The following is a 117,351-nucleotide window of genomic DNA, read 5'->3' on the forward strand; positions in this document are numbered from 1 at the left end:
TATTTTTGTATTTGTGCAGGACTTGTAGCATGATTGCTCCTAAGACCCTTGTAATATCCCTAAGTGATTAAGACTGATAGGGGGATCTCTTGCTATAATATTTAGGTTTTGTTCCCAGCTCCTGATACAGCTGCAGAGTACAAAAGGTGAAAGGAGTGCCTTTTGCTTTCATAAAAAGTCCCTTCCAACCACACCTGGGTTTATGTTAATGAGGTAACTTTTAGAAAGTCCCTAAGGACAGAAGTTACCAAGGGGACCAACCATGCCTTAGAGAGTTGAAACTTTTGGCCTTACCCCTTGACCTCCTGGGATGGCAGAAAGGCTGGAGATCACCAATGGCCAATGATGTAATCATTCATACCTACATAATGAAACCTCCATAAAAAAAAATTCTAGCTGAAGAAAAGAGCTTCTAGGTTGTTGACTTGTTAAGGTGCTGGGGTTGCGGGGGTGGTTGCAATGCCTGGGGAGGACAGGGAAGCTCCATGCCTTTCTCCTATTCCTTGTCCTATGTACCTCTTCACTTTGGCTGTATCTGAGATGATGTTTTCATAATAAACTTGTACTCTAGTAAATAAATGTTTTGCTGTGAGTCACTCTACCAAATTATTGAACCTGAGGAAAGAGTGTGGGAACTCTAGATTCTTACTCAGTTTGTTGGAAGCACCGGTGAAAATCTGGACTTTTCATTGACATGTGAAGTTGAGGGAAGTGACACTGTTTTGTGGGACTGTGTTCTTAACCTGTGGGGTCTGCACTAAGCCCATACTATTCAGGTCTGAATTGCTTAGTGTGGAAAATCCATACAACTGGTGTCATCTGTTGATGTGCATAGTAGAATAAAGAAAAACAATATTTTTTCCCTTTTAGTTGGTGCCCACAGAATCAGAATTAGTTGGTAGTATGGGAAAACATCCAGAGAAGAATCTATATTTTTGCTTTATTCCACCATATTTACCCTTTCTGATACTTTTCTTTAAACCACATATAGGGATCCCTGGGTGGCGCAGTGGTTTGGCGCCTGCCTTTGGCCCAGGGCGCGATCCTGGAGACCCGGGATCGAATCCCACGTCGGGCTTCCGGTGCATGGAGCCTGCTTCTCCCTCTGCCTGTGTCTCTGCCTCTCTCTCTCTCTCTGTGACTATCATAAATAAATAAAAATTAAAAAAAAAATTAAAATAAAAATAAACCACATATAGTTAACAAAGATTAGAACTGTGCCTTCTTTATGATTATTTAAATTTCGTTACAATGGAAATAAATTTATAACAGCTCTGAGCAAGAGGGGTGGGAGGAGGATGGTAGGTGTTGTTTCTTAAATAAATTCAATGACTTTTTTTTTAAAGATTTTATTTATTTATTTATTTATTTATTTATTTATCTATCTATCTATCTATCTATCTATTTGAGAGAGAGAGAGAGAGAGAGAGAGATCACAAGCAGGGGAGAAGGAGAGGGAGAAGTAGACTCCTTGCTCAGCAGGGAGCCCTGTGGGGCTGGATCCCAGAACCCTGGGATTGTGATCTGATTTTAATGCAGACACTTAAGTGACTGAGACACCCAGGCACCCAAGTTCAATTCAAACACTTTTTGTGACTATTTTGAAAGGCATCATCTTAGCAATCACCTCTCCATCTTTCCTCATTGTACCCTCCCCCTTTCAAAAGACTTCATTATTCATAAAATATTCTTTCCCTTCTTGTTTGTAAAGGAAGAAAAAAACCTGAATATTCTGGCGATTTATATCTTCTCATTCTTACCTCTCTTTGGTAATGTCAATGACATTTTGCATTACTAATATATTGCAGTGCAATAAACCATCCTAAAATTCAGTGGATTAAAAAAAACAGCAATTGGGCTCCTGGGTGGCTCAGTGGTTGAGTGTCTGCCTTTGGCTCAGGGTGTGATCCCAGGGTCCTGGGATCAAGCCCTGCATCAGGCTCCCTGTTTCTCCCTCTGCCTGTGTCTCTGCCTCCCTCTCTCTGTGTCTGTCATGAATAAACAAAATCTTTAAAAATAAATAAATAAAAAATAAAACAACAGCAATTGATTTAGTTTAAGCAGCTTGGGCAAGGCTCAATAGCTGGTCCCTGCTCCATGCAGAAGTAGAGCAACTCACAGGCTGGGCCTCCATAAGCGCGCACTTACTCACATCTGTGGTTGGTGCTGGCTGTCAGCTGGGACCATCAGCCAAAACGCCTACCTGTGGCCTTTCTATAGCTGCTCAGCTTTCTCACAGCATAGCGGCTGCATTCTATGAAACAGGAAGTCAAAGACATCAGTTTGTTTGTTTTTTAAGGTAAGCTTTATGCCCAACATGGGACTTGAACTCATGACCTGAGATCAAGAGTTGCATGCTCTACTGACTGAGCCAGCCAAGCACTCCACAGACATCAGATTTGTAAGGTCTGGGCTCACAAGTTGTCACAGATATGCTGTGAATCCTGCCATATTCTACTGGGCTCAGATTCAAGGGGTGGAAACTTGACCCCATCTCTCCATGGAAGGCATGTTGAAGAATCTTAAAGTCACATTTAAAACTCCATACATTGGGATCCCTGGGTGGCGCAGCGGTTTAGCGCCTGCCTTTGGCCCAGGGCGCAATCCTGGAGACCCGGGATCGAATCCCACGTCAGGCTCCCGGTTCATGGAGCCTGCTTCTCCCTCTGCCTGTGTCTCTGCCTCTCTCTCTCTGTGACTATCATAAATAAATAAAAATTAAAAAAAAATAAAACTCCATACATTCTCTGAAACATATCACCTTGTCTTTTCACTGTATTGCTTCTGTGTTAAAATGAAGGTGACATTGAATGTTTCCTTCTGTGGATACCTGGGTCTGCATGAATCATGGCAGCTGACTTCACTTATCTAACACTTTCCTTGCCCACTGAAGGCAGCTGCACACCTGAATTATAGAGATCACAAAATCAGATTCAAGTGGAACAGGGCTTCTTTACTTTTCTAGTCCATTCTCCTCCCCAGCTTAAGGGGAGGCTCTGGGCAAGTTAAAGGAGTTAGCAGGTGCAGCAGCAGAAGGGATGAAGGGGTAAGTCGGAAGCAAGAGGAAACTCCTAGGCAGTCATGTGCGGTTGTAACATCTAGTCGTGCTGTGTTTCTGGGACATGCCGCAGTGGGAAGTGGGCCACGTTGCCAGTGAGGAGGTGAGGGTGACCTAAGGAGGGACCACAGAAGGCAGCCAGATGAGGTCATGCTGAATGGTATCACCCCAAGCAAGGGTGGTTCCTTTTTCTCCCAGCCGCACCCCAGCATCACCAGCAGGCCCAAGCCATTTGTTCATTTACTTCTTTAACGTATAGGCCCATGACAGAGTCTAGAACATGTATCTCAAAATAGAACACATTGGCATACTGAATATTTTAAGCTGAAAAAAATTGAGAAAAAGCATGTGCAGGAATGACTTTCTGACCTTCCCCTGACACAGGAAATAAAACCCTCATGTGAGAGGTGCCCTCCCTACACCCAGAGAAAAGGAGCAATCTTATCACCAAAGATGAAGGGAGGCAGAGAGGAATCTCCATGAATAAGCCTCACTAAATTTTCGTGTTTACTACACTTACCTCATAACCTTTGTCCCATCATCATCCCACAAGTCTTCATTAAACACACACACACACACACACAATTTCTTTTTCTTTTTTTTTTTTAAGATTTTATTTATTTATTCATGAGAGACATAGAGAGGGAGGCAGAGACACAGGCAGAGGGAGAAGCGTCCCAGGCATCCCACACACACTATTTCTTAAAACCTGATAGACCAGGGACGCCTGGATGGCTCAGTGGTTGAGCGTCTGCCTTCGGTTCAGGGTGTGATCCTGGAGTCCCAGGGTGCAGTCCCACATCAGGCTCCCTGCATGGAGCCTGCTTCTCCCTCTGCCTATGTCTCTGCCTCTCTCTCTCTCTGTGTGTGTTTCTCATAAATAAATAAATAAAATCTAAAAACAAAACAAAACAAAACAAAAAAACCTGATAGACCACTTCTCCTAACCAGCACCTGCCAGCCTGGAGGCTCACACGGTCTTCCTTACCCCTGGGGATATCGTCTCCAAGGGCTGTCCCAGATGTCCATGGAAAATAAACCAGTGCTACCTCAAAGCCTGGCTGTTGGTCAACAGCCTTCTCTTCTCCTTTCCTCCTCTACCCCAGCTTTGACCTTAACCCTTACTGAGTTTGAATTGAGCTTACCACCTGCCCAGAGCTGTTTCAACCTTTTCAGGACCTACACTCTTAAGTCCTTAGTTTGCTTCCAGCTCTGCTCTCACAGGTACCCTTGACCTTTCTGAGTCACACCCACAGGACCACCCAGAGGCTAAGATGTGGAAGATAAAGGACACAAGATCTCTTTACGTGTTCCTGCTTAAACACTCCCATCTTGGGCACCTGGGGGCTCTGTCAGTTGACTGAGTTGACTCAGATTAATCTTGATTTTGACTCAACTCATGATCTCAGGGGCCTAGGATGGAGTCCTGCATGCAGCTCCATGCTCAATGGGGAGTCTGTGGAGATTCTCTCACCCTTTCCTCCTGTCTCTCCCTGCTGACCCCCACCTTGCTCACTCATACTCTCAAAGTTAAAAAAAAAAAAAAAAAACAAGAAAACACTTTCATCTTCATAATCCTAACAACACCTGCATTTCTGCATTGTCTCAATCTAATTGTAGCCCTCCAGGCAGGGCTTCCCTGATATGGTTGGTACACAGTGCATGAGGCTCTGGTTACCAGGACTCTAGGAAACTTCTCTCTATTCCCTGGCCATTTTTCTCACTTCCATGTGTAAGTCTCAGATTCTCAGTGAGGGGGTCAAGCAGAGGAACCCCAGCCCTTTGGTCAATCTTTACCCTGACTCATATGCCTCACTATTTTGCTCCCAGTGACTACATGTCTAGTTTCTCATTATAATCTTTGCTCTCCCACTTTTAAAATTGCTCCAAACTGAGGGAAATGGAGCTAACTTGTTTGGGGCCCTTTAATGGTGGAAGAGCAGTAGGCGTCTCATGGGTTTTCTCAACCTTTTAGTAGTATTTCAGCATTAAGACCTGTGTTTTAAGCCTATCAATATCGGGTTTATTAATCCATAAACATCTAATTACTTTCATCTTGCTGGGATAAGTCCTATGACTATCCTTTTTTTTATATATAATTCATTTTCTTTCTTTCTTTCTTTCTTTCTTTCTTTCTTTCTTTCTTTCTTTCTTTCTTTCTTTCTTTCTTTTTAGTATTCTCTACACCCATCAAGGGGCTCGAACTCATGACCCTGAGATCTAGAGTCTCATGCTCTTCTAACTGAATCAGCCAGGCACTTTGTCCTCTTTTGTCTTCTCTTCACCCCTATCAATGTTTTTTTTTTTCCTTTATTCACCTTATTTCTTAATAACCATTTTTTAAAACTTCATTTTCCTAAAACCAGTCCTTGATTCTTCCCTCTGCCTCTCCCATCCTCTCATTAGTTAACCTAATTTTTTTTAATGTTTTATTTATTTATGATAGTCACAGAGAGAGAGAGAGAGTCAGAGACATAGGCAGAGGGAGAAGCAGGCTCCACGCACCGAGAGCCCGATGTGGGATTCGATCCCGGGTCTCCAGGATCGCGCCCTGGGCCAAAGGCAGGCGCCAAACCGCTGCACCACCCAGGGATCCCAGTTAACCTAATATTTTTATAAACATCTATAAGACCCATGAGGAGAAGCTTAGACAGCAAATTCCATAAGGCTTCCAGACCGTTGCTCAGTTATGCAGCACTAATGTTATACGGGATGCCCCTGCAAAAGGGGGTCCCTCAACCACAGCGTTAACCATGTGCCCATTGGATAATGGGCACATTCAGTAGGTGACTATCCTGATTATCATGAAGCCAGTCCCACATGGTTTACTTATGAAACATATGAAACATATCAGCTACTTCATCTGTGGTGTTGCACTTGCATTTGTAGAGAGAGCTGGGAAGTCTCCTTTCTCAGGGTAATCAGATCTTACAGTGGCTTTTATCCAGTCCCTGAGTCTGGATATTCCATTGGGAACAGGTGTCTGAATCATGTATAGCCATCTGTGATTGTTCAGTGGTAGCCGTGGGTCCCCTGTGAACTTCTTCCATCTACAACATCCAAGACCAAAGGCACTCCCCCTAAATTGCTCTGAAAATCTATTTTCATAAAGGTTCTTCAAGAAGCTGATGACACTCACTCATAAAATGGCACTCTGCTACACTGTACTCCCTGCTTTCAGTAGTTTCCTTGTTTTACCCCCTTTCCAATGTGGACTATCTTGCTGGTGGCCAGAGGTCTTAGAGGTACTATCCGTTGTGCCTGCACAGTTCAGATCAAATGGAAATCTGAGCCTTAAGCTAAGATCAGATCAAATGGAAATCTGAGCCTTATCTAGCATCAAAGTTCGACCCAGTTCTCTCTTTTAATTCCATTTTAGATATTATGGATACAGTAGCCAAGAGATTGTGTATTTTACCTTTTGCTTATTGGTTTGCATTTTCTTATGCTTCCAGTAAACCAACTCCAAGGGAGTTGTATCCACCTCTAAATTCCATTGGTGATTTTGACCTTTAGTAAATGATTGTAGCACAGATGCTGCTCCATCCATCGAGGACCATGTGGCCACCCAGCAATCAAAGGTTCCTCATCCCCAAACTTTTCATCCTTTCTCTTTCCAAACTATAACCTGGCTGACCCCACACAGTGTCAGGGGTACAGAGAGGCACCAGAAGATTTCTTAATACACTGGCAGACCTCACTGTCACTTACAGGTATAGGATCTTTTTCCTCTACCCTCTGGAGATTCGAAGGTTCTTAGAAGCTCTTATGTCAGGGAACACTAGATATTATAACCAAAAAAAATGCTTCTATCACCCCCATCACTTAGGATTACAAGGATTTTAGGAGCTCTGTGTCAGGAACTGGAGGCAGGTATTTTTTATTATGTCACAAACGCCTTTGAGATAATCTTTTAAAGGTACCCCTCTGGGTGGACTCAGCTCCATAAGCACAAGTGTTATTGATTAGAGATCATCTTTCTAACAAGGAAAAGGGAATGAGCCAAAGAGGCACTGGATTTCCAGCCCCGCTAGGCCCTCAGCTGGGGCTTTTCCTCAGGGCAGCCCAAAACAGGGAACACATGGTCTCTGGACTGCAGGGCTAGGCAATTTCCTTACACTAGATGGTGGTTTACTTAATACGCTTAAGTCAGAAACGGTCTAACTTCTTCTACCACTCCCATGCTAGTGCCACTTTTCTACTTTGTTCACTGAGCATCTGTCTTCTGTCTGTCTCCTTATAGACTGAAGGAATGAAAACACTCATCACTAGATCCTATAAGGTCACGGTTTTCCCAGCATTCCTTTCAGCAGCAGGCTTCACGAATACTGTCAGAATTACCCTTGGATCCTCTAAATTCAGAACACAAAGCCAGAACCTAAAACAGGATTAACAATATCAAACATGGAAACTTTTGATCTATAAATTCCCAAATTCCAGACCATAAATAGGACTGATCCAGAATATCATGAACTAAAATTCCATGGAATCATTTCAATAGACATTAATAGCTGTTATGTGTGGAAAGGATTCTTTGATTAAATATGTCTAAGAAGCTATGAGTTGAATAAAGTTAAACTTTCTTTACTGCAGTATTTCTCAGAGGCCTTGTTCTGCCCCTATAGATAGTGTCTCCAAGAAGGGATAGGACGTGCTGTTTCCCAAACTCATAGGACCATAAGAATTTTTTGGCAGGGAGCACATCCATGGAGCATTTTGAAAAACAATAAGGCACAAGGACTTAGACACAGAGAGCCTCTGCCTGTAGATGGAGCCAAAGGCTCCAATTCCCACCTAGGTTGGAAGATTTCTGGTATAATAAGAAAGATCATTTACATTGCTAATTCCCCTCTATATCTTTAATCAATAACTGATCTTTTTTTTAACTGATCATTTTTTTAAACATTGATTTAATTTTAAGATTTTATTTTTAAGTAATCTCTACACCCAAAGTGGGGCTCGAACTCACAACCCTGAGATCAAGAGCTGCATGCTCCACAAACTAAGCCAGCTAGGTGCCCCTATTCTAAATTCTAAGATCTCAAATGCTCTCCTGAAAGAATTACTGATGGCCCAGTGTCTAAAAAGATAGTTTTCAATGCTTTCAAATAGGGCTAGCAAACTAGGGCCTATGGATCAAAATGGCCTGCTGCCTGTTTTAGTAAATAATGTTAAAAAAAGATAGTCATGCCCTTTCATTTACCTATTGCCAGTTTCTGCTTTTATGCATCTGCAATAGAGACTGTAAGCACCCCCTCAAATTGAAAACATTTTATATCTGGCTCTTTTTTTAAAAAGATTTTATTTATTTATTTATTCATGAGAGACAGAGAGAGAGAAAGAGAGAGAGAAAGAGAGAGAGGCAGAGACACAGGCAGAGGGAGAAGCAGGCTCCATGCAGGGAGCCTGATGTGGGACTCGATCCGGGGTCTCCAGGATCACACCCTGGGCTGAAGGTGGCGCTAAACTGCTGAGCCACCCGGGCTGCCTTATATCTGGCTCTTTATAGAAAAAGTTCGCCTGTCCCTACTTAAAAGAGAAACTAACAGGTAGTATTAATTCACTACTCAATTTATATGTCTCTGTTTCAAATCATATTTCAATGAATTTTGCTAATTTAAGCTTAAAATAATGCAATTAATTATATTTTTCCCTTTAACCATCTTCATGTAATTTCCTTTGGTTCTTTTTCTCAGAGTCCTCTAACATTCCATAATAAACCTCTTGCCTAAATAGGAAAGTTGCAAATTTTCAAATTTACACTTGTGATTAAAAATGACAGATTGAGGGGCACCTGGGTGGCACAGTTGGTTACACGTCTGACTCTTGGTTTTGGCTCAGGTTGTGATCTCAGGGTCATGAGATCAAGATCCGAGTCAGGCTCTATGCTCAGTGTAGAGTCTGCTTGAGGCTCTCTCTCCTTCTCCGTTGCCCTTCACCACTGTTCTCTCTCTCTCTCTCCCTCTCTCTCTGTCTCTCTGTAAAATAAATAAGTAAATCTTCTGGGCACCTGGGTGCCTCAGTGGTTGAGCATCTGCCTTTGGCTCAGGTCATGATCCCGGGGTCCTGGTATCAAGTCCTGCAACAGGCTCCTTGCAGTAAGCCTGCTTATCCCTTTGGCTATGTCTCTGTCTCTCTTTGTGTGTCTCTCATGAATAAATAAAATCTTTTTAAAAAAAGTAAATCTTTTAAAAATTAAATAAAATTTTAAAATTAAAAGAAAAATGGCAGATGGGACACATCCATTTATCTCTTGTCCCACCCAAATCTTATTATAATGAAGTAAAAATATTTAAAAGACCTAAGTTCCCAAAGGCAAATAGAAGACACAACAATGAGCAAATAATTTTTAAGAAAATGGAGAATATGTAAAGTGGACAGAGAAGTGATAACTAGTTTAATAAGCTGAGGAAGCTGACTCTAAGTGCCAATGAAAATGATCCAATTTAACAAGAAGAGTCCTGGCACTGCCCAGAAACAGAGGTTCTGGAAGTACTTAGAAGAGATAAAGCATTAGGGCTTACAACAGAAGAATTGACTGAAAATCAGTATAGGAACCATTAAATTAGTTTCTACCCTGCAGCTAACAGCTAAGCAATTCTCCTTTGTTCAACCCCTCAAGGAGATGGAAGGTTTATTCTGTGGGGTAAGTGAACCAGGGAGGCCCAGGGCTCAGGCACACTAGGTGTGGTGTAAGCACAGGGAGAGGGCTGACAACATGGGCTTGGGTGAAGGTGAACCATGCCTGACGCATGCATGTCCCAATCCTCCCTCTCTCTGGCTGACTGCTAGTTATTCACCAAGATTCATTCTCTCTTCTTCCATGATAACTGAGTTGTAACTGGGCAAGTGGGATGTCAGGGAGGGAGCACTCTGCCCAGCCCCACTGCAGCTAAGTGTGACCCAGATGTTGATGCTCTCACCAGAGGAACATAAAGACACATTCCTGCCCCTGAACTGCTCCTGGCGCTTCCCTTTTCCTCAGCTGTACCCTGGTTAGTCTGACACTCTATTTCAACCACAAAGAAAAGGACAATGCCTTAGGGTAGTGATTCCAACACCTTGACAGGCATCAAAATCACTTCAGAGTTTACTAGAACAGAAGCCCCACTCCCAAAGTTGCTGACTCAGTAAGTCTGAGGTAGGCCTGAAAATCTGCATTTCTAACAATACTCTAGGTGATGCGGATGCTGTTGGTTCAGGGACCATCATCTGAGTACCATTGCCCTATGACATGTTCCCAGACAGAAGAAAACTGAATTCCTAACATGACTGGGTGGAGATGAGCAGTCCACTTACCCAACCTCGACAGTTATGTGAAAGAGAACCTTGTTTTTCAAGCCACTGCACTCCTAGATCTCTTCAGCAGATAACTCTCTATTCTAATTAATAGTCTTGCCTAGCTCCTGGAAGTGTGGCAGGAGAGCGGACACCCAGGCAAGACACTAAAGGTTTCTCTTGAGAAACTGGCTGCAGAGAAGCAATTTATTTTATTTACTTTTATTTTTTAAAGATTTTATTTATTTACTTGAGAGAGAGAGGGAGAGAGAGATATCACCAGCGGTGTGAGAGGCAGAGAGAGACAGAGAAGCTGACTCTGGGCTGAGCAAGGAGCCTGATATAGGGGCTCATCCCAGGACCCCGAGATCATGACCTGAGCTGAAGGCAGATGCTTAACCAACTATGCTACCCAGGTGCCCCAAGAAGCAATTTCTATATACTGTTGGAGTTACCCAACAAAAACATCAACAACACCCAGGCTTACTATCTCATTTTGCTATATCAAATCCTCCATGTCAATAAGTCACGCCCATGCAGAGACCTAGTCAGTTTTGTGTGCCCCCTACAACAGGAAGAAAGCATCTAACATGAAAGATAAAAAAACAAAAATGAAAAGAAAAAGAACTAAAATGAAAGACAGGCAATACAAGGAACAGAAGTTTGTTTGCTTGTTTGTTTTAATTATCATTAATCAAGGTTTAGAGAATATACTGTACCCTTTAAAAGGAACTGAATGCTCCTTCCTTTCCAACCAGGGCCTGGCAGATTGGCTTCCACAAACAAGGGTGGCTGGAAGAAGAAGGGTCATCCATGAGGTAGTGACCACAGAGTACACCATCAATATTCACAAGCACATCCATGGAGTGGGCTTCAAGAAGCATTCCCCTCAGGGCACCGGGTGGCTCGGTGGTTGAGCATCTGCATTCAGCTCAGGTCATGATCCCAGGGTCCTGGGATGGAGTGCCATATCAGGCTCCTCACAGGGAGCCTGCCTCTCCCTCTGCCTCTGTCTCTGTGTCTCTCATGAATAAATAAATAAATATTAAAAAAAAAAAGAAGCATTCCCTTCAGCCATTCAAAGAGATCCAGAAATTTGCCATGAAGGAGATGGGAGCTCCAGGTGTACACACTGACGTCGGGCTCAATAAGCTGTCTGGGCCAAAGGGATGAGGAATGCTCCATACCATATCCATGTACTCTTGTCCAGAAAATTTAATGAGCACGAAGATTCACCATACAAGCTCTATACATTGATTACCTATGCACCTGTCACCACTTTCAAAAATCTACAGACAGTTAACAGTTGAAAACTGTTGATTGTCAAATAAAGGGTTAAAACTGCAAAAACATAAAAAAAGAAATGGATGTTATTTTAAAAGTTATAATCCAAAAAAATTGGTTCTTAGAAATTAAAATTTTCTATTATAATAGAATCAGAAGAATAACAGACAAGAAAGGAGGTGGACAATAGTATTTTTTTTTATGATTTTATTTATTTATTCATGAGACACAGAGCGAGAGAGAGACAGAGACAGAGGCAGAGGCAGAAGCAGGCTCCATGCAGGGAGTCCAATGTGGGACTCAATCCCGGGTCTCCAGGATCACACCCTGGGTTGAAGGCAGGCACCAAACCCTGAGCCACCCAGGCTGCCCGACAATATTTTTTTTTTTAAAGGAAAAGAAAAGGGGTGCTTGGATGGCTCAGTGGTTGAGTATCTGCCTTCAGCTCAGGTTGTGATCCAGGGTCCTGGGATCAAGTCCCACAAAGGGAAAAATCCCTGCTCAGCGGGGAGTCTGCTTCTCCCTCTCTCTCTGCCTCTCCCCTGCTCATGTTCTCTCTCAAATAAATAAAATTAAGAAGAAGAAGAAGAAGAAGAAGAAGAAGAAGAAGAAGAAGAAGAAGAAGGAGGAGGAGGAGGAGGAGGAGGAGGAGGAGGAGGAGGAGGAGGAGGAGGAGGAGGAGGAGGAGGAGGAGGAGGAGGATAAGGAAGGAAGGAAGGAAGGAAGGAAGGAAGGAAGGAAGGAAGGAAGGAAGGAAGGAAGGAAAAGGAAAGAATTTGAGAAAATAAGTCAAGGAGGTACAATGACTCTTTACTCAGAGTTCCAAAAATAGAAGATGAAGGGATGGAAATTACCAAAGAAACAGTAAAAGAAAATTTCCACATGTTGAAGGACATGGATTTCCAAACTGAAAGAGGCTATCATGCACCCCACACAACGGATGAAAAAAAAAAAAATTAAAGGCATGTTGTTACGAAATTTAGTACTTCAGTAATTTAAAAAAATCCAAAAGCTTCCAGAGTAGAAATATATTATAAACAAATGAGTAGAGAAAATAAAGAAAAAAAATAGAAGTGTTAACTTCTCAAAAAAAAATTGAAATCTACAAGTTAATGAAGATATACCTTCAAAAAATTCCAAAAACATTTTATCAACTTAGAATTCTATACTCAGGGGACGCCTGAGTGGCTCACTGGTTGAGCATCTGTCTTTGGCTCAGGGCATGATCCCAGAGTCTCGGGATCGAGTCCCATATCGGGCTCCCTGCATGGAGTCTGCTTCTCCCTCTGTCCACGTCTCTGCCTCTCTCTCTTTCTCACTCTGTCTCTCATGAATAAATAAATAAAATCTTAAAAAGAAAAAAAAAGAATTCTATATGCAAGGACACCTGGATGGCTCAGTCAATTAAACATCTGCCTTCGAGATCCCTGGGTGGCGCAGCGGTTTGGCGCCTGCCTTTGGCCCAGGGCGCGATCCTGGAGACCGGGATCGAATCCCATGTTGGGCTCCCGGTGCATGGAGCCTGCTTCTCCCTCCGCCTGTGCCTCTGCCTCTCTCTCTCTCACTGTGTGCCTATCATAAATAAATAAAAATAAAAAAAACAAAAACAAAAACATCTGTCTTCAGGGGATCCCTGGCTAGCTCAGTGGTTCAGCGCCTGCCTACGGCCCAGGGCCTGATCCTGGAGATCCTGGATCATCAAGTCCTGCCTCGGGCTCCCTGCATGGAGCCTGTTTCTTCTTTGCCTCTCTCTCTCTCTCTATTTTTGCCCCTCTTTCTCTCTCTCTGTCTCCCTCTCATAAATAAATAATTAAAATCCTAAAAAAAAAAAAAAAAATTCTGCCTTTAGCTCAGGCAGAAGCCTGACCGTGATCCCACAGTCCTCGGATAGAGCCCCATAATGGGCTCCTGGCTCAGTGGGGAGTCTCCTTCTGCCCTTCTCCTGCTCATGCTCTCTCTTGTTTTCTCTCAAATAAATAAATAGAATATTTTTTTAAAAAAGAATTCTATACTCAGTGTAACTATTAATCATATATGAGAGTAAAGACATTTTTAAGCCTGAATGATCTCAGAATTTACCTCCTGCTTCTGCTTTTTCTTTCTACTGAAAAATGAGGGCAAGTGAGAAACTAAACAAAGAAAAAAGACCCTAGATCCAGGAAATGGGAATCCAATATGTGTGATACACAAAGGGATTTTCCAAAATGATGGCAAGGGAAGTCCCTGCATGACAGCTATTGGGGCAGGCCCAAAAAGCAAACAGTCCACATCAATGGAGAATGGAGGACTTTTAAAAAAATATTTTATTTATTTATTCATGAGAGACACAGAGAGAGAAAGAGAGGCAGAGACACAGGCAAAGGGAGAAGCAGGCTCCATGCATGAAGCCTGATGTGGGACTTGATCCCAGGACTCTGTGATCAAGCCCTGAGCCAAAGGCAGACGCTCAACCACTAAGCCACTCATACGTCCCAAGAATGGAGGACTTATGTAGAACGACTCCTAGAGAAAATGGATCCGATGCATATTCTGTGGAAGACTGTATTACTCTTCCACAAATATTGTGGTTTTTCCCATGATGCACCTCCTTCCAGGGCCCCTAAAAAGACTATAGATCCCTGTCCCATTGATGCTCATCTTGGCCGAAGATCTATTTGGCTCAATACATTGTGAGAGAAAGTGAAGAGTAACTTCAGAGTAGAAACTTGAAGAGCCAATCAGCTATAGGTCCTTTGCTGCCTGCTACAGACCAGCCATGTTCTGCAAAGAGGCTGCTCTTCATTGAATGGAGATAGTATGCAGCCAACTTGTGACAGATTTATATCATGAGGAAAACAAACAACATATTTTTTTTCTTGAAAGTCATCAGAATTTGGTGGTAATTTGTTACCAGAGCATGACCTAGAATGTGCTGACTGACACCTTAGTTGATATTTTTCAATCATGTGGTGTAGGTTGGAAGAATTAGTGTAGGAAGAATTAGTGATAGGTATCTACAAAATTAAGCAATTACATTCATTAATTTAACAAATACTTATTAAACTCCTATCGTATGCCAGGAATTTTTTCTAGGCACAGGGAATATAATAAATGAAAATATTAGACAGGTAATGTCAAAAAGTGACATTATAAGAAGGCAATAGCACAGCACAGAAAACCATCAACAAGATGTAACGGCAATAGACTGACTGGAAGGAAATGTTTATAAATCATGTATCTGATATAGGGTTAATATCTCAAATATATAAAGAAATTCATACACCTCAGTAGCAAAAAACAAACAATCCAACTTAAAAATGGGCAGAGGATCTGAATATAACTCCATGTGCAAATTCGGATCTATTATCTGCCACGTGGTCAATACAATCCTGTAGATATTCTCTGCCCAACTTCATTTTCATTATGTTCAGAAACACTTTGCCAATTTCATGTGGTCCTGATGGGTTTGTGAACTCCTGGTCACAGTGGCAGCCATGAGACTCAGTCCTACAAGTCCCCCATTCTCCCACCTTCAGTGAGGATTGAGGGGTGTTGCAAACTATAAAAAAGAAAGTACAGTCAGCTCTAAGATAGCCATGCAAACAGCAGGAAAGAGACACGTGTTTTCTTGGAGTCAAGAGGCTGGGAAGTAGAATGTCAGGGACCCTCTTGTGGGAGGGAAAAGACAGAGTCCTGCCTCCCATTATTCTGAAGTCAGTACCACCCCAGACTTTCTCATTTCATAAACCAACAAACCCCTGTTAGCGAGCTTTTTGTGTTTTTTTAAGACTTAATAACTAATTGATTTCAGGGAGAGGGGAGGAATATGAGGGGGCCCACATCCACAAGTGGGGGCGGGGAGGAGCAGAGGGAGAGAATCTCAAGCAGAGTCTGCCTAGGGACTCGCACTCGCACCCCTCCAGGAGACCCAGAGACCCTAGCCAAAACCAAGAATCAGATGCCCAAAGGACTAAGCCACCCAGGTACCTCTAGACAGTTTTCCTTGCAAACAAAAATAGCCTTAATACAAGGCCCAGGTCCAGCTCGAAATGTGAAGAAACAAGGATATTTATAAATGTAAAACTATTCTAATCTGAAATTTCTTTTTGATGACTGGGAGATCTGTCACTGATCTCAAAACAATTCTCTCAGCTGAAATTCCCTATTTATTCTAAATAGGAATTGTATTTCGTCTGAATTTTTAGTTAGCAGTTTAAATTATTTCCCGTTTCTGAAATACAATAAGTTAATATTTGTACATTTTGCTTTTGTTCTCTTGCTGTATTCTCCCTGACAAATATTTATTCTCTTGATACTGAGTTACAGCTGAAAATTACTTTGCCTTCCATCCTCCTAGATTGATGTTTGAAAGAGAAATAACATTGCTGGTAACCTAAGAAACTTGGAAGTGAGTTAAAACAGTCATCCTCAAACCTGGCTGTGTGTCAGAATCATTTGGGGGGAGCTTTATTCCCCTAAAGTACGAATTCTGGCTCTATTTCAAATCTTACTGGAAGGAGATTGTTGAATTGATTTAACACTCTGCAATGCTGTGTTGAACAAAGTCGTAATTTTTTCTTAAAGAGACAAAGATATAAAACATAGTCTCTTTCCTTTCTGTTACTTGCAGGCACAAATGAGTTCATGAAAGTCTCTCTTTTCTTAGCTATAGAGAACAAACTGGTGGATTCCAGAGGGGGGGAATGGGTGAAGTGGGGGATGGGTGAAGTAGGTGATGGGGATTAAGGAGAGCACTTGTCTGTCATGAGCACTGGGTGATGTATGGAACTGTTGAGTCACTATGTTCATATCTAGAAGTTATCACTAAAGAACTTTAATATTACTTCTTGGGGAAAAATATGCTCAAGAAAAATTAGAATGTATTTTTTTAGTCTAAATCCATAATAGATTGCCTTGAGTCTCTTCAAGATTCCTGGTCTGGATATCAGGGTCAATTACCCCAGCCAAGATGGCCTTTCTTGCCAGCCTGTCCCTGAACACAAGGAATCCAAAGTGCTAAGACAATAGCTATAACTTAAAGTACAATGGGACTCATGCTATGTCCCCTGGGAAAAAAAATGCAACTCCTTGGATTCCAGGACTCATGTATTCTTCTTATTAGAGACAAAGTCCCATATATAAGTCTCTGATCCAAGTGCACATACGACATACTGAAGATGGCACCCAACTTTGCAGACAGACCATTGCCTCCAAGTTCATACATCAGCTGTCCCTCCAATAGGCTGCTGGGTTGTACTCTTGGAGCAGTTATCTTTGGATGATGCATATGTGACATGGCCAGTTGATCTCATGGTCACAGGTCCACTCCTACACTTCCTTTGCTGTGAAATGGGTCTCCTGGTCAGATACCACATTATCTGGAATCTTCATCTGTGGATCAAGGACTCTATGAGACGCCAGATAGTGATGCTGGCTGCTTGACTCCACTGGGAGAAAAGGTAAACCAATACCCAAAATAAATGTTATTCTGGCGAGAACAAATTGCTTGCCCTCCATATCCGTTTGCTAGAGCTGCCATAAAACAGTGCCACAAACTAGATACTTAAACACCAGAAATTATCTTACAGCTCTGGAGACTGGAAGTCTGAAATCAAAGTGGCAGCAGAGTTGGTTCCTTCTGAGGCCAGTGAGAAGGGCCTGTTCGAGGCCTCTCTCCATGGCTTGCAGATAGCCATCCTGATGTTCACATCAAGTCTTCCCTTTGTCTTCACATTGTCTTCCTCCTTTGTGTGTCTTTCTGCCCAAATTTCCCTTTTTTATAATGACCTTATAGGGCCATATTTTAACTTGATTATCTCTGTAAAGACTGTCTCTAAATCGATCACATTCTGAAGTACTGGGGGTTAGAACTTCAACACATGAATTTGGAGGGGACACAATTCAACTCATAACATTCTTTCAGGACAAGAGGCTCCCCATGTAGTGATTTTCCCACCATTGGAATGTTGGGTACGGGAGATACACACACACACACACACACACACACACACACACACACATATGCACATATACACATATAAATATATTTATTTCTATAAATATTTAAAAGCTTTGTTCTGCAATGCAATTAAATACTTGGGAAGAGTTTGATCCTCTTAAAATTTACTTTTTAGGTTTTTTGAGGTGAGCACAGAGTGGTGTTTAGGATTTCTTTTTCCTCACTATTTAGGCAATGCTCTTATGAATATTTCACCCTATGCTCCATGAATTACAAGGTTTTCCACTCCGGCTGATGGAAACACAAACTTGGTCCAGATGTTGTGGTCTCTGCAAATTGCTCCTTTTGAGTGGATCTTTCCCCAGCCTGAGCCTTTCCTAACTTGCTGAAGACTTGCTGGACACTGCCTGTGGATTCCTGGTGTTCTCTCTCTGAATGCCCTCTACTCTTCAGTATTTGCATGTGAGAACTCCAGTCACCCTGGGCCTCTCTTGACTTCCAGCTTTGTCTCAACTCAGGAAGACAATTGGGCTCCACTTGGCTCCCACTCTGGGCACCATAGCCTGGAAACAGCACACTGGTGGGATCTGCTGCAATTATAGGGCTCACCACATTTGTTTCCCTTCTTCCAGGGACTACTATCCTTCCTTTCCTGATAGCCAATGTTTTAGAAACTGTTGTTTCAAAATTTCATGTAGCATTTTAGTTCTTACAGTTCTTTTTGTTCCTTAAATTGGCCCTTGTTACTTCATCTTCATATATATATATATTTTTAAATGACAGAAATATATTCTATTTTGGCAAAGTGATATAGGGGGCAGTATTAGAGCATTCCACTTGGCTTTGCCTAACATGATGGCTTTGCCCCTCTGTAAGCAGACTCAGTGTAAGGCTTACTTCAACTGCTAAATATGTCAATCCCAGTCATATATCCAGATATGGAAGACTAGCCACAGAGTGAGGTTGCAGACCCAATGGAAGTTGCCAAGGACCCTATTTATTGCCTAGCTCCTCATTTGTCCCCTCTCTGTTATGGGAGCCACGAGGACATTTTAGGTCTCTTGTGTTCAATAGTCCTACAAATATCTGAGTATTCATTCTCCTTTCTCTGAGTAAATAACATCATCTGAGTCCATCACCTTTGGGGAAAAACGGGGGTGATCATTACAGTAATATACTTGCCATGGTATTGCAGGGTTCTTCTGTCTGAGGACTAGACCACCTCTATAGTCAATGGGGTCCTGGATGGTCCTGGATCTAAATATTGTTTCTTGCCTAGAAACATGGCAAGATCACGTCATTTGCTGAGCTGACCACACTGGCCTCTTGTTCAACCATTTTTGCATGTATGTATGCATGTATGTATGTATGTATTTATTTTTGACAAAGAATGTATATATTTAAGGGGTACAACATGCTGTTTTTATGTTTCTATGCACTGCGAAGTGACTAACACGACCAAAATGATGAACACATCCATCACCTTCATACCATCTGCACACACCCATGCTCGTATATGTGGTAACAATACTTGAGATCTACTCTTAGCAAATTTCAAGAATATGATACATTATTATTAACGATAATCATGTGTTATACATTAGGTTGAAATTTGCTTTCCTTTTATTATATGTACTGAGCAGTATCCTGGCTGATTGCTTCTGTTTGCCCCTTTGGAACTCTGTTCTTTTTTTTTTTTTTTTAATTTATTTATTTATTCATTCAGAGAGAGCGAGAGAGAGGCAGAGACACAGGCAGAGGGAGAAGCAGGCTCCATGCAGGAAGCCCGATGTGGGACTCGATCCCGGGTCTCCAGGATCACACCCTGGGTTGCAGGCGGCGCTAAACCGCTACACCACCGGGGCTGCCCTGGAACTCTGTTCGAATCCTGTCCAGAACTTTCTGCAGCGAACCCCCCTTGGCTGCAAATCTGATCTAGTATTATTACAATTAAAACGGAGGCAACCTTGTTGGGACCCCTCTCACTTCTCAGAGCTTTCTCTATCTCTGTTTAATAAACTTCTATCACTTTGCTCACAAAACAAACAAACAAACAACCTCTGGCTTCTGGCAGTTATGCATCACCACCTGCTTTCTATTACTTTGAGACCCCTTCATTTCCATTGTTATCAACTATCCAAGTTTTGGGATAGCCTCTCCAAGAGCTTGCCCTGCTCTGGGTAGGAGAGGCTGAATCTCTTAATGATTGCAGTGCTCACCTCATCAGCACCTTAACATGACGGCCTTGTGATCACTTGTCCTCTAGGACCTTTCATGGAATATAATCCTTTGGGGAGTCTTCTGATCTCACAAAACATCCATTCCAGCATGTCACTTTTTAAAGCCTTTTATTCTCTTTCTCTACCATATACTATAGTAATTCAAAGGAGAGCGTTAAAGAAGTGAATCCTACTAAATGCAAAACAGATTCCATCAAGATTCCATCATGAACCACTGGAGATGTCTCACAAGTGGATTCTCCTCAACTGGCTAATGGACGCCTCCACACTCCACATACCTTATCCACAACCCCTTCCCTGCTGTGACTGGGTCCCCATGCATACTTCCATTGGTGGTGGTAGGAGAAAACTTTGGAAGACGGTTAGTGAGCATACACAGAAAGCTGGCCTGAATATGCGGGCCAGGGAAGGACCACAAACTAAAGCTTTAGCTCCAACTTTGGGAAAACAAAAGAAAGGCTGTCAGCACTGTCAGCATGATGTCTTCCAGGATTGAGAGAAGGCATACAGCTTATGAATTCTACCACAAGTGCTCGCTTCGGCAGCACATATACTAAAATTGGAACGATACAGAGAAGATTAGCATGGCCCCTGCGTAAGGATGACACGCAAATTCGTGAAGCGTTCCATATTTTTAAATTTAAAAAAAAAAACAAACATAAAAATAAAAAGGAATTCTACCACAAGTGGAAGCCAGAAGCACGGAGCAGGTGTATCTATAGAAGATCTGAGAAAGCCTTAAAATCCCTAGCAGGGCTGATGAATGGTACTTCTCTTCCAAAGACAGAAAAGACTAGAGGAAGTGACTACCATGTCAAATACAAAGGCAACAATGTAAAACTTCAAGGAACATGAAAAACTAAGGAAATATGACAGCACTAAAGGACCACAACTCTCCTGCAGTTACTGTTCCCCAAGACATGGAGATGTGCAACTTTAGACAAATAATTTAAAATAGTTGTTTTATGGAACCTCAATGAGCTTCAAGAAAATACAGAAAGAAAATTCAACAAAATCAGGAAAAATATACATGAATAAAATGAGAACTCTTACAAAAACAGAATCATAAAAAAGAACCAAATGGAGCTGAAAAATACAATGAATTAAATGTATTTTAAGAAACTTTGAAATTATGTAGTCTTGAGAACAAGGAAAAGAATGAAAAGAGTGAAGAAATCCAATGTGACCTATAGGATAAAGTAGAAAGAAACAGTTTGTGAATTTTTGGAATCCCAGAAAGAAAAGAGAGGGAAAAGGGGTCAGAAAGCCATTTTAAAGATACAATGGCTGAGAACTTCCAAAATCTGAGGAGAGATTTGTATATTCAAGTTCATGAAGCTCATGGGTCACCAAAAAACTCAAAGAGATCATCTTCAAGGCACATTATAATAAAACTGTTAAAAATAAAAGATGGGGATCCCTGGGTGGCGCAGCGGTTTGGCGCCTGCCTTTGGCCCAGGGCTCGATCCTGGAGACCCGGGATCGAATCCCACGTCGGGCTCCCGGTGCATGGAGCCTGCTTCTCCCTCTGCCTGTGTCTCTGCCTCTCTCTCTCTCTCTCTCTCTCTCTCTGTGTGACTATCATAAATAAATTTAAAAAAAAATAAAAATAAAAATAAAAGATGAAGATAGAATCTTAAAAAGCAGCAAGAGAAAAGAAGCTTGTAATTTACAAGAGAACCTCCATAAGGCTATAATCAGATTTCTCAGCAGAAAATATATAGGCAGGAGAAGAGTGGGTTAATATATCCAAAGCACTGAAACAAACAAACAAACAAACAAACAAACAAACAAACCCAAACTGTCAAAAGTGAATAGTTGATCTGGCAAAGTGGTCTTTCAGAAATGGAGGAGAGAGAAAGACCTTCCCAGATAAAGAAAAGCTGAGAGTTCACCACCCCTAGACCTGCCTTACAAAAATTGCTAAATGGAGTTCTTTTTTTTTTTTTAATTTTTATTTATTTATGATAGTCACAGAGAGAGAGAGAGAGGCAGAGACATAGGCAGAGGGAGAAGCAGGCTCCATGCACCGGGAGCCCGACGTGGGATTCGATCCCGGGTCTCCAGGATCGCGCCCTGGGCCAAAGGCAGGCACTAAACCGCTGCGCCACCCAGGGATCCCATAAATGGAGTTCTTCAAGCTAAAATGAAAAGATATGGGCAGCCCGGGTGGCTCAGCAGTTTAGTGCTGCCTTCAGCCCAGGGTATGATCCTCGAGACCGGGGATCGAGTCCCACGTTGGGCTTCCTGCATGAACCTGCTTCTGCCTGTGTCTCTGCCTCTCTCTCTCTGTGTGTGTCTCTCATGAATAAATAAATAAAATCTTTAAAAATAAATGAATGAATGAATGAATGAATGAATAAATAAATAAATAAATAAATAAAATGAAAAGATACTAATTAGTAACATGAAGACATATGAAATATACAACATATCAGTAAAGGTAAATATATAGTCAAATTCAGAATACCTAAAACCTAATAATATGGTGGTGTGTTAATCACTTAACTCTAGGATAAAGGTTAAAGGACATGAGTATTAAAGATACCTATAGCTACAATAATTTGTTAATGAATACACAATATTAGAAGCTAAATTCTAACATCAAATATAAGAGGAAGGGAAGTAAAAGGGCAGAGTACTTGTATGTGATTGAAGTTAAGCTGTCACTAGCCTAAAATAGACTATAATATCTACATGATATTTTATATAAGCCTCACAGTGACCACAAAGCAAAAACCTATAGTAGATTCATGAAAGATAGAGAAGAGAATCAAAGCATACCACCATGGAAAATCATCAATTCACAAAGGTAACGAGAGAGAAAAAGAAACCACGAAACTACCAACAGCCAGAAAACAATAAGATGGCATTAGTAAGTCTTTACTTATCAATAATTACTATAAATGTAAATAGATCAAACTCTCCAATCAAAAGCTAGAGTGTGTTTAGATGAATCTAAAAAGGACCAAACTACATGCCACTACAAAAGGCTCACTTCATTTTTATAGACACACATAAGTTCAAAGTGAAGAGACAAAGAAAGATATTCCATGCTGATGGAAACTAAAAGTGATCAGAGTACCTCTACTTTTATCAGGCAAAATGGACTTTAAGTCAAAACCTGTAACAGAGACAAAGAAGGCCATTATATAATGATAAAGAGGTGAATTTATCAGGAAGATATAATAATTTTAAGTATATATGCACCCCACATCACAGCACCTAAATATATTAAGCAAATAGTAACAGATCTGAAGGGAGAAATACACAGCAATAGAATAATGGTAGAGGACCTCAATACTCCACTTCTAACAGTGGATAGATCATCCAGACAGAAAATCAGTAAGGAAACAGGCTTGAGTCATACTTTAAACCAAATGAAGGAGTGCCTGACTGACTCAGTTGGTAGAACATGCAATTCTTGATCTTGGGGTTTTGAGTTCAAGCCCCACATTGGGTGTAGGGCTGACTTAAAGAAAAAAATTAAGTATTAAACCAAATGGATCTAACAGTCCATTGTACAGAACATTCCATCCAACAGTAGAATATACATTCTTGTCAAGTACATAAAGATCATTCTCCAGAATAGATCCGATAGGCGACAAACAAATCTTAATAAATTTGAGAAGAATGAAATAATGCAAAGTATACTTTCTGATCATAATAGTAATAGCATAAAACTAGAAATCAATAACAGGAGGAAAATTGGAAAACTTAGCAAAATGTGGAAATTATACAACATACTCCTGAATAAACCAATGGATCAAAAAAGAAGGCAAAGGAAAATAACTATCTTGAAGCCAATGAAAGAAATATAATGTAGCAGACCTTATGGGATGCAGCAAAAACAGTTCTAAAAGGGAAGTTTATAGTGATAAACATCTACATTCAGAAAAAAAGATCTCAAATAAAACATCTAATTTTACACCTCAAAGAACTAGAAAAAGAGGAACAAACTAATCCAAAAGTTAGTAAAAGGAAGGAAATAACAAAGACTGGAGCAGAAATAAACGAGATAGAGATCAGAAGAAAAGAAAGTGAAGCTAAGAGCTGATATTTTGAAAAGATAAAAATACTGACAAACCTTTAGCTAGACTAAAAAAAGATAAGATTTAAATATGTAAAATTGTATAACTAATTATAACTAATAATACAGAAACACAAAGGATCATAAGAGACTACCATTAACAACTATATGCCAACAAATTGGATAAACTAGAAGATATGGATAAATTCCTAGAAACACACAACTTACAAAGACTAAAACATGAAAAAATAGAAAATCTGAACATACCAATAATGAGTAAGGAGATTGAATCAGTAACCAAAAATTTCCCAACAGTGAAAAGCCCAGGACCATATGGTTTTCTTGGTGAATTCTACTAAACATTAAAGAAGAATTAATGTCAATCCTTCTCAACTCTTCCAAAAAATTTGAAGAGGAAGGGACACTCCTAAACTCAATTTATAAGGTCATCATTATCTTAATACTCTTAATACCAAAGCCAGGTAAGGACACTACAAGAAATAAAACTACAGGTTAATATCACAGATGAATACAGATATAAAAATTCTAAAGAAAATATTAGCAAATGCAAAGTGATAAATGTAGTATATCACATTAACAGAATGAAAATAAAAAGAGAAAAAGCATTTGACAAAATACATCTTTTCATGATAAAAACTATTATAAACTGGAGTAGAAGGAATGTACCTCAGCATAGTATAAACCATATATGACAAGCCTAAAATTAATATCATATTCAGTGGCGAAAGGTTGAAAAGTTGAAAGCTTTTCCTCTAAGACCAGGAACAAGACAAGTGTGCCCACTCACCAATCCTATTCAACACAAGTACGGGAAGTCCTAGCTAGAGCAATCAGATAAGAAAAAGAAATAAAAAGGGACTCTTGGGTGGCTCAGCAGTTGAGTGTCTGTGTGCCTTTGGGTCAGGGCGTGGTCCCTGGGTCCAGGCTTGAGTCCCACATCAGGCTCCTTGCAGGGAGCCTGCTTCTCCCTCTTCCTATGTCTCTGCCTCTCTCTCTCTCTCTCTCTCTCTCTGTGTGTGTCTCTCAGGAATAAATAAATAAAATCTAAAAATAAAACAAAACAAATAAAAGGCATTCAAATTGGAAAGGAAGAGGTAAAATTACCTTTGTCTGCAGAAGATATGATCTTATACATCATAAATAGAAAATCCTAAAGATGCCACCAAAAAACTGTTAGAACTAATCAACAAATTCAGTAAAGGTATAGGATCCAAAATCAATATACAGAAATCAGTTGCATGTCCATACATTAATAACAAATATCTGAAAAAGAAATAAAGCAATTCTATTCGCAACATCAAAAACAATAAAATACTTAAGAATGGGGAACTAAAGAGAGATTTCTCTTTTAAAAAAAAAGACATACAAATGGTCAACAGGTACATGAAAAGATGCTTAACATCACTAATTGTCAGGGAAATGCAAAGCAAGAACATGAGAAGTCATCTTGTGTTGTTAAAATTGTTATTACTTGAAAAGACAAGAGATAACTGGTTTTGGCAAGGATGTGGAGAAAAGGGAATGCTTGTGCACTATTGGTGGAAGTGTAAATTGGTACAGCCACAATGGCAAGCATGGTGAAAGAATGGAGGTTCCTTAAAGAATTAAAAAATAGAATTACCATATGATCCAGCAATCCCACTCCTGGGTATGAATCCAAAGAAAACAAAATCAGGATCTCAAGGAGCTATATGCATTCCCACGTCCACTGCAGCATTGTCCACAATCGCCAAGATATGGAAACAACCTAAGTGTCCATTATCTATAGAAAAATGGATAAGGAAGTTGTGATATTTATAAAATGGAATATTTTTTAGCCATAGCAAAGGAGATTTTGTCATCTGTGACAACAGGCACGGCCCTTGAGGACATGATGCTAAATGAAGTAAGTTAGAGAGAGAGAGAGAGAAATACTCTATGGTATCACTAATATGTGGAATCTAAAAATGTCAAACTCATAGCTAAGAGTAGCTGGAAGTGGGAGAAACAGGGAGATCTTAGACAAGGGGTACAAACTTCCAGTTATAAGATGAATAAATTCTGGAATCTAATGTGCATCAGGACCTAATGATTATAGTTAATATTACTGTATTATATACTTGAAAGATCTAAGAGTTGGGATGCCTGGGTGGTTCAGTGGTTGAGCATCTGCCTTAGGCTCAGGGCATGATCCCGGGGTCCCAGGATTGAGTCCTGCATTGGGTTCCCTGCAGGAGCCTGCTTCTCCCTCTTCCTGTGTATGTCTCTGCCTCTCTTTGTGTCTCATTAATAAATAAATAATATCTTTTAAAAAAGAGAGAGAGAAAGAAAGATAGATCTAAGAGATCTCAATATCCTCACCACAAAAAAAGAAATGGTAGTTATGTGAGGTGATGGAGAGGTTAACAAATCCTACTGTGGTAATCATTTTATAATATATATGTATATCAAATAATTACATTGCAAACCTTAAATTTATGTTATATGTCAACTGTACCTCAGTAACACTGGAAAAAATTAAATAAAAAAAAAGCAATAGTTTTTTTTTTTTTTAAGATTATTTATTTATTTATTTATTAATGAGAGACACAGAGAGAAAAAGAGGCGGAGACACAGGCAGAGGGAGAAACAGGCTCCATGCACGGACCCTGACATGGGACTCAATCCTGGGACTCCAGGATCAGGCCCTGGACTGAAGGCAGACGCTTTAACCGCTGAGCCACTCAAGGATCCCAAAGCAATAGTTCTTTTCCTCCATTATTAGACTCAGCATATCCAGGTAGGTTATACTATTTCTTAAACTGACTTATGTTCCTCGCAGCTAGAAGAGGTGGGGGTAGATCCTGAGAAGGTCCCTGATGGGTCTTCTCACAGAGAAGTGTATGGGTACTCCAGCTCTTATTTTGGAGGGTGGACCACCTCTATAGGCTCTAAAATTACAGAGGAGTCAGGGAGAAAAAAATCTCTGGGGTCACCCACCCAGATGTTGCCATCCCGTGTGTCAGAGTCAAGTTGTCCCAATTAGGGCACTGACCTTCCCATAAGAGACCTGTCCCAACTGAGCATCCAAGTATCTTTGAAACCCAAGCCCCTTTTTATGCATTTGTTTTAAAAATTTAAGTAATTTCTGCACCCACTGTGGGGCTCAAACTTACAACTCCAAGACAAAGAGTCTCATGCTCCATTGACTGAGCCAGCCACATGCCACTCAAGGTTTTTTTAAATGCAGACCAAAGTCTGAGATAAGACCTTCTTTGGCAATCACTGAAGAGGCCCTCTAGTGTTCAGAATCAGTTTTCAATTGTTCTTTGCCCTCAACTTTGCATTATCTCTCTATAGGAGATGCTATGGACTGAATCATGTATCTGACCCCCTCCTAACTCATACTTTGAAGCCGTACCTCCCATGTGATAGTTGGAGATTGAGCCTTTAGAAGATGATTAGGGGGATCCCTGGGTGGCACAGCAGTTTAGCGCCTGCCTTTAGCCCAGGGCGCGATCCTGGAGACCCGGGATCAAATCCCATGTCGGGCTCCCGGTGCATGGAGCCTGCTTCTCCCTCTGCCTGTGTCTCTGCCTCTCTCTCTCTCTCTCTGTGACTATCATAAATAAATAAAAATTAAAAAAAAAAGATTAGGTCTAGCTGAGATAATGAGAGTGGGGCCCTCATGAAGGGATTCATGCCCTTATAAGAGCAGAGTGCACACACACTCTCTCTCTCTCTGAGTGCTGTGAATGTTGTGGTAGCCACCATCTGTAAGATTTTGTTATGGTGGCCCAAGTAGACTAAAACTAAGATAATACAATTTATTAATAACTAGACAATTTCATTGTCCTTTTTTTTTTTTTTTTAAAGAGTTTATTTATTCACGAGAGACATAGAGAGAGAGGCAGAGACACAGGCAGAGGGAGAAGCAGGCTCCATTCAGGGAGCCCGATGTGGGACTCGATCCCGGGACTGCAGGATCACGCCCTGGGCTGAAGGCAGGTGCTCAGCCACTAAGCCACCCAGGCGTCCCTCATTGTCCTTATGTTCATTGTTCTGCTATATTTTTCAAATGCTTGAACTATTGCACTGTCTATGGTGGTCTCCTCCACCACTTACTTGGTGGTTCCACCACTTGTGGAAGTTTTAGCAACTGGGCCACGTAACACCTGTGGCAGAGGCTATCAATGCCCCAAACACAATCTGGGATAGGGTCCTCAGTGAGTGAATGGGTCTCAAAACTCCCTCTTAACCACCTTCTTCTTGACCACACTCAGTGCCAACTGTGTTGATTTTGGTGGTGCAGAAAGCAGACACTGGTATTGGTAGGGCACAAAGTTTCTTGTGGGTAAGGGTATGTACAATGTTTGTAAAAGATTATAAAGGGATTGGAATAGGGCACTTGACTAGCTCAGGGTAGAGCATGCAACTCAGTCTTGCGGTTGTGAATTCAAGCCCCATGGTGGGTGTATAGTTTACTTAAAAAAGGAGGCGGGGGGAGAAGGATGAGGATGATGATGAGGATGATAATGATTGGGCTATGAAAACCAAACTGCGATGCAGATCTGAAGCCTATGAAGGGAAAGAGGGGAGGAAGCAGGTGTGGATAGGCAGAGCGACAGACTGAGATGTAGATCTGACAAGGTGTCGCTGATCTAACTGGAAGATTAGCAACGATTACCTAGTACAGAAGTCCCACATTCAGTAGCAATGTCCAGGCCATGTTATTGGCAGGGAACTGCTTGGGAAAAGTGTGATTTTGGCTCTAAATCTGAGGCAGATCCTAAAGAGCGACAGTTGGAGGATACCAACCAGCTAACTGCACTGCTTGCAGCTGACCAGCAGTCACGAATAACCAGGTTATTTCGTGAAGGGAGATGGTGCAGTCCCACAGCAGTCACACCCACTTTGTGACTGAGAGAGAGAGAGAGAGAGAGAGAGAAAGAAAGAGAGATGTATTTTTTTAGACTGGAATGCATACACTTCAACAGATCAGAAATCACAAAGCATTATGCAGAATTCAGTTATTCAAATGGAAACTAAAGAAAAGACCATGTGGAACCAGCATAAGATCACCAAGAATGAGTTCCACTAGAATAACCAGCATCTCCTTTCTTTGATAAACTATATAGAAATGTGGCCTGAGATCAGTTTGACGTTTGATAGGAAAATAGCAGATAGTAGTTTAAGGGTTTCAGTAACACAGTGCTGCAGACACTAAATAGTATGCTATAGACTCATGTCCTTACTTGCTTTTTTAAACACTGAAAAGGTGTAGAAATGCTTAGAGGTGGTACTGAAGGGGAGGAAGAGAAGATACGGTGCATGATGAATAAAAAAAACAAAACAAAACAAGACCCAACAGAATGGCAGAAGTAAACAAAGTAAAATATTATGGGAATAAGTAACATATTTTGCATGGGACCCCCCTCTCCCTGCAAAAAACAAACAAAAAACAACCTTACACAGATACAAGTGAAATATTTTACTTTTACTGATCAAAATCATGGGCCATGGCTGCCAAAAAACTGGTTTCAATCTTAGGCTTTATTTATTTATTAAAAAGATTTTATTCATTAGAGACACACAGAGAGAAAGGCAGAGAGAGAAGCAGGCTCCATGCAGGGAGCCCGATGTGGTACTCGATCTCGGGACTCCAGGATCATGCCCTGAGCTGGAAGGCAAATGCTCAACCGCTGAGCCACCCAGGCGTCCCCAATCTTAGGCTTTATTAAAAGTATCATCTAAACCACTGTTTTCCAAACTCATTCTAAATAGCAAACCCCTTCTCCTAATGCAATTTTATGCAGAATTTATATGAAATATATTTGGGTTTGCCCCCTGAAGTCCTCCAAGTAATTCCTAGAGCTCTGATAAAGAGCTTGAAAACCTGACTTAAACCAGAGAGTAAATTCCATTCTCTTTGTAGATCAAACTATTTGTAGTAAGATTAGTTCTGGTTACCACACTTTAAAGCATCTTTGAAAATCTTGACCCTACAAAATAATAATGAAAGGACTTGAAAATGTATCAGGGTGAGGGTGGGGATCCTGGGTGGCTCAGCTGGCTAAACATCAGGCTCTTTGTTTTGGCTCAGGTCATGATTCCATGGGAAATCACTCAGTGGGGAGTCTACTTTCCTTCTTTCTTTCCCTCTGGCCACCTCCCACTCGTGCCTCTAAAATAAAGGAGTTAAATCTTAAAAAAAAAAAAAAAAAAAAAAAAAAAAGAAGAAGAAAGAAAGAAAAGAAGATGTGTCGTGTAAAAAAACAGTGGAGATATCTTCCTGAAAAAAAAAAAAAAAGTTCTCAAAACATCTGAAGTATCTGGAGAAGGGACTAGGACTTACTCCATGTGTCTCCAGAAGGTAGAACTAGGGAAAAAAAGAGATTTAAAGTGTGTGATTAGTGTCCCAGAGCTGCTCTAGCAAAGTACCACAAAATGAATAGCTTAAAACAACAGTCATTTATTCTCTCACAGTTCTGGAGCAAGAAGTCCAAGACCAGGCATCAGCAGGATCATGCTCTCCTCTCCAAAGGCTTGAGGGAAGAATCTGTCCTTGCCTCCTCCAGCAACTGGTGGTTCCCGGCAATTCTTGGTTTCTTGGCTTGTAGATGCATTACATCATTGTTAACAAGTGCCCGTGTCTCTGTGTCTTCTCCAACTCGTAGGACATCATTCATATTTAATGAAGGTCCAACCTCCTCCAGTATGACCTCACCTTAACTTCGACAATTCCATTTCTAAATATGGTCACATTCGGAGATACTGGGAGTTAGGACTTCAAACTTTATCTTTGGGGGAGGGGGGGTGAGACCACACTTTAATCCAGGATAGAGTATGTAAGCAGACTTCAGTCTGAAAGAAAGAACTTTCTAGTAAGATTTACTCAGAAGTGCAGTAATGTTCTGAGTTAAATCCAGTGAGTGAAGGTGGTTAGGGGTGATCACTCCAAAGACACTGAGAAATATCTAATTTATTGGTTAGGTTATTAGACTAGAAAATATAAATTCCTTTTTTAGATGGTCAATAGGCAATAAGCTCATGAACTAAGTAAAATTTATCACTGTCTCACTATCTTTGCAACCCAAAAACTTCAGCTCACCTCTCCACTAATTGACTACACAAACTACGGTACTTGGTGCTAGGAGGTACACACACCCCCTCCCTCAAACCTGACCCTAACCCCCAGTTTGTGTTTTGTGAAACTCATCAGCCTCCATTCAGTTGTCTAGGACAGAAATATGAGGGTCATGTTAAGTATAAGTGTACTTAGAGCATGGATTTTGGTCAGACTCAGGCTTAAATTCCAGCTCCATCACTTTTACGCTGTAATTTTGGGCAAGTTGACTATGATTAAATTTGCCCATTTTCTTATACTCCACTTTAGGCCACTGCCATTCTTTGTCTTTATTGCTTAAAATCTCCTAATTCTCTTTAATTGAAGTATAATGTTCAGTAACCTATTAATATTCAAACTGTGGAATTTAATGAATTTTGACATACATATGTATCTGTGAAACCAAGATAATCAAGTATTCATCACCTCGAAAAATTTGTTCCCATCACTTCAGACCTTCAGGTAAACAGTTCTGATTTTTGGGACTGTAAGTTTGCATTTTCTAGAATTTTAGATAAATAGAACAACAGCATACTTTTTGTGTGAGCATTTTCACTCAGCATAATAGAAATTTATCAATGTTTCAGTCCTTTTTTTTATTGCTGAGTAGTTTTCCAATGTATGGATATCCCACTTTGGCTACCCATTCACCTACTGAGGGACATTTGTGCTGTTTCCAGTTTGGGTATTTTGCAAACTTGATACAAACTTTTACATACAAGTCTTTTTGTGAACATACACTTTCTTTTCTCTTGGGTAAATACCTAGCAGTGAAATGCTGATTTGTATAGTAGGGACATGTTTAACGTGAGCCTTGAATTCACGAGCCTGAGATCAAGATCTGAGCTGAGATCGAGTTAGACACTTAACTGAGCCACCCAGGGGCCCTCATGTTTAGCTTTTTAAGAACTGCCAAATGGTTAGCCATCAATAGTGTAGGAAAGCTCCCACTACTCAACATCCTTGCTAAAACTTGGTATGGTCAGTGTAGCGAGTGTGCAGTGATTATCTTGTGTTTTTGCTTATAAGGATAATCTGAGACCAAGGAAGAGAATAGTTTCCTTCACCTGTCATCTGTCCCTGGTCACCTCTGAGGACACTGCCAGACACCTCACTTCAATCCAAGTTCAAAGTCTGACATTCCTTGAGCCACTCCAAGATGAAAATCTCAATCAGGATTGTTGCCTCATGTGACCTTTACTCTAGGGATGGAGCTCTGCTGGTTTCTGGCTTTAGTTTTGATGGGTGGGATGCTGGTGTAGTGGTTCAGACTCCTCATCTTGTTTTCTGGGCAACATTCCCTGTGATATTGTCAACACAGTGGCTCAGCTTTATAATCTGAACTGGTAAATGAATGCCCTAAGGATGAAAGGAACAGAGTGCTAGGCTCAGCTGTTTAGTAGAAACTGAAAGACGAATTTCAACCTTACTCTCACTCTAAAGGCTCTACATCACTGGGCCTTTGGCTGTTGGTCCCCCACTGGCTGACTCTGAACCAGCCACATTATCATCCAGGTTGGCCTTCATACGAAATCTGTCCCAAGGCTTCTGAACTTGGGATCATTGAACTTGCCTAGAATCCATCTACAATGTTTATAATTTTCAAGCCTTCACAGTTATTGCAAGTCAACTCATTTCCGTGATTACCAAAAATTGCTATTTATCTGTATCTTTTAGGGCTCGTCACTTTTGATGTTGTATTATTTTTCTTTCTTACCCCGCCTGTAACACAGGCCCTTTGAAGATATAGGCTTTCTTTTATCTGTCGTCCTTCTTAGCATAGGAGGTACTAAGTACTTGTTTAATGTCCGTTTTTAAAGAGTATTAGGTTTACCTTTATGATCTCAGGTCTCCTCAGACATAGCTTAAAACAATTATAGTCTTAATTTGTAAATATATTCAAGGTAACTAATTTACCTTAGAGATAGGGCAAAAGTATGAGAACATTTTTTTTAACAAAAGAATATAACCGGTGAAGAATGGTTAATGGTTTACTTCAAAGCAATTTTTTTTGAACTCTCTGGGATAGGAAGGGTAGGATGTTCTGTTGTGGCACTTCACACAGATGGTGGTTTAAATGTATGTTTCAAAACTGCTAGCACCTGAATAAGTTTCTTTGGAAAAGTTAGTATAAAAATGCAAGTACAATCAAATTTATTTAACAAACATTTATTAAAAGCTTATAGGATAGGTACTGTGTGCTACATGCTGGGGACACAAGCACCATTGAGACATTGTCCTTCCGTTAAAGAATCCAGGATAGAAAACTGGTAAAGGGGTGGGAAGGGGAGGAGAAAGATAACCTTGTAACTACTACATCTGAACTGGACTTTTCAGGTAGGAAAGCAGATGATAAACATTCTAGGAATATGGAAGAACATGAGCAAAGCACAAGCAATCTTATTTTGCTACTATTCACAGAACAAAGTGTGGATGGCTGATGAGCAGCCTGGGAGCATCAGGATCAGGCAAGGGCACTGGAGGAAAGGGAGAGATTTCAGGTATTTTTTTAAAAGATAGGTTCAATAGAGCTTAATGACAAAAAATGTCAGAGGGGACTAGGAAATAGTGGTAATTCTTCATTTGGATAACTAGGTTGGATATAGAAATACCATTGTGAGAGGAAAGAAAAGAGAAGTATGTTCTTGGGGATGTGAGAGAGGACATAAAAATTTTTAATGTTGTTAGATACCTTTTCTGCAGGACAGAGCCATCCTCATTAGGTTCTTGCCTGAGTTTTATCTACCCACAATAGGTCCTTGAAGGCCAAGTACCTATATGAGAAGATATCTTCTACCTTAGTTTCTTTATTTCAACTTTCCTTATTAGAACATTTCCATATCCACTGAACTAGAAAGAGCAGATGGGTACTTCCACTTACATATTTTGCCTTAAGCAAACATTAAAAAGAAATCTCATAAGCAATTTAAAAGATTTATTGATAGGAGTTCCCAACAGCATAGGTATGGAACCACTGTGGCCTTGGCCCATATTATCCTAGCACAGAAAACCCTTAGTTGCATCATTCAGTTCATCTTTAATTTTGCTGTATGTTAGTGTGAAAGGTACTAAGGAATATAGGGACTTCAACAGAATCACTTATCCACAGTGGCTTAAATCTTCTACAAGAGGTAGAAATTATTTTAGGGATTATAATAAAGGAAGAGAGTGTCACTGAAGTACAAAGGAAGATGGATCTTGCATTTATCTAACCAGCTATTGTTGAGGGTTGCAGAAACAGCAAGTTGAAATAAGGTAGTACAGGTCTCTCAAAGAAGAGTAAGATGCTCCTGGGGCAAGCAGATCTCCAATGAATAGAAAACTTAGAATATCAGCTGAGCATATTAAGTTTCTTCCTGCTATGAATAACAGAGATGCTTATCTCCTTTTCTCTTCTTATAGCCTCAGGAGTCACTCGACTACGTAAGTTGATCGATCTGTGTGTATATTCAGGAAAGCATCCCAAAGTTCTCTACAGTAGATCTGTATTTATCATACAACTTAAAGTTCAGCAACACCAGACTCATGGTAACTCTAAGCAGTGCCTGGGTCTCAATTTCCACCTTTTCTGAAAACACCAGTCTTTGAATCAGGACTTCTTTAATTAAAGCATGAAGAATCACTAAAATACACTGGGCTACACTAAGTAAACATGATCAGTTAAATAAATAAAATAAAAGCACTTTAGTGACTATCTTCATTCTATTGCAATTATTTTTGGAGTTGGATATTTTACTCTTTTGACAATCCTTTGAAGATCACAGTCCTCTGTAAAGAGAAACTAGTACAAAGTAAATTTTACATTATAAACTACAAAGAGATTTAATATCTATCCAATTTAATATTCAAGTCTACATAAAATAAATCAATGACAACCGCTTTATTATTAAAAGTTACTGAATTCCATAAAGCACACAATGTAATTTATATTCAACTAACAAAAGTTTGATACATGTATTTAAAAATATATAATATATAGATTTGTCTTAACATTTATATTCTATTCAAAAAGCAGTAGCTTTACATATGGTACAACTTGAATTTATAAAATATATATACATCCACCCTATTCAAATCAAGCATGAGCTTCCATTCCTATTAATAAAATGCACAATTTGTATTTCTGAATATTGAGAGAAAAATGGTACCAACTAAAAACAAACTCATTTTAACTTGCACAAGGACTTAATTCTTAATACTAGATAACTGATACAATAATCTTGAATAATTATTTTACCCCAGCCTGCCAATCAATTTGCATTTATGTAAATCATCTGTGGTTAACTATGATGAGACTTCCACTTATTTTCATGGTATCTGACAATCTACCACATTCCTTACTCGACTTGTTTCAGGCTTTAAAATTAGAGAGGTGGGATTATTCAATCTTTCCATTTAGCTCTCAATTTGACAAGCGATGTCACACCTAACAAGCCAAAGCCCAGAACCATGATTTGCCACTGAGAAAGCAGCTCAGAATTACTGCAGAAGCAAACTTTTCACAAAACCCGGACAATGTATGCATCAAGGAATTGTTTCTCTTTTTCCCTGTCAACTGCACTCAATTTACACAACTGCAGTTCTTTAGGCATGTTAAAATATACCAACTTCTATTCAGGCATTTCTTTCATATATTCATAATGTCTTCAGATATTATATTGTTTTATAAAAACATTTTCATAAAAAAAGACATTCATGTAACTATTCCAGAGATTCATCCATAAATTTAAATCCCAATAACATCTGAGAATTAAAATCACAATTAACACCTCCATTATCAGGACCATAGTCAGAAGCAGAACATAAACTTGAAGGATAAAGATCTAAGTTTGAAGTACATGTCTGGACTCCACGGGCCTCTAATGATAATGATGCATGCAAGCCTGTCTTTAATGCACAGTTTATGCTGAGAAAACAAGTCTCTCACTAATTATTTTTTTTTAAATCAAATCTCAAAAATAGCTTAGAAACTTAAATGGAAAAACACTTTACCAAAACGAGTAATTTAATTCATTTGGGCAATAATTAGGCTTTGGGAGATTCAACATCCAAAAAAGTAAAACAAAACTCCCTCGATAATATGTCATTTTTAAGAACTAAACTACTTAGTTAACAGCTCACTTATCAAGTAGTCAATTATTCAACAAATTTAGCCACCTACTGATGAACCAAAATAAGGTTTCAGAAATTCTATGTATTTTATTTGTAGGAAGGAGTCTTTTTCTTTATGAAAAATTTCTGATGTAATTTCAATAATCTTCCTTCTCTGGATTCCCTAACCTCAAGAAAAGGAAAAAAGGAAAAGGGACGAAAAGGGAGGAAGGCAGGAGAAGGAGAGAGGAAAGCTTAGGAAAACTGAAGACAGACATATTGGACATCTGCTAGGCAGGAAGAAAGAAAAATAATAGAACAGACAGACTGCAAAGAGGATTAGGGCCAAAGGGTGCAGATTAAGAGACACCTTCACAGATCTTCATCATGCAAAGGAATTAGCATAACACAGAATCGTGCAGTAGCTGATTTTGGTCACAGAGAATCCTCAGAAAAGATATGGATAAGCCTCAGTTCTTTTTGAAAACCAATTTATATACACTTAATAAACCCTAACCATTCAGCTAAAATATATACAAAAAACTAAATAAAAGTGAGATCGAGAAATATAAGCAGCAGTAACCATAAAGGCTTAGAACTAGTGACACTGAATTCTTTATTTAAAAAAATTTTGAACACACAGTACCTCCTCTTCTCTTCTATTTTTAGGAAGAAGCTTTAACAAGTTTTAAATATCTCAATTCTCAAAAACAATAGGCTTTTTAAAAAATAAGACTTGATTACCAGAAACAAGTAATATGTGGTTACATACCATTTTCATATCACTACTCATTTCCATTATTTGTCAATTCATCTTTGAGGCGATCTGGAAATAATTAAGCAGTCACTAGATACCTGTTTTAGAATCTGAAGAAATTATTATTCACCACAGGAATCTAATGATATATATTTGCATATATTTAAAATTTCAGAAGGGAAAAACTAATAAACTATCCTAGTTACTTTATACCAAATATTCATATACGTAGTCAAAACAATAAGGATTAAGATCTTTCTCCAGATGAACTGTATATAAAAGCTATTTTTTAGCATTTTCTTTTGGGGATTAAAAAAAGCTTTATTTCCCTGCTAGCTAAAAGGAGGAATTCATCCACTACAAGTAAGTCCTTTAGAGAGGAATATTAAATTCCTTAAGAGAACAGCCATAAAATTTATTTTAAAAAATTTATCTTAAAAAAACTGAAAACCATTTCTCTCTTTAAAATCTATGGCATTAATACCTATTTGACATAATATAATTTTTTGAAAGGGCACCAAGTTCATGATCTAAGCATGCAAAATAAGGAAATGAATGTATCACTGTCTTAACAGAATTTGGCAAACCAGAAGAATGGCCTCAAAATAAATAAATAAATAAATAAATAGAGTACATATTGTCTAAATATGAAAGTATAATTCTGTAGGCCTATGCAACAGATAGTGCCCCATAGAGCTAGGGAAGAGGGAAGTAGCATAATCCTATGTACATTTTCTTGGTATTCTGGTTGTCCTTCAACAACACACTACAGAGAAATATTCTTTTTATTATTACAAAGCCATTAAATGCCCTCTCTAGAGCAATGACTTAGGTAAACGTCTTATGTCTTTTAATAATGTAACTTACATTTAAAATTAATTTAATTAAATCTAAGTGCAAAGGAGTTTCCAATAATTCCTAAATTCAAGGGAGTAATGTAATGAATAAGGTGTTACCTTATTGCAAATTTTGAGTGGTTGATATTTCTATATTTTAGGATATTTCATCTTATCTTCTTTTAAACGATAAAATGTACTGATATTATTTGGTTTCCTTTACTTTCCTCTACTTCATTTTATTTTATGGTATCTCTATGTAGAGAAAGAGGTATGTTAAAATACTGCTATTTTTATTTTTAAAAATTCAATTGAGGCTATATGTGACCTATTAATCTATAGGACAGCATTGTTAATCTTTGACCTGGTATATTAATTCCTTTGGTGAATAAATGTCACAGGTCATTGCTTTATAAAAGATTTTTAGTACGAGGACCAGCAGTACAGAGAAAGATCCCCCGCCCCCCCACCCTCACCCCTGAAAATGATCAAGTCAATCAGTAGTTTAGAGCAGTTGTGTAAAATATGAAAAATATATAATTTGCCACTGCAATTTTCATATTAAAAAGCAGTTAAAAACTAAGAGTAGCTCAAAGCATTCCAAAAAACATTTTCTGTCTTGGTTAAACAGGCCAACTGATAAGACTGATAGAGACTACTGTGAGAACTTATATGTATCTAGTCAAGAAAGAACAAAAAGTGTTTAATTTTAAAAAAGTGGTATTTGCTAACTATAGTATAAACAGTGTCCACAATTTGGTGGCTGGCCATAGTTTTAATTTTTTTTTCAAGTTATTCTACAGCAGACATATTTTTGAAGTCTACCCACCCCTGAGTTCAGCAATTATACTTTTAGAGTGTAAAATTATATGCCCTTAATTAACAACATGTACAAAGCTACAAAATGTCATCTATACAGAGATTAAAAACAATTTTTGAAAATACTCCTTGCCAATTATTGATTGGATGTTTTGCTGGGGTACATACTTCAAATCTTTCAGCCAACTGGCTTTTATTTTTAAGCCCAAATTGATCCATATATTTATTCACTGCAGGATATGTCAAAAAGAGTGCAACAGGCAATAGTAAAAATAACATTGTAGTAGAAACAGATTTTTGCATATGTGAAAAGGTAATTTATAAAATACATAATTGCTTTTTAAAAAGAGAACCTAGTTGCAGTATCATTAACTTACATGGTACTGAGAATTGGACGTTTCAACAATTTTTTTCTATAGAAAAATTTTATCTAGCTGTAAGCAAAGTCTTTTAAACAACAAGAAAACAAAACAAATCCCTCCAGGAAAAACTGCACGGTTGTGTGAGACAAATAAGCAAACATACCATTCTATAGTGTACTTTGCCTAAATTTTAAAATAAAAATGTCCACACTCTTTTGTTAAAACATTAAGCCTCTGTCAAAAATGTATTTCTTATTTTAGGGTACAGGAATAAAGGACAAATGATACTTACAAGTAAAGAAAATTTACAAGAAAAAACTTGACAAAAGCTTTTCAATTGAAGTACTATAACATTCAAACTTGACTTAAAACATAACAAAAGAAACAAAATTGCAAATGAAAATCGTTTATGGATTTTCCAAACATAAATAAAAGAAATAGTGTTTAGGCAGTAGGGCTCATGCTGATGGCTAGCAGGAAGTAACAGAGTGTAATCTACTTGGAAAAATCGTTACTGTACAAACAAGCCCCAGTGAAGGACTGCAGCAATTGCATCATCACTGCCATTGTTCTTACTTCCAAAATCAAGCCTTGATTCAACCATTCATACCCTAGATTATTCATACCTTTACTTCAGAGATTGAGGAACTATATACAACAAATGAATTTATTTTCACCATAGGGATAACAATATTGTACCTCTCTGCCAATGTTACGTGAAAACCTTACATGTCAAAACAATTTGACAGCAGATATAAACAATTCAATAAATACTCAATGATCTTTCATTATAGTCCTTCAAAGACGCATGTTAATTCATGCTGTTAACCTCAGGATCACAGTGCATAGAATCCAAATATAAACAGTTGGGGTGACTTTCAAAGTAATGTTGGATCCCTCACTTTATTTATAATCCCACTATAACCAATAAGCTCATTTCATAGGCCCCATCATGCATTAATTATTGGGTGGCAGGAGTTAATGAAAAATTTTCCTGTTAAACGTCCATTGCCGGCAATGAACGTCCCAAAACCGCCAAGGAAGTCATTGTTATTGCACAATACATGAGGACCTGGAACTTTTCCAAAAGCTTAAAAAAATAAAAATAAAAAATGGAATTATATTGACATTTCCTGACACCTGCATTAATACTGTATGACTAATAAAAGCATGTCAGTTGCCTGGACTGAACCAGCGATCAACATGCGCCCAGAATGCACACGAGTAAAAATGCAGTAAAAGGAAGTAGTCTTCATTGCCTATAGGTCACTTCCAGTCAAAGGTTAAAGTTCAAAGACTGAATGATCAAAGTGCTCATTTTCTCAGTAGGACTATCTTCTGCTAGGAGGATGATAACAGTGGCATCAACAAGTATCATCTTTAAGAAAAGGAAAAAAAAAAGATAATTAAAAAAGTCAAGCATGCATAAGTAAAATCCACAAGTTAGTCTAACACAGAAATAATTTCAAGTAGCAAGAAGAACATGGTTTACATGTCTGACTTGCCTCCCCCAACCCTTGCAAATAAAAAGTCCAGTTTGTTTCAGGTATATACTGACAAACAAATCAAGTTCTATTCTTTAACGGAAATAGTAGTTCACACAAGTCTTAGATGATGCATCAGTATGTCAGTTCTATTTAAAATAATAAATTGATATATGATAGCACATATTCAGGATTTATCAGTCTTAAGAGTTCTTTTTTGGGCAACAATTTTAAATTGTAATGAGAAAGGAAGTAAATTCCTGACCAACAATGTCATGGTGTTTAACACAGAATAATTCAAGTTGTGTCTTTAGTCTAGAAAGGAATAACTTTACAAATGAATTATCATTGCCAAATCAATTAATACATTTCTCTTAAGAAAATACATTTAAAAAATACACTTTTCAGCAAGTATAGATACATATACAAATGAGGTCATTTAAAAAAAAATCCCACAGGTTTAGAAATGCCTTCTGGTAGCCTCAACACATTATGTAAGACATATAATTGTGGGGTTCATAATATATTTTACAAAATTATTTCACAAGACATATCTGAAGGATTTGAAGTCTAGTTACTGTTTAGAAAACAACTTTAGAAAGAAGCAAGACTATTGGAAACTACCCAAGACTTGTGAAAGCTCTCATGAGAGCATTTCTGAAAAACTGCCCAAACTACAAACTACGTTAGGATCTATGTTAAGATCGATACACTGCTAATAAAAGTCCTCATTCCCAATGACTCAATGAAAGCTAAAAACCTCTAAGTCTGATTTCTATGCTGGGCAAACTCATATAGAATATCCCATCACCCTGTACTTTAAGGGAAATTTAAAGAGTGAAATATACTAGATTTTTAAAATAAATCTTACCTAAATCATTAGAAATCTTTAAAGAAAGAATATCTTTAAGAAAATAAGTGGATAGTTTGCAGCTTCTAAGTGTCACATGAAAGTATCTGTTTCTTAAATTACTGTGAAACTTAAAGAGGAGATATGGATGTCATGAATACAGAACAAACCTAAGAATGTAAAGAGGTTCCTTAAAACATCACTCTTCCAACAGAGTAATTTATAACACTAGGGTCCTTGAAAAAAACTAAAACTAATCACACTTACATCTCTAATTTAAGAGATGGCACTAAATTCTACCTAACAGGTCAAACTCTAAGTATCTTACCACATGTCAATCTTTACAATAAGAAAAGTGAGACAAAATTCATCTTGAACATTATGTACCTAATGTTCATAATAATAAGCTCTTATCCCCATAGACATACCGTCTTTGATAGGCAATAACAAATCTATCTCCATCAGGTTATCCATTCTGGAAGTTTTCAATACAGTAGGCTGTTGGAGAATATGCTCCAACCCACCAAAAAAATGGTTAAGAAATCCAAATAAAGCTATTCTCCCTAGCCCAAGCCCTACCTTGGATTAGAGGTTAAAAAAAAATTAAGATTAATACTAAACTCTCTGCCTTGAATACTCTAGCGAAATAAACTTACTAATAAATAAGTTTTGAAAATGGAGTTCAATTATCTCTTATAGCTGGACTCACAGGGACACATGGACTTACAACATTATAAATCCGTCATGGCTGTAAGTAATCAAAGAATCTATGAGCAAATACTTAAGTATGGAAACAAGTATGAGCTAATGCCACGGCTAACTTTTCCCCAAATAAAAAAGCTATCACCAAGAAGCAAAAAAATCATTTGTTAAATACTAAGATAATTTACAAAAAAAGAGGTTTTAGAATAAACTCATCATGGATCAAAAGACAGATGTAAGTCTACAAAACGTGATTAAAGAACAAAATCTATCTAGCCTCTTGGCTAAAGTATTTGTAGTAAGATGAAGGTCTGAAAAAAAGAAATCAGATTAACAATTTAAATTTTTTTTTTTTCTGGAACTGTAGAAGCCCTTGTTGAAAGTATACCCTCAAATATAATATACAATAACCAGTTCTAAAGATGACATCTACTATGACTAACTTCACTGGGCTTTTAGGAAGTTAAGAGAGAGAATTATATTAAAAGAAGGCCATACAGTTTTCCCCAGAGTATCAGAACCAGCACATTTTAATGGACACCACAACCATCACATTATATTGGAAATCATCTCCTTAGATATTTCCAGAGACAAAAGTCTAGAAGAAAAGGAACCCAGTAATAAGTCAGTAATAATAAAGTGGGGAAAAAGGAATCCAGTAATAAGTCAGTGGATACGAAGGTGGGATCCTACTTCCAAGAAAGACAAAAATAAATCTTTACATGTAGGTTTGTCTCTCAACAGTTTAGGGGATTAAAGTTGTCTTGATTAACCAATTCAAGAAAGATTTCAAAGACAAGAGAATTGTTATCTAGGAGGAAATAAAGGGGAAAAAACTGCTAAAACGGGTAAAAATTTGGACTTAGGAATTTAGAAAGTAATTCTGTAATCCTAAAAGGTAGTGGAAATATAAAAAGGTTCACAATTAATGGAGGTAATTCTACGGACAGCTATAGGGCAGGAAGAAAAAGTTTGTTAATACTAGTCTGAGATGATTTTATGTTCCTATCACCTTGTAATCCTTAGAATTCTACAGGAAATGTCCCAGCTGAATGGAACCAGAATGCAGTCTATAGTTTCCAAAAAAAAAAAAAAAGATATTCCTCTACTCCTCCCCAAATTTATAAACTCAGTTCCTCCTCATAACATCTAAACATATGCCATTCTATTTCCTGTAAGCCTAGTTTTCTGAAGCGAATACTCAATTACAGTCTTAAGCTCTACTGCTCAATTCTCTATCACCTTAAGGAAAATGCTTCAGGAACCAGGTCAGTACTGCTCTCTGTGGAAAGCAATCATTTATGAAACTAAGTTGTATATGTTCAATTTGGAGCCTGGAAATAGATGGATCATATTTAATGGATTCTATTAGCTATCTTATTGAAATATTTTTATGATCTCATAAAAGATACTTTTTATCTTTTTCAAGAATTATGGCTATTTTATGATTTTGAACTTTGAGGCTCATTCATTCATTTGTGCACTAAACTGTATACACTTCTTTTCTAAGGACCATTTCTAGCCCTGAATTCCTCAGCCCCTTTGTATGCTGAAATGAGCTGTCTATTCAAATACCTATTTGGTTTATTTTCCCTTATTTTTTTTTAATCCTATTCTGTTTAATTGGTTTTTTAAAACATATAGACCTCTGGCCTAAGTTTGCAACACAGAGTATTTGTATTCCAATGCAGATATGGACCATAATCCTTTAGTGAACAGAAACTATAAAAGAATTCTGGGAGACAGGTTAAGAGTAAACTTCAAGTAAGTAACAATAAGGAATATGTGTTCACATATCAATAATTTTTTATACTTTAATAGGAGCTAGAGAAGAATCCCAAAAGAAATGCATATTGAAATGCACAAAGAATGATATCACAAAGACAGTTAACAGTAGGGTAGCAATAACTGGCCTACATTTTCAAGATATACTAACAATGTGGAAGATGCACAAATTTAAGTTGAAAGAGGATTTTTTTCAGGAACTTAACACTGGTATTTGAGAGCTCAATTTTGGTGTATCAGTAGAATCTTATTCTTCTAAAACCAGGAGATAATGGTTTTTCATTAATAGTGCATCCATACTGCATCCAGGAAGCCCCCTCTGAAGTACACAGGTATTATGGATCTAAACTGAAACCTCTCTTGCCTCTTTGATTACAAATACTGACACTGACTCACACTGACCCAACTATGTTGGTCAGCACCACAGAGGACTGTGAAGCTTGTACCTGAGGCTTACAATTGTGCTTGGCTTCTAAAAACTGAAATCTTGATTCAATGAGTTCATCCAATTCTAAGCAAATCTTTGTTCAGTCTCTGATCTTTTTGTTTAGGTTTGCAGGTCACATTCGGGACTCTGATTTGACCTTATAATCCTTCCAGAATTAGATAATACTAAGAAATAACAAAAGTCCATATTTCTTGATAATTTGGTGTTAAAAGGATAACATGATCAATCAATGAAGATCTTTTAGAATTAAAGCAGCTAAACAGAAAAACAAGCTGACATCTGAGCTATTTTCACATTGTTTATAACTCACTCTGAAATGTATAAAGGCAAAGATAATATATGCTATATAGCTAAAATGCTTTAGTTTTTTAAAGATGAAGGAAGGATTGTCTAAACCCACCCACCTTTATGAAAGAACAGTTGCTCTATCATCTCAAAGTATAACTAGTATTACCTGTCCTTGATTTCATATAAGGGTCACTCATGGAACAAACTGTTGATTCAAAGAGAGATTCTGGGAAGGAAATGATTCAGATATGCAGGGTTCAAGCATGAGTAGAAAACAGATTGAGATACGAATAATCACTGAGCATGTTTTAAACAGAATTATCTGTAAATGAAAAAAATTATCTGTACCTAGGACCAGAACCTGAACTAGAATAGTTATTATTTAGTTGAAATAGAATCTGGTCCTTTTAAAATGGCTAATTTGTATTTGGGGGTAGAAGGGAAGGGAGACACTTTTAATCTGTTTATTAGTAAATGAATTCCTACATAAACCCAGGACTAGTATACATTAAGAGGCTAATTTAATTTGAGAAACCTCTCTTTTCTTTGTATTTCTTGGTTAAGGTGGAGAATTTAATAGTTTAAACTATTCAAAGACTTTTCTATTTTAGTCATGAAAGCATACATTTCTTGGTTTAACAGATAAAAATTACTATGAAAAATAACTGCTACAATGAAGTGTATTTTATTTTAAAGAATTTATTTGATATTTCTAGTTTCACTATGTGACCTTTCTCTATTTCTTATTCTAAAACACATAATGAGAGATTCTGGGAATATTCTTAGATAAATGACTTCTCATAAGGCAGCATTAGAAGGCCTGAAAGATTGTAATCTTTCTGAAATTTCCCTACCCGGGAAGGAAGGGAAAAAAATAGGAACACACTGTCTAACATTGAGGCAGCACAGAATAGCAAAGATTATACTTTCAAAATATATGTATTTTTAAAAATTCATTCCTCTAAGGAAATTTCTCAGTTTTAATAGAAAACTCAAGTGGTTTAAAAACACTGTGGAGAAGGCAATGAGGGATTTTTCTATTATTAGTGAAGTTCAGGTTGAAATGGAATGACTAGGCTTGTCAATATTCTTGATTGACTAATCTTACATTCTATGCTAAGACAAATGGGTCTGTGACATTCAAAATTTTGTTTCTTTGTCTGTTTTTTTTGGAAGGCCTCCTTGTAAAGGCGCAGAGAGAAGAGGCAGTTTGGTTTTTGGTCCTCAACGGCAAGAAGATGAAAAAGAATGAGAAGTCAGTAATGTAAACTGAAGTAAAGGGCTGTTTACTTAAAGTAGGGTCTTGTTAAATGATTTATTTTATTTTATTTTTTTGTTGTTTTTTGTTAAACGCTTTAGCAGACCTTCAGTGCTCAGAATTACTTAAGTCTGATTACTCATTTCATATGGAAACTTGTCCTTTTAAGATTTTATTTATTCATGAGAGACAGAGAGAGAGAGAGAGAGAGAGAGAGAGAGAGAGAGAGAGGCAGAGACACAGGCAGAGAGAGAAGCAGGCTCCATGCAGGGAGCCCAATATGGGACTCGATCCTGGGTCTCCAGGATCACGCCTTGGGCTGAAGGCAGCGCTAAACCGCTGAGCCACCCGGGCTGCCCGAAACTTGTCCTTTTGTATCTCAGAATCCCTGAAACAGTAGTTCTCAAGTGACAAGCTGTATCAGAATTATCTGGGGATCTCTTAAAAACTAAAGCAAAATCAACATTCTAGGCATGGTAATAAGGTTTATTAGATTCCTTAAAACAGAAAGTAATCAGCAAGATTTTGGTGAAAGAATTCCCAATAGGGTGTGTGTAGGAAAGGGTTTGTTGAGGAAGGGTGCTTTTGTGTGTGCCTATGCAAGAATGATTTCAGGAAAATAGCATACGGAGAATAAGAAATAGAGTACATTATAATGCCCCACTGAACATTCCATGTATAAAACACTTCTTGTTTTTTTTTTTTTTTTAAGATTGATTGATTTATTTATTCAGAGAGAGAGAGAGGGGCAGAGACACAGGCAGAGGGAGAAGCAGCCATGCAGGGAGCCCGACGTGGGACTCAATCCCAGGTCTCCAGGTGGCGCTAAACAGCTGTGCCACCGGGGCTGCCCAAAACACTTCTTGTTTTAAAGATGATTCTCTTAGGATGGATTACTCTCAAGTTTGGTAACAGACAAAAAGCTTGATCTTAAACTTTAAGCTTGTTAAATATTGCTGAACTTGCTATACCATCAGTAAATATAAAGTACTATTCTACCCTTTACTCTTTTCAGCACTGCATTCATTTTAGTCAACTCTGCCAATTCAATAATAGTTTCAAAATATTAAATCTGTAATTATTTTATTGCAAATTTTTGGCCTATGTTTTTAATTAAGTGTATTTATGTTAAACAATTTTCATAAATGGTCTTTATTTTTAATAAAGCTATAATTGTTCACATTTTTAAACCTTATGTTGACTGTGCTTTGAGGTTTTTCTGAAAGGTTTAAATTTTCATAAGACTATTTATTTAAGGGACGCCTGGGTAGCTTAGTGGCTGAGCATTTGCCTTTGGCTCAGGGCGTGATCCTGTCCGGGGATCGAGTCTCACGTCGGGCTCCCTGCAAGGAGCCTGCTTCTCCCTCTGTCTTTGTCTCCTGCCTCTCTATTTTTTTTTTTTTTAAGATTTTATTTATTCATGAAAGACACAGAGGCAGGAGACAAAGACAGAGGGAGAAGCAGGCTCCTTGCAGGGAGCCCGACGTGAGACTCGATCCCCGGACAGGATCACGCCCTGAGCCAAAGGCAAATGCTCAGCCACTAAGCTACCCAGGCGTCCCTTCATAAAACTATTTAACGTCTTTGTGATTCTTTTTAACTTCAGAAATCTTTCCTTCCTACAGAGTTGATAATTAAATTTAGAAAAAATAAAATTTCTCTTGTTGTTTTATTTTATTCTATTTTTAAAGATTTATTTATTCATGAGAGACACACGGGGGTGGGGGGTGGGGGGGCGGGGCAGAGACATAGACAGAGGGAGAAGCAGGCTCCATGCAGGGAGCTCGAAATGGGACTTGATCCAGGGACTCCAGGATCACGTCCTGGGCTGAAGGGAGGCACCCAACCACTGAGCCACCCAGACGTCCCTCTCGTTTTAAAAAAATATTTAATTCAATCCATAGGAAATACTTTATATATGAAGTAAAAATGTGAATTTTTCTCTCCCAAAATGACTACCAATTCTCTAATAAGATTACTTAGTAAATATTTTTTCTCATTGGTTTTGACATCCAATTTACTATATATTACAATCTTATATATATAAAAAGGCCTAGGAAAGAGTAATTCTCTTTTGATGTCTATTCCTGCATTAATATGTTTTGGTATCTGGTAGACCAATTCTCCTTCATTATCCTTTAGTTCAAAATACAGACTGCTCCTCTCACCTATTATTTTTTTCCAAAATTTTCAAGCATGTACCCATCATTCCACCAGATTTTTACTAAATTAAACTTTTAATTTGTAAAGAACACACATTTTTCTGTAATAATAGTTTGTCATCAAATAATTCTATTTTTTCTTAGCTCTCATTAAGTTTTGTCATTTTTTTCTTCTAGGTCATCTATTGTTGCCATTAACACTAGCCTGAATATTTACCTTTCCATGGCTCTCAAGAATGGCATTCTTCTTTCACAGTGTTTTCTAACTTGTAACTGCTGGCAGAGTGCTATTATATTGATTCTAGTCATCACTAACACCTGGAACTCTTATAATTTAAAAGTTTTTAAGTAACTCAAATTAACTCAGGTAACAGAAGATTTCACAATGGATAGAAAGGTAAAGGGGAAAGGCCATATTCCTATTAGTTAGCTCTGTCAGTTCTAATTTCTTATTAGGCTAACATTTTAAAAAAGAATAATAAAGGAAATGCTCTTATGGATACAAAACTCACAGGGGGTGGTTATTCGTATACTTCAAAATGTAGATTGAGGAATATAAAATTTTGTTTTGAATTTCAAATACACCTCTTTAGGGAAGCAGTGAGGTCAGTTTAGAAAAGATGCTAGCAGTTTTCAATTATAAAGCTATTAACACTCTCCCAACAAAAACAATAAAACAAAATCAGTGAGACTACTGTATTTATACAGCTACAATCAGGAGCACCACAAATTTTTGAGGACAATTAGAACAGGAAGAGCTTTCTTTAATTTAATGGGTCATCTCTCACAATGTGATCCCCCTCCTGCCACTAAGAACACCACCAGAACTAAGTAATTTCAAAAGACATCAAAACTTCTATTTCAAGTAACAGGTTTCCCAATAACTAGTTCCATCTAAGGATTATTAAGGACTCTTTTTCAGTAATAAAATGGTAGCGTTTCAGAATGTTAAAGCAATTTTAGATTTCACTTCTATAGTAGCTATGATTTCACATGCCTCAATAAAAATCTAGCCCAGTGTATCCATTAAATGGCTTAAATGTTTTAAAGACTCTTTCCATATTACAAAAATACATCAGTTATATATTCCCTCCTTTCCCCCCAGCAAACAAATATATAATCTTTGAAACCAAAATGCTAAAAAGTCATCATTTTAAAATAGAAGTGCTTACCATGATACCACCATTTTGTTTTCTTTGGATTCTTGTTACATGTTCGAACATAAAAAGAATTATCTGGTGGCCGTCTCTGAAACCAAAGAGTTTAAATAGGTAAGAGTTGTAAAATGGAAGAAGATTTAAGAAGACAGATTTAGTAAAAGCTTTGACAGAATTATTACAGAAAGTATAAAAACAATGTAAACGCTGGTGTGGCAGAACTGAAATTATTAATAGATTCTAGGAAAAGCAGACCCCTGACACTGCAATGAAAAAGTGTGTGTCGGGGGGGGGGGGGGGGGGGCGGGGGGCGGGGGGGGGGGGCGGGTTATGCATGTGTGATTTGGGTTAGGGTCCAGTGGAATTACTAGACGGTGACTATTAACCCAAAGCAGCAGCATTAGATTTTAAAGAATTTCGGTTTCATTTATTTTATCTCTCTAGAATAATTTAGTAATGACTTTAGTGAACTAATTATTTTAGTGAACTGAAATACAGAGAAGTCTAATAACTAGGCTTGTCTGAAAAACTAACAGCAACTTATGTACTTCCACAATTACTGTTTTCCTGTAAGATAAGAATCACCAAGGACAGACCAAAGGATTCAGTTTCCAAACACTATACAAGAGCGAAAAAGGGGAAAAGCTAATATTGGCATATACAGGCCCTGAATAGCACAATATTAGAAACCTATGGCAGCTTGCAAGGGAGCTACAGCAGAAATAGTGATGCCAACAACACTGAAGACAGATTATGGAAGGGTATTTCCCTGAAAACTACTGGATACCGAAGTAGAAGAAATATGTGATTCTCTACAAAAATCTGGAAACGTATCAAATTTATATAAAAGCCACAGAATACAGGTTAGTAGATAAGTTAGTAAGGAGACCCAACCAAAAACCAATGGTGAGTAGGACTGCCTTGATAGCAGGTAGGGAAACAGGTAGTCCACTTGGCACTTCTACAACTCATGTACATAACTCTGGCCTAATAATGCCCTTACAAGTTAACATTAATAGTAACTTAACAAAACGGAAAAGCAGAGCATAAGATGTTAAACAACTACCTCAAGATTACCCCGCTGATACGGTTTGAGAAAATATCTGAAAAATTAGTATATGAAATTAGATGCCTGACAATTTCAAAGAATGATCTGCTGCTGTTTGTCCTGCAAAGTCATAATCTGTGTTCATGTGGAAATTGCTACCAATGAAAACAGGTAATTTCATAATATTGATTAGAACAGCATCTTCAAAAAAAAAAGGGGGGGGGGGGAAAACAACACTCATTCTATTTGCTTATTAAGTCAAGAATATAGCCAAACTATTGATAAGTGGTTGTGGAGATTTGGTTCTTAGAAAAATAAAGGAACTATACAAAAAGATGGATTATCAAAATTGTTTTAGCAATTAAATGCAAGCTAGAAACTTTGGACTATCTATATCTATATAGATATCTATATCTATAAGGGCACTAAGAATAGATTACTGAAAGACCTCTCAATATCAGAAATTATCTTTAATCTACTGAAAGCTATTGATACAAAGAATTTGCCTTCACTTTAGGGAATCTTTCTTAACTACGAAAAATAAAATTGGAATGAAAGAATTATGACTAAATCAAAGTTCCCAAACTCTTACAATAAAAACTAAAATATGTATTCAAGTCAAATTTTAAAATGAAAGTCATAGAACCACACTAACCACAGAATAAAATTCACCTGCTTTAAAAGAAGAGCTTTTGGTGAGTAGTTACAAGACTTTTAAAAGCTTATTTAAGGAGCTAGATCCCCTCAGTGCCAAAGCAAGTTTGCTCTTCATCTTTGTAACCTAGTACTTGGCTCAGTAAAAACAGCACCTAATAGGTACCTAATAAACGTTTACTAAATTTTTATTGTATTTCAGAGAACTAATTAATGCTGCCAGAATTACTTCCATATTATTATCTTGGTTAAGTATAATTTAGATTATATAATATAGCTTGCCAATATTTGAAATGGAATAATTAAGCATATACTATGCAAGAAAACTAGTAGACAACTGAAATATGAAGGAAATAGGATTAGAAAAGGATAAAGAAGATGAAGAATTTATTTTCTAGTTTTTATTTTTTTTTATTTTCTAGTTTTTAATAGTAAATTATTACATTTATATTATTGTAAATCATTACATTTATTTAATTATTATATATCATTATATTAAATATTAAAAAAAAGTGGTAATCATTACAAGGCACATGCAAGAGCTATGTACACACATCACCGGTGTTCATCTCAACTTTCCTTTTTAAAATCCTAGACTTACTGCTTCACCTTCCTAAAGACATTAAACATTAACAAGGACACAGAAGTCTTTGTAACTACTCTACACCTAAACATTTTAAACTTATGTGTGCGCTGGGAGAGGAAGTGTGGGGGAGGAGAAAATATGGAAGCAATAAACGAATAAGACTTGTTTCCAAAGCCCTTGGGGTTAACAAAAGCTCAAGTGTAGCCTTAAAATGCAACCTAGAAAAAAAGCCCACAGGCAAAGAGGAAACTTAAAAAGTCATACTACAATTAGATAATGTGCACCCTAATTCATCTAAGATGTACATTTTTTCTTTACATTTTAATATTCCTGAATGGGGATACATGTGTTTTATACTAATGGTGTCATAGTTTAACTGCTGGAAGTTTTTTCTTTCTTATATGGTATATAAAATTCCATATTAAGGGCTCTTAATGCTATAATTTAAAAAGAAGATACAATTTAAACCATTATTTCCCATGCTTCTTTGAACGAAAAAAGCTGTTGTGTTTTTTTTTTTTTTTTTAAACCTAACACCAAGAAACTTCTTATGGAACTAACATTTCAAAAAACTTACGTTGCCAAGCTAAGCGTGTTTCAGAGTCTAGATAATCTAGCATTTAAAAATGAGCTACTTAAAGTTCTCTAAATATGAACTTAGTAAAAATGATAGTTGAATTTGAAGAACACAAGGAAAAAACACTGCTGTAATAACCCCACAGATCCCTAATCTGCAAGGTAAAGCTGTTTCTCCTTTAAACCCAATACAAAAGGAAACCCTCATGAAGAAAAGAGGCTTTAAAATATATAAACACATGAACACTGTGCTACACTGACCCTGAGGCAGAAATAACAAGAGGGCCAGAAATGCACACGGAATTTAGATACTTTAAAGGGGTATCCTATATTTAACTTATGTGATTTTTCTTTCTGGTATTTTCACCTTTCCAACAGACATAGAATCTGTGAATAAATAAAGGAGAATTAGAGAAAAAGTCCTGAAAATTCTACCGGTAATCTAACCTTCCTCCTTCAACCTAATCACTAGATGATCAGTATGGATAGGAAAGCTCTAGTTGCTGGGAAACCCCCTAAAAGTGGCTGACAGTGTGGGGGCCACCAGAGGGGAGAAAGCAGCTATGAAACATGCTCTTGGGGCTTTCCGTGGTGAAATCTAGAAGTGAGAATTTCTTGTACACTTCTGCCCTGTGCATGCTTACAGAAATAAAATTCATATTATTTAAGAACATCTGCAGAAATTTTGTTTAAGAAATATAAAACAATGTCTTACTTCCATGTGGAGTGAAAGAGTATCAAAATACCTATTTCTAATCTATTATTAAACATATTATCTATAACTTCATAATAAAAGGCATTAAGTCCTTCCTTCACATAGTATTCAAATAGTTTCGCTACCTAAACTAAAAGAATAGATATTACCTGGAATAATTCTGAGAAGTCCTACCTTTTCTTTGCAGCTGGAAAGCATGCTAATAATGCTAAGACAAACTGACTGGACTGAGAGCGCTGGGGACCAGTCTTCTGTTAGAATGGATAAACAGATATGACCATTGCTATAAACATGAGGATGAACGGGAATATTTTCACCAGTAAACATGACCTAAGAAAGAATAAAATTCCATTAACACTCAAATATTCTGTATTACCAAGACATAACATATTCTCCACAGAACTTATTTTAAAAACCAGTTAAAAACAAAATAAGTGCCAGAAACAAGGATAAACAACTGCCTGCTGTTTATTCTCATCAATTCACAAAGTACTGGTTTCATTGTATGAATGAGCACGTAGGTAGGGGATGGAACATACAGAAAAAAAACTCAGGTTACCCGTTTTTTATTTCAGCTATTTTTCACAAATTCCCTTTAAAAATTTATAAATTACCAGGCATATTTAGCCTAATAAAGACAACTATATTTGTAAGAATGCTTTTTCAAATTGTACTCATTGCTCTCTGCATATAGAAACACAAAGGTATTTAATTTTGAGACAATATGAATTGCATATGACAGGAACATCACTTCTACCTGTAACAATGCTATTACGTGAGGTGCTTTGTGCAAAAGGAAATAACTGTTATATATATCTCACCTTCTCTGAACTCACTCATCCATTATGATGGGTAAAAATTACTACTTATTGATCAGCAAATAACTATGTGCCTACACACACAAAAAACAAAGGTTGAATGAGTCAAGTTTTTCTCTGCCTTTTCTTCTACTTAATTCTTCTTAACAGGTTTTCCTTTCTCCATCTTGCCACAGCACCATTTTGAAAGATAATAAATCTATTATTCCTTCCTTTACCCTCATGATTAAGTATCCCAATAGCAGTGTTTCGTAAACATATCTACCTTCAGCATTTGAATGAGGTAGAAGAGTGAATTTATACATCCTGATTCAGAATCTGTAACCACAGCCCAAAGTAGGACAAAGAAACAGAAGTCTAATATTTAAGAATGTTTATGTTACTTCATAAGTTATTTAATTTGATATAAAAATTAGTCCACCAATGTTTACATGATTTTTATAATGCAGTAAGACCTAACATTTTTATTGTTTAGTAGTAATTATTAATTCCTGACCTTAAAAATAAAATCACCTGAAGATCTGGCTAAAAATGTAAGTGCAACAGCTCCACTTTCACAGATACTGATTTAGTAGGTATGATGGGTTTTTATAAAGCTCACCAAATATAAACCAGTAGTTCCCAAACAACACTTACAGTATCTCTCTTAGCCCTAACAAACTGTCTCACATTTGAATACAGCAAAATCTTAGTAAGAAGAAACCCCACCTTCAGTTATATCAGAAATTAATAAAATATTTATTGCTCTGGGTATAACCTATTTTCCCCTTTATATAAGAGCAGAGAGCCAGTGAAATACATGTGGCTAGAGTAAGGTATGTCATCATTTAATATGGGACATGTTACAGAAAGATACCATAAACTGAGTTTTTGCTTTTATTTTCAAGTATCTAGCTTCATTACAATTTTATAAATACTTACATTTTAACAAAGCACTCTTTCATATAACTAGGAGTCCTCTAATATTTCAAATATACTACTAACATATGGAACACATTTCCTTGGCTGAAGCTAGTAGAAGACAACAAAAGGAATGACTACATACTTGCATAGTTTTTGTTTCTTTAAATTCTGGTCATGCACCCTCCATTCCCACTAAAAAGAGCTAAAATAAAGCTGAAAACCAGGTTTCAAAATAAGACATATCAATTTACTTGCCCTGCCTGATTGCAGAAGACTACCCAATCCACAACATTAGCACAGCTGTGCTTGAAGAGTATCATTTATCAATTTTACCTATCAGTGCTAGTATCCTTTTCATCACTTTTTGCTTAAAAAAAAAAAAAAAGTGATGCTCCGCTAAAGGAAATGACTGCTTAAATGGTCTTGCAGCTCCCATACTTTCAGTCTATCTACAATTATTTTTAATTTTATTTTTTACAAACATGTAGTATATTATATTCATGTGATATTCGTACAATGTGTTATAGATGTCTAGAATGACAGTTTACAAATCTCACAGAATATGCATCTGCTCTGGGGTATTCACTCTGCCACAAAAATCCCATTTGACCAGTAGGATATTTTCATTAAGAACACAAACAATGCCCAAGACCTTATCCCCTGGCCTCAAGTATTTTTTAAAGGGTATTTCTTTTCCAGTAAGGTCTCCTTTTTACAAGGTCACGTAGAATAGTGCTCTGAAAGTGCCAAAAAATGGGAGAACTCCCAAGTTATCTTCTTTGGCAAAAATTAATCAATGCATTAGCAACCATCAAGGAAAATACACAGACAGCAAAATACAAAGGTTATCACAACATGCTCTGACTAGCCAATTCACAAAGCAGAAGGAAAAAGCAGTAGTGCTCTTGGAGAGAATGGATTATAAACTAAATCACCTGGCCTTAGAGCCAAGAAATACCCACAAACCAAAAAGAAATCAGGAGAGAGGAAAAGGGATGGAAGGCAGAAGACACCTACAGCAGGAGCAGCAGACACTGATAAGCACTGAAGAGGGCCAGAAATCAAGACGGAAACAGCTTCAAAGGCTGAGGAGACTGAAATAAAAATAAATCAGATCTCAATAAACCTTATTAAAAAAAAAAAAAAAAAGCTGGGGCTTTTTCACATGCTGCATGCAGGGCAAATGTAGCCAGCCTGAAACTTTCAGCAACCAAACAGGGGAATCAATTAGCTGCACATATTATAGGTAACCTCTAGGGCCTAATCTGCCAGATACAGAATTTTAGAAGTTTGTCTAAACACAGAAAGGCTGAGTTTACATGCCAGAGATGAATTCCTGAAATTAAAGAAAAAACTTTTTTTCAACAATTTATTCGTGTAAAAAGGCTGGTAAGCAGTTTCCATAGACAGTTTTGATGTAAAAACTCTGATTCTGGTTCTTTGCATGTGATGGGGAAAGTAACCAAGGCTGAATTTCTTTAAGATCATGCTGTTAACCATCCTCATTTATTTACCGCATGGTACAATCCAAAGGAGGAAATGGACGTTTCAGTTATTATAATGCAGCCAAGCAGGTTCTGAAAACTTAAGGGATGATTAGCCATATTCAAAATTTTAAAAATTGAAGGAGGAAATCCCAAGTAGCCGATAAAACTAAAACAGATCTAACAGGACAAGTGAATACAATGAATTTGAAACCAAAGGGAATAAATAAGAACTTTGCTAATTGTTTTATTTTAAAAATTATTTATTTTAAAAATATTTTTTCAAACCAAACCTAGTCATAGAAACAGTTAACCAGAGAACTGCACAAATTCATAAACCAAACAATAAAATGGAACTACAGATTTTAAATAAGCAGTTTTATGGAAAAAAACAACAACAACATTTTAGAAAAGGATCTTAGATCTAATGCATGTAAATCACACCTGAAGTTCAGAGCCTGCATTAGCAGCAGTCCTCAGATGAATCTAAATTTCCAAACATCTCCCTATCAATATGGTGTATTTTCTTTTTTTTTTTTTTTAATATGGTGTATTTTCAAAAGCAGGTGAGATTTAACATAACTATGCTCAGTATCCATATAATTTTGGAGATAAGTGAGCATAGCCCACATCCAACCTAAAGTTTTAAGCAAGCCAACCTCTGGGTAACTTGGTATCAAATATAATGAAATGAATCATGGTACTCATATGTAATGAAATGAATCATGGTACTCATATGTAATGAAATGAAATCATGGTACTCATATGTAATGAAATGAAATCATGGTAATCATATGTAAGGATTTCCAAACATTCAAACTTAATGGTGAATGATCCCACTATACTAAGATCTGACCACAAGGAAGGCATACTAATATGTTCAGACTACTGTTCTGCAACTAATTAGAAAGTGAGACATCTAATATAGTGTCAAACTAGGTCAAAACACATATTACAAGAATAAGCTGTATGAAACAAGCTATAAAATATAAAAGCCAATATACAAAATGGATACCAAGATTTCTCCAGGGACAAGATAAGGGAATGCTTTCCCTTATTAAAATTGTAAGTAGATGACAATACTTAATGGGCAACTACAGAAAGTGAATATACAAGCAGAATTTGTTGTAATCAGATATCTAATTATTAATAATATATGATGTAGGCAATCTAGCATTAAGTGGTAAATATCTGACAAAAGTAACTGGGAATTGGAGTTTTATTTAGCACAGTTTTTAGCTCAATTCTCCCCTTTTAGTCATTTAACATGCATTAGTTGCATCACAATTAATTAATAGTTTTTCTGGTCTTTCATAATTATCCTTACCATGCAATCTTACAAGTATTACAAAGTCAAAATTCCTGGATACAATGAAACTAAATTTGGTTCCCCTGGATGGTAACCATTCTCTCTCCTTTGTAAGCTGTGTTCTTCTAGCCTACCAGTCTTCTCCTTTATCTTCCCTCTGCTTTACCCCCAAGGCTTCAACGAACAAGGTTCACTGTTCCCTTTCTCCTTGTCAGGTGTCCTAGTTGCTAGACAATTTAAGGCAATAAAAATGGTTATTTAAGACTTTGGAAAGCTTAACCACCATCACATGAAAGAGCAAGGAGAATGACACCACAAATAAAAGGATGAAAACACTATGAAAATAGGTTCTTGATCTCTGCAATGAGGTAGTATTGAGCAACAGAACCAAAAGGGTCTGGGTTAAGGGGGCATGAATAGGAAGGAGAATAAGGATGTGAAGAAAGCAAATACTCTTTTGCCCCAGTGTTTCTAAAGCTTTGTAATCAAGGCAAGTACATTTTTAGCACAACTTTTAGCATCAATATGATTTCAGGACTAAGTACAGTACCCTTTTCCTGCTAAAATCATACTTCTCCACCTATTTCTAAAATGCCTAAAATTTCTTCAACAAAAATCAGAGTTGAAAAACTTAAAAAACCAAGTATAACCAGGGCATTTACAAGATAATGTGATTCAATTTTATTGTATTCAAATGGGATGTTTTGACAGAGGAAGGGGCGTATAAGATCACAGATATTTGGAAGGGAAGAACTACTAATGTAAGGAAGGAAGCATAAAGGAAAAGAAGCAAAATAGAGACACTAAAGTTGAGGACGTCACGGTTTGGAAGGAGAGGTGACTATACCTCCTAATTCCTTTGAGATAAATCTCTAAATATCCTTCACATTGCAAGATTCTTGGAGAAGCCCCAAAATGTCCTTCCTTTTTCATATCCTGCTGTGGCCCTCCTTTTTTTTTTGGGGGGGGGGCCCTCCTATAAGTAACGATACATAAAACTTCACTTGCTCACAAATCTCAGAAGAAGCCATGTCTTTTCATGATTTGCTCCACTTTTGACATAAACTCTTCTTGTGGTTTAAGTCCCAGTACAAACAGGTTTTTCTTTGCCCCCTCATTTTATTCTAAAGTGGTCACTGCTTTATCTTTTGCTCCCAAAGCATACAATTCATACTTCAGTTTGTATCCAGTTGTACAGGCCAAAAGTTGTGGTCTTCCCTGACTCCTTTGCCACATTTATATTCCTTATCAATTCATTAGCAAATCCATTAGCTCAACCTTTAAAATAGGTCCAGGGGTGCGGGTGATTCTTGATTTTGGCTCAAGTCATGATCTCAGGGTCCTGGGATTCTCTTCAGCAGGGAGTCTGCTTAAGGATTTCTCTCGCCCCTACCCCAACTTGCATGCACATGCACGCGCTCTCTCTCTCATTCTCTCAAACAAATCTTTAAAAAACAATAATAAAATAGGTCCAAAATATGGCCATCTTCCACAACCTCCACTGCTACCTTTCTGGTACAAGTCACCATCACCTTTCACTGGATTACTGCAAGAGTTGTCTGATCTCCCTGTACACTTGTACACTCAACAATCAATGTGCTATTCAACAGCCAAATTTTTCTTTTTAATCTTAAGTAGGATCATGTCATTCTTCTCAAAATATTCAGAGGTTTTTCATCTCATTCTGAGTAAAAAACAAAACTCTATGGGCTATACAATCCACGACAAATTATCTCTCAGACCTATGCTCTCCATTCCCTCTCTTGTTTTTATAGCACTCCAGGGACCTGCCAAATGTGCTCCAGATTCATGGCCTTTGCTTTACCTGCTCTTTCCAAACTTCTTTCACATGGTTTATTCATTCACCTCTTTCAGATTTCTGCTCCAAAGTGATTTTCTCAGTGAAATCTTCTCTGATTGCTCAATCCAATGCTACAACATCCTGAATTCCCTTTTCTACTTTTTTTTCCCACCATCTTCCTTACTGTATGTTTTGCTTATTGTTTATTGTCTCTTTCTACAAGAACACAAATTTCACGAAAGCAGGTTTTTTATTTGGTTCTCTTCACTACTAAATTGCCAACATCTAGCAGTGTCTGTAATATGACATGCTAGATAAGTACTTACAGAATGAATGAATCCATGTCTGCCTATCCAAATACTAAACAATAAAGGCAGGCACAATACCTTTTAATTTCTGTACTCTTCTTCATCTCTAAAAAAGAGAGCACAGTATTTGGCACATAATTCACATTTACTACACGTTAAATTGGCCAATCATTTACCCGTATTCTCACAGAGGAAAACAGAATATATATAATATAGGAAGATATTTAATTCTGCATGGCTGATGGTAAGTGCACGTTAGTAGGAAACAGTGATGGAAAAGTGCCTCATCTCTGCTCCCGATAGTAAAAGATTTTGCTGTCATAATGGTTTCCTTTAAAGCAAATGACTGGGCCAAACACCTTGTTTCAGATAGGCAGCTTTTTCACTGTCAAGTAAGATACAAGAGAAATTTACAACAGGGAAAAGAAAACCCAGCCAACTATAAGGTTTATTATGGTCTTATCAATCTAACTTACAGATACAAAAGTAATTAAGTTTAAATGAGACTAGTTTATTTTAGGGTTATTTCCCCAAATTCTAGTTTTGTAAGTAGTGGTATATTTAGTACTGCTTATTGCATAGGAAAATCAAAGACTAATTTTCTAACAAATGCCAATGCTACTGGGACTCACCCAATAAAAAAATCTTTGGTGAATGAGGAATTTTACTGCCTTTGAGTGATTCTAATCACTTCCCCAGAGCAATGCATCTCTGGAAAGTTTCGGTTATTGGAAAAATCTCTTGACATGCGTACACATCAAGTAACTGATTGCTAGATCATTATTCTTATTTTATAATCACACAGATGCTGTGATAAATAAAACATAAAAATAACTGTAAAGTATTAGTAGTCTTACAGCAGCTCTGTTATTTTCTCAATACAACTTCTGTGACATGGGAGTGATGTTAAAGAGGAATCCTCGGGGATCCCTGGGTGGCACAGCGGTTTGGTGCCTGCCTTTGGCCCAGGGCGTGATCCTGGAGACCCGGGATCGAGTCCCACATCTGGCTCCTGGTGCATGGAGTCTGCTTCTCCCTCTGCCTATGTCTCTGCCTCTCTCTCTCTCTGCGTGACTATCATAAATAAATAAAAATAAAAATAAAAAAAAAGAGGAATCCTCATATTCCAAAAGATTGGGAACAACTGCCCCAGAGCTTTCAGTTATCATTCTATATAGTAGTATCTTTCACTTTTAGAGATAACATTGCTGGATAAATGGGCATTTTCCCCATTTCGGTACTTACACTTAATGGACAGTATGGAAAGAAGTAACTTGGATTTGAATCTTAACTATCCTACTAGCTAGCTTTTAAATCAACAGACACTTTACTTCAATAAGCTTCAATTTCCTCACTTATAAAATGAGATGGAATCCATCTTCCCAACCACTTCATTAGAGCCTTACAAGATAACATCAGAATGGAAGTTACATTAGAAAGTATGATAGAAATATTACTACGTAGTAGAGGGCATGGAGGTAATGTGCAGCTGAAATGGTTAAGTTCAGACTTAAACGCTAAGCTGAAGAGTTTTCAGACTTGACTCTACAGAAAATAAAGAAGCATTTGAGGTCTTGAGAAGAAAGCAGGGATACTTGTGGTGGTGGCGTTATGTATCTGTGCAAATCAATACGGCAAATACACCTTCAAAGAAATCTAACAGCATTGTGAACAGATGACTAGGAGTGGAAAGAACTTAAGGCTATTTAATAGTCCAAAGGAGAGATAGAAATTTGGAATACAGCAGATAGAGGATAACAGTAGACTGACCTAAGTACTGTAAAAGGACCTGAAAAGCTACATTTTAACAGTGGGGGGAAAGGGAAGAATTTCAATGCAAGCAGATAGGTGGGACAATAACTCAAGAAAAATTTTTTTTTACTTATTTTGTTACTGGAAAAGATTGAGTTTAGATGTGTTAAATTTGAGACATCTGGAGATACCCAAGTAGCTATATCCAACAAGGGTGTGAAATTAAACCTCAGAAAGAAGAGGCTGTACACAGAGCTGTAGATCTGGGAGGTAGCTGTTTAAGACAGATGAAGACTTTAGAGAAAAGAGTGAGAAGAATAAGGGACTACTGAATAAAGAACCCAGAGAACACCAAAATCAGAAGAATTAGAAAAAGTGGACAGAAGTCAAAACAGGGAAGGAAAAAAAAAAGAATTTAAGAAAGGATGACAGAATCCATTATGAACACTGTAACTTACAGAAATATTAAGAGATGAAATTCAGATGATGTGTCAAGAGTTCTATATCTGATTTAAAATTAAATACTGGGCAGCCCCGGTGGCTCAGCAGCTTAGCGCCACCTTCAGCCCAGGTGGTGTGATCCTGGAGTCCCAGAATCGAGTCCCACATTGGGCTCCCTGCATGGAGCCTGCTTCTCCCTCTGCCTGGGTCTCTGCCTCTCTCTGTGTCTCTCATGAATAAATAAATAAAATCTTTTTAAAAAATAAATTAAATTAAATACTAAGAGGATTAGAGGATACTTTTGACTTGGTTCATGTTTATAAAATATTATTTTCCTCTGATGAAAAATCTGTGGGCTCCCAGAGTAAGCCTTCTCCAGTATCTCCCTAAGTCAACAGTTTGGAGTTGGTGAGTCACATTCTTTCCTCACATACCTTCAACAAACTTAGTTGAAGTATAAAAACAGGCTGAAGGTGACAAGGGAATGCCTGCGACCCCACTGCCTTCAAGGATTAACAATCTTAAATGATGCTGATAAGCAAAAAGGCTATAAAACGTGAAGGTCATTTTCTAGAGAGATGATGTTTGTTTTGCTTTCTTATCAGTCTACACATGCTTACTATAAAGGCCTAGAGGTCATGATAACACATAACTCTTAGCTTTATTTTTAATTTTTATGAAAATGATAAAAATGAGCTTCCTAATCTTAGTTTCCTGCTCACACAAAAACTGAACTCAAGTCCATTTCCATTTAATTCTGTATCTTTATTTAAAATATTATCTCTTTTATTTATAGCACAATCAATAACTGACTTCCATCTATATGCCTACATGGCCAAGGATATTGTTTATATTCTATTTAAAGTTGCAACGGATTATTTTTCTCAAAAAAAAAAAAGTATTTGAGCACTTCACAAGTTGAGTTTTAGATACTTGAGAAGTTTCATTATCCAGAACCTCATTATCTAGCAGTACCAGATAGAATTGGCATTAAGTCTCAACATTTTGCTGCCAGTAACTCATTTACCCATCTTACCAAGCCAGAAATCTGGAAGTCATCCTAGAATCTCCTTTTCTCTAACTCCCAAAGATTAATCATTCACCACAGTTAAACAGCTCCCAAAAAAGTTCCTCAACCACCATTATCCCTTGTCTGAGTATTAACCATTTACCTAAACTAACTGTGCCTCAAATTATAATGATCAGATTTGGGGCTTATGTTTAGATATTTAACATTTGGTAATATATTCTATCTTTACAGTACTAAAAGACTGTAAGTATAGCATGTCAATGCAAAATCAAAGAACTGTTCCTTTCAACAAAGCACCTGACTTATCACATGATCATTCTATCATCTTATCTAGGAATAAGTGCCTCCAGTTATTCCAAAATGCTATATTCTCCCACAACCCATAGGCCTGAGTTAGATTTTCCATCCCCTTTTCTGCTAACATTTATACATAAAAAACAATGTTAATTTCTTAAAGCACAAAAGTAGCAAACCCTAATCTCAATAAAGGAAAATGTTCATAAAGATCTTGATTATATTACAGATAAAGGAACAAATCTATTCATATAATTATAATGAATTTCTTTATAAATTTGTATTTAGTCAAAAGTCACTAATTTAGTATTTTGCTAAAATCTAAAAATACAATAAAATGTTAAAAACATGGCAGTTACCTGAGGAGAGTCAAAAGGATATCGACTACTAAACTTAAATAGAAGCTGAAATTTTTCCCCTTCATATAAGGTACCTGGTGCACCTTCCATGTCTACGATCCACCTAGAATAGGAAAAAAAACAAAAACAAAAAAACTTCAGATAAGAAGAATTGGGGTGAGAAAGAAAAGGGAAGACTGAAGACTTCCTTTAAGCCAGGCATTGGGATAGGAGTCATTCATGTGTAACAGTGCACTTCATTCTCCCAACAATTAGAGTTGGTATCAACACCCCTTGCCCTATATCCTTCTCTGACGCTCAAAGGTTAAGTAACTAGATCAAAGTCAGGCAACTAGCAAAGGACAGAGCCAAATTTTAATCCAGGTCTAAGAACACAAAATGAAAACCCAACTCAAGTGTGCTGACACCAAATCCTGCACTCTTGATACTCAATTTATGCTGTCTTATTTTTCCAAAACAGTATTTCCACAATGACTGAAAAGATTTTATATAGATAATATCAAACTAATGAACTGCCCATCTGATATCACTTTAAAAGCAATGGACGAAGTAGGTATCAAAAATGACTAGAGAATTTGTGGCTGTTAGATCTATCTTCTCGTCAGTGTTCTAGAGACCAAAGGAAAAAGCAGCTAAACTAACATTAGTCCACTTACTCTGATAGCTACTCAAGGCTCTATACTGTCTTTCCTTTGTCTGTTTCAGGTATTTAATGAAACTCAGAAGAGATTTCCATGGCCTCTTTACAAGCTTACTTTGTTTCCACATATAATAATCATGAATACAAATCTCTCTTTTTTTTTTTTTAAATTTTTATTTATTTATGATAGTCACACACAGAGAGAGAGAGAGAGAGGCAGAGACATAGGCAGAGGGAGAAGCAGGCTCCATGCACCGGGAGCCCGACGTGGGATTCGATCCCGGGTCTCCAGGATCGCGCCCTGGGCCAAAGGCAGGCGCCAAACCGCTGCGCCACCCAGGGATCCCTACAAATCTCTTTTAAATTATAACCTGTACACTTATCTCTTGTTTATTTATTTAAAGTAAGCTCTACACCCAGCAAGGAGCTTGAACTCACAACCCCGAGATCAAGAGTCACATGCTCTATCAACTGAGCCAGCCAGGACCCCCTATCTCTTGCGCTTTAAAAAAAAAAAAAAAGGAGGGGAAGGAGTCTTTTCTCCCTCTCCCTTTCCCTCTGCCCCTCCCCCTGCTTATGCTCTCTCTCTCTCTCTCTCTCTCTCTCTCGCAAATAAATAAATCTTAAAAATAAATGAAATAAATAAATTTCAAAAAAGGGAAACTGGGGTGCCTGGATGCCTCAGTCAGTTAAGCATCCAACTCTCCATTTCAGCTCAAGTCATGATCTCAGGGTCCTGAAATCAAGCCCCTCCAAACCTAGTGTGGAGCCTGTTTAAGATTCTCTCTCTTCCTCTGCTCCTTCCTACCACTCATGCACGCATTCTCTCTCTAAAAAATTAATTAAAAAAAAATAGATAAAATTTTTAAAAAGGGGATAGGAGTAGAAAATGATTTTTTTAAAAGGATTAATGGTGGCAAAGATGATGGGGCCACACTGAGAAGCAAAAGTGGACCAACCATAAGAATGAGTTCCTAATTATAGCACTAGCCAATTCCTTTCCTCTTAAACTTTTTACGTATAGAAATTTATTACTTTAAGTATAGAGAAACTAAAGGAACTAATATTGAGAATACAGTGTTGAGGTTCTAGTCATCACCCCACATACTATGGAGTTAGGAGCTTATAATAAACGTGCCTACTCTCTAAAAGCAATCAGCTAACATATACAGGGCCTTAGGAGCATAGCTAATTCATTTTTGGAATGCATGTTCAATACCATACATGGTAATAAAAGGTATGACCATAGAGCCAAGACGTAATATTTTACAGTGAAATTACACAGGACTGTACCTTAGCTGTGTGGCCATGAATAAGCTGTTCTATTTCTCTCATTTTAACTATTTAAATTATAAAAGATATAAAAAACAAAGTTAAAAGTTCATTAAAAAAAGGTATTCATCCCAAAGTGTTGGAAAGATAACTGGCGTTATGCATGTAAAACAGACAGTACTTTCCTGACATAAAAACACAGTAAATTAAATACAATGTATAAGCTGTACTATAAACAACAACAACAACAACAAACTATTCTCTTTATAAACTGTGTCGTTCCTGGCCATCAAAATCCCCTTTTTATTATTCTCCTCTGACACCCACTATGCACAGTGACTATTCCAAGGAAAATCAGAGGACTTCCTGGTGCCCTTTCTTAAAGATATCTGACAGAGTTAGAGCGTTTAGAGCATGAGCTAGCTCGAGCAGGGTTGGAAGAACAGAGGGGAAGTGAGAGGGAGGTTCTCAAGCAGACTCTAGATTGAACACAGAGCCCAACTGTGGGCTCGATCTCAGGACCCTGAGTTCATGATCTAAGTCAAAGCCAAGAGTCCAGAGTTGAACCAACTGAGCCACCCAGGGAACACCTCCTGGTGCCCTTTCATTCTGTTTATAGGGCAAATTTTAAAACATAATGTACCATATATTTACATGTGATCTATCCCAACAGCTTTTAAATAATAGCTAAGCAAATACCTCAGTAATCCTTCCAATATCTGGGTGAGATAGGTCAAAGGCGGCATAATTTTCAACATTGTGCAGGATAATTTTAAATAACTTTTTGCTAATTGAAAAAGCAATCAATGTATGTCCACTATAGAAAATTTAGAAAGATATAAATAAACAAAAATACCCAAAAATAATCAGCGCTGAAGTACTTCGGGTACCTTTCATTCTAGATATTTTGTAGTTTCTTTATCGATGGAATTGATACCTGATAGTTAAATTACAGAAATTCAAATTATCAGTGTTTATGGGATGCCTGGGTTAAGGGTCTGACTCTTGATTTTGGCTCACGTCACAATCTCAGGGTCCTGAGACTGAGTCCTGTGTCGGGCTCCATACTGGGCATGGAGTCTACTTAAGAGTCTCTCTCTTCCTCTGCCCACTCTCAACCCCCACAATTCTCTCTAAAAAATAATAAGATTAAAATTTAAAAATATAAAAAATTTAAAAAACAAATCCTCAGTGTTTATGAGTCTAATTAAGAGCATACGTTCCTGAGAAGAAGTCTTCCTGTGAGTAGCTATTGTTTCAGGATTCTAATGTTTAAAAACATATTTTTCATACATTCATAGCTCCTACTCAAAGAAACAGCCAACTATTCTACTCCAAAGGAAAAACTAGCTCTGTTGGATATATTACAACAGGATACACACCAATATGGCCTCTCTAAGGAATTTTCAAAAGTAATCATGACTATATAAAAGTTGTGCATTTCAGGCTTTAACTGAGGGGATGGCATTCCAAGGTCTTAACCTGAGAAATAATTTCCCTGTTAATAATATCTACATTGTTTCCAAACTGTCTCTATAACATGTAATGCTGAAATGAGCATAGTTAATTCTAAGTTAATTTTTTTTTTAAAGTAAGCTCTATGCCCACCAACAGGGGGCTTAAATTCACAACTGCGAGATCAAGAGTTGCACATTCTACTGAATGAGCCAACCAGGCACCCTTGGTTCTAGGTCTCTGTTTCTTCCTTAGGACAGCATAGGGGTTTATTTATTAGTTCAAAGGATATGATACTCTTATTTTTAAAGGTCTTAATACATGCTACCAAACTGTCTTCCAGAAAGTGTTTTTCATCATTGTTCTTATGCTACTTAAACACATCTTTTAAGATCTAATTTTTTTAGACTACTTTTATACCCTGGAAGATAGTCAAAGATAATAAAAATTTTGTGATTCATTTACAATAAATTATTTTTAAAAGAGAAATTGTTTGACAAACATCTCTAAATGACAGGTTTATTCTGTAACAAAGATAAAGCTATTTAGCTATTTTGGTAGTTACAATTTGTGGTATAACTGCTTGACAATCTATACAAACGTTTCCATTTGTACAAATGTAAAACATTCCTTTAACTTTTTATAAATCACTGTTATGTGGGTCCCACCCTTAACAAAAAAAGGAAAGGTTGAAAGAGGAAGCACTTGGTTATTACCAATGAAAATGGAATATAATCTATTTGTTTAGTTATACAGAACAAAAATACCTCTTAATGGGGCACCTGGGTGGCTCAGTGGTTGAGTGTCTTGCCTTTGGCTCAAGGCATGATCCCGGGGTCCTGGGATCAAGTCCCATACCAGGCTCTCTCTCCACAGGGAGCCTACTTTTCCCTCTGCCTATGTCTGCCTCTCTTTGTCTCTCACAAATTAATAAACAAAATCTTTTAAAAATGTATATAATAATTATATATATAATTATATATATCTTAATTATATATCTAAATGTGTGTTCTATTTTCAAATTTTGTTTGATAGAAATGAAAAATCAATTGAGAATTACAAAAAGAAGTGGAAAACCTTAAATGCATATTACTAAATAAAAGAGGCCAATCTGAAAGGCTACACTGTATGATTCCAACTATATGACTGTCTGGAAAAGGGAAAACTACAGAGATAGTAAAAAGATCAGTGGCTGGGGAGATGATGAACAGCTGGAGCACAGGGGATTTTTAGGCCAGTGAAAATATTCTGTATGATACCATAATGATGATATATGTCGTTGCACATTCACCCAAATCCTTAGAACATATAACACCCATAATAAATTATAATGCAAACTATAGACTTTGGGAGATTATGATGCGTCAATCATGCTTCATCAATTTTAACCAATGGATGTTGATAATGGGGGAGGCTGTGCATGTGTGAGAGCAGAGGGTATGTGGGAAATCTCTGTACCTTCTGCTCGATTTTGCAGGGAACCTAAAAATGCTTGAGGACCTAGCAATGTTTTAAAGACTGTTACAGAGCTAGAGATCTGTACCCATTTTCAAACAATGTAACCAGCCAAACATCAATAGGTCCATTCTTCATATCCCTGATTTTAAAAAGCATAACTTCTGGGATCCCTAGTTGGCGCAGCGGTTTGGCACCTGCCTTTGGCCCAGGGCGCCATCCTGGAGACCCGGGATCGAATCCCACGTCGGGCTCCCGGTGCATGGAGCCTGCTTCTCCCTCTGCCTGTGTCTCTGCCTCTCTCTCTCTCTCTCTCTCTCTGTATGACTATCATAAATAAATTAAAAAATAAAAAATAAAAAGCATAACTTCTGTCTTAAGTATGGACTCAAACCTCACAAAGGTAACTAAAAGTTATGTTTCTGGGTAGCCCCGGTGGCGCAGCGGTTTGGCGCCACTTGCAGTCCAGGGCGTGATCCTGGAGACCCTGGATCGAGTCCCGCGCCGGGTTTTCTGTGTGATGCCTGCTTCTCCCTCTGCCTGTGTCTCTACCTCTCTCTCTCTCTCTGTCTCTATGAATAAATAAATAAATCTTTAAAATAAAATAAAATAAATAAAATAAAATAAAATAAAATAAAATAAAATAAAATAAAATAAAATAAAATAAAAGCCATGTTTCTCTAAAAGGATAAATATGTCCATGAATTTTGGTCACTTTTGCTCTCTTGACCTAGAATGTCAAAAAGCATTTAAATTATGCTTTTTGGGGATCCCTAGGTGGCGCAGCGGTTTGGTGCCTGCCTTCGGCCTAGGGCGCGATCCTGGAGACCCGGGATCGAATCCCACATCGGGCTCCCGGTGCATGGAGCCTGCTTCTCCCTCTGCCTGTGTCTCTGCCTCTCTCTCTGTGACTATCATAAATAAAAAAAAAAAAAGAAAGAAAGAAATTATGCTTTTTGTCCTACAATTTAGTCTATAGTAAACTTTTATCGTGTTGCCTCCCATCCCTTTAATGTTTTTGGAGTTTTGTTTTTTTTTTTTAAGGAGAGGTTTCATTATTTTAAATCCTCCCCCATCCCCACCCCCAATTTCAGAACATTTACCCTTGCCTAACAAAACTATTAAATCAAAGGAGTGGTAAAAATAGACTATACTGGATTGTGAGATCTTAGGATGACACTCTTGAAAACATTTCAAACTAATTCAAATGCTCATTTTTTTATGAGAGGACACATATCTCTCTATGCTTCTTGGTTTCTTATCTGGGAAAAGACTTCTTTCTTTACGTCTTCTAAGGAAGGAGCAGAATTAGAATACTTCTTGTGTCTTCTATACACTTCACTTCTTCATCTTCATGAAGAAGTTTCTTATCTATTAAAAGAGGTTGCTAAATAGTCTGACATTCATTTAGTTACCCTTCTCTCAGGGCAATTAATGTATTCAGGGAATGGAGACATATCTTGACTCCTACTTTCTTTCAAATCTTTACATGTGATTTCGAAAAATTTGACAAACAACCTCATTCCAAATTGTTCTATCTTATTTTTTAAAGATTTTATTTATTTATTCATGAAAGATAGGGGGATCCCTGGGTGGCGCAGCGGTTTGGCGCCTGCCTTTGGCCCAGGGCGCGATCCTGGAGACCCGGGATCGAATCCCACATCGGGCTCCCGGTGCATGGAGCCTGCTTCTCCCTCTGCCTGTGTCTCTGCCTCTCTCTCTCTCACTGTGTGCCTATCATAAATAAATAAAAAAAAAAAAATTAAAAAAAAAAAAAAAAAAAAAGAAAGATGCTGAGAGAGGCAGAACATGGGCAGAGGGAGAAGCAGGCTCCCTGCAGAGAACCTGATGCGGAACTTGATCCCAGGACTCCGGGATCACAACCTGAGCTGAAGGCAGATGCTCAACCACTGAGCCACTCAGGTGCCCCACACTGCTCTATTTTAGATGGAAATCACTTCATAAACAAAGTTAGACCAAAGTCTTTATAGGATGCATCTTTAGCAGGAAACATTTAAAAATATTACTGATCAACATTGGTTTTTGTTTTATTATTGTTTTTTAAAAGATTTTATTTATTCATTTGACAGAGAGAGAGCACAAGCAAGGGGAGTAGCAGGCAGAGGGAGGAAAAGCAGGCTCCCTGCTGAGCAGGGAGCAATGTAGGGCTTGATTCCAGGACCCTGGGATCATGACCTGAGCCAAAGGCAAATGCTTAACTGACTGAGCCATCCAGGCTCCCAAAAATATATTTTTTTTAAAAAAAAGGTTTACAAATCACACATTATATACAATGAGTATGATACTATCCTATGACACAAAATGGCATATATAAATGCACAGAATAAGAATTATCCATCTTTTGATGGAAGAGTGGGATGGAATATGAAAAATTCTACATTTTATTTTTTTTAAAGATTTATTTATTTTGGGGGTGGGAAGAGGGGCAGAGGGAGGAGAAAGACTCCCCACTGAGCACAGAGCCCAACACAGGGTGAAATCTTACAACCCTTAACTGAAATCAAGAGCTGAAATCAAGAGCCATGGATGTTTAATCAACTGAGCCACCCAGGTGCCCCCAAATTCTACATTTTAAAAAGTAAGTATATTTTCAAACATTACACTAATAATAAAAGAAGTATTTCAAAAACTAAATACTTACTGTGTAATTGAATTTTGCACACTCTTTTCATTTAAAGTCATTCCAGGAGGTGGGTCATTTTGCAAAGCCAACAGTTCTTTCTGCAGTCGTTTCTAAAAAAGAGTATCAACAATTTGTACTTCAAAAAAATGACATCTTTCTAGTTTCACAGATTGAATCTTTTATGCCTACCTCTCTAATTTTTAATTTTGTCCTATAATTAAAACAAAAACATTTCTAAATATATTTGTAAACATTGATGCTGTAAAGTGATCATACAGAGCAGCCATCTACCTACAGAACTTCACTGTTACTCCACTGAGGTTATAAGATCTCAGCCTAAGTTATAACTGCTTACAAATTTTAGCAGTGTTTCCTTTACTGCTTTCCAATAATAAAAACCATAGTTCTCCATCATCCTTAAAAAAAATGTATCATTTCAGACATACAAGCTTTTCAAAAAAACTATACAAATAACCGTATACAAAAAGCCTTCTTGAAAATGTTTTGGATAATGTTAATTTATAATTTACATCCCATATTTGTTTCCTTAAATAGGATACTTGCACAGAATTTATTTTTTTATATAAATTTATTTTTTATTGGTGTTCAATTTGCCAACATATAGAATAACACCCAGTGCTCATCCCATCAAGTGGCCCCCTCAGTGCCCATCACCCAGTCACCCCCACCCCCCGCTCACCTCCAACACCCCTAGTTCGTTTCCCAGAGTTAGGAGTCTCTCATGTTCTGTCTCCCTTTCTGATATTTCCCACTCATTTTTTCTCCTTTCCCCTTTATTCCCTTTCACTATTTTTTATATTCCCCAAATGAATGAGACCATATAGTGTTTGTCCTTCTCCGATTGACTTATTTCACTCAGCATAATACCCTCCCCAGTTCCATCCACATCGAAGCAAATGGTGGGTATTTGTCATTTATTTCCACATAATTCAAACTTTCTATACCAGAATATATCGGGGTCCAAGATATGCAGTTATTTTTCTACATATTGGATGCCCCTAATTGGCTGTATTTTACATTCTTGTTCGTATAGTTTCTATTGCTCAATTCTTCCCATATTATCACTAATGGACATTCTTTTTCAGTATACAAGAAAGCAAAACAAAACCCACCAAAGCCCATAGATTAGGAGTTTAAAAACCAAATAGCTAATGTTATTAGAATTGTATGTAACACTATAAAATAAACTTTTTTCTTTTTTTTATAATAAATTTATTGGTGTTCAATTTACCAACATACAGAATAACACCCAGTGCTCATCCCGTCAAGTGCCCCCCTCAGTGCCCATCACCCATTCACCCCCACCCCCCACTCTCCTCCCCTTCCACCACTCCTAGTTCGTTTCCTAGAGTTAGGAGTCTTTATGTTCTGTCTCCCTTTCTGATATTTCCCACACATTTCTTCTCCTTGCCCTATATTCCCTTTCACTATTAATAAAATAAACTCTTAATGAGCATCTTTTCTGCATTAAAGTAGACAAGCATGGATATCTGTTCAGAACTCAACAATTCTCTGCTTAAAAGCTACCCTGTGCTTTTTCTGGAATGAAATGTTACTAACAATATAGCAAATGTTTCTAGATCTTTTCAATGTATGATACCTTCAAATAAGTTTAACATCATCTAGCACCATTACAGATTCGAAAACTCCTCCCTTCTTTGTTGACAATCAATGTAAAAAACTTATTAATACTTGGCCCACCAGCAGCTATTTGCGGACCACTATGCCTTTGCTTTTGTCTCTGTGGCCCTTCTGCAATCACCTCCTATGTTTGTTTGGCTATTACTTCACAAGGAGGACAAACTATGCTGATCACAGCAACCCCCGGGCCTAGAATATGCTCTAAAACATTTGCTAATAAATCAGTAAATGTTAAAAAAAAAAAAAAAAAAAAAAGAAGAAGACGACGACGACTCCTAAATGGCTCTTTAAGTGGCCAAGAATGAAACAAACCCTCCCTCAGATCCTACAATATCATAATTGCTAATAACAGTGAAAATAAAGTATCAGCTATTTGCAATTTCTGACCTTAGCTGCCTTTAAAAATGCAAAATAATGACAAACTGAGGACTAAAGAAAAATTCTAATTATCAAAAATATAGAAATAAAGCTGCCTGAATAAGTTGTTTTGAATAAAAGAATGTGATAAATTTTTGCTAGAATAAGGTTTTTAATTTATTCCACTTATAACAAATGTGGGTTTTATGATCAAGTAAATGTTTTTAAGTTTTTTATTTTAATTCCAGTATAGCTAACATACACTGTTATATTAGTTTCAGATATACAATATAGCAATTCAATGTTCAAGTAAATTTTTTAAAAAACTGGGTACAACAAAGAAAACATTTCTTCAATGCAGGACTTCTCAGAGACTTCTGATATACTAACTTGCACAATGATTCTTCAAGGGGAAGAAAAGTAACTAAACCCCCTTAATGTAGAGCATCCTGGAAAAGTTGTTTCAATAACCACATTTTAGGTTACACTGCTGTAGATACTCTCCAGGTCTTGAGAACTTTACTAAACAGGGAAAGCAAGCCCTTGTTATCAAATCAAGGATATAGAGGAAAGTCAATTTGCACAGCTACTAACTGAAACATAAAGATATAAAGGTAAGCTATGAAAAGTTTTATTGGTATAATTATTCCTAGGTCCCCTGAACATAATGATAAAGGATGCTACCAAAAAGAAAGAAAGAAAATGTTTTCCACACCTGACACTACTTCTTACATGTCCACAAAGAAAGAGACCTGTGATGACCAAATTCCAAGAGAATCTCTAATTAACTCTCCTTCCCTATATTCACATCTTTGTGTAGTTCCTCCCCACACTGTACCAAAATTGGTCAGTGTGACCAACAGAATACAGCAGAAATGATATGTTATTCCCAAGATTAGATTCTTTTTTTTTTTTTTTAAGATTTTATTTATTCATGATAGAGAGAGACAGAGAGGCAGAGACACAGGCAGAGGGAGAAGCAGGCTCCACGCAGGGAGCCCGACGTGGGATTCGATCCCAGGTCTCCAGGATCACGCCCCGGGCCGAAGGCAGGCACCAAACCGCTGCGCCACCCTGGGATCCCCCAAGATTAGATTCTAAAAGACTACGGCTTACATTTTGGTTATTCTCTTTAGAATCACCTGTGATACTGTGAACAGCCCAATTCAGAAGCTCACATGCTAATAAGATTAGCATGTGGTCTCCTGCTAATAACCTCGTATGATTTGGAAGCATACTCTCCAACACTAACCAATCTTTAAGATGACTGCATCCCAGGCCAATATCTTACCTACAAACTCAAGAAAGACTTTAAATCAGAACTATCCAGCTTAAGCCTGATTCCAGACCCTTGGGACTGCATGGGATTATAAATGTTTGTTCTTTCAAATTACTAAATTTGACGGGAATTTGTTATATAGCAAGAGATAATGCAGGACCTCTACTCCCAACTCCCCTCGTGAGAACGGGCTATCATCCACTTTTCATTTCACTATCACAGGTCAGAATCCAAAACATTCACCTGACCATGTTTTTTTTACTGAGGAAGTGGAGACACTACATTAAAAAGACAATTCATGCCAGTTCCTTACCATCTTAGCTACTAGGCAGTAAACTACTTTGCACATCCACAAGCTTTCCAATTAAGAGATAAAGCAGGGCCAATAGTTTGGGGGCTAACAAGTATTTACTAAGTTCTACTCATTCATGCACTTAAAATCACAACTTAAAAAAAGACAAAGAATGGAAGGTCAAGTGATGTGCCTATTTGGCAGGTTCACAAAAACGGGGAATTTACCCTTTGGGGTATATTCTTCCCAGAACAGTAATTCATTGGAGAAGGCAGAACAGGTCTTTATTTATTTTTGTAAAGATTTTATTTGAGAAAGAGAGAGAGAGCACGTGCACTCACATGTGTGAGCAGGATGGGGGGGGGGAGAGGGAGAGGAAGAAGCAGACTTTAAGAAGCAGACTCCCCACTGAGCAAGGAGTCCGGTTCCAGGACCCTAAGATCACAACCTGAGCCAGTCAGATACTTAACCGACTGAGCCACCCAGGTATTCCACAAGTCTTTAAATAAACATTCAGTCCCCTCAAGGGTCCTCTGGATCTTCTAAACAACTGGTTCTAATCAGCTATGCTCAAAAACAAAACAAAACACAAAAACAATAAAAAGGGAAAAAAAAAGAAAATGGTTCTAAATTTCCTGAATATGGACACAGAAGCTAAAAGAGAAGGACCTAAAAAATTTGATGTAAAAATAAAAATTCCTACTCATTTGAGGATATGAAGAACTAGTGTAACTATTTAGAGATCACACCATGTAGCATCAATCAACAGAAAACTACTATCACATGAGGAGGCATTCAGCTCCTAACTTTGAAGACAAAGTGTTATAAAATGGGCCTCTGTGTGGCTCAGTCGGTCCACACAGGTCCTGAGATCAAGTACCACATCGTGCTCTCTGCTAATCCAGAAGCCTGCTCCTTCCTCTCCCTCCGTCTGCCACTCCCGCCACTGCTTGTGCTCACAGGTGCTGGCTCTCTCTCTCAACTAAATATTTGAGAACAGAGAGCCTGACACAGAGTTCAATCCCAGGACCCTGGGATTATAACCCAAGCCAAAGACAGACACCTAACCAACCAAGCAATCCAGGTGCCCCAATAAATAAAATCTTAAAAAAAAAAAAAAAAAGTACATACCTGAAATTAAAAAAAATTTATTAAAAAAAAAAACAAAAAAAACATACAAAAACAAAACAAACTGTAAAAAAAGCAGATTAGAAACACTAGCAAAAAGCACAGATACCACTGGCTATAAAAACCAGCATGACAACATGGGTCTGCTTTCCCAGACACTGGTGAAAATAGCAGCTACAGACTGAGATAACTAGAGGTAACGGGAAATAACTGCAGAAGGTAACTACTGTAACTAAAGAAGCAGAACTATGCAGAAACCACTGGGAAGAGATGCCAAAAAATTACAAGTTACAATAGGTTGTTTTTTTTTTTAAACTTTAAAATGTAAATTCAATTAATTAACATATATTATTTAGTTTCTGAGGTAGAGGTCAGTGATTCATCAGTTTTACATAACAGTGCTCATTATATCACATGACCTCCTTAATGTCCATCACCCATTTACCCCAGCTCTCCACATCCTCCCCTCCAGCAACCCTGTTTGTTTCCTATGATTAAGAGTCTCTTACGTTTGTCTCCCTCTCTGATTTCGTCTTTTTTTATATTTTCCTCTCTTCCTCAACGATTCTGTTTTGTTTCTTAAATTCCATATATGAGTGAGATCATATAATGGTCTTTCTCTGATTGCAGTTCTAATGGTTCTTGGCCAAATATCACCCTTGTCTGTACCTAAATTGGTGAGGTATGAGAAAACTAATTACATATATTGTAAATGTATCATAATTCTCTGACTCAAACACTGTCAATTATAAGATGCACCATTATTTTATGTAACACTAAGGAAGGAAAACTGCTGCCAATTAAACAGTAACATATCATTGGTAAAACATCTTAATTCCAGATGTTTAAATATGAAAAAATATGCATTTAAAAATCTAGGAAATATTATATTAATAAGTTTAATTTTCCTAATAGTTAAATATAAGAATCGCAAAATAAAACTTAAGTTTGTGAGTAAATTTAATATGCCTATAATTCTTTTCTCAATATTTAACACAAAACCAAAAATACATGGTCTCAGTCAATCTAAGAATATGCATTTTATTCCCAAAATTTGTAGAGCAGTGCACAGACATCTTGTCTTCCCAGGCAAAAGGGCCTAAAGTTACTACAAAAGAATTTACTTTTCTCATATATCAAAAATGGCCAGGTCCAGAACCTAAATGTTTGGAACCACATAAAGGAAACATAAAGTAAACCTGAAAACTCCATCTCAGTCCTCATCTTCTGTTGCCTCAAGTCTGGAAGACTTGAAGGAATTTGAGCTCTAAGAAATCCAGGTGCATCTATAAACTCAATAAGAAAGATCCTAATATATCTAAATACCTTGGGAAAGAAATGATTAAACACTTTTAGAACTGGTTAGGCTTGGGGGTACCTGGCTGACTCAGTCAGTAGAGCATGCAACCCTTGATCTCAGGGTAGTGAATTTAAGCCCCACGTTGGGTGCAAAGCCTACTTTAAAAAAAAAAAAAAAAAAAAAGAACTGGTTTGGCTTTTCAGTGGCTCTGGCTTCAATAGTCCAGCCAGCACCTCCCTTTCTTCCTCCCTCATCAATGCAAATGGTTCAAAGTGATATGAATCCATTCTAATTTATTAACTTTGGCGGGGGTGGGGGCAGGTGGGGGGTGGTCAAGGTAACCACTGACAAATTTTGCAACTGTTATCAATAACAAAGTATAGGGTCCCACCACAAAACTGAACGACACTCCAGTATGTCACAATACCAGGGCTGGGAATCTCAGCTCCAAGATTACTGCAACAGCCTAGGATTTGTAACCCTCAATTTACAGTGACACTAGTTCAATTCCTAAAACTTTTTTCCAGCTCAATGCATGTGAGAGATTACTCTTGAGATTTACTCTCCCATAGGACAGGGGGTTACTACAAGCCCAGCTTGAAGAAAAAATTTATGTAGTATGAAAAGGCTACTCTGGAGCTTAACATATTCTCTCTCCATGACCACCTAAGAATCAGTATAGTAGGCTGCTTCCCTACACCGGAGGTGACCTGAGGGAACACAAAACAGTCAAAAATGATACAGAACAGGGGATCCCTAGGTGGCTCAGCAGTTTAGTGGCTGTCTTTGGCCCAGGGTGTGTGATCCTCGAGTCCTGGGATCAAGTTCCGAGTTGGGCTCCCTGCGTGGAGTCTGCTTCTCTCTCTGCCCCTCTCTCCCTCTCTCTATCTCATGAATAAATAAATTAAAAAAAAAAAAAAAGATAGGGGATCCCTGGGTGGCGCAAGGGTTTGGCGTCTGCCTTTGGCCCAGGGCGCGATCCTGGAGACCAGGGATGGAATCCCACGTCGGGCTCCCGGTGCATGGAGCCTGCTTCTCCCTCTGCGTATGTCTCTGCCTCTTTCTCTCTCTCTGTGACTATCATAAATAAATAAAAAATTAAATTAAAAAAAGATAAAGAACACATATATTATCACTCTTAACCTTATGAGATGTAAAGCCCTTGGAAGGCTCAAAGCCACAGTTTATATACAAGAGTAAAAGCAATTTAAAAGATAATCACTTTAAAGACTGTAATCACGGGATGCTTGGGTGGCTCCGTGGTTAAGGGTCTGCCTTCGGCTCAAGGCATAATCCTGGAGTCCAGGGATCCAGTCCCATATCAGGCTCCCTGCATGGAGCGTGCTTCTCCCTCTGCCTAGGTCTCTGCCTCCCTCTCTCTCTCTCTGTCTCTCTCTCTCATGAACAAGTAAATAAAATCTTTAAAAAAAAAATAAAAGACTGCAACTGCTATATTCTAATCAGTCTTATTCCATTTCCCTCAACTCAATATATCAATGCTATCCAAATATACACTTATAATGTTAAATAAAACTTGAATATGCCATAGGTCTCCCTGGCATAATCAGGATATGAGATAAAGGATAAACATAAAAGACTAATGCTTTTAAACATCATCAATTTTTAAATAAATGTGGGGATTGGGGGCATGGGTTAAATAGGTGATGGGGATTAAGGTGTGCACTTATGATGAGCTGAGCACAGTGTAATGTGTGGAAGTGTTGAATGACGGTACTATACACTTGAAAGTAATACAATACTGTATTAACTGGAATTAAAATAAAAACAAATTATATAGCCATCTAAATACATACATACATACATACATACATACATAAAATCTCGGACATCCTAAAAATTTTAAAAAATAAATGTGGTCAGGCAGCCCCGGTGGCACAGCGGTTTAGCGCCACCTGCAGCCCGGAGTGTGATCCTGGAGACCCGGGATCGAGTCCCGCGCCGGGCTCCCTGCATGGAGCCTGCTTCTCCCTCTGCCTGTGTCTCTGCCTTTCTCTCTCTCTGTGTCTCTATGAATAAATAAATTTTAAAAATTAAATTAAATTAAAATAAATAAAATAATAAAATAAAATAAAAGTGGTAACTCTATCCTAACAGATTCCTGATATTATGTGTACTGAACATAATTTAACCTAATGACTGACATTACTGTGACAGCCTTAAATAACAATGAGGTCTATAAGCTCATTTGTCCTTACAGCAAATTTTGATAGTTTGATATCCTTGTTTTTATTTTTATTGTCATCTGCATTTTTATTGTCAATAACTTGTCACAATAGCTCACCTCTAGTCACTGACATCTTTTTCTTTCTCCTCCTTTCTCTCCTTTATCTGCTGCTTCCCCCTTTGCAACCCCATCCTGCATTACCCAGCAAAAGAGTATTTATTTTTGTGACTATATCACATTATTTTTAACTCTACTCATCTTCAGTGCTAGCACTAATACTGGCAAACATTTATTGCTTCATAAGCTCTCAAACTTCAGTATACTGCCTCACTGAAACTAATCGGAGAAATTAGGAATAATTTCTAGAATAACTAGAAATTTTACCTAACTTCTCCAATCCTCATTAAAAGAAAAGCACAGCCTAGTCATAGGTCCACAGACCACACTTTGTGTAGCACATGATAAAACATGAAGTTTTATCCCAATGATGTGATCTTTGCCTCTTCAGCTGTCATTTTCATCAATGCCCACTGTTACATATTAATTCTAGTTTTTGCTTTTTCACACATCTGAGGAGGAGTATGACAGTATTAAAGAAAAAAAGTGCTACGATGGTTGTTCTAGTGCACATTACTGTTTACGCTGAAAAAAAAAAAAACACATCAAATGCAATGCACCAAACGGCCAGTTGTGAATGCAATGTAAAAGTTCTTAAAGGAAATTAAAAGTGCTATCTCAGCGAACACACGAATGGTAAGAAAGTGAAACTGCCTTATTTTGATATGGACAAGTCCGAGTGGTCTGGATAAAAGATCAAACCAACCACAATATTCCCTTAAGCCAAAACCTAATCCAGAGCAAGGCACCAACTTTTCACATCTGTGAAGTCTGAGAAAAGTGAGGAAGCTGCAGAAGGTCTGAACCTGGCAGAAATTGGTTCATAAGGATTAAGGAAAGAAGCGGTCTCTGTCTATAACATGGAAGTGCAAGGTGAAGTAGCAAGTGCTGATGTACAAACTGCAGTTAGGTTCTCCAGAAGATCCATCTAAGATAATTAATGAGAGTGGCTACTAAACGAGAGATTTTTCAGTGGAGATTGGAAGAAGATACCATCTAAGACTTTCATACAGAGAAGTAGTCAACGCCTGGCTTCAAAGCTTCAGAGGACAGGCTGACTTTTGGACAAGGGACAGGGACTAATGCAGCTGCTGACTTTTAAGTTGAAGTCAATGCTCATTGATGGTTCAGAAAATCCTAGAACCCTTCACAATTATGCTAAATCTGGGACACCTGGTGGCTCAGCAGTTGAGTGTCTGCCTTCGGCCCAGGGCGTGATCCTGGGGTCCTGGGATCGAGTCCCACATCAGGCTTCCTGCATGTAGCCTCCTTCTCCCTCTGCCTGTCTCTCATGAATAAATAAATAAAATCTTAAAAAAAAAAAGAATTATGTTAAATATACTCTGCCTATGCTCTATAAACAGAACAACACAGCCTGGATGACAGCACATCTGTTTACAACATGGTTTACAAAATATTTTAAGCCTAATTTTGAGACCTATTGCCCAGGGAAGATTCCTTTCAAAATATTGCTACTCCATGAAATGTACCTGGTCACCCAAGAGCTCTGATAGGAGATGTACAAAGAGATTAATGTTATTTTCATGCCAGCTAACCTAACATCCATTCTGCAGCCCATAGATCAAGGAGTAATTTTGACTTTCATGTTTTATTATTTCAATACATTTTGTAAGTATAGTTCCAATAGAGGTGATTCCTCTGATGAATCTGGGCAAAGTAAACTGAAAATCTTTTGGAAAGGATTTACCATTCTAGATGCCGTTAAGAACATGTGTAATTCATGGGAAGAGATCAAAATATCAACACTAACAGGAATGTAGAAGTTGATTGCAACCCTCTTGGATGACTCTGAGGGGTTCAAGACTTCTGTGGAGGAAGTCACTGCAGATATGGTAGAAACAGCAAGAACTAGAAGTAGAGCCTGAAGGTGTGACTGAAGTGATGCAATCTCAGGATAAAACTTGAAAAGATGAGGAACTGTTTTTTTATGGATGAGCAAAGTAAGTGGTTTCTTGAGATGGAATCTACTCCTGGTAAAGATGCTATGACAATTGTTGAAATGACAAGAAAGGATTTAATTTAGAGTATTACATAAACTTAGTTGATAAAGCAGTGGCAGGGTTTGAGAGGATTAATTCCAATTGTAACAAGTTCTACTTTGAGTCAGATGCTGTCAAACAGAGAAATCGTTCCTGAAAGGAAGAGTCGATCAATGCAGCAAATTCCTTAAAATTAATTTTAAGAAATTGCTGCAGCCATCCCAACCAGCAACTACAACCCTAATCAGTCAGTGACCATCAATACCAAGACAAGAACCTCCACCAGTAAAAAGACTACAATTCACTGAAAGCTCAATGGTGGTTAGCATTTTTTAGCAGTATTTTTTTTAAGATTTTATTTATTTATTCATGAGAGACAGAGAGAGAAGCAGGCTCCATGCAGGGAGCCCGATGCAGGACTCGATCCCATGTCTCCAGGATCATGCCCTGGGCCGAAGGCAGGCACCAAACCGCTGAGCCACCTAGGCATCCCGTGCAGTAAACAATTTTTTAATTATGCTATGAACTTTGTTTTTTCAGACACAGTGTTACTGCACACTTAACAGACTACAGTATAGTATAAATATAGCTTTTATATTATGATAATTGCTTTGTTGTGGTGGTCTGAACCAAACCCACAATATCTCTGAGGTATGCCTATATCCCAAAGAATAAAAATCCTGGGCACCTGGGTGGTTCAGTCAGTTAAGTGTCTGACTTCTGGTTTTGGTTTCCAGTTGTGATCTCAGGTTTGAGATGCAGGCCCACGTCAGGCTCTGCACTCAGTGGAGAGTCTGCTAGAGATTCTCATCCTCTCCTGCTGCCCCTATCCACCCTGCGTGTGTGCCCGTGCATGTACACATGTTTGCTTACTCTCTCTCTCCCTTTTCCTCTCATAAATAAATATATCTTAAAAAATGATTTAAAAAATCCTTATTTAGGGTAGAGAGAAATAAGAGAAAAACATTAAAAATATAGAGATAAATGACAAGGGTTGCAAATGCAATTGTGCATGAAATAGCCAAAAATGCTTTGGTCTCACTGCATCTAACAATCAACAGGAGGTGGAAGGTCAACAACAGAGGAACATAATGGAATAAAAACAAGACTACTATATACATTATCATTACAGTATCAAACTATTACTTTCCCCCAATATTTTTTTTTAATTTTTTTTTTAAATTTATTTATGATAGTCACAGAGAGAGAGAGAGAGGCAGAGACAAAGGCAGAGGGAGAAGCAGGCTCCATGCACTGGGAGCCCGACGTGGGATTTGATCCCGGGTCTCCAAGATCGCGCCCTGGGCCAAAGGCAGGCGCCAAACCACTGCGCCACCCAGGGATCCCACTTTCCTCCAATATTAAACAATTATAACAACAGCTATCTATCTTCTTTCAGAGTAAGAGGCTAGGCAATGAAATGATTTTACCTTATTTTAAAATGAAGCAGAATTTGATTCAAATTAAGGAAGCATTTCTTTTCTACAAATTCCAAATACATTTCTACAGAGCTTAGTTCCTAAGAGTTATTTGTTGAAACTTTTTCCCCTTTTTGGAAATGGAAAGCCTCCAACAAGCAGAGGTATTCATTCTTTATTTTAAACTAACATTTTCAAAAATCATATTGGAATGCAAATGTGACAAGACTTAAAGATCCCTCTCCTTAAAAACAACCCACAGCCTAAAGAGAGATAAATATATAATAATTTCTACATGCTTCGACTGTACAGCAGTGCCTGAAAGAAGAGGAGTGGTCACAGAAAGAAACCAGGATCTTGGTAAACTAAAAAACCAAAGAATGTGTTTCAGAGACTAAACAATTTCTTTTTCAGCAAAATAGCAGAACAGATACCCTGAAAAGTTTTTACAAAAAACAAAGAGTGTAGGAATCCTCAAATAAAAGGATCATGGTTAGATTCTGCCTTGGGGAATTCTACCAAACCCAAGGATGGGTAAGACCAAAAAGTAAGGAATCTAACAGAAGACTATGACTCTTCAGTTTAAGGGTAAGATAAAGGACATAGAAATTTGCCGGTTTTGAACTTAGCAATGAGCATAGGAAGATAAAACTTCTTTCATGAAATGTCTTAACCTCTGGGATCCCTGGGTGGCGCAGCGGTTTGGTGCCTGCCTTTGGCCCAGGGCGCGATCCTGGAGACCCGGGATCGAATCCCATGTCGGGCTCCCGGTGCATGGAGCCTGCTTCTCCCTCTGCCTGTGTCTCTGCCTCTCTCTCTCTCTGTGACTATCATAAGTAAATAAAAATTAAAAAAAAAAAAAATGAAATGTCTTAACCTCAAGTAGATACCCACATGGGTTTGTAGTATGAATTCCTGCAATCTAAGGCAAGAATGTAATTAAAAGTGTTCCAGGCAGTAATGCCCAGGAAACTGGCAGCAGCAAATATAAGTCCTAAAGGAAAAGTTCTATCCTTTTGAGGCAACAATTTTGCTTGTCAGAATCTAGAAAAATACATAAAAAATTAAGAACCAAATGAGAACTTATTCAGAAGACAACAGCATTCAATACCCAGTGTGATAAAAATCTATCTTCCCTAGCTGGAATAGCACCAGATCTCCCCCAATTATTTTATGTCCTTGTACATTTATATCGCTGTGAACAACTCTAAGGCAGAGATTGTATCTACTTATCTCTGTATTCCTAGCATTCAAAACTGTGCCCAGGACATGTGTTATGCCTTAGTAAGTGTTTAAAAACAAGTTAATAAGGGTGTGGACTAATTCACTATTTGCTAGGGGAAAAATCCAGAAACAATCAATGTGTCTATCAATAGCTAAATTATACAAATTATGGCATATGGAAATAAGACTGTGCAACCATTAAGAATTATGTGCACAGAACAAAAGAACCCCCAAATATACTGATGAATAAAAAACAAGCCTCAATCACTGAAATACAAATCAAAAGCACAATGAGATACCACCTCACACCAGTGAGAATGGCTAAAATTAGCAACTCAGGGAAAAACAGATGTTGGTGAGGATGTGAAGAAAACGGAACCCTCTTACACTGCTGGTGAGAATGCAAACTGGTACAGCCACTCTGTAAGATAGTATGGGAGTTCCTCAAAAAGTTAAAAACAGAACTACCCTACAACCCAGTAATTGTACTATTAGGTATTTATCCAAAGGATACAAACAGTGATTCGAAGGGACACATGCACCCCACTGTTTACAGCAGCAATGTCCACAATAGCCAAAATTTGGCAAAAGCCCAGATGTCTATCGACAGATGAATGGGTAAGATGTGGAATAGGGATACCTGGGTAGTTCAGTCAGTTAAGCGGCTTGCCTTCAGCTCACGATCTCAGGGTCCTAGGACCAAGCCTGGCTCTGCCCCTCCCCACTGCATGTCTATTCCACTCCCCAACCCCATTCTCTCTTAACTGAAAAAAAAAAAAAAAAAAAAAAAGATGTGGGATGCGTGGGTGGCTTAGCGGTTGAGCATCTATCTGCCTTTGGCTCTGGGTGTGATCCTGGAGTCTTGGGATCGAGTCCCACATTGGGCTCCTTGCATAGAGACTGCTTCTCCCTCTGCCTATGTCTCTGCCTCTCTGTGCCTCTCATGAATAAACAATCTTTTAAAAAATAAATAAAAATAAAAAATAAAAGATGTGATACACAGACACACACATAATGGAATATTACTCAAGTATCAAAAAGAATGAAATTAGGGGCACCTGGGTGGCTCAGTCAGTTAAGCATCTGCCTTCAGCTCAAGTCACAATCTCAGGGTCCTGGGATCAAACTTGAGTAGGGCTCCCTGATCAATGGGGAGTCTGCTTATCCCTCTCCCTCTCCTCCCTGTTCATATCCACTCTCTCTCTCAAATAAATAAATAAAATCTTAAAAAAAAAATCTTGCCATTTGCAATGACATGGATGGAAAGAGAGGGTATTATGATAAATGAAAGAAGTCTGTCAGGGAAAGACAAATGTCATATGACTTCATTCATATGTGGAATTTAAGAAATAAAACAGATAAACATAGGAGAAGGGAAAGAAAATAAGACAAAAGCAGAGAGGAAGACAAATCATAAAAAACTCTTAACTATAGGAAAATAGCCTAACGGTTGCTGGAGGGGAGGTGGGGGGATGGGATAATTGGCTGATGGGCATTAAGGAAGGCACTTGATGTAATGAGTACTGGGTGTTATAAGCAACTAATGAATCACTAAATTGCCTCTGAAATAAATTAAACTGAATTTAAATTTAAAAAAATTAATTTTAAAAAAGCAAGCCTCAAAATACATGTAACTCCTTTATGTAAAAAAAAAAAAAAAAAGCAACAGATTTATTTATACAAAAGTTACATAAATGCATACAAAGGAGGTCCAACTACTTTACAGTAGTCCCCTCCTAGCAGTGGAAATGGAAAAAGAAGACATCCCTCTTTGCACTATATACTCTTTTATAGTAAGACTCTTTTACAGTAGGACTCTTTTACAGCAAGAATGAAGAAATGAATTCCTTGTATAATTAAAAAATAAATTTAAGGGCTCAATGGATGATGAAACCATATTATTCACATAAGACTCTCTACACAAATATTGACAGCAGCATTATTTATAATAGCCAGAAAGAGGAAGCGACACAACTGTTTATTAACTGATGGATACATCCAGACAACAGAATATTATTTAGCCATTAAAAAGAATGAAGTAGGGCAGCCCCGGTGGCGCAGCGGTTTAGCGCCGCCTGCAGCTCAGGGCGTGATCCTGGAGACCCTGGATCGAGTCCCACGTCAGGCTCTCTGCATGGAGCCATGGAGCCTGCTTCTCCCTCTGCCCGTGTCTTTGCCTCTCTCTCTCTCTCTCTCTCTCTGCATCTCTATGAATAAATAAAAAATCTTAAAAAAAAAAAAAAGAATGAAGTATTGACACATGCTGTAACATGGATAAACCTCAAAAACGTTATGCTAAGTCAAACAAATCTGTCACAAAAGACTACATATAGGAACGCCAGGGTGGCTCAGTGGTTGAACATCTGCCTTTGGCTCAGGTTGTGATCCCGGGGTCCTGGAATCGAGTCCCAAATGGGGCTCCCCACAGTTAGCCTGCTTCTCCCTCTGCCTATGTCTCTGCCTCTCTCTGTGTGTCTCTCATGAATAAATAAAATCTTAAAAAAAAAAAAACCCACATATATATAATATACCATTTATATGAAATGTCCAAGAAGAGGCAAATTATAAATACAGAAAGTAGACTGGTATCTGACCAAGGAATAAGAAATGAAGAGATGGAGAGTGAGTGCTGATGGGTATAAATTTTCTTCTGGGGATAATGAAAATATTCTAATATTAGATTATGGGGAAGAGTGTACCACCAGGTAAAATTACTAAAAACCACTGACTGTACACTTTAAATGGTTAAATTTTATGGCATATAAATTAAAAATAAATAAATATTAAATAACACTTTAAAAAAAAACTCAATGGAAAGATTAAACAGATTAAAATAGGTGAAGAGAGAATTAGTACCTAGACAATAATCTGAAGAGTTTATCCAGGATGTAACAGAGAAATAGAGATAAAATATGAGACAAGAACACAAAAGAGAACAAAGAACACAAAATGTTCCCCTAAGAGGGAACATTTCAAGAGGTAATGATTGAAAAAAGAAATAAAAATTAAAAAATAATAAAGAGCTAATGATTGAGAAATTTCTAGACTTGCTGAAGACTAGCCTCAGCCCCAAAAAACTCCATGAATTCCAAACAGCATAAATAAAAAGAATTCTAGAACTTAAAAAAGCAGATCATCAACTAAAAAGAGCTAATCCTAAAACCAGAGAGAAAAGATGATTACCCACAAAGATATGGAAATTAGGCTGATGGCTATCATTTTATAAAAGTAACAATGGAAAAGAGGGAACATTAGAACTTAGAAAACAGTGGAATCTTATCCTTAGTGTAAGTGAAAACAATGGACAATTTTAACTCCCGTATCTAGCAAAACTAAGTTTCAGGAACACAGGTGAAATAAAGATATTTTCAGACAAAAAAGTTTACCACCAAGAGTAACCAACTAAACAAATCTTGACTTCCTTCTGGAAAATGATCCCAAATGACAAGTTTAAGATGCAAGAAGGAATGGTAAGCAAAAATACATAAATAGGTAAGTAAATCTAAACACTGAATATAAAACAATATAGCCCACGATTCCTTTTGGAAGAACTCTTGGGGCCAGATGTGTTTCAAAATTAAGAAATTTAAAATAAAGCAGCACTCCATCAAACAAATTAGGATCTAGCATTTAAATAGCTAAATATTTACAGTACATGGATTTTTTTCAAGACTATGCAGTCTCATTCTCATTCAGGTCAGGTTTCACCACTAGAAAAATCTGTGGTCAACTTATATGTAAGTTTTGGTTTCTAAATCTATTTTTAGATTTTTTAAAAAAATTTTTATTTATTTATGATAGTCACACACACAGAGAGAGGCAGAGACACAGGCAGAGGGAGAAGCAGGCTCCATGCACCGGGAGCCTGACGTGGGATTCGATCCCGGGTCTCCAGGATCGCGCCCTGGGCCAAAGGCAGGCGCTAAACCGCTGCGCCACCCAGGGATCCCCTATTTTTAGATTTTGGATTTCAATAAAAGATATGAGCCCAAAATGTCAATTGGTATGATTAAAGTAGGACAAAACCATGATACAAGGAAATCAACACAGAAATTGGAAGACATGTAATGGGAGTTAAAGCATTTGAAGGCCACCAATTTTTTTTTTTTTTTTATGATAGTCAGAGAGAGAGAGAGAGAGAGAGAGAGAGAGAGAGAGGCAGAGACATAGGCAGAGGGAGAAGCAGGCTCTATGCACCGGGAGCCTGATGTGGGATTTGATCCCGGGTCTCCAGGATCGCGCCCTGGGCCAAAGGCAGGATCCGCTGCGCCACCCAGGGATCCTTTTTTTTTTTTTAAAGAGTGCAAACAGGGGTGCGTGGCTGGGTCACTCAGTAGAACATGCAACTTTTGTTTTTTTTTGTTTTTTGTTTTTTTTTTTACATGCAACTTTTGATCTTAGGGTCATGAAGAGTGCAAATATTCATAAATTTTATTTCTTTAAAGTCAATGGTTTAAAAAATTTTTTTTAAAAATAAGTAATAAAATAAATAATAAAAAAATAATAAAAAATTAAAAAAAATAAAGACAATGATTGTTGTTTTATTATTTTAATTGTAATATAGTTAAAATTGATCATTTTCAGGTTTTGATAACTATGCATACTAAATTAGATATCCTAATGCCTAAAAGTCAGTAAGACAACCAAACATAAAAAATGTCGAGAAGGCAGCCCAGTGACTCAGCAGTTTAGCGCCACCTTCAGCCCAGGGCCTGATCCTGGAGACCCGGGATCAAGTCCCACACGGGGCTCCCTGCATGGAGCCTGTTTCTCCCCTCTGCCTGTGTCTCTGCCTCTCTCTCTCTCATGAATAAATAAATAAAATCTTAAAAAAAAAATAGCAAGAGACTAGAACACAATTTACAGAAAGCAACCTAATGATCAATTTACATGAAAAAGTACTCAATCTCATTGGTCATCAGAAAACGAAAATTAAAGTCATATTACAGTAGTAACATGTATCTACCAAAATGGCTAACATTAAAAACTGACAAGACCAAGTTGGCAATATATACAGGAAGTGGAACTCTCATACAGTTGGTGGACAAACCATTGGCATTTTGTAAACCTGAATATAAACTATAATCTCACCCACCATTTCCATTCCAAGGTACCTACCCAACATTTGTATGTCAACACAACACAATTACAAGAATGTGTATAGTAGCATTATTCATGATAGGCCCAAACTAGGAACAGTCTATCAACAGTAAAATGGGTAAATAATTTATGGTCTATGCATACACTTCAATAAAAATGAATCCGTTCTGCACACAACATGGATCATCTTATAAACTAATGTTGAGTAAATGAAGTCAGACAAAGGAAAGAATACATATCATATAATTTCACTCACCAATAGGCAAAGTAATCTACAGTATTAGAAGTCAAGATGGTTCTTATCCTTGGAAAGCAGAAAAAGGCAGTAGTGATTGGGAGCAGGCATAAGAGAGACTCTGGGGTACAACTATTATTTTATTTCTTTATATGTGAAAACATTCACTTTGTGAATATGTAAACTCTACATTTAGATTTTTATTCTTTTCTGTAGGTTAGCCTCAGTAAAAACATTCATCAAACTTTTCAAAAATTGTAGCGGTGGCTGCCCAACTCTGAACATACTAAAAACCATTAGATTGTATGTTTTACACAAACGATCATGGTATGTGAATTACTTCTCAATAAAACTGTTAATTTACTAAACAGTAAAAAATGAAAGATAAATATGGAAAATGTTAAAAAAATATATGGAAAATGTTAATTGCCGAATCTACATAAAAGCTACAGATGCACTATCTTTTCTACCTTTCTACATGTTTGAAATTTTCATTAACAAAAGTTTAAAAATAAAAACAAGACTGGCAATAGTAAAATAAATGCAAAAAATGGCCAGGGCAACTCCTAAAAGGAAAAAGAAATCCATCTATACTAAAGGAAAGACAAAAGTATAGCAAAAAAAAAAGAGGCAAGCCAAATGAAAAGCACACAAAATGAAATAAATATCACTATATCAATTACTCATTAAAAAAATTAAATTCTTTAAATGGCAAAGAAAGTTAGATGGTGAAAATATATAGTTTTGAGGTTTTTAAAATATATAACTAAAACATAAAAGCACAGAAAGGTTCAAAGTCAAAGGACTAAAAATGATACCAGGATACAAGAAAGCTGACATAGTTTATTAGTATCAAGTAAAACCAAAACCATGTTAAGACCAAAAATACTAAGAGATAAGAAATCTATACCGATAAAGGCTCAATTTACCAAAAGCACAGAACTATCCAACTTAGACTCAAAAATAGATAAGCAAAAGAAATTACCTTAATAATAGGAAATTTTATTAACATATCTCAAAGTAATGGACAAATCAATCAGATAAAAAAGCCTGCCAACTACTTTTGCCAGACTCCGTTGTTGTAGGTTCTGCCAACAGGAGGAGGCAGCGGGTGAAAAAAGTTTCTTAAAAAAATGCCATTAGCCATCCCCTGGTTCTGGTAATGCCTCGAAGTGAAGGTGTCTCCTACTTTGTGAAGTCAGTAGGTTTCTACCAATAGCAGTAACTCAGAGTCGCTCCAGCAGCTCAGTGTCAAGTGCAAGCTCTTTGGTTCCAGTACAACTCCCAGATCTTTTGAAAACAAACCTCCTCTGTTCCTCTCAAACCCTCTCCCCTCTCTTTAGCAGTTCTAGTCCTAACCACACCCTTGTAACCAATTACCTGCATTAAATCTCTCTCTGCCATAAAATATCTCGAGTAGTCATTATTTTCCTATCTGCTCACTGATCAAGAGTATTTTTTTTAAATGCCACTACTACTAAGTAGAGAAAAAAAGTTCTTTTTCAAGAACTTATAAAACATTTATAAAAAAATGACCACCATTAAGTCACAAAATCTACTTAACAAGTTTCCATATACTTAACGACACCAATCACATTTGCTGACCACAATGCGGTTTAAGTTAGAAATAGCAAAAAGAACTAGGAGAAGATACATACTTTGGGAAATTTTAAAACACATTTTTTTAAAACACACTTGTAAACAATTCAATGATCAAAGACGACATAGTGGAGACCAAATATATTCAGAAATTAAATTTTCACCAAAATATTACCTATGAAACTTATGAGATATAGCTAAGTGTATTTAATATAAACCCTATTATAGCTTTAAATGTTTACAGCAATGGCTTTTACTTTTTGGTCTTAGGAAACTTTTATACTTATAGATTTTTACCCCAGAAAGCTTTTGCAAATGGATAGCAAATATACATATTGATACTTACTGTATTAGAAATTTGAACTGTGAAAATTTAAAGTCTGTTAATTCACTTAAAAATAAAAATAAACTTACTGCTTAGTATATACAAGTATTTTATGAAAATAACTATTTCTGATACAAAAACTATAGGAATGGCATTATTTTACATTTTTAAAAATTCCCTTTAATTTTTGGCTTAAGACATCTAGATTTTCAAGATGGCAGGACTAGCCTTGGTAGGGATCAAGATTTCATCATAAACTGTGAAATATGGACACAAACAGACCAAATGGGACAGGAGAGAGCCAAGATACCAACCCATACTACTTGGAAATTTGACCGAAGACCAAACAGGGAAGGCTCTTTGTTAAGTAGGACTGAGACCAAGGGGGGGGGGGGGGGGGAGGGAGGAGGGAGGAGGAGGAGAAGAATGAAATTGGATTCCATGCACATGTACACCAGGAGAAGAAGAATGAAATTGGAGAGGAGGAGGAGGAGGAAATTGGATTCCATGCACATGTACACCAGGATCAGTATATTTAAAGCAGCACTGTTCATAGTTAAGTTAGGAGTAAAGTAAATGATAGACTTTGTAACATGGAACACTACTTTACCTTAAATGGGTACTACACATGCATCAAAATGGATTAACCTTAAAATGTTCAACAAAAGTCAGAAAAGCTTACAGTATGATTTTACTTATTTAATCTTCAAAAAAGCAAAAACAATATAGTGTTTATTTTTTTAAAGATTTTATTTATCATGAGAGACACTGAGAGAGGCAGAGACACAGGCAGAAGGAGAAGCAGGCTCCCCATAGGGAGCCCCATGCGGGACTCAATCCCAGATCCCAGGATCATGCCCTGAGCCAAAGGCAGCCGCTCAACCGCTGAGCCACCCAGGCGTCCCACTATAGCGTTTAAAGTAAATTTACAAAGGGGACGCCTGGATGGCACAGTCAGTTAACCAACTGACTCTTGGTCTGGGCCCAGGTCATGATCTCATGAGTCATGAGACTGAGCCGCAGCCACTCCCCCCACTCCACAGTTCCCTACTCCCTGTGGAATCTGCTTGGGATTCTCTTCTGTTCCCTCCACATCCCCTCATGCTTTCTAAAATACATACATACACACATACATTCTTTAAAGAAAAAAGTACATCTACAAAGAAAAATTGGGAATAAAACCTAAAGAGAAATTTACTCAGAGAAGTAGCAATAAGGTACAGTAAGAAAAGGCAGATAGGAAGCTTCAAAACTAATGGTAACTTTTACTACTTAAGCTAGGTATTTTATTATTTAAAATATTCACCTATGATATTTTTGTATGTATATTTCATAATCTTTTTCCTAGGCCACTCTCAAAAGTTTGGTTGGGGAAGGAGGAATAGCAATAGAGTGATATTTGGTAGAAGTGGTGGATGAAGGTGTTTATTTTTTAAGGACAAACTCTGTAAATACAAAAACAATCGAAGAAAGAGGAAGGTGATGGTAAATGATATGTAAAATACTTATGAGAAGAAGATGGGATCTAAAGTTTAAGATCAAGGACTGACTCAGAATGGCTAGGGAAGGGAACTGTCAAGGCATTGTCTTCTTAAGGGTAATTATGTTGTATACATAGGAAAGAAACATAAACTAAATATTTAAAAATTAAAATAACCCCGGGGCACTTGGGTGGCTCTGTCATGTCAGTTGAGCCTCCGATTCTTGGTTTTGGCTCAGATAATTAACTCATAAGTTGTGAGATGGAGTCCCACAACAGCCCCTGTGGTCAGTGTGGAGTCTAGTCTGCTTAGAATTCTTTCCCTCTTCCTCTCCCTTCCCTCTGCTCCTCCTCACCATAAGTGGGCACTCTCTCTAACAGATTTAAAAATTTTTTACATAACTCCTTAATCCCAACATCCAGTGATTTTCGTAGGGTAGTGATTTTTTTTCTTTTTTGCTAATCTGTAATTTTCTAACATTTCAACAATAAATGTTAACAAATTTTCTTTTTCTATAAAAAAAGATTAACAATGGTGGCAGATATACTGGAGAAGTTAAGACAAATAAAGGCCAGGAAGAGAGACTGAATACTACTACAAAAATTAAGAATTGGGACATTAACTAGTGAACCAGAGCAATCAAAGGACTAAATTAAGATGCAGAATGGACTGAATTTAGTGGTAACTAGATGGAAGGAGGAAGAGAGAGAAAAGAAATAAGAATGACCACAGGATGTTAGTTTGGATGGATGGTGGTGCTATTAATCTGAAAAAAAATACAGTAAGAGAAAACAGGCAAGAGCCAATCTCTGTCTATGTGAGGTTGGAGGCAGCTGAAATTAAATTTAGTTTTGAATCTGTGGAATTCAAGCTTCTTGTGAACATTCAGAGTGACAGATGAAAGTAAGTCAACCAGAGCTGAAGCATAGCTGCTCCTTTTATTTATTTTTAAACATTTTATTTATTCATGGGGGGGGGGGGGGCAGAGACACAGGCAGAGGGAGAAGCAGGCTCCATGCAAGGAGCCCGATGTGGGACTCGATCCTGAGAATCCAGGATCAGGCCCTGAGCCAAAGGCAGATGCTCAACCACTGAGCCACCCAGGCATCCCAAGCGGCAACTTTTAAGTAAGGCTCTTTAGGTTGGGTATGATCTCTACCATGAACCCAATGGATGCATCACACATACTTTACCTTAATCCAGCTTGGCTTCATTTAGGAGGCAAGGAGTTTACAACCCCAGAGTCACACCTGAATTTTTCAAGCTAGTTCAAAAGTTATCTATATCTATCTATCACAAGGTATCTATCTAATTTTGAAGATTACCACTCCATATAAAATACTTAAGTTACCCAGAAACACTGACTCTAAATGAAATAATATACAGTTCTGAGTCTACTTTCTATCTATCACTACATTTCATGCTAGAGATGAAAAGCAGTCATCAGCATTAAGCCTGATTGAGATGAGGTCTCATTTAAGCTTAACCTTTTTTAATTTTGGAAGAATATTTAATCCCCCCCCCAATAAAGATACAGTTTGTAATTTTTTACCTTCCAGATTTGCCAGGCTGGGCTACATCTAGAGACTTTGTTAAGTGCTGATAAAGGAGTTACTTAGAAAAATAAAACATCATAAAGCATAAAGCATACTATGTAGTGGAAAAAGCACATTACAGCCAAGGTTTGGCAGACATCAAATCTTAAATAAATATGCTGAATAAAATGACCGATAACGCTGTCCTCAAAGAGTGGAAAGTTTGGTTTGACCTAGAACTCAAACTGCAGATCTATCCCAAGAAACAAGAATTAAGATTTAGCATTTGCTTCAACATGGATGGAACTGGAGGGTATTATGCTGAGTGAAGTAGGTCAATTGGAGAAGGACAAACATTATATGGTGTCATTCATTTGGAGAATATAAAAAATAGTGAAAGGGAATAAAGGGGAAAGGAGAGAAGACGGGTGGGAAATTACCAGAGAGGGAGACAGAACATGAGAGACTCCTAACTCTGGGAAATGAACAAGGGGTAATGGAAGGGGAGTTGGGGGGAGTTGGGATGACTGGGTGACGGGGACTGAGGGGGGCACTTGACAGGATGAGCAATGGGTGATATGCTATATGTCGGCAAATCGAACTGCAATAAAAATATACAAAAAAAAAAAGAATTAAGGTTTAGGATGATAATAGGATAATAGGATCATTTATTTGTTCAAAATGTAAGCAAAGCACAAATCTTAAGAGTCTAAGAATATGAGGGAAAGGGATATATTTAATGAAAAAAATCAATGTCTGCTTTCCAGGAATATATAATATATGCAATTTTGAATAAATAATCATCTTTATCTTAATTTCTACATTATTAAATATCTACCTCAGATTGTTAATAGGCTAGAATGAGATCTTCCAACAGATAAAACATTATTTTGAAACGTTTAAAGTTCCAAATAAACACACTAAGGTAGTATGAAAATCCAAAGATGGCAATAAAGAAAAAAATATGATGGTAAATAAAAAGAAATAAAAGAGGACTTTCCTAAAATTATGAGTTTTTCCCTAGCCAACTTTATTAGAAAGCAAATAAAAATGCTCATCAGCTTCTTTTGCTTTGGGGAAGTATTTTTAAATAACAAACTTCGGCTTTTCTCTCAACTGCAATCTATAATATTGGCCCCAAACATTCACCAAAATTTATTAATGGAAAGCTTCCTCTTAGCAAAAAAAAAAAAAAAAAAAAAAAAAAACAAAGGAGATTCTCTTCCCTTCTCAAAGTCTTCCCAACCCTCTCCTCTCTCTCTCTCTCTCTGGACCTTATCAAGTCATCCAGAATCTTGTTCTCATAATTAATAACTTGGGTTCTAGTAACTTCACTCTTTCCTATTCCATACCTCTCACCTTCAATCACCAAATGAACTCTCCTAGCTTTAAAATTAGCAAAAAAGTCACCCTTTATCTTCTAGCTTTATCCATTTCCTCCTTTCACTGTCCCAACTCCTTGAATTCCGCCAACATCCACTGCCTCTATTTCCCCTCTAATATATTCACTTAGGCTTCAACACGTCAAAGGCTCAAGGTTCAATGCCATTTGCTTATTAAAGCTACTAGGGTTGGGGCACCTGACTGGTTCAGTCGGTAGAGTATGTGACTTTGGGGTCAAGAGTTCAAACCCCACGTTGGACATGGAGCCTACTTAAAAAAATATGGACTGGGATTCTTATTTTGGTGACTTATCACTTATATATAATCTTCCATGTGAAAAGCTTTACCTTTGATTCTGTTATACAAAACTTGGCTCCACTCCTATTTCTGCTATACTTCTTAGGTCTTACTTACTGGTCCCTCTTTTTGTAGGTACTTCTAAAGCAAAGTAGTTTTCTACCATTTTTGTAAAGCTTCTTCCCCACGACTAAATTCACTGCCATCAAGTATTTTAAAAGCTAGAAATCACTGAATTTTATGAAACTCAGTAACACTATTCTTTTTTTTTTTTTTTTTTTTTTTTTTTTACTTATGATAGTCACAGAGAGAGAGAGAGAGGCAGAGACACAGGCAGAGGGAGAAGCAGGCTCCATGCACCAGGAGCCCGTTGTGGGATTCGATCCCGGGTCTCCAGGATCGCACCCTGGGCCAAAGGCAGGCGCCAAACCGCTGTGCCACCCAGGGATCCCAGTAACACTATTCTTGAAAACTTATCCTAAAGAATAATTTAAAATAAGGGGGGGGGGGCAATACACATGAAAACTTGTAACGGGAAAAAAAGTGGAGAAAGAAACATAACTAACAAGAGCACTACATGCTGCCAGAACAAATATGGACAGAACACTCAACTCTTTAAACCAAAAGACAGCTTCTAGAATCTTTACCTTTTTAAGTTTTATGACTAATAAGATTTTGTAAGATTCCTTTTAAGCCACAAACTTGATGGATCTTAGTTGGATAGACCCTTCCTTTTTATAGATTTAATCCCAAAGAAACACATACCCAATGATTTGTAACTTAGCATAACTGTCAGAACATTATTCTAACAAATACAGTCTTAAAAATGTATTGCATTCTTACTGTGATTTTTACTGTTCTGAGTTCAACATTTTCCAGTGAACATAAAGTCTAGTTTTGTAATGGAACTCATCTTGGACAGATAAAATTGATAATCTAGACAATGTCTTTGAGACCATTTCTTTTCTGTCAAATAGTTATGTGAAGAGTATGAATTTCAAATACATAAATATAGACGGCATTTCACAAATTGCAGTTATACCCTAAGTGTCATTACCCTCGCCAATTTAAGTTACTTCACCTTTGGGCCCGTTTCTTTTCATTTAAAAAAAAAAAATTAAATGATCTCTATATTTCCTTTTAACTTAAAAATCTCAGAACTCGGATTATTGTTTTCACAAATTAAAGCTATATGCAGCTTCCTCTAGATACTGTTCAGTCTGATTCAATCATATTTACCTACAACTAGTTTTCTGCAGTTTTACAAGTGATGTGTATATTCTCATTAAAGTTTTAAGCACTTCCAGGGACGCCTGGGTGGCTCAGTGGTTGAGTGTCTGCCTTCGGCTCAGGACGTGATCCTGGCATCCAGGATGGAGTCCCCACATTGGGCTCCCTGTGGGGAGCGTGCTTCTCCCTATGCCTGTGTCTCTGTCTCTGTCTCTCTCTCTCTCTCTGATGAATAAATAAATATTAAAAAATAAAAGTTTTAAGTGCTTCTCTATATTACCTTGTACATCCTGTGTGATAATATATTCATATATATATAGTGTAAAAAAATGTGCACAGTGTGACTTCTACATATCCATTATCATTACATAACCACAATGGTTTAAAATGTGTTCCAAAAAACTAAATACAGTAGTCCCCCCCCTTATCTGAGGGGGATACATCACAAGACCCCTTGTGACGTTTGCAACCATAGATAGTACTGAACCCTAATAGATACCATGCTTTTTCCTATACATAACTACAATAAAGTTTAATTTGAAAATTAAGCAGAGATTAATAACAAATAAAACATAGCAATTATAACAATGCACTACAATAAAAGTTATGTGACTGTTGTCTCTCTCTCAAAATATATGCTTATTATTAGAGCACTGTGACCCAGCATTAAGGTATTATTGACCTTCCTGTTAAACGTATGTTAGGAGGAGAATGTATATGTGAAAAGGAAGACTGTCTGCTTCTGGACCACAGAACTGAAAGTACAAATAAAAGGCAACTACTTGAAACAAAGGGGCCCTCCACCGCAATGTTCATAGCAGGAATGTCCAAAATAGCCGAACTATGAAGGAGCAGACATGTCCCTTCAACAGATGAATGGATAAAGATGATGCGGTATATGTATACAATCAAATATTACTCAGCCATCAGAAAGGATGAATACCTACCATTTACGTCAATGTGGACAGAACTAGAGGGTGTTAAGCTAAGCGAAATAAGTCAATCATATAAAGACAATTATATGGTTTCACTCATACATGGAATACAAGAAATAGTGCAAGGGACCACAAGGAAAGGAAGGGAAACTGAATGAGCCAAAATTGGAGAAGACAAACCAAGAGAGACTCTTGACTCTGGGAAACTGAGGGCTGCTAAAGGGGAGGTGGATGGGGTAACTGGGTGACAGGCATTAAAGAGGGCATATGATGTGATAGGCACTGGGTGTTATACTATATGTGGGCAAACTGAATTTAAATAAAAAAAAAAAAAGAGGCAGCTACTATTATATAAAGAGCTGTTTTTAGTACAAACTTTTTTAGTTAACCAAATGAACAAATCACCACTATGAAACCAAACAGGTTCATAATTCATGTTATCATTACCTTTTATCTAAAGCAAATAAATGTCCATTTTTAATTAAAATTAGTATTAGGCGAAAAAAGCCACTCAGTATAAACCATTTTCTCCCTCCTCGTGACCTTTTACCCATTTAAAGTCCACAAAATATTATGCATTTCAAAGCATTAGTTTTTTAAAGATTTTTTTTAAATGTATTTATTCATGACAGACCGGGAGGGAGGGAGAGAGAGAGAGAGACAGAGACAGAGACACAGGCAGAAGGAGAAGCAGGCTCCATGCAGGGAGCCCAATGCGGGGACTCAATCCCGGGGCCTCCAGGATCACTCCCTGGGCTGAAGGTGGTGCTAAACCGCTGAGCCACTGGGGCTGCCCTCTAAGCATTATTTACAAAGAAGATTTCCATTACCAGGAATAAAATCATACAGTGAACTACTAACCTTAGTAGTGAATTACTAAGATTCTGGGTTACTTTGTCAAACCCAAATATCCATTTAATGAAAAGACAGTTTGTGCAACTTCTTTATTACACTGAAGGTACATAATTGTTTGCTTTCTTCCACAGCATGCTCAGTTATGCTATCCTGTGATTTTAGGGATTTACTCCAATTATTTTCCTTGACAATAGCAGACAGAAACTTTTACAAGACTAGATTAACTTTAGCAAATAAGAATCAAAAAAAAAAAAAAAAAAGAAAGAAAAGAATGGCATTTAATGCTTATAGGAAAAATTTTAATATAAAGAATATGGCAATATGCTTAAGACCTGGTGCGTAAAGTAGATGGAATATCTCATATATATGGTACATATACAGAAATGACCCCCAAATAAGTGGTTTTTTCCAGAAGTTTCAATTTGTTTTACAAAAGAACTTAGTATTATAAAAGGCCACTATTTTAACAAAGATCAAGTTCAAATTTCTAAGTCCCTTTTTTTTTTTTTTTTTTTTTGAAGATTTTATTTTAGGGGCACCTGAGTGGCTGAGCCAGTTACAGAGAGACAACTCTTGATTCCAGTTCAGGTCATGATCTCAGGGTTCTGAGACAGCCTGACATCAGGCTCCGAGCTGGATGTGATTCCCTCTCTCCCTCTTCCTCTGTCCTTCTCCCCCGCCATCTGTATCTCTCTTTAAAAAAATAAATAAATAATTTGGGGGGGGGGGGTGACTTTAAGTAATCTCTACACCCAATATGGGGCTCTAACTCACAACCCCAAGATCAAGAGTTGCACACTCCTCTGACTGAGCCAGCTAAGCACCCCTAGAGCTGTCTTAATACTAAGTTTTGCTTATAAATGTATACAATTTTTACTCATGAATACATATACAAAAATAGCCACAGCACAAATCTGAGATACCAATATCTTTAGCCTGTTTCTTTTACTCCACAAAAACTCAGAAGTCAACAACTTCTTTAACATCTATGGAAATAAAGGCCAATGAGATTTTAACTAAAAACAACTTAGGGGCATCTAGCAGGCTAAGCTGGAAAAACATTCAACTCTTGATCTCAGGGTCATGAGTTTGAGGCCACGATGGGTGTAAGGACTACTAAAAAAAATAAAACAACAACTTGTTTTTTTCCACAGAGTAACACAAAACAGTCTATTTGAATAATAAAGAGAACATAAAATGTACTTACACTAAGTTTCATCCTCATTAAAAAATAAGAAATATGAAAAGTATAAATGATTGATTTAATCAATTTTGGCAACCTATATTGCCAGTTTAAGAAATCACCAATTTACTCTTAAAAATTTTCAATGACAAAACTAGAGCTGAATTTTATTTTTTCCAATTTATGAATGTAAAATAATAAAAACATTAACATATTTTAAATGAAAAAAATCTGCTTTCAGTCAGAAACAGATTGAAAAAAGTAATTTTAGAATAGGTGCCGAAAAGACAGAAGTAGTACCTATTCACACCACTTCTGCTGTTTAGGACCATGGATAAACCATTCCCAGCCATCATCATTAACTCTCTTAACTTTCTCTGGTACTTCTATCATTGTCAACACAAACTTCTGAAAACTACTTGCCAGGATTGAACCAGACTTCTTTATCCTTTCAGGGTTGATTTTTGTGGTGGTTTTTTGTTTTGTTTTAGTTTCAGTAGTAGTATTCTAAACTGACCAATTTCTTCCATACACTTTAAATTGGAAGAATCTGAAGTAAAGCTGTCACTATGCAAAAGCTTTAACTATGTTCACAGATAGAAAGGCTTATCAGAAACCAGTCTGCATTTTACACATCAACAGATGTTCTGTCCTCTGCAGTATCTGAAGGAAATAATTACAAACTCCCTGTACCAAAACACCCCCATCCCAAACAACCTCATACCTCCACCTCCATAAGCACACACAAACAGGCAATACCCAAATCATACCCAAACTCTAAGAATAAAACATCTGGAAAAATACAATTTCAGATATGACAAATATCCTGAGACACAACATATTTAGATTTAGAGAGAAAGCAATAACATAATTTTCATAACAATGAAGCCAGATCTAAGATTATCTGCTGTCAAGATAAGGGTGTGGATGGGAAGTCTAAAGAGAAAAAAAAATATATATTTCCTTGAGTTCATAAAGGTCTCCTGAAAGTGAAAGAATTACCGGGGGCACCTGGGTGGCTCAGTTGGCTAAGTATCTGCCTTCAGCTCAGGTCACGATCCCAGGGTCCTGGGACTGAGTCCCGCATCAGGCTCCCTGCTCAGTGGGGAGTCTGCTTCTACCTCTACCCTTCCCTCTCCCCCCACCCTGCTTGTGATCTCTCTTTCTCTCTCAAATAAATACAATCTTCAAAAAAAAGTGAAAGAATTACCAATGAAATATTAATCTAGTTGAAAGAGATGCATATAATTAACAGGAAATTTACACATTTAAAAATTCTATATATGTTTTCCCATTCAAACTTAATTCTTCAGTTTCTGTAATGGGGCCAGGGCAGAAGGCGAAGCAAAAGACAAACATCAAAGGAATAAGAGATACAGCAAGAAATCAGTATTTTCCTATCACTTCCGACCTATTTTGGGGAAAAAAAAAAAAAAAAAGTATTTGAGTTTCTATTTAAATGCATAGAATACTCAGAAAACATTTGAGTGCTTATCACCACTAGTGTACTGCTCTGAGTTAAATCCTAATAAAGACAAAGTACTTTTACAATACACACAAGGCAGAAATGAAAAATACCATGAAAGAGGTAAAACATGCTGAGTTAAGAAAAAATGTGTACAGCTGTGAGGACTGACGCTATGTTTGGTGGATTCATGATGTCAGATATAAACCAAAGGGCTAACTAAATAACTTGCTAGATAAATTGTCGTGTTTTTTTTTTTTTTGTCATTTTTTTAAAAATCCCAGAAACAATAAGATGATGGGGGAACTATCAAAACTACCCAGAATTCAAAATGGAAGTTCAATATAAAGGTGACTAAAAAGTGGGATACATGGGTGGCTCAGTCAGTTGAGCATCCGAGTCTTGATTTTGGCTCAGGCCATGATCTCAGGGTTGTGAGATCAAGCCCACACTGGGATCTGCACTGGGCGGGGAGACTGCTTGAAATTCTCTCTCCCTCCACCCCTACCCCTACCCTATTTATCCCTCTCTCAAAAAAGGGGGGGGAGGAGGACTAAAAAGAATTGCTAAGTAGTCCTATCAAGTAAAGGACACTGACAGAATCTACATGTTTGCAGTCATGTCCACGTCAACCAAAGAGGAGGGGAGACAGACCTAGCACCAAGAGTCATGAACAACCTGCTTCTCAAGCATTATAATGGATTGATAGAAAGTTCAGCATATAGGCCTTAGGATGAGAGATGCAAGGGCCAGCAATAACAATGATCCTAGGGTAGGGCCAGAAGACTAAAAACAAGGCTAATATTCCAAGGGTTACATATTTCAATACAGGGGTCCTAAGATTATTTAAAACAACAAAACAACTTGAGATTGTAACTATTCAAATTCAACCTCAAAGATTCATGACATAAAATGTTAAAGTTTGTCTAGGTACACAATGGGCATTGAACAATCATTCGGCTCGTAACTAAGCCTTTGTTGATTAATCCTCCTCCACAAAAGAACTCATGGCAGAAATTTTCTGTGTATATAATAGCCTCCAAACAAGAGAATTCACTAAAAATGATGTATCTGTCAATATCTGTTCTGATATGTGCAGGAAGTGGATGTTCTTTAATAGAACTATCATTATATAGACAGCCAGGAACACACATAAACATTTTCAGGCTCAAATTAGTTCTTAATATTCTCTCCAGAGATATCAACTTTAAAATGTCTATCTCCTGAACTCTAAATCTAGGCCAAGAAGATGTATTATATCTTACTGAATTTACATCATTTGCACACCTAAGTTTCCCCACTATACTGAAGATCAGTTCTCCACTTAGGCTGTACATTAGAATTACCCAGGAGTAAGGCACCTAGGTGACTCAGTAGGTAAATCATACAACTCTTGATTTCAGGTCAGGTCATGATCTCAGGGTCCTGGAATTAAGTCCCCATCAGGTTCTATGTTCAGCATGGAGTCTGCTTATCCCTCTCTCCCTCTGTTCCCCAACTCCAAATGGCTCACATGCTCTCTCTCAAATAAATAAAAAATAAATAAAATATTTAAAATAAAACAAAAAAGAATTACCTAGGAGCTGAGACAAATTCCAATACCCAGGATGCATGCCAGACCAATTAAATCAACCTCTGGGGATATTTTCAATATAATGCCAAAGCAGGAAACCACTAACATGGATTGTATGGGGAACTCAAAAAACCTAGAAGGTCTTCATCTACAATATAAAATGGAAAAAAGCAAACAAGAAACCTTGATGTAGCAAGGTCACTACATTTTACCAGTTTTAACTTGGTTTCAATATATTTCAAATCAAAGGCAGACTGAAATTTATTTAGTTTCTTTGGGAGAGGGAGAGGCAGAAGGAGACAGAATCTTAAACAGGATCCATGCCCCTTGCAGAGTAAGACACTTACCCAACTGAGCCACCCAGGTGCCCTGAGGCAACTGAAATTTAAGTCAAAATACAGCCAATTTTTATTATTAATAGTAGTTGTGTTATAGACTATTAAGACACCGCAAATACTAAGCAAATACTGAACCACTGTTCCTAGGGGAAATACAAAGTTGGATTCTTGCATCCTCTGTCCACATTAAACCAATCAATAATCACCTAGGTTTTTGTGTGTTTGTTTAAAGACTCCTTAATATATGTTGATCCATTAACAATGAATCCAAGGCTAATAGCACATGCCTGAAAAAAAGTTATCGAACACACACATTTTTTTACATAAGGTACATTACAGTCTTCTTGGGATTAGGAACACTGGACAGCACTTCAATACTATGCTTGGAGGCCATTTTAAGCAGTGAAATCCCCCAAAGTAGCAAAATGCAAAAATGTGGCACCACCAAATAGACCTAGAAAAGAACACGTGTTTACAGAATGACAGCTAAATCAAGACAGAATGTTGCCTTGTTTGACCTCAGTTGAAAACACACGTATCTAGCTACTCCAATTTTTCCCAGCTCTGTGCATGTGTGTAAAATCACCACAAAAGCACCATGAGGATTGATTTTAGGCTTACAAATTTTACTGAGTAAGCAGATTCACAGATATGGAATCCAGGAATACTGAGAATAGACTGCAGAAATATCAAATCAAGGTAGCTCAAACTAATAGTTACAAAGAAATGAATTCTAGGAGGGTTTCCACTAAGCAACATCAAGAATAAAGATGACACCAATATGCTCATCTATGTTCATTTTCTCCACTAGAATACCTAAAATTGGATTTCCTAAGGATGTGACCATTTTTCTCGTATCAAATCTATTATTTAAAAAAAAATCTATATACTCAATTTACTCAACATATCTTCATGCAGTACAAAAGTAAATTATATTTTACCAACTACCTCTAATCATGAAATGTAGCAATGACTTAAAGTATGATAGTTGAACTGACCTCCTAAAATGCCCTATGTCTCAAAGTTTTCTAAGTCTAAAAATTTATGCTGGTATGCCTATTTTAATTACTATAAAAGCTAATAGAGGAATATTCTCAGTAATAGTTTATTAGGACCACAATCACATTTCTTAGAAGTAGGGCTGCAATATAAATTCTCTGAAAAACAGCTTAACAGCCCCACTCAACCTAGAAAAAGAACATGAATCCAGCAGGATACTATCAAATCTGATGAGCTTTTAGTTCTGATGAGCTTTTGGTTTGGGCCTATGCAACTTCAAAAAAAAAAAAAAAAAAGGTGCTATATTAATGCTATAAAACTAAAAATGCCTCACTATATACAAGAGTTAATCAAAATGAATCAAAAACCTAAATGTATGAGCTAAAACTGTAACAATCTCAGAAAAAAGCATAGCTATAATAAAGTGTAAGTCTTTATGACCTTGGATTAGATTATTTTTTTCTTAAGATGTTATTTGAGAGAGGAGAGAGAGCAACTGCACAAGGAAGGGCAAGGGGTAGAGAGAGAAGCTGACTCCTCACTGAGCAGGGAGTCATGATCTAACTGAGCCACCCAGGCACCCTACCTAGGTAGTGATTTCTTAGATATGATCCCAAAAATATAAATGACAGATGGGAGGGGGAGATAAATTGATCATCAAAATTAAAAATTTTTGTACCTCCAAGGACACCCCAAGAATGTGTAAACACAAGTCACAGGAGAAAATGTTTGCAAACCATTTATCTGATCCGGGCTTGTATTCAGAATAAACAAAAAGTCACTGACAACTCAATAAAAAGACAACTTTAATTTTTAAGTGGGCAAGGGATTTGAATAGGCATTTCTACAAGAAATTTACCAATAAATGTTGGTAAATGAACAAAATGTTCAACATCCTTAGTCACTAGGGAAAGGCAAATCAAAAACACAAGGAGATATCATTTCACATCCACTAGGATGTGAAGCTATTAAAAAAAAAAAAAAAAAAGGGCAACAAATACTGGCCAAAATGTGTAGAAACTGGAACCTCTCCACAATGCTGGTGGGAATGTAAAATGGTGCCGATGTATAACCTACTGAGTCATGGAAATGTCTGGCAGTTCCTTAGAAAGTTAAACAGAGTTACCAAATGACCCAGCAATTTCACTGTTAAATATATACTTAAGACAAATTAAAACATGGCCAAATAAAAAGCATGTACATCAATCTTCATAGCAGCATTATTCAAAAAGTAGAAACAATCCAAGCTGCCAATTAACTGATGAATGGAAACAGGAAACAAACCAAATATCAACTGATATAACCATAAAATGGACTCATAGCCATAAAAAGGAATTAAGTACTGATATAAGCTACAACATGGATGAATTTCAAAAACACTATGGTAAGAAGCTGGTTACAAAAGACCATATACCGTATGATTCCATTTATGGGAAATACTCAGAATAGTCAAACCAACAGAGATAGAAAACAGACTAGTGATTTCTGTGGAGCATGGGCAAGGAATGGGGAATGACTGCTAATACAGGTAAAGGGTTTTTTTGGGGGGATAATGAAAATGTCCTGGAATCAGATATTGATGATGGTTGTGAATATATTAAAATCACTAAATTGTATACTTTAGTAAAAATGATGTTTTATGGTATGTGAATTACATTTCAATTGAAAAAGAAAAAACTGAATGTGCCATTTAAAACTGATAAAGAGGGGATCCCTGGGTGGCTCAGCGGTTTAGCACCTGCCTTTGGCCCAGGGCATGATCCTGGAGTCCCGGGATCAAGTCCCATGTCGGGTTCCCGGCATGGAGCCTGCTTCTCCCTCCGCCTGTGTCTCTGCCTCTCTATCTATCATAAATAAATAAATAAATCTTTAAAAAATAAATGAATAAATAAATAAAACTGATAAAGAAGGTTCAAATATTACTTCGCTAATCCTCTTCAATATTTGAGAAGTAGTCAAGCACATGTGCTAATTAGAAACCATACTTCAGGGGAGCCTGGGTGGCTCAGTCAGTTAAGCATCTGTCTTCGGCTCAGGTCATGATCCCATGGCCCTGGGATTGAGTCAGGGCTCCCTGCTCAGTAAGGAGTCTGCTTGTCCCTCTCACCATGCCCCAGTGCTCTTGTGCTCTCTCAAATAAAATCTTAAACAGGAAATCTTTTTTTTTTTTTCATTGATAGCCAACACAGGATAGGAATCATTTTTTTTTTTTTTTAAAGCAAGTATCTGATAGAAGTAGTTTAAAACAAGAGGCTAGAGCATTATAACCCACTAACAAAAAAGATCCAGGACATGAAGATCCATGACATTAAGTGATTTGCAATCTTACCCCCATACAATTGTTTTATTATCCCTTTTTTTTTTAAGATTTTATTTATTCATTTGACAGAGAGCGCACAAGCAAGAAGGGGAGGCGGGGGAGGAGAAGCAGGCTCCCTGCTGAGGAGAAAACCCAACATGGGGCTCTATCTCAGGACACTGAGGTCATGACCTGAGTAGAAGGCAGATGTATAACCTACTGAGCCACCCAGGTGCCCCTATTATTCTTATTTTATATTGGGCAAAAAGGGTTACACAGCTATTAAGTGGCAAAGCCCGAATTCAAACCAAGTTTATCTGACTACAGAAGCTGTGCTCTATTTATTTCTTCAACATTTACTGCGGGCCTACTACATGCCAGGTACTGAGTTATGTTTGGGAGAAATAGTAAATTAATAAATAATATGTCAGGGCTATGAAAAATTCAGCAGGGTAAGGCAAATTATAAGTGGCAGGGGTGGAAAAGCTATTTATATTTGGTGGTCAAGGAAGGCTTCTCTAATTAACTACACTTGAACAAAGATCTGAGAGAATAAAGGAAGTGAGCCATCCAGATAGGTGAAGACTCCAACTAGAAGAAATATGGGCTAAGGCACTGAGGTAGAAATAGCAAGGAGTGTATAGATGAGTGAACAGGTGGTGGGGAAAAAGAGACAATAAGATAGATAATGTACTAAGTACGGCTTTCTATGCCTTAAAAGGAACCCTGGATTACAGATGAGCATTAAACATGGGTTTGAAAGGCACAGGTCCTTTTACATAAGCAGCTTTTTTTTTTTTAATAAACACAGTTACAGTATTGTAAATACATTCTATCTGCCTTATGATTTTAATTTTCTCTAGCTTAGGGACATCTGGGTGGCTCAGCGGTTGAGCAACTGCCTTTGGCTCAGGGCGTGATCCTGGGGTTCCAGGATCGAGTCCCACATCGGGCTCCCTGCGAGGAGCCTGCTTCTCCCTCTGCCTATGTCTCTACCTTCTCTCTGTGTCTCTCAGAATTAAAGAAATAAAATCTTATAAAAAAATTTTCTTTAGCTTATTTTATAATACAGTGTATACTGCATATAATTTTCAAAATATGTTAATTGACTATGTTATCAGCAAGGCTTCCAAATAACAGTAGGCTATTAGTGGCTAAGTTTTTGAGGAGTCATAAGCTATGCATGGATTTTTTTTTTTTTTAGAATTTTTTAAAGATTTTATTTATTTAATTCACAAGAGACAGAGAGAGGAAGAGACATAGGCAGAGGGAGAAGCAGGCTCCATGCAGGGAGCCCAATGTGGGATTCGATCCTGGATCCCAGGATCACGCCCTGAGCGAAAGGCAGACGCTCAACCTCTGAGCCACTCAGGCATCCCTATGCATGGATTTTGAACTGTGCAGGGGGTCAGCACCACTAACCCCTGCATTATTGAAGAGTCAACTGTATATTCTGAGTAAAACAGGGAAGCCACAGCAGGGATGCAAGTGAAGTGACATTTGACTTTTGTTTCGAAAGAATCTAAATAATGGACTAAGACAGTGAGGGAACAAGGGCAGAACCAGGGTTGCTATAATCCAGATGAGGGATGACAATGATTTACAGCAGTAATTCAAAAGAGAGGACAAACAGTTGGATTCTGGATTTATTCTGAAAGGTGAGCTCGACAGAATTTGCTAATGTTTTCACTATGGGATGGTATGAAACCAAGGTTTTTGGTTAAACGAACGGATGAATAAAGTTCCTAACTACCAATATGGGGACTACAGAAAAAAACAGGTTTGGGAAGGAAAGTCAATAAACAGTTTCATATATGTTTATCTATTAATTTCCTTTTGTCTTAACCACCAACTTGACACATTGATTTTTAGGCAACATAGATGTTAAGTACAGAAAGAGAACCTAAGTCCAAGTCTTCTGATTCCAGATTTTGTGTTTTTTTTTCTAATGAATTTTAGTAAGACCTACTGAATGATTAGTTTTTCTCAGAATAAAATAACTCAAAGGCGTGTACCATTTACTGGTGATCTAAAACCTAAATTCACGAATAAAGGCTACCAAATGAAGGATTACTAAAAACACCTGATAAACAGGAACAAGTATTATTGTAGATAAAATGCAGACAGCAGTGACATAAAGAAATAACATGTAACAAATGTTCAATTCAGATAAACACTATGCAGAACTATATTTTCAGAAAGATGCCTCAGTAGTTCACCTCTACTCTTAAAACTCTCCTTAAAAATAAAGAATATCTTTGAACAGTAAGGATTTGCCATAATTTTACTCAGTGCACAAGTACATGCATAAAGAGCCTTTTTTAAATGCATGCATAACCATATTATATTTTTTCTCTCAGCTATAGAAGCTATAAAATATCCTAGTAAACATTTACTTCTTGACTAAAAAGTAACTATCCCAATGATTTCTCTACAATGTCAAACTTGTTAACATGTTAATTACATACAACCTCATAGCATCAACAGATTTCAGAGCTTAGTTTTTAATCACAGCTTCAGCACTCAGTGCTATGTAATTTTGGATAAGTTGCTTTCCAAATAAGTGATTACTTACCAAAAGTTACCCTGTCTCTATTAAAATGCAATAGGATTATCTGACTTCCCATTTTACAAGGTTGGAATAAGAATCCAGAGAGGAAGAACAGGAAAAAATACTTTGAAAACTAGTATTATGGCAAACACATAAATCAAGAAAATAAGTCAACTCTTAGGGGAATATACATATATATATAAATATGAACTTTAAATTGTTCCTTTCTACTCAACCTGTTATGAAAGTGCTTAAAAGATTTCTCTAAAATGGAATTAAACTAATGCATAACTTGCTAATAAGAAGTGTCAAGTGATTAGCATTTACCATAGTCACTAAGTGCATATTTAAGAGACAAAGAAAAGTATTTTCCTATTCTCCTGAGATCTATGGCCCAGGGGAGTGGAAGAGACAAGAAAAGGTAAATGAAACACCCAAACAAACACTTAGGTTAAAAACAGAAGCCATCTCATTAAGCAGTAATTGATTAACAGTTAAAAGTATCGCAAGGACTACTTTGAAAGTGAAGATTACCTTAGCTTTATCCTTTTTTTTTAAATTTTTATTTATTTATGATAGGCACACAGTGAGATAGAGAGAGAGAGAGGCAGAGACACAGGCAGAGGGAGAAGCAGGCTCCATGCACCGGAAGCCCGATGTGGGATTCGATCCCGGGTCTCCAGGATCGCGCCCTGGGCCAAAGGCAGGCACCAAACCGCTGCGCCACCCAGGGATCCCCCTTAGCTTTATCCTTTATTCGCCTGTCCTCCACGTATGTTTATCATTGACACAAAATATCTTCAATTCTATTCTATACTGTTCTCCCTTTCCTTGACTTGTCCCAAGTCAAGATCCCTGACAGCCCTGTTCCTAGCCAGAGTATCCACTCAACCTTCTCCGATACTACTATAATTCTAGGCATCTATACTCCCCAAGTTCCCAGTACTCAGCCTCAGGATCCAAGATAAGTCATTTTTCTAGCTTTTGATTATGCTGTAATCCTTCACAACATCATCAACAAATAGTCATATGGAGCCTGTCAAGGCAAAGTGACTACTAAAAATGTCAGTAAGATTCTACCTCTCTCAATCACTACAGCCAGACACTTCAGTAAAGAGCAGTGCAGAGTTGTGAATAATACAAAATAACACTTCAAAGTCATCTGAAAATAAGCACACATTCATAATCCATCTGTTACTAAATCATTCTCCTTCCATCTAGGCAAATCAACAGTTAATAGTGTAAGACCCCATTAAGAGGAAAACAGTGCAGAAAATCCACAAGAGTAATTTAACATTTCTAGAACTATCACAATTAAATGTAGATGTTTCTTTACTCTAACTGCTGCCAATTTTAAGTATTGCCAGAAGTCCACTATTCTCTAAGAATACTTTAAAACACCATCTAACCATAATCTCAGTAATTTGTGACTTCGTTCCCAAGAAAGAATATCTCTAAGGCTCCAGTAAGTTTGAAAATCACAACCATGAACTGTATGAAGAACAACTTTAACAATATTATTGAGCAGAGCATTCCCAGCATTACAGATGTGCCAAAATAACTGTATTCATCTCCAACAGTTTAGTGCGTCCACCATAGTGTGCGATTCAAAAATTATTTTCTACGTGCCGCCATCTGAGGAAAGGTTGGGAGACACTGACAGAGTGCGTTAAAGGAGTTAAAACCTCAACTGCAAAATCCTCTCCAAGGAAAAAACCAAGGTCTATCCTTACTTGTTACTGATTCTCAAGACTAATTTCGTTTTTATCAAGTAATCAAATCTTATATTACATTTCTATAATTTGTATGTCTTTAAAATAGTTCTTATAGCTTCAGTAATCTCCTCAGCCGCGATAACATCCTGACGACCTGGCGTAAGATAAAGAAATCTGAAAACTTTTTAGGTAAGGACATGGTTAGAGCAGCATATGTATACTTTTTCCTAAGCACTCTGACTGAAATCCCCAAAACATCCATTTCCTAACCTCCTTCCATGCTTTCCCTTCATAGCATTATCACCTTCTAATATAATATGCAATTAACTTAAGTATTTGGTTATCTGTCTCCCCCAACTAGACTATTGTATCCAGAGCAGAAATCCTTGTCTACTTTTGTTCACTGCTCTATCTCTAGCACTCTGATTAGTAGCACAGTAGGGCCCTTAAAAAATAATTGAGTAAATAAACAAATCCAGTTGTTTTGAAAAGAGTGAAATTTTGCTATTAAGGGGCATCTAGCTGGCTTAGTTGGTAGAGCAGAGTCTTGATCTTGGGGTTGTGAGTTTGAGCCCCAGGTTGGATGCAGAGATTACTTAAAAAAAAAAATAAAATAAAATCTTTAACACAACATTTTGCTATAAAGATGGTCAGGAAAAATTTTATTCACCAAAGACGGAATAACCACACAGAAACCAGTACTGAATTTCGAAAAGCTTGATTTATCTATATTAAAATTATTTTTCAAGGTACTGTCAGAAAACCTGTATCTGAAATATCTGTATCAGATATTTCGAAAATACAAACAAGCAGTGGGAAAATACCTAAAACACAGAAAATTCCACTTATTGCAGTGGCAAATATTTTTTTTTCCATTGCTCAAGTCACCATGTAAAATTCAAGATTATCAACATTAAGTCCTGCACTGACCCAATTCTGTATTCACTTTTTTCTCTTAAACCGGGAAATTTGTTTTTTCAGACCCTCAAAGTTTACATCTAACCAGCTAACTAGTTATCCCTATAATTGTCTTGTTAAATATAATCACAGGTGCTGTGGGTTTAACCATAATTTTTAGTCTTGAAACAAATTATTTTAATCTTAATACAAACTATCTTAAATTAGTCATATAGCCCATCTACTGTTCAACTAGTGTTCCACAGTTCCTTTTTTGGCCTCAAATGACGAAACCTCTCTAACGTCTCTGGGGAGACCAGTGTAAAGTATAATGTTTCCTCAAATTGTTCTTGTTTTTTCCCTGCACCGTTTTGTGACATCCCTTCAAGTAGGAAAGTTAGACATTTTTCTATTCTTCAGGAAAGTCCAGAAGCAGCAGCAACGGTAAATAGAATATCGCATGGAAAACTGGTTGAAAGGGGATAACACAAAAGCACAAAAGTAAATGTGAAGCAAGTATGTACGCAAAAGAGGAAGATGCAGAAAAGAGAAGAAAAAAGTGTTCTCGCCTAGAAATGAAAAACAAACCAAAAACAGAGGGTGGGGGAAGATAAGAAGATTTGCTTATTCTTCTAGAAACAAAAGCACTGAATCCTAAGAAAAACGTGGGTCTCTTTAAGATGTTAAAACTCTAAAAAGCACTCAGCTGCCACTCCAAACAACAGTTCTATCTTCTCTCCCTAGGTGTTCTCATCAGAGCTAGTCTTCATTTGTAAAATTAAATGCAGGCTATAGATAAAGCAGAGTCAATCTTTACAAAACTGCAGTGGTGGTTGCCATCTTTGCCTGGGGGGAAAAAAGAAAAAACAAAACAAAACAAAAAACCACAAAAAAACAAAAAAACAAAACTCCTTGGATCTGGAAAAAAAGGAGCATATTAAGTTGGAAAGCCAGAAACCCATGAACTGCTAAGTCAGGCAGCTATGACACAGGTTAATAAATGCCTCCTACCAAACTAAGATTCCACTAAAGATCTAGGGAAGAAGGGCAAAGGGCTGGAGCTTTACCGCGACCACAAGGGTGGGGCACCGCAGGGAAAGAAAAAAAAAAAAAAAATCTGAGGGCGAGCCATCCCGGAGGTATAAGGGGGCTAGTGACTCAGATCTCGGGGAGACTGCCTCTTAGGAGGCAAATGATGTTGAAGGGCCAAGGGCAGCCTCGGGAGAGCGAGTGCGCTGCCGCACTAAGGTTCGCAGAGGGTGCGAAAGCTAACAGAGGAAGGTACCCACGGGGCAAAGGAGTGAGAGTCAAAGAGAGCAGGGCCGAGCGGTCGGAGCAGCTGGGCGTGGGAGGCCTGAGCAGAGGCCGCGAGGCGCTTCTGCAGCTGGCCGCCGTCCCCGGAACGCCTTTTCAGCTCCCCCCCGCCCCCGGCCCCTCTCCGGGCCGCCCTTGCCCCAGCGACGACGGCCAGAGCAGCTGTTTCCGCCCGGCCGGGGACCGCGGGGAAGGCATCCCCGGGGCGGGCGGGCAGGCCAGCGTCAGTGTGAGCGAGAGGCGACCCGAGACCACTGCCGCCACGCCAACGCCAAACTTCACCCCTTCCTCCTCTCAGCCTTCTTTATCCCCCAACTTCCCGGCCGGCTGGTGTCCGCTTCGACCGCCCGAGGACCCCCCCCTCCCCCGCCCTTCTTCTCGCCGCCTCGCACCCCTCCCCAACGTCCTGAAGCCGGGAAAGGACTGGCCACCAGGGCCGCTCCCGAACCCGCCCGGGTGCCCCAGAGTCCCGGACGCCGCCCCCGACAAAACGCTTGCGTCCTCTCGGCGGCTCCCTCGCCCGCCCAGATGCTGCAAACTCCTCTCACCTGCATTGACGCCATGATGGAACCATCCCCCCAAGGCCGGCGAGGCCAGAGACGCAGGGGGCGGAGCCGCCGTGCTCGCGTCACGCCGCGGGGGCCCAGCATCCTGGGCGCCGGGGGCGGGGCCTCCGGTGGGAAGGCGACGGCGGGAGGGGATTGGCTGGCGCCCCGGCGGGGGGAGGGGCGGCGGGAGCGCGGTCAATGGCGCTGTTGGTACCCTCGGGCCCAGCGCGCTCTCCGGCGGCCGCGCTCCCTCGCCGCCGCGCCGGGCCTCACCTGGCGACGGCCGTAGGTTTTTTTTTTTTTTTTTTCTCTGTTTACCCTAACATCTTGATGATGCCCAGCCCCGTTGGTTTTTCTTTTTGCTTTGTTTTTCCAACCGCTGGTGGTGTGGTTGGAAGATGCTCTTGGACGTCTTCTCCACCGCGCCAGGCCCATATTCACACCTTGGGGCGCGGTTCCCCTGCCCGCGGGGCTGCCTTTTACTCTTTACGGTCTGGAAGGCTTCTCGTGTTCCCAGTGTCGGGGGAGAAAGACGCATGTCGTTGTACAATGGGATGAGGACGGAGAGCAAAACAGTACGTTGGCATTCTAAGGGCCAGGGTGGATTTGTAGAGCTGAAACTTGCCCGAAAGGGAAGAGACATTTTTAAAGTTTTTCTTTGGTTCGTGTGCTGTTGTTTCCCCCTTTACACCAGCCCCTCGGTTTTAAACTAAACGGGTATCCGTAATAGTTAGGTTGTTACGGCATTCACATCTGTGTAGGGATTTGACCCTAGACGCGATTGTTTTGTTTTGTTGTTTTGATGGATCTGTGCACTTTGTAGTATACACTTGACACCTTTTGTCACATCTGGACTTGGCTTCAGCCTGTTTCGTGGTGGGCAGTTCTGTGGTCATTTGACCTAGGGATGTATTTGAGTAGGGAGAGGTGAGCATCCAGAATTTTTTCTGGAATGCACCAGTTCTGCCAACATTTATCAGAAGCCACCTTTTAAAAAGCTATGCCAGGGACCCCCGGGTGGCTCAGCGGTTGAGCACCTGCCTTCAGCCCAGGGTGTGATCCTGGAGACCTGGGATCAAGTCCCACGTCGGGCTCCCTGCATGGAGCCTGCTTCTCCCTCTGCCTGTCTCTGCCTCTCTCTCTCTCTCTCTCTCTCTCTCTCTCTCTCTCTCTCTGTCTCTCATGAGTAAATAAATAAAATCTTAAAAAAAAAAAAAAGCTATTCGACAACTTCAGTTGTCATTGGTTAAGAATAAAATGGAAGGGGATCCCTGGGTGGCTCAGCGGTTTGGCGCCTGCCTTTGGCCCAGGGCACGATCCTGGAGACCGGGGATGGAGTCCCGCGTGGGGCTTCCTGCGTGGAGCCTGCTTCTTCCTCTGCCTATGTCTCTGCCTCTCTCTCTCTCTCTTTCTCTCTATCATAAATAAATAAATAATAAATAAATAAATCTTTTTAAAAAAAGAATAAAATGGAAGCCAGAGGCTTGCATCTCGTGTTCTATCTTTTAAAGATTTAGATGGCTGATACATCTAGTAGAAGGCTTTTTTGCTTTACCAGAATGAAAGCTTGAAATCTGTTGTTTTATTAACTTGGAGCTGTTGTTTAGAAATTTCTGTAAGATTTAAATATAAGACCAATGTAGGATATCACCCTTCCCACTCTAAAGATAGATCATTATGTTCTCTGGGAAATTCCCTAATGTAGGGGATCCCTGGGTGGCGCAGCGGTTTGGCGCCTGCCTTTGGCCCAGGGCGCGATCCTGGAGACCCGGGATCGAATCCCTCATCGGGCTCCCGGTGCATGGAGCCTGCTTCTCCCTCAGCCTGTGTCTCTGCCTCTCTCTCTGACTATCATAAATAAATAAAAAATTAAAAAAAAATAATTCCACCCTATTGCCAGAAATGAGCTGGTATTCTCTTTGTTGTGCAAAGTGACGGTGCCCTTGAGGAATGTTTGGAGACTTTTAGCTATTAGGAATCATCCAGAAGCATATCTGGTGTCAACTCAATTGTGTTGTCAACACTTCACCCATATATCCCAAAGAAGGAAGAAAGCTATTCCATATATATTTTCTTCCAGAGATTTTTTAATTCCTATAATGCAGGAAATTGCTCCAGAAGATCAGGTTTTACCATCTAAAGTTCATTTTATTTAAAAGCTGATTCTTCTTAAGGTATAAATGACATCAGATGACCCTACAAATGAAGCATTATGACATCATCATCATCAACCAACAGCCTGCCATGACCTGCTAACAAGAAAAGGGAGTTAAAGAATTCTTAACACTCTTCACAGTAAAGTCAACTTCCGGTCCCTTGGGTTTTATGTGTGTTAAAAAGGACCTTCAGAGGAGGGAAGAGTCAGTACCAGTCATATCTTTCCTGGGAAATATTAAGTAGGATATGCTTACTATCTTCTTCATTTTTTTATTAACCTATAATCAAAAAATCCTGATGTACTCAGGAGCTAAAACAATGACTTTCTGATGGGGTGGAACATATATCATCTCCAGAGAACATAAAATTTTTCTGTCTAAAACATTTGATTATACAGTGAAGATGAAGCTCACATATTTCTTTACAATGTGGGGCTTACTATCAGACAAAAGGCAAAATGTCTGAAAATACCAAAAGTGGGTGGAGCTCTCATAAACTCTGCAAGAGCAAAATCGGACAATTTCCACTTTGGAAAATAGTTGAACAATAATAAAATTAAAATTCCCCATACCTCTGAAGAACCTTTTTTAATAGTATCATTTGCAATAAAATATACTTAAGAAACATATTAAGCCAATGCAGTCCTGTTATCCTTGTTTGGATCCTGATTCAACCAACTGTAAAGAAGATATTTTTGAGATAACTGGAGAAATATAAACATAAAATGCATATTGATGATATTAGGGGATAATTATTATTTTTGTTAGAAATTGATCATCAATTTTTTGATTTCCACTTCAATAATGAACGACCATCATGTTCAAGAAGGTGATGCTTCCCCGTCTCACAAACTACCCCCACCTCCAACCTCCCTGTAGGACCAAAGAAAGAGGGCATACACAAGCTACATATGTGCCTGATGTCTTCCTCATCAAGGCAGAGGCAAAGCCTGTGACACAGAGGACTAATAGTAGCTGGACTTTCTGGCAGAAAAGGGAGGAAATATGGGAAACCAGAGTCTAGTAACTTGAAGAACTCACAAAGTGATCACTGGGCAAATGCTGCAATATCAATAATATAATGTGATTTATGAATGTTTGAATTCTGATGACTCACTCTCTCTGGAGAGTTAGGAGCAGTCCTATGAGAATCTACTTTGCACAGTGTGAAGAGACAGGGTTGAGGAGCCTTAGAGTCTGTGTCTCTCCAGATGGTTTGTTCATAGTTACTTACTAGCTGATCTCATCAGAGAAATGTAGGTAGTTCAGTAACCATTAGCTTGTTAATTGAATGTTGGAAAAGGCTCCAAGCTAAGAATCCAATCCTTCTAGTCTTGTCCTAGCTCTGTCGTTAGCAAGCGTGGTCAGGGCTCTTAATCTTGCTGGGTTTATTTCTTTACCAATAAAATGAGCAAGTCAGACTGCATAATCTTCAAGTTTTCTTCCAGATTTCAAATTCTGTGTGCCTAGTAGAGATTATTAAAAATTTAAGTGATATGTCCCAAATACCATTTTAAAAGTCTAAGATAAAATGCAATGGGAATGATGTCCTGTTTTGAATTTAAAAAATCATGTTTATAGATATACTAGGAATGAACTTGACTTCATTGTACTTTATGTAGACATACTGGGGAGCCTTAGTTAACAATTTTAAAATGCTAATGTAATCCAGTTGAGCTATAGATGGGATTTAATGAAGTAGCAAAACTCCAAATTCACAATTTCAAGTGGTACTTTAAGAAAAGCATGGAGCCTGCTTCTCCCTCTGCCTGTGTCTCTGTTTCTGTCTCTCTATCATGAATGAATGAATGAATGAATGAATGAATAAATAAATAAATCTTAAAAAAAAAAAGAAGAAAGAAAAGCATGACCCAAACTAGTCATTTCATGTGAATCTCCT

At 37.8% G+C, this 117,351-nt stretch overlaps 1 protein-coding gene, 1 long non-coding RNA gene and 1 other non-coding gene across 9 annotated transcripts; 2 read left to right on the plus strand and 1 right to left on the minus strand.

Moving 5' to 3' along the window:
- Positions 1 to 2,153: 2,153 nt before the first annotated feature.
- UBE2W (ubiquitin conjugating enzyme E2 W) lies at positions 2,154 to 113,440 on the minus strand. 7 transcript variants are annotated; one of them, XM_049103689.1, is made up of 8 exons: positions 113,296 to 113,367; positions 78,329 to 78,521; positions 70,495 to 70,586; positions 63,011 to 63,113; positions 52,686 to 52,841; positions 48,948 to 49,023; positions 11,056 to 11,128; positions 2,154 to 2,254 (listed from the first exon to the last, which is right to left on the minus strand). In XM_049103689.1, exons 3-8 carry the CDS (start codon positions 70,533 to 70,535, stop codon positions 2,215 to 2,217), a joined length of 489 nt encoding a protein of 162 aa, XP_048959646.1. In that variant the 5' UTR covers positions 70,536 to 70,586; positions 78,329 to 78,521; positions 113,296 to 113,367; the 3' UTR covers positions 2,154 to 2,214. The 7 variants fall into 7 exon arrangements, with proteins under 7 accessions (XP_048959646.1, XP_035564193.1, XP_025333806.2 ...); XM_035708300.2 differs by lacking the exon at positions 78,329 to 78,521 and adding an exon at positions 75,704 to 75,863 and having other exon boundaries at positions 113,296 to 113,346; XM_025478021.3 differs by lacking the exon at positions 78,329 to 78,521 and having other exon boundaries at positions 113,296 to 113,440.
- On the plus strand, positions 20,328 to 20,434 carry LOC112678652 (U6 spliceosomal RNA). The gene has a single exon (XR_003147736.1). It is a non-coding gene; the product is annotated as a U6 spliceosomal RNA (small nuclear RNA).
- Positions 113,441 to 113,474: 34 nt separating the features above from the next.
- Positions 113,475 to 116,084, plus strand: LOC112678619 (uncharacterized). The gene is made up of 2 exons (XR_003147707.3): positions 113,475 to 113,870; positions 115,470 to 116,084. It is a non-coding gene; the product is annotated as an uncharacterized LOC112678619 (long non-coding RNA).
- Positions 116,085 to 117,351: the final 1,267 nt, after the last annotated feature.

The sequence above is a fragment of the Canis lupus genome, chromosome 29, assembly GCF_003254725.2.
Source record: "Canis lupus dingo isolate Sandy chromosome 29, ASM325472v2, whole genome shotgun sequence".
Lineage (NCBI taxonomy): Eukaryota > Metazoa > Chordata > Mammalia > Carnivora > Canidae > Canis > Canis lupus.

Bases quoted from the DNA above. Each gene is read 5' to 3' on its own strand.
- UBE2W (XM_025478021.3), bottom strand. From the start codon at position 113,397: ATGCTGGGCCCCCGCGGCGTGACGCGAGCACGGCGGCTCCGCCCCCTG. The intron at 63,114-70,494 runs GTAAGTATTTAG...TTCCTATTCTAG, and splicing joins GTGCAAAATTCAATTACACA to GTGGATCGTAGACATGGAAG. The intron at 11,129-48,947 runs GTAAGCACTTCT...TTCTTCTTCCAG, and splicing joins AACAAAATGGTGGTATCATG to CCACCCTTGTTTGTGGAAGC.